The 144,179-nt window shown below is 39.8% G+C and overlaps 3 protein-coding genes across 11 annotated transcripts in view; all 3 read right to left on the reverse strand.

The window, feature by feature from the left end:
- Positions 1-5,132: 5,132 nt before the first annotated feature.
- IL18RAP (interleukin 18 receptor accessory protein) lies at positions 5,133-37,668 on the reverse strand. The gene is made up of 12 exons (XM_023211327.1): positions 37,532-37,668; positions 37,236-37,387; positions 34,057-34,221; positions 33,266-33,590; positions 32,987-33,170; positions 20,189-20,339; positions 16,233-16,298; positions 14,301-14,424; positions 12,451-12,602; positions 10,591-10,728; positions 6,647-6,820; positions 5,133-5,922 (listed from the first exon to the last, which is right to left on the reverse strand). Exons 3-12 carry the CDS (start codon positions 34,124-34,126, stop codon positions 5,507-5,509), a joined length of 1,800 nt encoding a protein of 599 aa, XP_023067095.1. The 5' UTR covers positions 34,127-34,221; positions 37,236-37,387; positions 37,532-37,668; the 3' UTR covers positions 5,133-5,506.
- A 12,895-nt stretch (positions 37,669-50,563) lies between these two features.
- Positions 50,564-96,026, reverse strand: IL18R1 (interleukin 18 receptor 1). Of its 5 annotated transcripts, none has more exons than XM_023211329.3 (12): positions 95,211-96,022; positions 94,827-94,944; positions 87,490-87,575; positions 82,160-82,403; positions 77,982-78,147; positions 74,031-74,184; positions 68,349-68,411; positions 64,722-64,842; positions 62,730-62,869; positions 59,512-59,670; positions 54,903-55,061; positions 50,564-52,764 (listed from the first exon to the last, which is right to left on the reverse strand). In XM_023211329.3, the coding sequence occupies exons 3-12, from the start codon at positions 87,545-87,547 to the stop codon at positions 52,409-52,411; spliced, it is 1,620 nt and encodes a 539-aa protein (XP_023067097.1). In that variant the 5' UTR covers positions 87,548-87,575; positions 94,827-94,944; positions 95,211-96,022; the 3' UTR covers positions 50,564-52,408. The 5 variants fall into 5 exon arrangements, with proteins under 5 accessions (XP_023067097.1, XP_023067096.1, XP_031790018.1 ...); XM_023211328.3 differs by having other exon boundaries at positions 59,512-59,673; XM_031934158.1 differs by lacking the exon at positions 82,160-82,403 and adding an exon at positions 76,106-76,162 and having other exon boundaries at positions 59,512-59,673; positions 95,211-96,020.
- A 5,097-nt stretch (positions 96,027-101,123) lies between these two features.
- IL1RL1 (interleukin 1 receptor like 1) overlaps positions 101,124-144,179 on the reverse strand; it is an 83,009-nt gene continuing 39,953 nt past the window's right edge. For 2 of the 5 annotated variants that reach the window (XM_023211333.1, XM_023211335.1), the window contains 10 exons: positions 115,265-115,476; positions 114,540-114,750; positions 113,310-113,484; positions 112,754-112,916; positions 111,280-111,351; positions 110,447-110,588; positions 110,209-110,354; positions 105,522-105,668; positions 104,350-104,517; positions 101,124-102,050 (listed from right to left, as the gene is read on the reverse strand). In XM_023211333.1, coding sequence (XP_023067101.1) covers positions 101,665-102,050; positions 104,350-104,517; positions 105,522-105,668; positions 110,209-110,354; positions 110,447-110,588; positions 111,280-111,351; positions 112,754-112,916; positions 113,310-113,484; positions 114,540-114,750; positions 115,265-115,325 — 1,671 coding nt within the window. In that variant the 5' untranslated portion in view covers positions 115,326-115,476 and the 3' untranslated portion in view covers positions 101,124-101,664. Of the gene's footprint in view, positions 102,051-104,349; positions 104,518-105,521; positions 105,669-110,208; positions 110,355-110,446; positions 110,589-111,279; positions 111,352-112,753; positions 112,917-113,309; positions 113,485-114,539; positions 114,751-115,264; positions 115,477-129,340; positions 129,468-134,722; positions 135,279-144,179 lie in introns of those variants that run through there. The other 3 variants (XM_023211334.2, XM_023211336.1, XM_023211332.1) reach the window with 3 other exon arrangements.

The raw sequence follows: 144,179 nt of genomic DNA on the forward strand, positions 1-144,179 counted from the left end.
TTGTTCTATATTCTTCTTCTTTTCTTTTTCTTTTGAGACGGAATCTCACTCTGTCACCCAGGCTGGAGTGCAGTCGTGCGATATCGGCTCACTGCAACCTCTGCCTCCCGGGTTCAAGCGATTCTCCTGCCTCAGCCTCCTGAGTTGCTGGGATTACAATCACATGCCACCACGCCTTGCTAATTTTTTTGTATTTTTAGTAGAGACAGGGTTTCACCATGTTGGTCAGGCTGATCTCGAACTCCTGACCTCATGATCCGCCCAACTCGGCCTCCCATAGTGCTGGGATTACAGGCATGAGCCACTATGCATGGCCTATATTCTTGATAAATTTCTGTTTACCAGTTTTATCACTACTTGAGAATAATATTCAAGTCTCCAACTACAGTTGTGGATTTGTCTATTTCTTCTTTTAGTTCTGTCAGTTTTGTTTCATGTATTTTGAAGCACTGCTGTTAGGCGCATATACATTTAAGATTGTTATGTTCTCTTGGTAAATTTATCCTTTTATCATAACGTAATATCTGTTTTTCTCTCTGGTAATTTTCCTTGCTCCGAAGTCTCCTTTAGCTGATATAGGCACTCCAGGGCCTGGCGTTGTGGCTCACACCTAAAATCCCAGCACTTTGGGAAGCAAAGGCAGGCAGATCATTTGAGTTCAGGAGTTCAAGACCAGCCTGGGCAACATGGTGAAACCCCGTCTCTACAAAGAAAATATGAAAAAATTAGCCAGATGTGGCGCTGCACATCTGTGGTCCCAGCTACTCGGGGGGCTGAGGTGAAAAGATTACTTGAGCCTGGGAGGTCAAGGCTGCAGTGAGCCATGATCATACCACTGTACTCCAGCCCGGGCAATGGAGGGAGACCCTGTCTCAAAAAAATGTGTGCACATATACGTTTATTTATTTAGAAACAAATAGAATGTATTAATATATTTTTATCATATACTGTATATAAAATGAATAAACATATTTATCATATAAATATATATTTATTAATAGATTATTCATTTCTAAAGAATATATAAATAACATATTTATTAAATATATGCACTCTAACTTTCTTTTAATTAATGTTCATGTAATTATAGCTTATTAACCTACCTATACCATTATACTCAAAGCATTTTTATTGTAAGGGGATTAAATTTCTTGTTCAGATAAGCTTGCAAAAGACAATGTGCTGAGAATGCAAGACAATGACCAAGATTTCACTAACTTTGAAGACAGCAAATTAGCTGAATCTGATTCTGATCAAGTCAGATCTGATAAAGGGCTTACTGAAGATGATTTTAAATAAATTTATAAAAGTTTATTCTAATAATCTCTGTCTTATAATTATTGTGTTTAGACATTTTACACTTAATGTAATTACTATGATGTTTGGATTTACGTCTACCTTTTTGTTATTTGATTTCTATTTATTTTCTTAGTTTTTGTTCCTCTGTTTTTCTCTTCCCTCCTTTTGGAATATTTAAACATTTTGATTATTCCATCAAAACATTTTTATTATGGAAAGAACACTCAACATAAGTCCTATCACCTTAATTTTACGTGTACAATACATTATTGCTGACTATAGGCATAATGCGGTGCAGCACACATCTAGTGCTTATTCATTTCACGTATCTGATATTTTGTGTCTATTTATCAAGAGTTTCCTATCCTCCCCAGCCTCCAGCCGCCATTTTAGTCTTTGATTTTATGCATTTGACTATTTTAGATACCTCACATAAAGGAAATGATGCAGTATTTGTCTTCCATGTCCAGCTTATTTCACACAGCATACTGTCCTCAAGGTCTGTCCATACTGTGACGCATTGTAGAAATTCCTTCTTTTTACAGGCTGAATAGTATTTCTATGTCCATCATGTTTTAACGATGTTTGATGTTCTGTTTGTTCATGTTAATGGTTACTCAATGGAATAAAATATTACACACAATTTTCATATTCTACTCAGAATCAATAGTGCGCCACTTCAAGTGGGAAATAGACACCTTACCATTATCTAGGCCCCTTACCTGCCCTCCTTCATGTTGCATTACCTCTACCTATATTGAAAATCCTACCAGAAAATGTCATAATTTTGCTTTTAACAAATTACATCCTGGATGTTTCAAATATTATGTTATACAATTCTAGATCTTGTTGAAATCTTATGTACTATGTTATTTCTGCTTCAACAGGTAATTAACCTACTGGGATGAAGGCTCCAAACTAAGCCTGTGGTTTCAATTTCAGTTTTGTTTCACTGCCTTTCAGTTCTATTTGGACCTGCTTCATGTTTCTACCTTTCGGCGGCCAGTCTGGAACTCAGAAAGTGATCTCTCCTATAGCTCAGTTCTCAAAGTTTATGGTATTCCCTTTAGGATCAGATTCATACATGCACAGCTTGGGAATGAGTCCAGAGGTTTATAAACAATTTTATGGGTTCAGTTTTCTGAGCTCCTTTCTGCCTGTACTTTCCTCCTCTGTGCAGTTCTCTGGCCAAAGCATTGAGGCTTTATTTACCTCACTCTGCAGTGCACTTCCTACAACTGCTTACATCCACCTAACGAAAAGGTAAGAGGATAAAGAAAGAATAAAACATCAACAGAGGTTTGCCACACCCTATTGGGACTACAGGTCCTCATATCAAGGTGGACAATTCCCCTTTCTCAGAGATTTAGGCTCTCGAGGGCCGCTAATGCCACTGCTTTTGGTGGTGTCACTGCTGCTACCACAGGATTGCTTAGAGAGTGGGTAGTGAAAGAACATAGAAGGGAAAATATGGGAGGGCTAGGAAACTCTTCCTCAGTCTTCACGCCAGAACTAGAGTGCCTCTTCTGAAGCTCTTTCTGTTACCACTGATGTCTACCTCTGAGTTTCAGACTATACTGAGTCCAAGTCAGAAGAGACTGGAGACAAATTATGAGACCTTGAATTATTGTCTTCCCCAAACTGTCTGCTTCTATTTCCTTTTCAGAATACTCAAATTGAGTTTCGATGCATTTTTATCCAGACTTTACAGCTGCACTAGGAGGAAGAAACAGGATGGTGGTGTTGACTCCATCTGACCTAGAATTTTAACCTAGAAATGATATAGATGTTAAATGTAGGTATTAAAGCCCAAAAGGGACTCAGAAAGCTGTGAGAACTGCTCAGGCTATCATAAAAATGTCAGTGAGGAGTACTCCATGATGAGTGTTAGAGGGAGGGTGGCCATCATCCAAGGTAGGACACTTTTTCGGAGTGAAAGAGAGTACTATAATAATCATACTTGGACAATAGGTACACCAGGAACTAGAACATACGGGCACCTCAGAAGATGTGATAGGGAAGCAATACTCTTTTCTAATTATTTTCCACTGAGTCCAGTTGTTCTATTGCAATCAGTGTCCTGTACATAGAAAATTTGTTTGGGTTGTCTGCTTTGTTGTGGTTAACTGACATGTAAGAAATATAAATAGCCCCCTGTCTCGAATGCTTCTTTGTTATGTTCAGTGTACCTAGCAGCCTGGAAAGAGTGCGTTCTGTAAATATTAGCGCTGGCTATTTCTCCCTTTGTGTACGCGCTAACCTGAACCTCGATTTGATTTTCCATGAAGCTAAGGTCAAAACGCTGGACGTCTGGATAGCTTGGTTCTAGCATTATCTATCTTTGGATAAACTGAACAAACTGGCCAAAAGAAGTCTGAGTCTTCAATCTCAGAGCATGGCTGGCAGGAAGGCCAGGGATCCTGGCCATCAGCAAAGCACAATGGCACAGTGACAGTGTGGGCTTCTCCTCCCTGAGGCCCTGCAATGATCCTTCCCACAAGAAACTTCCTCCAAGAATAATTTATACCCTTTAACTCATCGTTAACTTTATCACTGAAATTTCCAACAAGGATGTTGCTTGGTGCCAAAGCCACAGTGGTTTTTATGATGTGGGTGCCTCTGTGAAAAAGAGCAAAAGAGTGTTTCACACAGGCCCCAAGGCGACCATGACTTTTAGCCACTCTGAACTTGGATCACATCCAGACTGGCGGGTGTGACACATTGCATGTGAACGAGTCCAGACATGGCTTTGATTTATTGCTCAGACGATAAATCATTTTATTCCTGCAGAGAAGACAGAGTGTAATAGTTTGATATTCATATGTGAGTGGAACACTATTTTAACTACAGGTTAAATTCTGGTAAAGGAAATACACTTACGAGGAGGAAATTGGCCTTGTCTCTTAGAAACAGTTTCATGGCCCTGCAGCCCATCACTTCATTACTTAGGAGGACTTAAAGGGAGACCCCCAAATCGGAAGCACACAGGATCGCCAGCCTCAGCAGAAGGTTCAGGCTACAGCTCTGTTCACATTCCATTCTTGCTGCCGTTTAACCAGTGTGTATCCTTATTCCCCAGACTTAGCTGCTCTGCTGACTCTGGCCACCGTCTCTCTGCTTCATGTGTCCCTGCAAGTCCATTCCTTGTCTCTTCATTGGCCTGATCATTTTGGTCCAGTTGGTCTATACTTCCAGGGGCCCAGGGTAAGGACTTACACTTTTATACCTAACACAAAGATCTCTGGCCGACATCACACGGAGGAACTGAAATTAACTCTACTCTTCTTTCCAAGCCTATATCCTGGCACAGACTGCAGCTGTCCCCCCAAAAAAGGGATTCTTCCTCTAGTTCATCCACCCAGTGTGGGCACTTCACATAAGGACACAGTAGAAACCAACCCTAGCCCTGTCTATTCTGGGTCCTGTTAGTCTTTACCTTTTATACTTTCTGTGCTCCAGAGTTGTTGGCTGACCATGGAGTAAGAATTGTCTTCTTTACAGAAATTCTTTGTTTTTAAGGCTAGATGTGATGGCTGACGCCTGTAATCCCAGCACTTCAGGAGGCTGAGGTGGGCGGATCTCCTGAGGTCAGGAGTTCGAGACCAGCCTGGCTAACATGGTGAAACCCTGTCTCTACTAAAAATACAAAAATTAGCCGGGCATGGTAGTGCATGTGTGTAATCCCAGTTACAAGGGAGGCTGAGGCTGGAGAATTGCTTGAACCCAGGGGGCGGAGGTTGCAGTGAGCCAAGAACATGCATTCCAGTCTGGGTGACAGAATGAGACTCTGTCTCAAAAAAAAAAAAAAAAAAAAAAAAAATCACTCTTTCTAGTAAAATAATATTTATTTGATTGCAAGTATACATAAAGTCATATGTACAATATATGGTAGACATGAAAGTCCCTAGCCATAAGGCAGAAGTAGCTGTATTTTCTGATTCTGCTCGGACCACTGGGAAATCTTAAGGGTGTTGTGTACTGAAAGTACCCAAGGTGTAGAGAATTCACTCGCCCTCTGTCCAGTCCAGGAGATCAAAGGCTGTAAACCACAGTCTCAATCCCATTCCATTGCCCATCAAGCTTGCTCGCCACTGGCAGGAGACTCTGAATTTCCTATCAGCCTGAACACACACACACAGAGATGTGAGTTCTGTCCAGCAAAATCTCTATCCCAGCGACTGGCCGGGAGGGGGCGCCAGGGCTCATTTCACCATTCCTTAGGCTGGGAGCTCCTCCCAGTGGTTTCTGTTCTACTGAGTCCTTTCCACTGAAAAATCCTAGAGGTAATTCTGAGCTGGTTCCACGTGAATCCCTGAGAGTTTCTCACAGGCATGTGATAGCGCATTTTGGTCCAGAATCTAGAATTGGGAGGAGCTGATTTTAAGCCTCTCCAAGTAACCGTGGGCAAAACCCTGAGAGCTTTTTTCACAAGATGAGGTAGAGACTCTGGCTCTTGGAAGTAACAGAACTTAATTAAAATGAGTTTCAGTGTTTGATCATCCAAGGCAAGATTCACTGCTGCTTGCAGTTCAAAGATACTGGGTCCGTTGACGTAGTTGGGGCTCAAGATAAATATTCCTCTTCTGCTTCTCTTAATAATGCTCACAATGTCTTCTGCATACACTGGAAATACAACATTTGATTATTTGCAACTGATATTGTTAAACCTTGAGTCAGAGAGGTCCTTGCAATGGATTCTCTTACATAAGGAGGAAGGGAGACATGTTTACTCTACCACTTACACTGTATCAGCTCTATTGCCAGTTGGAGATACGCTGCCATGTCTAGTGACTCTCACCTTTACATTCCCTGCTTTGTGTTCAGTCTCCCCCAATTGGCAATTCCTCTAGGAACAAAGCCAACTGGAACTAGGTAAGCTGGGATAATGGGAGCCATGGAACATCCCAGGTTCCTTGGTGGGGATATCTGAGGAGGAGGAGGCCAGCAGGACAGGCTGAGATCTGAACCTCTCAGAGTGTCCAGGGCTCGGTCCAGGCCTGAGAAGTCTGCTTGACCGGTGCCGAGAGAGCTTTGTGGGAGGCAGAGTCACAGAAATCAGAGGGGCCACTAAATTGTGGTGACCGAGACAACCTTCAGCTGCGAAGCCAGGAGAGGTATCTTTGTCCTAGAAGGCCCACCTAGGGCCCCATATCATTGTTTTCTCCTGCAGATGGATCTGTTTGATAATGGAGCACATCTCTGGAACATATAGTTTCTGTATTGTTGCCCAAGATGTTCTAACCTCATGTAATCTCCCAGATCTATATTCCAAAAGAAAGGATGGAGATGGAGATTGCATTGAACCGCCCTTTTTGCATTGTAGTTTTTCTTGACCTGTTGGACTTACCTCCTCCTGGAGCCACATCTCTTTCAAGCAAACACAAGGTATATCCATATTTGTTTTCTAAAACATCAGGAAATAGGCTCAGGGCCAAGTGTTCTTCACTCAGAGATGAAGTAACCTCACTTGGAAAAGAGCTCCATTTTGCATAGGATACGAAAGCATCGAAATCCTTTTTATCTGAAGAATAGGAAACATTATAAAAACATAAGTCATTTACTTTTTTTTTTTTACTATCATGGTACACACACATATGCTTGAAACGTATGGTAAATGAATAAGAAATAAGATTTGGGATACTTACTAAATTGACTTTAAAAATTCATTTTAAAATCATACCACTGAGTGGTATTGATAGTTCACCCCAAATTGAATTCTGATTTATGAAGCACTTTTGCATTTTCACTGAGGTTAGATCAAACGGCTGAGGCATTCTTTGTTTAAATCACATGAACTCAGGAGTTTCTCTGAGCCTTCTTTGCACCTGCAGTGTTTCTGTCTCAGTCACACATCAAACAGGAGTCTGCCCCATCCAACATGATGATATCCAGTAAGCAAAGTGCTGCCAACACCCAGCACATTGTATCCAAGGAGAAATAGTACTTCCTCGGAGAGCTGGTGGCACATATGCTGATATGTGAATCCCCATATGTAAAATAAAGACAATCACCTGGGCAGGCTGTTTTGAGGGTTTCATGAGATAATGTACATGAATTTCTTGGTACCTGACTCATAGGAGGCTCAAGATAAATGTCCATTCCCCTCTATTCTAGATGGAAAACTGTATGTATAGAACTCGTTACAGGATATTTTCAAGGTCTCATATGTCTCTGTTGACTGAATTATTTTACATATTATATAAATCATTATTTTATAATACAGTCAACAGAGGCATATGAGACCTTGAAAATATCCTATATTTTCATATGCATACTTTATAAATGCATATGATTACTGAGACTAAGGAACTAACTGGAAGAAGTAGAAAATCCCAAAACTTAACTCACAGGCTTTGGAATGGGGTACATCAGATTCGTATTCCAGCAGTTCCCACAATCCCTGTCAAAGTATTGTTACAAAATGGCAAACAATAGCACTGATGGCTGGTGCTGTTTAGCTTACACCATGTTCAAGGTGAACCTAAAAAGATGCCTCAGTGGATGGAAGTACCAGGTACCAAAAAGGAAGGTCCCAGAATCAATAGAGGAGGATGCCAAAGAGCTGAGTTTGGGAAACTAACCTATGAAGCACCTCATTGCTCATGTAGGAAGGACGAGACTTGTGGAGCATGGCTGGCAGGTAGGTGCTGTGCTGTTTAAATGTGTAACACACCATAGTTGCCTCTATTCCTTCCATATCATGTGAAATCCCAACAAACTAAAATTTTTCCATAACCTGGAAACTACATTTATTTAGTCATAAAATTAGAGAGTGGAGTATTAGATGACCTCTGACGTCTTCCAGAATTCTAACATTCTACATCTCTGAAATTTTGGTTACTCAGCATTAACTCCAAAGCAGTCATTTTGCTAAAAAATGTTAGGTTGGCCAACAGAGGGCGCTGCATCCCTGTGCTTGAAAACTGGATTCTGCCTCCGGATCTGATCACTAAAACAATTGTCTTTGCAAAGTAGAAAGAGAAAGGACACAAGTAAATGTTTCCCCATTGACTGACTGTTCTACACAAGTTCCAGAATCTTCAGGTAAGTAGCATTTTAAGACATTGATTACATAATTTCCTTCATTCAAAAAAGCTATTCAAATAAATCTTAAAAACATTTGGCGTAAGGATTTCTAGTGTGTATTCTCAATAGCTAGTCTAAAGAAAGATGTGACTGATGCATTTCTTTCTTTCTTTTTCTTTTTTTTTTTTTTCTTTTTTTTTTTGAGACGGAGTCGTGTTCTGTCACCCAGGCTGGAGTGCAGTGGTGTGATCTCAGCTCACTGCAACCTCCACCTCCCAGGTTCAAGTGATTCTCCTCTCTCAGCTCCCTGAGTATCTGGGATTACAGGTGCCCGCCACCAAGCCTGGCTACATTTTGTATTTTTAGTAAGGATGGGGTTGCACCATGTTGGCCAGGTTGATCTTAAACTCCTGACATCAAGTGATCTGCCTGCCCGGGCCTTCCAAAGTGCTGGGATTATAGATGTGAGCCACTGCTCCTGGCCACCTTTTTTTTTTTTTTTTTTTTTTTTTTGAGATAGGGTGTCGCTCTGTCATCCAGGCTGGAGTGCAGTGATGTAATCATGGTTCACTGCAGCCTTGACTTCCTGGGCTCAGGTGATTCTCCCACCTCAGCCTCCTAAGTAGCTGGAACTACAGGGGCGCCCAGCTAACTTTAAAAAAATTTCTTGTAGAGGCAGGTTTCACCATGTTGCCCAGACTGGTCTCAAACTCCTGAGCTCAAGCATTCTTCCCACTTTGGCCTCCCAAAGTGCTGGGATTACAGGTGTGAGCCACCACACCCAGCCTCCCATGCTAGTCTTTATTCACCCTTTCTTCCCCTAAGGATCTGACAACTCCTCACTGAATTCCTAGTTTGGGAAAGCACTGGAGTTTGGAGGGCCCTCTCAGTAAGATAAATAATTATCCCCGAAATCTAGCAGAAAGGGATTCTGCTTTTTTTAAGCGACAGAGTCATTTACTAAAACTGCAAACCTTCTAACCTTAGAGATTTCCAGGACTAGAAAAAAAACAGAAGCAACGCTTCTATTCCAAAGAAGCAAACATCAATGAACATGATTATCCTGCCTCAAATATTGACAGGCACGTCCTTCATAGTAATAGTGCTTGCATTTTACAGGACTTCTCACTTTCGGGGGCATTCCCACCATCTTTAAAGCCCTCATTTTACAGATGAGGCTAACTGAGGTAACAGCTAATGAGACCTCTTAATCCAGACAACCTGTGCCCAAATCCCAAACTCTAGTGCCTTCCAGTGGTTCAATTTTAGGCACATGACTTCCTGTCTCTCTGCCTGGCTGGTAGGATTGCTGTGACCATTAAAGTAGCTAACACACATGGCAGGCATACACTCTAGTCCTCAAGAAACAGTCACAGCCCAGCACATGCTGAGCACTTACCATGTGCTGGGCGCCATTCTAAATACTTAATGTGGCCGGGCACAGTGGCTCACGCCTGTAATCCCAGCACTTTGGGAGGCCAAGGCGGACAGATCACTTGAGGTCAAGAGTTCGAGACCAGCCTGGCCAAAATGGTGAAACCCAGCAGTCTCTACTAAAAACACAAATAATAGCTGGGCGTGGTAGCGCATGCCTGTAATCCTGGCTACTCAGGAGGCTGAGGTAGGAACATGGCTTGAACCTGGGAGGCGGAGATTGCAGTGAACTGAGATGGTGCCACCGCACTGCAGCCTGGGAGACAGAGCAAGGCTCCATCTCAAAACGAATAAATAAATAAATAAATAAATAAATAAATAAATAAATAAATAGATAAATTCAGACTTAATGTGTCTTAAGAATACATCAATGAGCCCTCACAGCATCCTTTGCAATTGGTGCTATGACCATCCTGTTCTATAGATGAGGAAACAAAGGCACAGAGATGTCCAGTCATGTGCCCTATTACTTTAGGTTGGTTATACAGGGATTGTTTTTAAGTTCAGCATGTTTCACAATAGCATTGCCTACAAGATTCCTGGCAACTGGAATGAAAAAAAATAATTGTTTCTCCAGCCTTCCTCAGTGTGAGATCACTAGACCTGGAGGAAGGCCTCAAAACCTCAGGGGCATGACTTTATCCATGGGGACATTTCTTTCTTCAGCTCCTTCTTTATGCTCTGCCCTGGCTGGCAGGGGACATTTGAAATTCTTTTATAAGGTAACTCTGAGGAAACGAGCCAAGGGGTAGTGATGGGATTTTCTGATGTCCTGCTCCAAGTCAATTCCCAGAAGAAAAGTCAGAGGGCCGCACGCGGAGGTAACCTTACCCCCCAGCGTCTCGTCCTTGCTCTGGTAGGTCCGGTACAGCAGCACTATTTCAATCCAGTGCCTGTAAAGGAGGGCACACGCCACCAGCACGGCCACCAGGGTCCCGATGGTGCCAAGCAGGATGTACAGGAGCACCACTGTGGAGACAGGGCCAGTATGAAGAGACACAGAGGCAGTGGGATTGGACCACGACCACGTTCAGGCCGGCGCTATGGCCCACCCAACACCTTTTCCAGCTCTATTATTTTATCAAAATCCTTGCCACTAGCAGCAGTTTCTGTGAATCTGGAAACCTCTTAAATCACACCATGGAATAGTACTCAGCCATAAAAAGGAACAAAATAATGGCATCTGCAGCAACCTGGATGGAGTTGGAGACTTTTTTTTTTTTTTTTTTTTTTTTGAGACAGAGTCTTGCTCTGTGGCCCAGGCTGGAGTGCAGTGGCGCAATCTTGGCTCACTGCAAGCTCCGCCTCCCGGGTTCACGCCATTCTCCTGCTTCAGCCTCAGGAATAGCTGGGACTACAGAAGTCTGCGACCACGTCCGGCTAATTTTTTTTGTATTTTTAGTAGAGACGGGGTTTCACCTTGTTAGCCAAGATGGTGGATACCATTATTCTAAGTGAAGTAACTCAGGAATAAAAAACAAAACATCGTGTATTTTCACTTATAAGCGGGAGCTAAGCTTTGAGGACACAAAGGCCTAAGAATAATACAATGGACTTTGGAGAAGGTGGGAGAAGGCTGGGAAGCGAGTGAGAGATAAAAGACTACACATTGGGTACAGTGTACACTGCTCGGGTGACGGGTATGCCAAAATCTCAAAAATCTAAAGATTTTAGATAAAGAACTTATCCATGCAACCAAAAACCACCTGTACCCCCGAAACCTAGTAAAATAAAATTTTAAAAAATCACATTTTGAGTCCTGTCTTACAATAAACACTAGAGACCTCAGGGGAATGGGCAGATCCTGATCAGGATGGCCTAGGAAACTTAGCATATTCATTTCATTTTTTTACCCTCGTAAACTTCCACACAATCCATTTACATCTCTCTCGTTGCATATTGTAAGTTATTTTCCTGTATTATCATTCCTACCGCAGCCTACATTTCCTGAGACCAGGAGTCCCATCTGGCTTACCTGACATGAGGGATCTCCTGCGTACACCCATAGGGGAAAACCCCCTTAACAGAGCATTTACTACAGGCCAGAACACACTTCGTCTTGTTTAAGCCTCAGAAATATTCAAACCTGCTTATAACTATAGTTATCTATTAATTAAAGGAATCAATGATATCAATTTCATCTCTGGGCATCTTTTTAAAGAAATTCAAATGCTATTCCTTACCTAGAATTTCTACTCCAGTTTTTTTTTTAAAATATATATCCATGATATACACACACCATTTTGAACAATGAACAAGATTACTCCTCTCTTCCATTCTCCGTTCATCAGAACATGAACCCATCGTGTCCTCTGGATTTGGAAGCCAGGAAAGAAAAATTGGAAAGGGAGGTAGGTCTTAGCACAATGCCTGCCACTCTGGGCACACCTGTAGCTATTGTAGAATGAATGCATGAATGAATGAGTGCATGAAAGAGTTGCTTTTCCAACACAGCCTCCCAAACGCAGAGTATTACTTAAAAGAACTAGCTCTAAACCAATCATATGCAGTTTACTAGTTGTGTGGCTTTGGTCAAGGTATTAAGTGGGTTGACACAAGGAAAGTGCTTAGAACAATGTCTGTCATCTAGAAAATGTAATCGCTGTCATCATTATTATTATTCTCTAGGAAAACTCCTCCCCTCTCAAGTGGAAGCAGTTTCATGCCTCCTGGGCAGCCTTCCGGGCTTACCTCCTCTCTTTTCCTTCAGTTGGACAGACTGGGTTGTGTTTCCAATGGAATTCCGGACAAAGCAAACAAACTTCCTGCGAAGATCACGCTGAGTGACTTTTTCCAAGATGATATTACGCTCAATGATTTCATCCTTTAAAGTGGATTTAATACTGAGAAAGGAGAAAAAATATCGCTCCATTCAGTAACACACATTGGCACCCATTTGCAGCATTTGGAACGCGTATAAGCAGCCAATAGTTTGACTTTTAGAGAACTGTGAGATCAATAGTACAAGAAGATACCACGAGAATGTAAGATGGTCAAAAAAGGCTCGTTCTTGACTCAATTATTGACTCTTCTAAGCATTCAAGCTAAGACATTATTTACTTGTGAGACTCATCTGACCTTCCTTACTCTAAGAATTCGCCTTGAGAATAGATAATAACAAAACCTTAAGAAAAATATTTAAAATGACCAACTCCTACTGAAGGTTTACTATGTATACCAAATATGGACTTCCTCTGTGCACCAAATATTGACTTTAATGCCCTCCATTCCTCACCTCTCAGGAGCCCTAGAGTATAATACGATCATAATGGCCTTGGCCAGCAACAAGGACACGGCAAAAAAGGTGGGTGAGCGGCCTTAGACAACACCGCAGGGAATGGGCAGCCTGATTCCTGGGCTTGTGCCACGCTGCTCCATCCAGGGAGTTGGCAGTCTTGGCATTTATTCACAATTTGACTTCTCTGAAGTTGCCAATCTACAATCCATCTTTGTGTTAAGAAATTTTGTGTATGTGGATGATGTTTTAGGCTGTGTTGCTCTGAGACCACAATGCCAGCTCCTATTCACTGAGTGCTTCCTGCCTGTCATACATTCTGATAGGCATAACACTTCTGCTGTAACCATCCCTCCCAGTAAGCTTGCAAAGTGTAGGTTATCATCTGTAGATTATCAATGGGGTGATGGAGGCTCACAGGGGCTAAGGGTCATGTTGCCACTAAATAGAAAATGGGTTTAAGCCGGGAGGCAGAGCTTGCAGTGAGCTGAGATCCGGCCACTGCACTCCAGCCTGGGCGGCAGAGCAAGACTCCATCTCAAAAAAAAAAAAAAAGAAAGAAAAGAAAATGGGTTTAAACCCAAGGGTGGGTGATGTCAAAGCATACTCTCTTGACTACACTCTCTTACTGTGAGTTCTAATGCAATATCAGCTTAAGATGGGTCCCAATGACCTTCCTGATCTTAGAAATTCTTGCTAAATTTTATTGTTGTGACCAAAATCTGTTCTGTACTTTTGTTGTAATGATGTATACTTTTCAAAATGATATTGCATTTACTTATTGATATCTATTAAGTATCAGAAGAAGGTGCTTAATGCATAGACTCTTACTCTGGGTCACATCTTGGAAAAATCAGGGAATTCATCCTTTAGAGATATGTCTGATTGGACATCATTGGATCCATGCCCTTTGATCCTTCTGGGGACTGGAGGTCAACTTTTCTTGTGATTGGATAGCTCCAAATAGCTAGGGTTTTCTACTGGCCAAAATATCTCACCAGTAAATTCTAACCACTGATCTGGGTTCTGTGCCCCAGAGAGCAAGAAACCAAGTCAAATTTCTCAAACAACATAATAGCTCCCAAGGATTTCAAGACAGAGAGCCCTCCTCTGATCCTCTTTTTCAGGGTTAAGTTGCTTCAGGTATTCATTCAATGGCCCTTTGCAATTTGCATTTCTGTACTTTTATTTTCACCACTAGTCGGTGCTCGTGGTTACACCATCGACTGTTTATTTTAGACGTTTCTAAAGGTAAAAGCATCTCTTCTGAATTGCAGAGAACAGAATCCGTGAGGTTTTTTCTTACCTTTTTGCCTCAGGTACTGAGACTTCCCACTCTAGGTCAGAATCTTTGATGTACCATTTCATGACAGGGTTAAAGACCCTTTCAAAGCCAAATCGTGCTTTGCAGCTAATATTTAAAGGCTTTCCTGAAAATGAAGAGGCCGGAGAAAACAAGAAGGAAGCTGGTGAGAACACTTTGTCCTGTTTGGGAGGAAGATGTCGCCAGGAGCTGTTTCCTGATGCAGTCAGGTTTGCAGGTAGAATATGTGTGCCAGAAATAATGAAACGTCTACACATCTCTCCTTCAGAAATGCATAAAACCAGGTACCTTTGTTCTAATGGGCAATCCTTCTATCTCAACCGTATGACCGTATGTTCTTAAAATGAAGATGAGCATGATTATATCACTAAGGGTTCTTATGTGGATTGAGGGAGACACTAAGAAAAACTAAGAAAATGAGGAGTTTCTGAGATCAGCCCGGTCTGCTACACTACTATTGAAGCACAAGGTGTGTCCATAAAGACAATTTTACTATCCAATACTTGTTTATTAAGTAAAAATCATAACGTTATTGTAGCACGTGGTTTAAATAAAAAATTATTTTGATATTAAGCAACTTTTCTGAACAATTCACTATGGATGGACATGCATATTATGAGACTAACTTTTTTCTACCCATTTTTTTCCATGAGGAATATTCGGATATGCTCTGCCTCAAACTTCATATTTAACCATGAAATGATTAGGAGCTCCATTTGAAAACTCATCTTCGCACCTTAACGTTTTTCCACTGGTAATACCTTATAATTCACTAATACATATGTAAGTTGACTATCTGAATTAATCTAAGTTTTTCCTACTTCTTTCCTCCTTCCTTCCACTCCCGTGATGTTGAGCATATAGCATATAGCAAGTGCTATTACTGGAGTCAGAACACACCACTCCTGCCACCTAGTGATCTTATATCATAATATGCAGTTTTACATTTCTTTTTAAAATAATAAATCTTTTAGTAGCATTTTCGAAAATATTTATATTATTAAAAGAAAAACAGCATTTTATTTTAAATACAACAATTCTTATTTGTCTGTGTAGAAAGACAGAGATGTTATTGAAGTTGACAAAATAAAATGAGACCACAGGGAAGTCGATTTCTCCTCAACCCCCAAGAAGACACTACTTTGAAATACAAATTGTTTGAGCAGGGGTTGTAGAATTCTACTGCAATTTTCTTAAATGCCAGACTAAATGTCATATTCGTAAGAGTTAATGCTACTCAGGTTGGTGAATTTGTAGTCATAACTGATAGACCGAACCAACATATACAAAACCACCTGTTCCTGGGGAAGTTAAGAAAGGATAAAAATCTATTGATCATGTTTTATGCTCCAGCCATTTAACATACATTGTCCCATTATTTCTCAATATAATTTTTTTCTTTGAGATGGAATCTCGCTCTGTCACCCAGGATGGAGTGCAATGGCGCAATCTCGGCTCCCTGTAACCGCCGCCTCCCAGGTTCAGGTGATTCTCCTGCCTCATCATCCTGAGTAGCTGGGATTACAGGCACCCACCCCCACACCCGGCTAATTTTTGTAGTTTTAGTAGAGATGGGGTTTCACCATGTTGGCCAGGCTGGTCTCAAACTCCTCACCTCAAGTGATCTACCCACCACAGCCTCCCAAAGCGCTGGGATTACAGGCATGAGCCACCACGCCCAGCCCACAATATAATCTTTTAGGGTCAGTTTTATGATAGCTATTTGCAGATTTAAGTACTGAGGCTTAAAGGATGAAGTAACTGTGCAAGGTCACAAAACTAGTCAATGGCTGAGTTAAAATTCACACCCAATTCTGTTTGACTGGAAATCCCAATGCTGTTTTCCTTCTATCACACTTAGACCTGCTCCCAGCATTCAAAGGTGTCATTCAAAGGTGATGAGGCCCAGCTTACCAAGTTCTACTTCCAGTGTGCTTTCGACAGGATCCAGAATATCTGGTTTGAGTTTAGTGTCTCCCACTGAAAGATGAAAACAAAGATTATTATTTGCATTGAGAAGTCTGAAGGCCTGCTTAATGAAGACTTGGGTGCACAGCCACACTTTGATCTAAATGTCTTAGGGATCTGTCTTCAAATTTTACCCATTATCTGTAAGTTTAGGAATTCTGGTTTCCATGTAAAAAGCTTGCCCCCTAGAATGACTGCCACATCAGGTTGTGGGTGCTGGTAGAACATTAGTTATTAATTGATCCATCTCCTCCTGCATGTATTTTCTTTCACACTAATCCTGCCCCTTGCAGACTTAATCTCCTATCCCTGTCTTTTCCTACAAGATTTCTTTGTGGTGCCATCTGGCTGAGTAATTGAACCAAAAGGAGAATCTGCCCGAGAAACTGTGCAAGTCAAGCATATCTGAGTCCACCTCTCCATCCTTTAACTCATGGTTTATTTCAAAATAAAGAGTCCAGTCCTTAATTAACAATTTTATCAATCAACTTCTTGCCACAAACTTTCAAATACGCCTCCACTGTCAAACTTCCTCCTGAAGCTGTGTCTTTTTCTGGATAAAGAAAAATTCAGGGTCTTTGCTGTTGACATCATCTACTTTTACTTCTCAGAATCCTCCTTCTCCCCTTTGCACCTTCTCAGTCCTGTATTTTTAAGTTGTCTCTCTTTCCCTCTCTCTGTCTTTCTCTGGGCTTCTTCTCATCAACATTTATTCATGCTCAGTCTCATCATCCTAAAAAAGAGAAAACACTCCCTGCCTTATATCCCCAGCTTCACTTATTCTCCTTCCTTCCCAGCCAAATTCTTGAAAGGCAGTTCTCTGTGCTAATTCCCTCCACCCACTCACCTCCTATAGAACCTGATTTCCGCCACCATCATTCCACTGAAACTGCTTTAGCTTAACTTACCAGTGCCTCCCATGCACCTAAATCCACTGGGCATAATCAAATTTCATCTACTTTACCTCTTAGCAGCATTGGACAGTGTTGGCCATGCTCTCTTTGAAACCCTCTCTTCTTTTGGTTCCATGTGCCTGTACTCTACTGCTTACCTTCAACCACTATATTCGCTTCTCTGTGCCTGTCCCTTCCTCTGTGTCTCTTTTAACTATTAGTCCTCTCCTAGTGTTCTTTCACTCCTCCTGATACCCCTGGGTATTAAGTTTACCCTCTAGGCCTCTTCCCTATGAAAGGTCTTGGTGCCTGAGGTTATGTCTTTTCTACCTCATCAATTTCACTTTCTTTGCTGCTCTTCTCGCCACCCTTCCACTGATATTCACTTGCTGATGTATGTTCTCATCCCCTTTGAGGATTGTCTTCCTCTTTTCCACCTCTTCAAGCATTCCCGGGTTCAGCTCTAGGCCCTTCTGTCTCTATGCTCACTTCCTAGGTGATCTCATTCAGTTCTTTGGCTTCAGATATTATGTAAAAATTGACCATCTTCACATTCACACCTCCAGCCCTAACTTCTCCAGACTGGCTTGTCCAAATACCTACTTGTCATCATGCCTTGGATGACTAAAAGTCCTTTTAAGCCTAATACTTAATCTCCTCTTCAAATGCTCTTTCCCTTCAGCTTTTTGAGTCTCGTTAAATGGTGCCACCATTCCCTAACTTATCCAGGGCAGAAAACAAAAACATCCTTGATTCTTCTCTTTCTCCTACCTTTTACATAAAAACCATCATCATGCTCTGTTGACTTACAAGTCCAGCCACTTCTCATAACCTCTACTAGGTCTATTCACAGCACAAGCAGAGGCATAGTTTAACCATGAGTCAAGTCTGCTGCTCCATGACTGTGCCTGCTCTCATCCTCTGTATTGATGTGCTCTGTCAGCAGATTCCCTCCTTGACCAGCTCAAAGGCTGGCTGGTATCCATGACACCTGCTTTCCTTCTTCCCTGCTCCCGAACACCAAATCCTTTAGATGTACCTCCTGAACATTTCCAAAGTCATCCACTTCTCTCCATTCCCTCTACCACTCCCTAGTTCAGATCCCCATCAGCAATTGCCTGTTTGACCACAGAACTTCCTAACTCTTCTCCCTGCCCCCATTCTTGCTCTTAAAAACCCACTTCCAACCCGGCAAACAAGGTGATCTATCTTGAATACAAATTCAGTCATGACATTCTCCCACTTAAAATCCTCAATGCCTCCCCATTGTTCCTTCATAACACCTCACACGTATTAGAAGAGTGTGATGTTAGTCCTGCTCCCAGATGCTCTTCTTTATCTCCTGGACATCAGCTCTCCTGCTGCCTCAGTCTGGAATGGAAGCTCCCCCACCCTTACTGAGCTGGTGTGTCCTCATCCGTCAGTTCTCACTTGGAGCGGGCTTCTCCAGGTTGGGTCTGGTGGGCCTCCATGTGCCCATAGTGCTCCTTTCTCTCACTGCACTGTATTGTAATAACTTGTTTCACCTTTGTCTTCTTCCCAAAATGGAAAGCTCTTGGAGGCCAGATAAAGCAGCCGGGCACTCATTCTTGCAGCCTTAGCTCCAAGCCTGACACATATTAGGTGTTCAGTAAATATTTGTGTGGAAATGAATAAATGCGAGAATGAATGACTAAATGAGGAAGACAGGGATGATGACAGAGAGGGATTGACTGAAATAGGTGCAACAGATGTTGCAAGGTGTCCCTCGGGTGAGAGAAAAGCAGATTATGCCATTAAGAATTTGAGGAGCTGAGTGATGGCTGAATAAAAGTACAATTACACATCACTTGGAGGGGGAAAGTCGTGCGAGTGGGGTATTCACATTCTAACTTCTCTTTCAAGGAGCAATCTAATAATATAAAATGAAATCTATGTAAGATCTAATCTAAAGTAATATAAAATAATTCTGAATGCTAGAGGGTGCAATGAGCAGGAGAGTTTCACTTGGTCTTGGGGTGCTCCGTGTGGTTTGTATCTTGTATTAAAAGAAGATTAATATCTTAACTAAGAGCTACGTCAACCACTCTGTAGCTCTTTGATATAAAGCATGAGTGACTGGCTCTTTTATGTTTTGACTTCTTAGGCCACATTTAAATTAATTCTATCACATAGTTGATTCAAGCTGATACTTGCGGATCTAGTAAGAATGACCCAAGGGAAAGGTTAGGGCAAAAATAGACAAGTTGCAGAAGAAAGTCAATGAACCACAAAACATATAGCAAGCTGCTCAACCTCATATTAGCCAGGGAAGTATACTATGGAGTAGAAAACAACAAACAAAAAAGAAGCTCCACTTAACACCAGTCATAAAGTCTGATAACACCAAATATTATTTGGGAATAAAGGGCATTTTCTGCTAATGGGTGTGTAAATTGACAAACCAATAATTTAATATAATAGCAAGTGTTTATGACACAAACACATTTCATAACTCAAAACAATATTCTATTTTATTAATAGATGCATACGTATGTAGAAAAAGTGTAAGAACATAAATGGAAATGATATACATGACAAGATGTGATTATACTGTAGAAACAAAGGCCTGGAAGAGAATGGGATCACAGACCTCAAGTTGTCTTTGCAATGCTTTGTTTCTTTAAAGAAAAAAAAATTATGATTTTAAGCATGTGGGAAAATTGTAACATGGTTAAAACTGGTGATAGGTACCTGGATGTCACAATATTTCTGTGTGTAAAATGTTTAATACATTTTTTAAATTTATTACAAAAGCAAATCAGGGACGTATTCATGGACAACCCAACTTGTGAGAATTTGAACCTGTTTCAGAACTTATTCTTCCTTGGGGGATGGCAACTTTGATGTTTGCTCACATGAAAGGTTTTATGTGATTACAAGTGTATGACTATCCTTTTTTTTCCCTGAGAGGAAAAACTAACTAAGTCAAAAGAAGATAATTTTAATTTGGCTCTCAGATCTCAATCTTGAGATAAAAATCTCACTTACCAATGGTTCTTACTTGAACAACAGCTCTGACCGTCCACGAACTTGCAGTATCCGACTGAGTGTAATCACATACGTATGTGCCCTGGTGATAGACGTAAACTTCATCCACTACGATTCGGTTGCTCCTTGTCATAGAGAGGAGTTTTCCATTCTAATCCAAAAGATATTTTAAGCAGATAATTTTTGCCTAGAAAAACTGTATGAAATACATACCTAAAGGAAAATCTCACAAATTTGAACAGGGAGGAAGAAGGTCAATCCAAGATAAGGGTATCCCACAAGCTAGGAAGACATTGTGTTCAAAAACTGTGCTTGTATATTTGAAACAAGAGGCATTTTCTAATACAATTGCATTATGTGTAAAAACGAGAGAGTCGAACCTCCAAACCTGATCAGCCCCTAAAGAGCTATTTAACATAGGACTTCCCAGAGCATGCGTGACTTGTAGCCCTGAGAGTATTCTAGAAGACATGTAGTATTCTAAGGGCTGACACCAAAATGAATTTTTAATGTGTGTTTGTATACATACACATACACACACACACACACACATATATACACACATATATATAACATATATTGTATATATTTACATATATAAACAGATACACACTTATAAATAAATACTTACATATATTATATAAACAGAGGTTCTGGAACATGAGTGGCTTTTTTCTCTCTCTCTGACAAAGCTGGTAAGTGAGAGCACTGAGAATCAGTCTCATTTTTTTCTGGTTCTGAGTTTCATTTTCTGATTGAAGAATTTCCCTTCCACTTTGCCTGCCTACTGGTAGAAGCTGGGATTCCCCCATGCCACATCCCTAGTGTGTTTCCTGTGGTCCAAGAAGGAATTTCCAGCAGGCTGGAAAGGAGACTAAGGGTGGGGACAGACCGGCCAGAGAAGGGCAGCTGTGGACAGGAAGCAAAACAAGGCCAAGAGGTGGTGGTATACAAGGCTAAATATATACTAGATGATCTCAAGAATCAGGAACTTTTCCAAAGGAAGTTTTAAAACACAGGGGGAAATTCAAAGATAAAGCTTCAGAGGACGCAGTGATAACATACAAAGATCAGAATTTGGGGAAGAGGCATGTCATAAATCGCATGAGAACGTGATGGAGGGAGGACACAGAGCCACCCCTAAGACCTCACCTAAGCCACGGGGGAGGATGGGGAATAATACATCATTTTATCCATAAAAAGGTAAGTGAGGCTTAGTGTGTATCATTAAGACTTTATGAAATGGAACTTAGAGGAAACATCAAAGAAAAGAAATTAGGGAGAAGCAATTTATGCCAAGGATGATGGGAAACCCATTCTGATAATACAACTACAGATCATCTTCATGGGACAAAGAGAGGCTAATGCAGCTGCACAGGGAACTCTTGGTTTTGCTCATATGTGAAGCAGTCATGAACAGAATATGGAAACAGGAACATCCACCACTGTGAATCTGGATGAATAGTGTCCGTAAGTCTTCAAACAAATGGAGGCATAAAAAAAAAAAAAAAAAAAAAAGCTGAAGACACTGCAAAGGACTTTTAAAGGTATGTGTGAAACAGGGAGAAGAACACAGTTATTATACTGCAATATTATCGATTTCTTATACTACCCACCAGTACAGCTACTGAGCATCACGCACACTGTGTTATTCTATGGGAATGGTACTTCCTGGATTTGGGCAACGCAGTGGGGTTCCTAGCGGGGCTTCCACTACCTAGTCTGGGAAGACTCCAAAGACCTGCATTTCTTTCACTCTCTTCCCTGGCCCATTCTCCCTGGTGCCTTCAGGTTTTCCATGTCCATTTTAATGTTCCTTATCATAGACTCATTGTGTCCAGGTCTATATTCATCACAGCTTTCCTGCGCCTAATTGAATTTACTACTACTATCTCTAACTTGGTAAATACTGTGAACATATGTTGAGCCAGAAAGACTCCAAATATTCTACTCATCTATTTTACACACACTCCCAGTCAAAGCTTTTAATCTTTTATTTTATTACATGAAAATATCACTAGCATCTGCCACCTTCTTCCTGTTTCCACTTCTTTCTGTCCTGTCCTGGATCAGGACTCACGCTCATAAAGTTCAAACACATCAACAAGGTCCCCGTAACCATCATAAGCAACCGACAACGTTTATTTCCATTCTAGTCCTAATTAAACCACTCAAGAACTCTCAGCTCCCATCACAGTGAGCCATTCAGTGTGACCATTCACTGAATATCCCCTTTGCTTTTATGTTTCTGTTGTCTATGCTGCTCTTTCCTGTTAAGTGTAGTTGCAGTGTCTTGCCCCAGTTATCAACTAACAACATTCTATTGGTAGATTTTTTAAATGAAGATTTATCTTTTAAGGGGAATGGAGTATATTATGGAAATTATTGATAATGGGCTAGATGTCAATTTCTAGTGAAAGTCTTGAATTAATTATTTAACAGATGGTTTATGAACCCTTAGAAAAGGAAGTGATGGTTAATATCAGCCAGGTTGCTAACAACAATCATATCAAGGTAATCTCATCATTGCCCACAATTGAATAGACCAGAGGTTCAGAGGAGTACAGCAGACACAGAGTATCTTTGCTCATTTGAAAAATATTCCCATGATCTCTCTGTTAAACCAAAGGTAGATTGTGAGCTGAATGATCAGATACAGGGCATTTGAGTGCCCTTTTAGTTAATTAAGCAGCACCTTGCGTTGCGGATGAATGAATCATATGCAACTAGAAGGATCAAACTGGAGTCAACAGCAGAGCACTCTATCCCTGGTGCTAGCCTGGTCAATAGTTTTAGCAGGGGCTTGAGTGAGAACATATCATGCTGATCTCGTCTACATGCCTCACAAACCTGCATGCGATGGCTAATATGTCAGCATTCAAAATCAGAATTCCAACCTCTTGACATGTAGAATGAACTAAAAACAACAAATTATCATTTAACAGAAGTAAATATAATATCATGAACATAAGTTACAAATTCTACTCCACAAACAAAAATAGAACTGGCTTGATTTCAGTTTTGGTGAAAAGACTTGCCTTCCAACTCAGAATAAATCAGTCTCATAATGGGGCTGTCCCAAAGCTAAAACAACCATGAGCTGTGGCAATATTCTTGTCTGAACAAGGAAGGTAATGCTTCCTCTGTTTCAGTGTTGGTTAGACAGCATATAGATGATTGTTTTGAACACGTGTTAGAAAGCTGTCCAGATCTTCAGAGTTCTGAAATGTTCATAGTGAGAATAATCAAACAGGCCAATGTTTCAATCCTGGAAACAGTTTTGAGAAATATAATCTAAATTATCTGCTTCCTATCTAGAAACTCATTAAATTACCTTCTTCTTTATTTAGAAACACATTCATCTTTGTATCTAGCCAGTCTCACCATGCTCACCAGTTCTACACAGCACTAGGCCCACAGGATGCCAACAGGTGCCAGTTATAAGAACCAGGAAATTAGAAGAAGTATCAGGTACAAGTACAAAACTTCTTTGTGGTTGGCATGATGGCTTACACCTGTAATCCCAGCACTTTGAGAGGCCGAGGCAGGTGGATCACCTGAGGTCAGGAGTTCGAGACCAGCCTGGCCAACATGGTGAAACCCCATCTCTGCTAAAAATATAAAAATTCACTGGGTGTGGTGGCCCACACCTGTAATCTCTGCTACTCGGGAGGCTGAGGCACAAAAATAGCTTGAACCCGGGAGGTGGAGGTTGCAGTGAGCCAAGATTGTGCCAGTACACTCCAGCCTAAGCAACAAAGAGAGAGATTCCATCTCAAAAAACAAACTTCTTTGTGGTTGGCATGATGGCTCAAACCTCTAATACCAGCACTTTGCAAGGCAGGAGGATTGGTTGAAATCATGAGTTCGAAACCAGCCTGAGCAACATAGTGAAACCCTTTCTCTACCAAAAAATTTTAAAATTAGCTGGGTACAGTGGTGTTTGCCTGTAGTCCTAACTACTTGAGATGCTGAGGCTGGAGGATCACTTGAGCCCAGAAGTTCAAGACTGCAGTGAGCTGTGATTACACCACTGGACTCCAACCTAGGCAGCAGAATTAGATCCTATCTCTAAAACAAACAAACAAACAAACAAACAAAAGCTTCCATGCCACATAGGGCTTAAAATCAACCCAGCAGCCATGTCAGAAGTGTGGCAAGAGAATGTGGCATGAGTTAGATTGTCTTAAACCACCAATGGAAATGTTATTCAAGGCGCAAGTCCTACTAACAGGAGGTCACAGCAATGTCGTCAAAACTCATATCTCGGTGCCCTAGGCCAATACAGAAGAGATTTTCCTACTGCCCTTCATTATAATTTTGACTTGTGTCGAGGATTTGCTTGGCTGAAGGTCATAAAATGCTGTTACATTAAATGTAACTATTATTTATTTAAGATGAAGTCTGTTTACGTCAAGGCTGTTTTTTCATTACATTTTTAGAAATTAGAAAAATATATAGAAAAAGTTAGTAGAATAAATAATAAATAACTCACTTTAATTCTGACGTTTTCAGTCATTAGATATTTTAATTAATAATCTCCAAGCATGGTGACCCAGCCGGGCCCCAGCACTTTCCTGCAGCCTTCCCCGGGCCAGAAGGCAAGCACAGGTCAGAAATTATCTGCAGAGGGAGCAGCTGGCCCCACCCAGACCCAGAAGGTGAGTGGCAACCCAATCAAGCCTCAATGCTCTGCTTAAGGCTATCCCCGTCCCAGAAGTAAGATCAAGCCCACACACATCTGTGTAGCCTAGCTTCTGCCCCCTGCCCATCCCAAATTGCTAAGTAGCAATCCCAGAGAACTCACTTTGCCTCACAGCCTGGCATGTTGTCCTGCTGAACTACACATTCTAACAACAGTATTTCTCAGCCAGATGTAGGGCATTTGAGTGCCCTTTTAGTTAATTAAGCAATTCCTTCATATTGTGGGTGAATGGAAGACAGAAGGGTATTGCTCTGTGACTGTCTCGGATCAGGTAAAGTTGCAGACTATTTGGGAAGACAGTCTGCAGCTTTGCCTGATCAGAGGCAATCACAGAGCCCAGCCAGCGACTCAACCTTACAATAGAGTTCAGAAAGTGGTCTCACTGGAATGTGAAGCACAGAAAGCAATTCCACTTGACCTCAGTGCACAGAAAACAGCCAAGCCCACCTAGAAAACTCAACACCAAAGTCTGTTTATCTGGGATTGATACCAACTAGCCCACCTGGAATCCCAGACTAGACTAAATAGTGAAGGTCTGCTACCACCAAAGATCATCTACAAAGACCAAAAGAGGTGGCTGTTTACTCAGCTGCATAGGCACCAATGCAAGGACCAATGATTATGAAAAATCAAGGAAATATGACACCACTAAAAGAAACTAATAAAGCTATCATAATGAAATCGGAAGTAAAGATCTAAGAAATGACTGAAAAAACTTCAGACTGATCCTCTTAAAGTAGTTTAGGAAACCACAAGAAAATATGTATAAAAAATAAAATAAATGTTAAAAACAATTCCCAAACAAAATGAAAAGTTTAATAGAGAAACAGAAAAAAAATTTTTAAATAGAAATCCTTCTCCTTGAAGTGTGGTTATTTGAAAAATAAAGAAATCCTACAGATAAAGAATGTAATACCTGAACTATAATATCAACAGCAGATTTGATTAAGCAGAAGAAAGCATCAGTGATACCAAAGATGACATTTGAAATTATCTAGTCAGAGGAGCAAAAAGAAAAAGAATGAAAAAGACTTATAGTTATGGAACACCTTCAAGGGAACTCAGAATCACACAATTTTAGAAGATGGAAGAAAAAAGAAGTCAGAAAGCATATTTAAGGGAATACTGGCTGAAAATTTCCCAAATCTAGGGAAAGACAATATTCATGCATAGGACACTCAGATGTTGCTAATCAAATTCAGCCCAAAAGGGGTTTACCGAGATACATCATAATCAAATTGTCAAAAATTCAAAGACAAAGAAAGAATACTGAAAGTAGCAAGAGATGAGAAACTTAACCATGTTCAAGAAAGTCTTAATATTGCTATCAGTGGATTTCTCGGCAGAAACTCTATCAGCCATGAGAGAGTGGGATGATATATTCAGTTCTGAAGGAAAAAAAAACAAAGAAACTGCCAACAAAGCAAAGCTGTCCTTCAGAAATGAGAGGGAAATTAAAACTTTCCCAGACAAACAAAAGCTAAGGGAGTTCATCACCAAGTGGTCTACTTTTAAGAATTGTTAAAGGGAATTACTTAAACTGAAATGAATGCCTGCTAATTAATAACAAAAAATATGAAAGTAAAAAATTCAATGGTAGTAGGTAATACATAGTCATATTCATAATTCTCTAATAATGTAAGGGTGCTATATAAAGCCATTTATCATTACTATGAAAGTTAATAGACAAAACTAATAACAACAAACCTAGCTGTAATAAATCATTAACAAATAGAAACTACAACAAATGTAAAATTTGACATCAAAACCATAAAAGGTAGGGGAGAGGAAATGGAAGTGTAGTTTTTGTATATAAAGTTAAGTTGCTATTAGCTTAAATAGCCTGTTACAAGTGTTTTATGGAAGCCTCATAGTAACCACAAAACATAAACGTATAGTGGTTGCACAAAACACAAATACAAAAGATTCAAAGCATAGCACCAAAGAAAGCCATCAAAACACAAAGGAAGATACCAACAGAGAAAAAAGTAACAAATCTACAAAACACACAGAAAATAAGTTACAAAATGGCAACAGCATGTGCTTATCTACCAATAATTACCTTGAATGTAAATGGATTAATCAAACCGTTTACAATATGTCTCCAATCAAAAGACGTTTAAAGGTTAAATGGGTTTTTAAAAATTCAGCTATATGCTGCCTTCAAGAGATTTACTAATAAGGACACATATAGACTAGAAGGGAAAGGATGAACAAAGATATTCCATACAAACGAAAACCAACAGAGAGCAGGGATAGCTCTGCTTATATTAGACAAAATAGACTTTCAGTCAAAAACTATAAAAAGAGACAAGAAAGATCATTGTATAATGAAGAGTCCATTCACTAAGAGGGTGTAACAATTGTAGATACATAGGCACCCAACATTAGAGCACTTAAATATGTAAGGCAATTATTAAACGAAGAAAGAGAAAGACTGCAATACAATAATAGTAAGAAACTCAATACCTTAATTTCAACCATGGACAGCTCATTTAAGCAGAAAATAAACTTCAGAAATTGGCCTTGAATTATGCTTTTGACCAAATGGACCTAACAGACATATACAGAACATTCTATCCAACAGCAGCAGAATACACATCCTTCTCAAGTACACACAGAACATTTTCCAGGAAGGATATGTTCAGCTACAAGATAAGTCTTAAAAACTTTAAGAAAATTGAAATCATATCAAGTATCTTTTTGGGTTACAACGGCATAAAGGTAGAAATCTAAAAACAGAAAATATCTTGGAAAATATGCACATTTGCAGAAATGAAACAAAATGCACCTAAACAACCAATGGGATAAAGAAGAAATAAAAAGGAAGTTAAAAAATAACTTGAGACAAACAAAAGTCAAAACGCAATGTACTAAAACATGTGGGATGCAGCAAAAGCAGTCCTGAGGGAATTGTATAGCAATGAATGTCTGTATCAAAACACAGGAAAGATTTCAAATAAAAAATCTAATGATACATCAAAAGATGTTAGAAAAAGGGTAATAAATTAAGCCCAAAGTTTGCAGAAAAAAGGAAATAACAAAGATAAAAGCAGAAATAAATGAAATAGAGATTAGAAAAACAATAGGAAAAATGAATAAAACTAAGAGTTGGTTTATTGAAAAAACTAAAAACAAAATCAACAAACTCTTAGCTAGACTAAGGAAAAAGAGAAAACTCAAATAGATAAAATCAGAAATGAAAGAGGAGACATTACAATCAATATCACAAAAATACAAAGGATCATAAGAAACTACTATGAACAATTATATGCCAATAAAATGAATAACTTAAAAGAACAGCTATATTCCTAGACACATACAACCTACCAAGATCATAAAGAAATAGAAAATCTAAACAGACCAGTAACGAATAAGGAGTCTGAATCAGTGATAAAACTTCTAAGCTAATTTTATGAACCAAGCATCACACTGATACCAAAGCCAGAAAAGGGCATTACAAGAAAATTACAGGCCAGTATCCCTGAAAAATACAGATGCAAAAATCCACAACAAAATATTAGCAAACCAAATTCAACTATACATTAAAAGAATCATTCACCATGATCAAGTGGGATTTATCCCTGGGATGCAATTCAATACACACAAATCAATAAATATGATAGACTACATTAATAAAATGAAAGATAAAAACCATATCTCAATAGATGCAGAAAAATCATTTGACAAAATTTAACACCCTTCATGTAAAAACCCTCAACCAATTAAGCAGAGAGGGAATGTACCTCAATACGATAAAGGCCATCTATGACAAATCCATAGCTAATGTCATACTCAATTGTGGAAAGTTGAAATCTTTTCCTCTAAGATCAGATTAACAAAACAAGAATGTGCATTCTTACCACCTCTTTTCATCACAGTACTGGAAGTCCTAGCCAGAGCCATTAGGCAAGAGAAAGAAATAAAAAGCATTTTAGTAGACAAACAAGTAAAATTGTCTGTATTTGTTGATGACATGATTTCATCTGTAGAAAACTCTAAAGATTCCACCAAAAAACTGTTAGAAGTGATAAATGAATTCACTAAAATTGCAGGACATAAAATCAACATATAAAAATCAGTAGTGTTTCCCTGTACTGATAATGAACTGTCTGCAGAAAAGGAAATTAAGTAAACAAGCCCACTTACCATAGGAACCAAAATAGTAAAATAGTTGGATATAAATTTAACCAAGAAGGTAAAGGACCTATATACTGAAAATGATTAAAAAAAAAAACTAACAAAAGGAATGGAAGAAAACACAAATAAATATAAAGGTATCCTGTGTCCATAGATCGGAAGAATTAATATTGAGAAAATGTCCTTACTACTCAAAGTGATCTACGCATTCAAAACCAACCCTATCACAATGTTGTTATTTTTTACAGAAATACAAAAAAACTACCCTTAAATTCATATGGAACTAAAAAAGACCCCAAATAACCAAAACAATCTTGAGCAAAAAGAACAAAGCTAGATGTTTCACACTCCCTGATTCCAAAATATATTACAAAGCCGTTTAAATCAAAACAGCATGGTACTGGCATAAAAACAGACACATCAACAAATGGAATATGATAGCCCAGAAAGAAACCTACACATTTACAGTCAATAGATTTAAAAAAAAAAAAAAAATGCCAAGAACACACAACAGGGAAAGGATTATCTCTCCAATAAATGATGTTAGGAAAACTGGTTGTCTACAGAGAGAAGAATGAAATTGTATCTATAGCACATATGATTCATCAATTCAAAATCAATTAAAGAATTAAATATAAGACCTAAAGTTGTAAAACTTCTAAAAGAAAACATAGAGGGAAAGCTCTACAGCATCATTATGGGCAAATATTTTTTTGAATATGACCTTGAAAGCACAGGCAACAAAAACAAAAATAGACAAATGATATAGCATAAAACTAACAAGCTTCTGTATAGCAAAGGAAACAATCAATGGAGTAAAGAGACAACCCACCAAATGGGGAAAATATTTACAAGCCGTATATCTGATAAGGAGTTAATATCAAGAATATATAAGGAAATCAAACACGGCATTAGCAAGAAAACAAATAGCCCATTTTAAAAATAGGCAAGAGATCTGAAAAGGTAGTTCTCAAAAGAAAGGATGCAAATGGCCAATAACTATATGAAAAAATGCTGAGTATCACTAATAATCAGAGAAACACAAATTGAAACCACAATGACATATCACTTCACACTTGTTAGAGTGGCTTTTATAAAAAAAAAAAAAAAAAATCTGTTATGCACTGTTGGTACAAATGTAAATTAGTGCAGCCATTATGAGAAACTCTATGAAGGCTCATCAATAAAAACTAAAAATAGAACTACCAAATGATTCAGCAATCCCACTTTTGGGTACATATCCAAAGAGATTGAAATCAATACGGCAAAGGGTTAACTACGCTCCTATGCTTACTGCAGCACTATTCACAGTAGCCAAGATATGGAATCAACCTCAGTGTCCATCAACAGAGGAATGAACAAAGAAAATGTGGTACACGTACACAATGAAATACTATTCAGCCTTTACAAAAGGAAATTCCATCATGTGGGACAAACACGAATAACCTTGGAAAACTATGCTAAGTGAAATAAGCCAGACACAGAAAGAGAAAAGCTGCAATATCTCACTCATATATAGAACTTTAAAAAGTTGAACCCATAGAAGTAGAGAGTAGAATGATGATCAGTGGGGGCTTGGTTGGAGGGGAGAAGAGGGTGAATAGGGAAATACTGGTCAAAGAGTACCAAGTTTCAGATAGATAGGAGGAATAAGTTTTCAGACATATTTCATAGCAAGATAACTATAGCCAATAATATTGTATTGCACATTTCAAAATAAGAGGTAAGTTTCAAATGCCTGTCCACAAAAAATAAGCAAGGTGATGTATATGTTAATTAGCTTAAGTTAATCACTCCACATTGTATACATATATCAAAACATCACATCATATCCTGTAAATGTATACAATTATGATTTGTTAATTAAAAATAATTTTAAAATAAAAAAGTTGAAAAAAATTTTCAAAACAGTCTGCAAGCCTGTTTTTAATTTGTCAATGAAAAATATTGTGGAATGCTCCAGAGACTCCAAGCCCAGGGATTTATTTCAGTTGTATACTCTGCGTATCTGGTGGATATATCCCCGGTCAGCAGTTTCATTTGAATTCAATAAAGCCATGTTTTCATTCTCTCAGCCAGTGTCAGCTTCTTCTATTCAGAGATGGATCATACGTATGACCCACCCACCACCTGAGAATCTGGGGGTTAGCATGAAGGAAAAAGGCAGTAGGTGTTTTTTCCTGCCTAATGCCATCACTTTCAGTGATGTACTACTGCCAATAGGTCTGCGATTTCCAGGTTACTATGTGCTTGTGTATGCATGTGTGTGTGTGAATGCACAAGCATGCACATATGTGTATGCACATATACACATATGTGTAATTCACAAAACCAGGACCTGTTCAAATCTGTATCGGAGGTACAATTTTAATAACAGCCATTGTTCACCTATTCTTAAGGTAGCTGCCTGTCCACCATGAAACACCTGTTGACATTTGCACTCAAAGCCCCCAGGGAAGTGAAACAGAGCTTCCTTTTGTGAATGTCATGCAGTTTTAGGGTTTAGTTTATAAAAGCAATATTTGCAGATAGCTGGAAACTATTATGCAACTTGTGCTCACCTGAAAAGTAAAAATTCATAACTTTCACTTCAGGTGTATGATCATTGAAAAGCCAAGCACATTTTCATCTGAAATAATGGGGACAGGACTGCTTTACTGGCCTGAGAACAGCCCACCAAGACAAGACAGCTGCCATCCTGGATGACAGATATTTTGAACTAAAGGAAGTTTTGTTCTTGAGAGAGAAGTGAAAATAATGAACAAAACTATTGGCTCTTCTTACTAACCTCATTTTAGAGGTTATGAAATGAATGTTTCTGAAATTAGGGTTTTATTGAGACCAGCATTCTTTCAGTGTCATATAAAAACACAAATGTGAGACCATACCCCATGCCATTCGTCCTCCCTGTATATTTATTTCTGTAAAGGATGTGATAACATCTGTCCTCCTATTAGCATGGAGTCTCAGGAATCAAGTAGGGAAGTGTCTCCTCATATCATGGTAACTGTATCCCCAGGAGACTCTCATTGTTAAAATTTGGGTTGCATTAAACCATTAGATAAACATAACTCATCTTTCTGACTTTAATCAGTAGCAATTTAGAATGATATTTTTATATTAACAAACACATATATTATGAGGTTGAATACAAAATTGTGCATAATTTTGAAGACAAATTATTGGACTTCAAATAGTTATCGCAATTGTAGGAAGCGATTTAGATTCTATTCCTGGATTCCACCACCCAAGAGTCAACTGACAGGGGGCCCTGTTGGAGGAGATGGTTAGGCAGCATTTCGTCATCTGGTAGCACTTGGAAACACTCTAAAACAGGATGGAAATATGAAGTTCTTCTGTTATGGGAGTTTACGTACATGTGGTTCATAGCTCAAAGTCATTGTGAAACTTGCTCTTGTTCCCTTTTTCTCTGAGCACTGTACTCCTTTCTATCATCTCACCTGTGCAAGACCTCTGTCACTGAGGTCCACCTTGGATTTGTCCTAACTGTCCTCCAAGAGCTGTCCTTTTGGGAATGTATTTCTGGCTTCCGTATCTTTCACAAACCCTTCAAGACTTACGTGTTGGATGCTCCCTTCCCCTTTGCAATGCCTGTTGCTTTCCGAAGACAGTGAAAATGAGTGAACCTATCTTCCTACATTAGCAGATGTTAGTAGGTTTATGTCTAACCTCATGTGTAATATACTTGCATTTTAGAAGTTTTTCTAGTGTTGATCAAAAGGATGCCTCTAATAATTAGAATATCAAGCTCTGTGGCTTCCCAGGGGACACGATTATTTTAGAAAGTCAGATCTCCTGCAGAGGCACAGGACCAGTTTTTGAGAAGCTGTAGACCCCAGATTCTCAAACACGGTTTTCCATGAAAAAAAAACCATGAAGATGATACCGTAAAAACAATGCTCTTACATTAATTTTAGAGAATTCACTCTTACCTTGTACCAGGTTACCTCTGGACTTTGTGCATCACTTTGGCAGCTGAGACTGGGGCAAGAAATAGAGCCAGTGCTCCCAAGAAGCAGGTCTTGCTTATGTGATGCAGAATTCTCACAGGATGCATTTGACTGGGGCTTAACTTCTAAAATCATCTTGACACAACAGGCTACATCGTAGGGGCTCCTAGGAAATTAACAAGATCCTGTGAACATAGACATTTTGTCTACATAATAGAGGATTTGGAAATGTTTTCAGACAGAAATGCATTTGGAACATACTTAATCATCTTGGGTCTACAAATGTATGACCCAGTATTATTCACCCCTGGGGTCAAAAAACGAAGGGTGCATTTGTCCTGAATGATGTGAGGATAGCTTTTCCTAATGTCCTCTAATGGGTCTCCATTCGAAGGTTGTCGGTACCACTGGACATCAGATAGGTCCTTACTACCCGTGAAGGGCAGGTGCTCAGGGACTTGTGTTGGTAAGAGTCGACTTCTGTGGCAGAAATGTGATTTCTGTGGCTCTGGTAAATCACAAAATAAGATAAATTCCTCTTCACTTCTTGTAGAATATGTCCAAAGGAGTTTCTTTGTGGAACAACCTGAAAATCATGATAAACAGAACAACATGGAAACACATTAGAAAATGGAATTCTAGCTTACATTTACATCTAGTGCTTGATTTAACAAGAGATTAAGCTTCCTTGTGTGTCTTTCTTCTTCACTGTCCATTTTGTAGGGGAAAGGAAGTGCCTGTTCTAATTCCCTCCCAGTGGACTCCAGTATCACCAGCAGCAGCCCTGGTTTCCTGGAAAAGACGGTAGAACCCTTGCTCATCCCTCTTCAGCTGCTCTCACTGAACACTCAACTACAGTAACAGGGTAGCTAGTCAATGCTTGGTATCAGCTGAAAGCTGTTCACCCCAATAATTCTCCTCTCAGTCCCTTTTTAGCAGTAGGATGGAAAGGTTGTGTATTAATATATCATGCTGCTGATCTATCAGGTTATCCATCACTTTACGTTTGACCACAGACCCACAGTGCTAATATGAAAAGTGAAAATCCCTACCTGAAATATTAAATCCTTTAGTTCTCTCTCCTGAGACAAGCCAAAGAAATATCCAGCCCAAATAGAGCATTGTTCTCCCATGTTCCTGTCATCACTCCAATAACTTCATTCCATTGCTAGAGTGTTTTGAGATTCAGAACTCTGCCCTGCGTATCCCCTTCATTTCTGTAAATCAAGAAATGGGAAATGAAGAAATCAGAACCAGTGACCAAAGTGCAACTTACACAGGAAGCTTTGAAAGGGCAGGTCCTACCCAAACCGGCCTTCACATGCCTCAAACTTACGTGGGTATTTCCAGTTGTGTTTCAATTGTGTCATTTCTTACAAATCATCTTAAGCTCCCGATATCCCTAGGCTCTATGCAGTGTGTTCTTATAATGTCATTTTCCCCTCATTAATCTTTTTTGTCTGATGTGCTCACCTAGCATGTATATTTCCATGAGTAATTTGGAAAGAGTTATGTTTAACTTTTCCTGAATAAAATGACGCACGTTGAATAAAAATGCCAGATTTTTCACGGTTAGGAAATCCAGAGATATAGCTCCTACTGCTAAAATTTGAGAATGTTTGCACATACTACTCTGTATATATGGTCTCCCCACTTGCCTTTCCCTTGTCCACAAAGTCTCTGAAAGAACAGTCCTCCAGCTCCACCACCAGACACATCTTCCTAAGAAGCAAGCCTGAGCATCTCATTTCCATGCCCAAGACGCCACCAGCTCCCACCACCCATGTGATGAAGCACAGATTCCAGAGCACCATGGACAAACCCTGTAGCGTTTGGCTCTCTCATGTCTTATCTCTGATTTCTTCCTTGGAGAGTCGTTCCCTGACCACCTGAATAAGAAGCCCCTCCCTCCCTTCTTGCCAACAACCATCTCTCTTGCTTCTCATTTTTGATGACTTCTGTCTTAGCACACATTATTGTCTGAAAATATCTTATTCCTAAAACTTCTCCCCAACTAGAATATAAGTTCCATCCCAGCAGGAACTGAGTGTGTCTCTCTGAGTCCTGCAGCCTCTCTCCAGGAATGGTGCTAATAACAGGAGCTCAGTAATGACTTGTTCAGGATTTAAGCATGCTGCAGTAGATGAGTTGTTCCCTACACCTTCTCCTCCCACTAGATTGGGAGCTCCTGAAGAGCAGAGAGTATTCCTTTGGCACTCTCCTAGGGTCAGGAGATACGATTTCTGAAACACGATCTCTGCTCATTTTTTCAGAAATGATAAACACTTCCAGAGTCGTCAGAGCAAACACATTGCAATCTATTATGGCAATTCACTTGCTGTGTGACTCCAGTTAAATCACGTGGTCTCTTTCTGCACTTCAGCTTTCTTACCTGCAAAATAAAATGTCTGGACTGTATCAGTAGTTCCTCCACCTTAGAATGAGGGAATCAGAATTTCTGATGTATAAGTCAGGATATTTGTAATTTTTTAAAAAGCTCCCTGACTTGTAAATCATAAGACCAGATGATTGCTAAGATCATTCCAGCTCTACTATCTGGCAAATTATGTCCAAATGTCCAAGCCTATAGCAAATTAGTTACCACGACGCCCAGCAGTCTCCAGCCCTCAGGAATTTCTGCCAACCTTGAGATGACAAATACTGCCTAGGATACACCCACCCACGTACTGGCCTCAGCCCTCCGGCTGCCTGGGGATGATTTCAGGCTTCAGCTTTCATTCTGGGACCGTGCTTCTCAAATCATCTTGATTATAGCAGTCACATGAAACACTTATTATAAATGCAGATTTTGGGCTTCCCGAGGACTTATTAAATCAGATTCTCAAGGAGAAGAACAATGGAACCTACATTATAAACAAGCGTCAGAGCCACCATGGTCATCCACGAGACATCTTTGGGAAGTCCTGCTCAGGGATAAGCACAAAGCTTGGGGAGGTGGGTCAGTGCTGAGTCACAGTAACTATTGCCAGCATTGTGGGCAACTGACCGATGTGAGCCCAAGCCCAGTCTGGAAGTCTCATTTATGTGGGACAACGTGCCCACACTGTGTGGCTTGCTTGTTAATATCTACCTTTTGAAGGCCATCTAATATCTAAGTGACGTCTTCCATGCTGCCGTCACTAACATGCTTCCTTGAATCGGAAGGAGCCACACAAATGCAGAGGACATCATTTATTGAGCACCGGACAACTTAAGCCAAATCAAGCCTCAGACTCTGCTTATGAGAATAAAATAACGTGGCCCTCATTTACTTTCTATAAAGTGAAGTGGAGCGCTGTCCTTCTCATATTACAGATGGACAGCCAAGGCTCACATTGCTTGGAATGGCAGTGTCCATTCTCAATGATAATCACATACCTGGTAAGTATTAGCAGGGGGATTCATATCTAGGTATAGAGGGTCTCAAAGCTTCTGATTTCCCCATCACCATACGCTGTCCTTCACAGAAGGAACTGAGAGTCTAACAGTGCTGGGAGAATCTACAAAATCTCTTCAGTTATTTTCCAGATGCGTTTTTGGAGAATCACATATCTTTTGTCAGAGGATGAAGATTTCCCTTTCAGTTGTCAAGGCTACACCTTCAGCTGTCTCTGGGAGAAATAATGACCTAAACTTTCCCCACAGAACTTTGTGGTGGGAAACGGGGAAGAGAGAGGAAAGTGCTGGAGGAAGCAGTGTTAACAGGGGTCTGAGGACCAGGGAGAGAAATATCACCATCAAAGGCAGACTTAAACCACTTTACACAGAGAACACCTGCAGACAAAGATTTGGTCTCGTGTAATAGTGACAGTATTTAATTCAACTGGTATCATTATGATTCTCAGATGGTCCGTGGTGGCTTTAGACCCCATTGTCTAGGGATAACAGAAAATGAAGCCATAGTGCCTGCCATCAAAGATGTCACAGTTAAGCTTAAATGGGCATTCAACTGTGGCAAACATCTTGAGTCTCTCTGCTCTTAGCCCTTCCTGTAAAATGCTCAAAGCACTATAAACAGGTTTATTTTATAACCACCTCTTTTTTTAGTGAAGACTCCATATATATGGAGATGAAAATTCTGTTAGTAAATAACCCATTTGTTATTCTAAAATAGTTCTTGAAAAGTAATTGTGTTAGCAATTCATTTTTAAAATTATTTAAACTCTTTCCCCAACTTATATTTTCTGGTTAGGAAATCTAGTGGGGGGGAAAAAAAGTACCTCTCTCTTACCTTTATTTCCTGCTCTTAAGACATAAAAAAAAAGAGGAAGGAACTTCAAGTCCTTATTTCAGTGACTGCTGGCTTTTGTATCTGAAGGAAAATACGTGAGAATATCCGTTTTCGAAGGGTTCTACTATATTTCTTCCTATCCAGAGAGATACCTGGAGAAGACACAGTAGCCATGTAACTCGCATCAGCTCAAAAATAATGGGTTATAACTGGATGAAAAAGGAAAACCTTATTTTGTAAATGACCATTGACATTGTGAAATGGATGGTCATACAGAGGAAAATCAAATAAACTACCTCTTTCCGTAGGAAATGCTCTGAAGAAGAAGCATCTAAAACTCTTCTCTGACCAACCTCCTTGACGAGATAAAGTTTGTGGCTGGGGTTAGTTGAAAGACTGAGTAAGCTGGTTTCCTTTACAGGAATTTCCTGTGAAGAATATTAACTCAACTCAATTTCTCAACTGTGGGTTTTGTTTTTCTTCTTGTAAAACCAACCTCCAAAAGTGTGACCTTTGAGATCAACACTAAAGCCTATTTTGTGATTAACTTTCTAATTTTGAAAAAGAAAAATTACCTCTCCAACACCAATTTTATAAAGAAATAATTTATTGATACACAAAGGAAAATATGTTTAATGTCTAAAGTTACTGGGGTTTTTCTGTTCCTATTGAGAGGCAGTTTCAGAATATAACATATAATTGAAAACTCCATTGTTCCTTTGCTAGAGCAACTGAAACCATTTAATACTTCAAACACTCTGAGACCACAATAATCATAACGAGTTTTGTCTAGAAACCATCTTGGTTAAGTCTAGATAACATCCTCCATCAAGAGTCCAGTATTCTAATAAAGATTAGGCTGGCACAGCTGAGCACATCAAAGTTCCAGGCTGCGTCTACACATATATAGAGAATAACATGAAATACAAATGAAAACTAAATTTACTTTGGCATGAAAGCAAAATAAGTGTTTACCTGAGGCGAAGATAGGAGGATACAAGAAGAATTAGTAACTGTAGACAGAAAGGAGCCCCCAAAATGTATTTACTACTGGTCATGAGTCTACCTAGGATTCCAAGACGATGAGGGTTTGTTCCACGCCTATTCCAAGAGTGGTAACAAGGAGCAGTGAAACAGACACTCCAGGCACGTGATGCTTCAGGCTTACAACGTCATGTGGCAACAGGCCCAGTAATAAGAACAAGGGCAGGAGACCTGGGAAGTTTTGGAGAAATGAGGTTGAACGAATCAAAAAGGCTAATAATAAGGTGTTGTTTTTGGTAAGTGTTCAATAACCATTGAATGGAACTATATTCAAGTGAATGGAGGTTTGGAAGCTGTCCTTGTGAAGTTTCAGAGATCTTGAGGCAGACCTCAAAACTGCATCTAAAGTTATTGTATTAGGCCATGCTTGCATTGCTATAAAGAAATACCCAAGACTGGGTAATTTCTAAGAAAAGTGGTTTAATTGGCTCATGGTTCCACAGGCCGTACAGAAAGCAGAGTGGCATCTGTTCCTGGGGAAGCCTTAGGAAGCTTTCAATCTTGGCAGAAGGCAAAGAGAGAGCAGTCACATCACATGGTGAAAGCAGGTGCAAGACAGGGGTGGATGCAACCCACTTTTAAACTACCAGATCTCACTCACTGTCGTGTGGACAACACCAAGGGGATGGTGCTAAACCATCATAAGAAACCTGACCCCAGTGATCAGATCACCTCCCACCATGCCCCACCTCCAACACTGGAAATTACAATTTAATGTGAGATTTGTGCAGGAACTAATATACAAACTATTTCAGTTATTTAGTTGTCTCCTAAAGTGAATTTGATCACTTTAATAGTTTGAACAGGGCTTACAGGAAATGGAAAGTCTCGCTGTAGACATTGTGGAGCTATTCTCCAAGCTGCCATCAATTCTTCCACCACCTCCTCACAAAGCCATTTACTTCCATGTGCATTTTGTTTCTCACATCAACAGATAAAATGTAGTTTCTCTGTCCCTGAATGTAGGCTGACTTTGTGATTTGCTGTTGATGAAAAGAACACAATGGAAGTGACACTGTTGCCAGTTGCAGACCGGTTCTTAAAAGATCTTCAGCTTCCAGTTCCTCTTTTGGGAACCAGACACCAGGTAACAAGCCCAAATATCCTGAGATCACCTTACTGTAAAGAAGTCTAAGCTAGGCAGGTTGTGAGAACAGGAGAGAAAGAGATGCTTGGCCAGGCCCCAGATGTTCTAACCAACCCAGCTTCAAGCATGTGAGTGAACAGCTCTAGCAGATGTGACATAGAGAAGAACAGCTCAGCTGAGCCCAACCCAGATTGCAGCATTGTGAAAAATAATACATTGTTAAGTTTAAGTCACTATATTATGTTTAAGTTACTAAATTTTGGGGTAGTTTGCTAGACAGCAATAGATGATGGAAAAATATGTTATCCTGTTACCGTTGGCCAAATGAATTCTATTTCACTTGAGATAAATTCCTGGATGAAATGTAAATGAGTCCATTTGGTGAATTTGTGTTGTGCATACCTATTATTTTCTCAGAAATATGGTTCAAGGAGAAATAAAACACTTTTTTGACTTCCAACGATTCATATTTTTGAGAGAGAAATAATTATAGTGCATAGTCATGAATCTAATCCAAGAAACATATACTGTCCGTCTTCTACCTGCAAGATCTTTTGCTGGTTGACCTAAAAACATGCTGAGTCATAATTAATATAAGTAAATACTTTATTTGGGCAGCGCTTGAGGATCACATTGTGGGACCATAGATTCAAGTTGTTCTGAATATATACTCTGATTAGCAGCAGTTGTAAGTAGATTTTTAAAAGAAAATAGGTGGCAGTTTCTAAGTTGTTTAGCAAGAATTACATTAAAATAACGTAAGCTATTGATTGGCTATCCATGGTATCTGTGTCACAATGTTCAAGAACCTGAAGATAACGAGTGAGGTAGCTAGTCAGAAGCAAAATGACTTTAAACACTTGCCCTAGGCATGAGTGCAGTTGGGGGTGGGAGGTGGGGAGCATGGCTGAAGTCACATACTCATATCTTTCTGGGCCTAATAAATTTTGCATATTCTTCTCTCTTTTCTCCCCTCTTTGATCAAAAATCTTCCCATGGAAGCATTGATGATCAAACTCTGCTTAGGTTAGAATAATAGGCATTCTTCATCCCTTGGCTTCCCAAGGAAGGCTCATTCCTAGATAGATCCCAGTCAAGTCACTGATTTGTATAACTTCCATTGCTTGTTGAATTATCTCTAGTGTTTGAAGCTGTATGCTTTTGTTTTTCTTGGAAGAAATAAAGATATGAGAGATACGTGGTGAAAACTATTTCACTGGGGATTCAATCCAAATTTTAAGAAAATAATAAAAACTCAAAAACAATTAATGGTCAGGGTTGCGATCTAATAACATGTATGCTATAATCTTCCCTGGAAACATAATTTTTCTCTCTCCAGCTTGTCATTTCTACCAAAGATAGAAGTGGTGTTTATCCCAGAACTGCAAAGTTGGTCTGATATTATGTTAACCCTTCCAGGGTTAACAGTTGAGTTGAGGGAGCAGAACCTCTAAAGATTGCACCACTGCACTCTAGCCTGGGTGACAGAGCAAGACTCTGTCTCAAAAATCAAAAAAAGATGAGTTGAGGGAGCAGAACCTCTAAAGGTCACTTCTTATATGGTAATGCTAGACAAAGATATGCACAGCAGTCCACAGGACAGGAGCTCTTAGCCAACCTGAGGACTGAAGGATGGCTTCTCCAGAGAATTCACTGAATTTTCATTTTTTTTTTTTAAACCTTAGGTATAGATGGTGAAGGCGATGAGCTCTAATATTTTCATACTCTTCCCTAGACTTTCAATCCTCTGTCCCCACTGCCTGCTGCTCCACTCTCCCCTTGGGACATAGTTTCTCTAACAGCTCACTTACATGGTGGTTGTTTTCCCTCCCCGACTCCAGGTACCATTGGTTTCCAACCATTGCACCGCCCTCCTCCCTAAGAACCCCCAGCTTCAAATATCATGTCCTCGGGCTATCCCTCCCAGTATCCCTCCTTGCTGCAGTCATCCACAAAGCCCTGGATCACTCTGCTTTATTCCCTGAAGAGTTTAGTGCTGGGCTAACTCTTACTCTTGCCAGAACTCTTCCTGTTTTGATTCTTGGCATTAGCATTGATATAGATGATCCGTTTAACGACCCCCTCTCTCAGTTCTTTGACTTCCTCTCCTCCAAAGCTCTTGTATTCCATCCTTACGTCACTATTTATTCCTGTAATCATAACCTAGACTTGTCATTGCTAATAATTGCTATGCCTCCATATTCCCAATTGAAAACATCCGGCTCCCTTGGCAATTACCTCCTATCCTCCAACTTACTTTCCGAAATACTCAAATTCCAACACTCATTTTGTCACAAAAGAACCTTACATTAATCCTAACAAATTTTCAATGATCCCCTTCACGCTTGCATTTTCCAAATTAAATTCTATTGTTATTCATTATCAGTCCGTGAATAGTACAAAAACCAATTATTTGTATTCATTTAGTTAAATTTCTTTATGTCGTTCATTAATATGTTTTTAAATTCTCCACTAGAAATGTATTTCTAGTGGACAATTAATGCTTTCTCACATTAATGCATTTTCAATGCATTCAACATATTAGGAAATCTCCTTCCTAAAAACCATCTACCTGGAACGTGCTCTTCTGCTTAAATACAGCAAATGCACAATTTCCAGCATTGGATTTCCATTTATCATGAGTCTGGAGATCTGGAGATGCCTTCCACCATTTTCCTTAGCTGGATTCTGTTTCTCTAAAGCACAAAGTACTGTATGTTCTCTTTATGGAAGACCACTTCTTCCAGGAGATCTCAGACAAAGGGACATGGCAGGAAATATCTTGAGGCCTTACATGTCTGAAAATATCTATTTTATCCTCATAGTTGAATAATTGTTTGACTCAGTAGAGAAATTTAAGAGATAATGCCATTTTCCCCCAAATGTTAAGGCATTTCTGTCTCCATTTTGCTGAGTAATTAATTGGTGGGCCCTTTCAATCTGAAACTTCATATCATTCTATTTTGAGATACTTTCTTATTTCCAAAAATGTTATTTTTGTTTTTTATTCTCATTTTAAAGAGTGTCTGCTTATTGTCATTTTATAGATATTCTATTACTTTAATTTAGACTAATTTGCAAATTCTTCCATTTTTTTTCTCTATTTTTATTTATTTAGCTCCTTGTTTTACATTCTGGGTAACACTTCATCATTTTCCAAACCTGATACTGTCTTTTCCACTTTAGTTAATTCATTTTTAATTTCCAAGTTATTTTTATTATACTCTGAAGTAATATATTTTCTTGTCTCTCTGAAAATATTAAAGTTTGTTCTTTAAATATGGTTTTCCTTTGGCTTATCTCCATTTCCTCCAAATTCCGTTTTGTTATTTGTTAATCTTGGCCTTTCATAGTAAATAATTTTCTTAAATATGTAAGGATTTTTAACTGTCTACTAATATTTAATAACGACAAAGATTTTGCACACATACACACAAGTACAGACCAATCTTGCTTAGAAGCATATACACTAAGTCCTAAATAAAATACTACCACATAAAATACATATTTTTAAAATTCATTAGGATGAAGTGGTGTTTATCCCAGAACTGCAAAGTTGGTTTGATATTATGAAAACATTAACATTCTCTATGGAGAAAAACTATATGATCACCTCCAAAGTTGCAGAAAAGGTTTTGAACAAAAATAAACACTCATTTATGTTTTTTTTAAAAAAAACACTAAACATGTTGTTTAGTTTCCATGTGTTTGTAAAGTTTTTGAAAATTCTCTTGTATTGATTTCTAGTTTTATACCATTGTACTCAGAAAAGATATTTGAAATGATTTTAATCTTCTTAAATTTTTTAAGACTTGTTTTGTGACTTACTATATGATCTATCCTAGAGAATGTCCCATGTGCAGTTGAGAAGAATCTATATTCTGCAGCTGTTGAGTGGAATGGTCTGGAAATGTCTGTTACATCTATTTAGTCAGACTAAGAAAAAAAGTAGAGAAAACTAGAATAAATAAAATCAGAGACAAAAAAGGAAATGCTACAACCGATACCACAGAAATACAAAGGATCCTAAAAGGCTATTGTGAACAATTATATGCCAACAAATTGGATAAACTAGAACAAATGGACATATTTCTGGACACATATAACCTACCATGAAGAAACAGAAAACCTGAAGAGATCAGTAACAAATAATAATATTAAATCAGTAAAAAGTCTTCCATCAAAGAAAAGCCCAGGAGCTGATAGCTTCATTACTGAATCCTATGAAACATTTAAAGAATAACTAACACCAATTCTACTAAAACTGTTCTTTAAAAATTGAAGAGAGGGAATACATTCAAACTCATTCTACAAGGCAAGCATTACCTTTATACCAAAATCAGACAAGGACACAACGAAAAAGGAAAACTACAGCCAATATTCCTGATATAATAAATGCAAAAATCCTCAACAAAATACTGGCAATCTGAGTTCAACGGCACATTAAAAAGATTTTTCACCATCATCAAGTGGGATTTAATCCAGGAATGTGAGGATGTTTCAACATATGCAAATCAATAAACATGATGTATCACATTGACAGAATGAAGGACAGAAACTGTATGATCATTCCAATAGATGCTGAAAAAGCATTTGACAAAATTTAACATTCCTTCATAGTAAAGCTCTCAACAAATTGGGAACAGAAGGTGTAGCTATGTCAATGCAATAAAAGCCATATATAAAACCTACATCAATGCAATAAAAACCATATATAAAAACCCACAACTAATATCATACTAGATGGGAAAAAATTGAAAACTTTTCCTCTAAGATCTGGAACGAGATAAGGATGTCCACTTTCACCACTTCTATGCAATATAGTACTGGAAGTCCTAGCCAGTGTAAACAAGCAAGAGAAATAAGTAAAAGCCATCAAAACTCGAAAGGAAGAAATGAAATTATCCCTGTTTATAGACCGCATGATAATGTGTATAGAAAACCCCAAAGAATCCACTAAAACATGGTGAGAACTAATACATTCAGTAGAGTTGCAGGACATGAAATCAACATACAAAAATCAGTAACATTTTTATACCGAAATAGCAAACTGTCTGATAAAGGAATCAAGAAAACAATCCCATTTACAACAGCTACAAAAGAAATAAAATTCTTAGCAATAATTTAGCCAAGGAGGTGAAAAATCTCCACACTTAAAACTATAAAACATTGATTTAAAAATGGAAGACTGCAAAATACATTGGAAAGGTATTCCATGTTCATGGATTAGAATTAATACTAGTAAAGTGGAGAAAATATCTGAATAGCTATGTCTCAAAAGAAGACATACAAATGGTCAACAGGTATATGAAAAAAATGTTCAATATACTAATTATTAGGAAAATGCAGGTCAAAACTATGACGAGATATAAACTCACCTCAATTAAAATGGCAATTATCAGATAGAAATATAACAAATGCCGGTACAAAAGTGGAGAAAGGGAAACTCTTATATACTATTGGTAGGAATGTAAATTAGTACAGCCATTATGGAAAGCAGTATTAAGATTCCTCAAATAATTGAAAAATAGAACTACTGTATAATTCAGCAATCCCACTGCTGAGTATATATCCCCCCAACGAAATGAAATCAGTGTGTTAAACAGCTATCTGCACTCTCATGTTTATTGCAACAGTATTTGCAATGGCCAAGATACGGAATCAATCTAAGTGTCTATCAGTGAATGAATGCACAAAGAAAACGAAGTATGTATACACAATAAAATATTGTTTATCCAATTAACAAAAAGAAATCCTGTCATTTGCCACATGTAGAAACCTGGAGGACATTATGTTAAGTGAAATAAGCCAGGCACAGAAAGATGAATACCACATTATCTCACTCATACATGGAATCTAAAGAAGTTGATCACATAGAAGTAGAGAGTTAGGAGAGTGGTTACCACAGGTTGGGAAGCAGAGGGATAGGGAGAAATTGGTTAATAGATACAAAAGTACAGTTAGGAGGGGTAAATTTTGGGGTTCCATTGCACATAGGGTGACTATGGTTAACATGATGGTATTATGTATTTTCAAATAGCTAGAACAGAGGGTTTTAAATGTCCTGATCACAAAGACATGATAAATGTATGCAGTGATGGATATGCCAAATACCCTGATTTCAGTTTTAATAATGTATACATGTATCAAAATATCACAGTGTACCCCATAAATATGTACAATTATTATGTGTCAGTTTAAAACACATTCACCAATGGAATAGAATAGATGGTCCAGAACTAGGTCTGATAGGATATGGAAATTGAATAGACATTAAATGGGTATCTTATATTAGTGGGTAAAAAATGACCGTTTTAAGAGGTGATGTTGTGATAAATACACAGACATATGAAAACAATGCAATGGATCAATTTCTCAGACTAAACACCATAATAAACTCCAAATGGACTGAATATTTAAAGTGAAAAATGAGTTCATATCAGTATTGAAAGAATGGATTAATTCTTTTAAAATCTGGGAATGAATAAATACCGAAAGCAAAACAAAACAAAACAAAACTGGAAAACAATTGCAATTTACATCATAAAGTCTTAATATGTCTAACATGTAAAAACCTTCCCACAATGGCAATGAAAGAGATCAAAATCTCTATAGAGAAATGGGCCAAAGCTAAGGGACAAGCACTCCTAGACATCGATGGTAAGAATACAAAATGTTACAACCCCTAAAAGATGAATTGGGCAATATGGAGCAAAATTACATACGTATTACCCTTTGACCCAGCAATCCTATGTCTAATATCCCAAAAATATTCTAGGTAAAAAGCACGAAATATGCATGCATAAGATTTCTTTGTAACATAAATTGTAAGAGCAGAGGACTGGAAACATTTGGGACTGGTTGAATAAACCATGGTACAGCCACACAATGGTATACTATGTATCTGTATAAAAAAGTATTTCTCAGAAATAATTCCACGTACAATTATGGCGTGATCTGTAGAATATATTGTCAAGTGGTAAAATCAAGGGGATAAATTGTATATAATATCTGCCATTTATCTGTGAGAGGTGACAAGAAAAAAATGCATGAATATTTACTTATATAAAAATATAGAAGGATAAACCAATATCATTTTGAAAAACGTTTTTGCCCTATTATGAAACAAAATAAAATTTTAAAAATCAATTCCTAAAAATCAAAACAAAACAAATAAATATGTTTAACTGACAAAAGCACAATAAGAGGAATAATTTCAAGTGACTTTAGAATGCAATGATGACTCTATATTATAGTGAAATATTCTCAAGGGATAAAATGGCACAAAAATGTTTTCAACAGTTTTTAGGAAACAAAATATTAGTGGATGTGTTGGTATTTAATTCTTTGAAATATATGCATATTGGATGTATGTACATTGTGGGATAAAGCAAATTAACAATTATGTTGATGCCATTGGGAACTGGAATTTTCTGCATGACAGTGTTTCCAATGTAAAATTGATGAGGCTAAGTAAAACCTGTGGTCCTAAATTTAAATTGGACTTTTCAGTATTAATTTAGAATTCATTTAATGGATGTATATGTATTTCCTTGTTATATCTACTTAGAAAGCCTAGAAACATTGAGTTAAGAGTGTGCAACTGCTAGACCCAAACTGTGGTCTCTAAAAACAATTTCTCCCTGAAAGGAACCATGGCTCCTTAGAGAAATGGCTTTATCTGGGACTAAGAACAGAACAAGTGAGGAACACCTTCCCATATCAGAAAATCACAACAACAAAATTAGGAAATGATCAAAAATACTAGAGTAGAGTCAAAAGAACTTAGGAATCAACCTGAAGATGGCCAAAGACAGACACTTTTAGTGTTAGAAAATGATTATTAATTTTGTTAAATGTTGATAATTGTGATTTTGAAGATAAGCATCTATTTACTGGAGATGCACACAGAAGTATTCAAGAGTAATGTCATCACGATGCAAGAAACCTATAACAGAAACATCCAGTATGAAAAAAGATAGGGATAAATTAAATATGGGAAAATGTTAACAGTCTTTGAGTGTGGATTGTAGATATATGAATATTTGTTGCATATTCTACTTCGTATGTTTCAAATGTTTCATAATAAACATTTTAAAATGTAAAGTTAAAGCAGCCAAGTGCTCTCTTTCTGTCTCTTCGCTTAATATAAGCTTGAATTCCCTCTTGGCCATACTTTTTCTAAGTTTCACAATTTGAGTGTAATAATACGATAACACTGAAAATCAAGAGAAGCAACTTGAAAAGTCAGTAACTGGTTTGCAATTCACTGCAAAAAACAAATGTAACTTTAACATCACACCTTGCTTTTGATTTTTAAAAAAAATCAACTTGGTTATCACCATTACTCATCAGGCTTAGCTCAAGTGATTTTGGTAATTTCAAAAATACATGACTAAAAAATAAAAATGTAAGGGTATTGGCTATTTTCTACCTTGGTGTGTGAGTTTCTAAAGATGAATTTTAAAAGTGGTGTGATTCAAAAACATCATTACAGAAAGTGTGTGATCTACTAACATGCTTACTTCCAAGAGGACAGTCCTCAAATAAATGCTTAATTTCATGTATATTTGTCAAAAAGTGCAAGCCAGTTATGGGTCATATCTTAGTAAAATCTTCATTCATCTTTTAACTTCATTCTGTACACAGCGCACATGATCATTGAATAGAAATAAACAATGTAACAGAATCTTGAAAGTTTTAAAGTTAATTCTTGTGCTGCACATATTTCTAAAAAGCCATTTGTTCATTCATTCATTTTCACAGGCTGTTTGAGATAATTATTCTAAAGTCAATTTCGTTATAGAGGGCATTGTTTCTAAGGCGTGTTTTGGAGTTTATATTTGTCTATATTAAGTCTGGTTGTAAGTGGTATAAAACCCAGTATAAGTGGCCTTAGTCTGTTTCTTTTCAAGGTCACCGTATGACCAAGATGGCTTCTACTCAGGCCCATGTGCAAGTAACCAGAGCTAAATGTTCTTCTAGAGAAAACTCTAAGCCTAAGGCATTGACTTACTGACCTCTGTGCTCTGCTATTGTCTCATCTCTCATCTTAATAGTGTTCACTTGGAGAACATCTAAAGCAAAAGGCTTGCATCAGAAGGTGGCACCCGCAGTGCCATTTCTGCTGATGTTTGAACAGCAGTGCCCAGCCTCACCTCCTGCTAAGACTGCTACTCAAAGCTGTTGCTCCTGGCGTTCGCAGTTAGGTGCACAGAAGCAATTGGCCTTCTCAACCAACAATTCCACATTAGAGAGCTTTTAGTCAATTTAGACTTCAGCCTGTCCGGTTCTGGAGCTGGCAGCTGCAGCAAGAGCTTCCTGGTTGCACAGATTTCTTTCTGGTTGTGGCGAGATCAACAGCTCTATTTAGCAGCCCAGGTTTTTCGTATGACTTTGGAAGACATCCCTGGAAAAGGAGCCTAGAGTCCGTTTCTTCATCTCTCTAAATAATTCTGTAATGATTTCTGTTTAAACTGGCTAGAGAAAATTATATTCATTGTATCTAAACCATGACCTCCTGAGAGGTATTCTGTTTTGTTAAGTAAAATGTTATGTAAGGCCTCAACATACAACATGGATAAAAGCAGTGTGGCTCTAGTTGTGGTATGTGGAGGGGGTGGGAACAGTGAGGTGAAGGGGAAGATCCAGGAGCCCAGCTCCCATGTTCCCCAATTTTCCATTCCACCATCTAGGATGGTCCCTGGGTCACAACCCCAAGACTCCCAAGCCACTATTTGAAAGTCAGTTAACATGTTCACTATTAATGATCAAGCACACACATCAAATTGTAGCAATCATGTAAATGAGGTATGGCATTCTCCGGGTGTGTCTGTGCACCCACGAGTTATATGCTAGAAGGAGATAAACATTTTCAAAGGCCTCACACAGAAATCTAGGTGTTGGTCTTAAGCTCCTAGCCTGGACTGTGATCACTATCAGCATGGCATGCAGGTGGGGCTAGAAGGCCCTGAGGCCTGCCCATGAGTTTCCTGTTAGGTCTGTGGCTTGGTCACTCTTTGAAGATTGTAATGCTTAAGGTTGCACTGCTCAGAGCAGCGTCTATTCAGACAGATGGCTTCTGCTAACACTGGGTCCTCTCCCTCACAGCAGAACTTCAGACCAAGGTGACAGGTTAATTCCTCTGAGCATTTCCAGCTATGATTCACCTTGGTTTGAGGAACTGATTTTGCTAACGTCCTCTCTTTGGACAACTGGCTCCTTTCTGCGCCTCGCTGAGAGCCCCAGCAAACCCAACTGGCCTGTCATTTGCCTCAACACAGGCCGGGCGCCTAGTAGATGGTGGGGGTTCCAACTCCCTGTGTCTCAGCAGAGGCCACAGTGGGCAGATGTTCTCCATCATATGTGCTCTTTCACTCTGCACTGAACTTGAATGCTTATTTTTTAATGGCTTATAAGGAATCCTGAACGTCCCTCTCACTCTCTTTTCCTCCTCAGAGCCAGTCCTAGGCAGCCTGCTTCTTCTCCGCAGGCCCCTGCCCTAGGCCCGCTTAGTTTAAATTGTTGGCGCCCAGAAAAGTGCCCGCAGCCTCCAAGATGCTCATCTCCAAGAGGAGGTCGTATGCCGTCCTGTGCCAACCTGGTCAGGCCGCTCGTGTGCGACTGTGGCCAAGTCCCTGGAGTTACCATGCCTCAAGTTTCTGGGTTTGGAATATGTGGGGCCTAAGGCTTCTCTCTGCTTTGAGAGGATATAGCTCTAATGAGTAAATCCTTCTAGGACATGACAGACATGTAGGAGGTGCTTCTTCACATGCCCTAAAGAGGTAGTTGTGCTGATTCTCTGAAATAGATTTCACAGTTTAAGGGTATCTGAACCATGGAAAAGAAAGCTGTTTTATTCCTGAAAAGTTATTCGTTGGTCCTGGTTGGGGATGTTTAAACCAGAATTTTAAAATATGCCCATTAATTATCTGACATGTGAAGACCCTGTGTTTAGTATTGAGTGGCTTGTGAGAACAGAAGGGAATTATTTTGCTCCTGGATGGAAGGTGTGAAACAAGAATATAGGTGCAAGGCAATTTGACATTTAAAAAGAGAGAGGTGCACGAGTACATTTTGAATGGCCCATATTCTATTTAAACAGGTAGGAGTCTACACTGAGAACGAGGAATTGGAATTTTAAAGTAAGTGAAAAAGACGTCATGACATTTCAAAAATAAAGGCATTAGACTAATGGTTCATTAATGTATTTCAACGTATTTTATGCATTTTAAAGCACACATCTAATGTATACATTTAACACATTTAACTTGAAATGCATTTAATACAAAATATATTTCAAATATTTTAAAGCAAGTATAATAAAAGAGAAAAGCAAAATCATTCTATGTATCAGAGACTATGCAATAGCAATGAAATCTATTTTGATTATATATGTTCACTAATATGTTTTCACACATAAAATATGAGCTATTAAATTATTCTACCCTTTTCAGCCATCCAGTTGCTGCACAAAATTGTAAGCACTACAAACATTAAATCACATTCTTACACAATCTCACACTCCTTTGGTTTTCAGTAGTATCTACTACATCTGTTTGAAACAGTCTCTGCTTTAAACTTTTGTAGAACATTCATGTTGCTCCCATGTGTTCTAATCAGCCTTCCAAACTCACGGTTTCACAGTTACTTGGTGATTTTCTTGAATGGCTATTACTTTTGAGATCATCAAGAAGGCTCCCAGTGCTGGGCTCCCTTTAGGGAGTAAGACATGTGTCTTCCAACATCAAAAGAGGCAGATGTTCAATGGAGAGATATCTTTTGCTCTGGATAAGCTTTTCCAATATGCTTCTCTATGTGTGCAAACCTCCTCAAATCAAAACTGCCTTCCTCCCTAGGTCTGCTTCCCTTCCCTGCTCTGTAGCTTCCATTAGTCCACCGCTAAATAATTGATCTAAGTAATCATTAATAATGATAATAAAAATAGTCATGGCAACACTGAGAGAGTGCTGAGTTTGTGCCAGGAACCACTGTAAGTACTTTACTTATATTTATTCACTTAGTCACCCCTGGGAGGTAGGTACAATTATTATAAATCCTAATTTCACAGATGAGGACACTGAGGCACCAAGAGGTTGGATAAGGTTCCAGAGACCACAGAAGTAAGTAGCAAACTCAGAACTGGAGCTCAGGATGGGTTGCACAGCCCATCTCTTAACCGGCACACCATACTGCCTTCATGCTAAGGGCATTTTTAATATGTAATTTTTAAAAACCAAGCAGGTAACGATCAGATTTTTGCTATTCAATGGCTAATACAACCTGGCAAACATTTTGATATAAACATTCACACAAAATCTACCAATGTTTCAGACCATCAAAAGTGAAAGGCCCAGATAATTAACTAAATTAGAATTTGTGTGTCTTGTGAAAGACAAAAATCTATTCTGGGGTCCTTTTAAGAAGTTCCCATAAATAGATCCACATGAGCTTTCAAAAACCGTTGGTTGCAACTGTGGCTGTGATAAATGAAATACATCCTGAGTCAGAGGCCCTGCAGGCTCTGAAGGCAGCCCTGCCAGCCCCTTCTCCCACATGCCATGCACAACCCGATCCATGAGGTTAGGGAGTGAAAGCAGCATTTCAGTTACTCCTCACCCACTGGTGCCTAGAAAATGCCTCTTCTTGAACTTAAAATCCCCTCATTCAAATTAAGTACTGGTATTAAAACTCTTAAAGATGCGCCCTTTCTGTAGGGCATAGGTTATTTTGCATCACTCCTGGCTTCACACTTGCTGAATACAGGATTGAGTAAGAGCAGCTGCATCCAGTTATGAAAGAGGGAGAAAAAGAAGAACTCCATTTCTTTTGAATTCCAGGTCTTCTGGGAGCACGTGACCACAGCCCACAGCGCAATCTTTAGCCTTATTCCCACCAACCTAATGACTAGTTCATCTTCAAATTGTGAACAGGATTTTTACAGAGTTAAATATTTTGAGTCACAGCCTTTGTTATGAACAGGTTCATACGCTCAGTCCCCAGAGTATCTTGAGTTCTTTTTGCCATTCAGTGTTTCTGAAGATTAAGACTCTGAAAGAACAGGCAAGACTTCTGATTTGTCTCTACCTGGCTTGACTGTTTTTGCAGGCATTAAGTAAAGAAGATTCTTCCAGAACCTTGAGTTATAAGAAAGAGACTTATCGGCCTTCCATTTCAGAACTCTGTGAGATTTCAAAAGCTTTAGTGATTGGGGCAAGAATGTGAAGTCAGTGACAGGTGTAAATTCAATTAAGATTACTTTAATTTTTCTTTCCACCAATGCTTCATGAAGTCCACTTTCAAGTTCATACCTGACCTCATTAGACATATAACTTTTACTTAGGACGATGATTAGTCTTCGGCTTTTCTCTATCAGTGAGTGGATTTCATCAACAACAGCTGAAAAATGCAAGATAACCCATATTAATTTAAGATAACTGAAAGGGGAAACATGAGATAAAAGTCATTTTGCACAGTCCTATTTTATATTAACTCCTAACCTCACTAATAAGTTTTTATTTAAGACAAACCATTCGTTCTCAATTTTATATGCTTATTTAAAACTCTCTAGCTAACAATAATAATGAATATCTACTTAACACTTATTCTGTACCATACCTTATTTTAAATGATTTTTTTATATATTAACTAATTTAATCATCATAATAGCCTGCAGAGAAGATATTGTTATCAGCGCCATTTAACAGACAAGGAAGCCCGAGCACAGAGTGGTTGAGTAACCTGCCCAGAGTCACAGAGCTAATAAGTGGCAGAATCAGAATCTGAACCCAAGTGGAATACATTTTCCTATTATACTATCCTGCTTCTCCTCAAGCATAAAAGAGCATGCTAAAATCAGAATTTAAAGATTAAAAGACAAAAAGGCGCAACAAAACAAAACCATCCATTATTTTAGACCAGAGGTTGGCAAACTTTTTCTGCAAAGGGCCAGGTAGTAAACATGTTAAGGCTTTGCAGGTCACACTGTCTTTGTCACAACTACTCAATTCTGTTGTCACTCAAATGCAGACTCAGGTAACAGGTAAACCAATGTGTGTGGCTGTGTTTCAATAAGGGTTGCAGGTGGGATGGAACCTGTGGCTGGTAAATTGCCAACCCCTGTTCTAGATCTCTCACTGTTCTCAAATAGAGGTTTAACCAAACCTAATTACAACTGAATATTTGATCATTATTTTTATTTTTAAGAATAAACCTATTTTCAAAAAAGACCTCTAGAAAATAACAAAAATATAGTAAAATAGATACATGGTCCAGAATAAATGCTTTCTAAGTAACAATATGCCTTCTTAGATGCAAAGAACTGTTACCCAAAAATACCACAATGTATGCATCTGATAATCTGGCATATTTTTTTGATAAGTTGTTTATTACTAAACAGTAGCATAAGTTGGCAATATTTTCCTTTATAAATTGGAATATAGTGGAGGGGGGAAATGTAACTATTTATTTCTCACTGCTACATCTTTGATGCCCAGTTCAGAACTTGGCACAGGAATAGTATCCAATAAATATTAGATTGATAAATTAATGATGGTAATAATAAAACATTTGTTGTTTTTTAAGCATCAGTATCCAGAATAATTTGACACCAGATTTTAAATGTTTGTTCTGGAAGACTTCAGAGAAAACCTAAAAATGTTACTCATTTTAAAAAACTTTAACTGTAATTTGCTTTAATATATGCACTATGGCCATTTGTATTCCTATATTAATAAAAAAACATTGAATTTCATAGCTATGATCTGATGGGAATCACTGCTTTCCTTTAATTTTTCCTGTACAGTTTTCGTGTTTTCTTTTTTTTTTTTTTTTTTTTTTGAGACGGAGTCTTACTCTGTCACCCAGGCTGCAGTGCAGTGGCCGGATCTCAGGTCACTGCAAGCTCCTCCTCTCGGGTTCACAGCATTCTCCTGCCTCAGCCTCCCGAGTAGCTGGGACTACAGGCACTGCCACCTCGCCCGGCTAGTTTTTTGTATTTTTTTAGTAGAGACGGGGTTTCACCATGTTAGCCAGGATGGTCTCTATCTCCTGACCTCGTGATCCAGCCAATTTCATCACCAATATCAACACAATAAAAACCGTGCATTTTCTAGTAATAATTAACCTGTGTTTATTTCTAGTAAGAGTTACTAGTGAGGATTAACTAGTCCACACATCACATGTAAAATCTGAAACTGCTGCTGTGGTACAGATAGTCTTACCGTGGGTCATTTCTAAATAAATGCTTCATGATAACGCCAGCTCTGGACCCGGTTCTGAAAAGGAAATGCCCTCTCCCTTTTCCCAACGTTTCAGAGAACCATGAAGCACAAAGAACACAGCCCAAGAGAAGAGACTATTGGAAGCTCGGTAGTTTGCTTTCTCACTGTCAATTGTTGACTCACCTGGTTATTTCTGGCTTCAAGGACCTTATTCATTTGTTTTTAAGGAAATGGGACAGCCATCTGGGGGCTAGCTCATTCCTTTTTTTAAAAGAAACTATCTTGAATATTTTTCTGTCTGGCATTCCCTCTTACCTCCTCCAGGCACTACATCCCTTTCAAATATGCATAACTTATACCCAAAATGTTTCTCCAACACCCTGGGCAAAATCTCCACAGCAAAGGTGTGCTCCTCTCCATTTTCAGGTCGGCATTCTTTTAAGTAAGACACAAAAGCATCATATGTTTTTCCATCTAGGAGGTAAGATTGACTCTTTTAATTCATGTGTAAATAAAATGTTGCTTAAGTACAAATTTAAATGACTGTCATAAGTAATTAGTATAGATTCATTGAAAAATTACATAGAAAGTTGTTTATATTTAAACCTCCCATGCTAACCAAGCAACCAATTAGCCAATGTGTTTTTAAGCATCTACTTTAAGATCCCACTGCTCAACACCATGGAAGAATAAAGAGACATATGAGCCATAGATCTGGGCACCAAAGGAACTTAAGTCTTTAAGTTCCTTAGAAGGGCAAGAGCCCAAAGGTGCCCTCATTCCAGGAGTGGAAAGAAAATCTCACCCTGGTTTACTCATATCACTTAATTCTACTACCATCAAATTTTTACGCTCAAAAAGACTCCCAAGAAGGTGAAGAGAGAAGCAGAGCAGTTTACACTGGAATGTGGGGGGAAAACAATAGAGGTAAATGAAATAATATGCTATTGGAAAACAGGCTATGATATTTTTAAATATTATAGAATATAGATGTCAAAAGGAAAACTTCTGATCTATTGATGATTTTCACTGATGATAACATCTGCTCCTATATAATTTCTGACAATGGAGTGGTACTCAGGTGGCTAACAGAACAAATTCAGGAGGAAATGTCTCCTAAATAACAAAGACCATGCTCCTAACTGGGTAATTAAAACATGATACTACTCTCTCTTCTAGCTTTATCCAATCTATTTTAAAAGCAAAGCAGATGCATGCAACAACTTGGAAAAAGTTACAGGCAACACATTAGCAGAAGAAGAATAGCATAACAACAACAACAAAAAAAAAAAACTAACAAAACTCACAGACAAAATAACCTGGTCAGAGAATAAAGAGTGATCCTGATGGACATGCTTTCTGAAAGGAGGAAATTTTGAGTCGGGTCCTAAAAAATGCAATGGATTCTAATTGAGATCTGTAGAGAAAAAAGGAAAACGGTGGGGGAATGGTCTACCTTTATCCCATGACAATTGTTTTGATGGCAGACAGGTAAGATTTATGCATGGTATATTATTGGGATTAATCAATTTGCTACTGAGTTAAATGCTACATATGATTGCCTCCCTTATTAAAATCTAATAGGATAAAACCATTCTAGATCATGTCTCTTATGGTGCCATCATTTATGCTCAACAGCCCAACCTGACATCCCCCATAGCACTCATGGTCACCGATCAACACTTTCTGTTTCTAGCAAAAGCTTCTTCAGTTCTGCCTACAGCATTCTGTTCAGCAGTTTGAGTTAGAACCTATTGTCGATTTAAAGCAATTGCTTTGCAGAATTGCATGCATTGAAAGAGGAAAAATGTTGGTAAAAATTTCAGGCTTACATAAATATCAAAGGTATGAAATGTTGGTGAAAATAAAACCAGCTACTAATCAGTAAGTAGGTCCCCCACATACTTTTCTTAAACTGCTATCAAATATAACTACCTACTAGTTAAGTAAGAGGTAGTGCTTCCACTAGGATTGTCTCCGTGTCAGTGACAAAACAGACACCAACGTGTAAGACAATTAAATGAGACACTTTTTTAAAAGGCATAATTTTCTTATGATGTAATGAATTGCAATGAACTGGGAAGACAATTTCATCAAATATGGGTTTATATTACATGCACTATAGCTTTGCTCTTACCTATGAAAAATTAGCTTTTCAAATGTTAATTGCTTTCAAATTCTTTATTTTAAGCAATTATTTTAATATAAATCTGCTAATTTTATTAAAATTTATTTTAAATCCAGGTAGTAAAAGGTTTAGTGGATTTGAGAATTGACAAAGTAAAGTGTTCAAAAAAAGGAATTTGAAAGCTAATGGTAATTTTTTTATTCTCTATGTTCAAACATAAATGAAAATTATAAAGGAAATTATAATTCAAATGGATATTTGGGACTTCAAGGAGCAAGTTAAACAAATGTTCCTCAAACTATGCTTGGTGAATGACCATGTTTTAATTTAAATTTGCCGCCTTTTGTTGTTGATTGATTAGTTTCATTTCCAATCCTTCACAAACCAGTACTGAACACGTTCTTAGATACTGCAGCAGTATTAAATTGTGAAAAAAGTTTTTATTTTCATACTCATATCTCCATTTCTGTCTTTTTCATGGACTGCATTTATTCATGGACTATAATTTAATGGAAGTTATTTAGAGCATGTCTCTAAATGTCTCTGTGCACTGCCATATTGACAGTTAAGAAGTGTGAATTAAACAAATTACCTGCAAACCATGTCAAACACAACTGGAGAAGAAAAAAAGAAATATTAGCTCCAGAAAGGCAGAAAGAGAGGAGCTAGTCAATATCTATTTAATGGTCTATGCAGAGACCATTCAGAAAATATCAAATACAGATTTCCCCATTTGTTGCGGCACCATCTCTCACCATAGCAAAATCACACGTGCACAGGCAGGCTCAAAGCTAAATTCACTAACCTTGCTAACTTCATATTGTTCAACTTAAAGTTCTAAATGTGAAAACAACCTATAAAAATCTCAGAGGAACTATATAATTTCTGTATAACTTGAGGTTAGGAAGGCTGTTTTACTTATGACCCCCAATCCAGAAAGCATAAAAGATGTATTTGAGTATGTTTTTCAAAAAGTCTTTTATATAGCACACCACTATAAGCAAAGTCAAAAGACAAATTACAGCCTGGAAATATTTGTATTTCATATTATAGATAATAGGTTAAACTCCCTAAAATATGAATAGCTCTTAGAAATAAATATGCAAAATAAAGCCATCGCCTCATGGAACAATAGTCAAAAGATATGAATGGGTATGTTAAGAAAGGAAATACAACTGAGTCTTATGCAAATGAAAAGTTGCTGATACTCTTGCATAGTAAGGGAAATGCAAATTAAAATGTCACTTAGATACAACTTTTCACCTATCAGATTGGCACAACTCCAAGTGGTTGTGGGTAAGGTTATGGAAAAAAAGTTGCTATCATCTTTTGAAGGCAGTAGGGAGGGTGAATTGACAGTATCTAGCAAAATAATGGTCGTGTCTCCTTCTTGTATTCTAGAAACTCTATTTTGGAGAATTTTTCTTTCAGACATACTGCATACATATGAAACGATGAATGTATAAAGCTGTCCATTGCAGCATTTTTGTAATAACAAAAGACTGGAAACAAGCCAAATGTCCATCAAAAGGAGACTAAATAAACAGTCATAGCTCTACACAAATAAAATACTGTGCAGCCCTAAAAAATGAGGGACTTCTGTATAAAGTAACATGCAAGTGTGTCTAAGGTATAAGAGAGCAAAGTTGAAAAGAGTGTGCATACTAAGCCAAGATTTGTTCTCTTTAAAAGGAGGAGTGTAATAAGAATCTATGTTTATATTTGATCAGATGTGCTATCAATGAGGGTTGGGAATCAGATCCAGGACCAGGCTGGAAGAGGGGTTCTGAAGTATAATTTAATAGACATTTTGGGTTTTGAACTGTGTGAAGGTTTTTTTCCTGCAAACACGCATACGCAAAAACAAAATCAAGTGCAATGAATTAGACTGACTTCCTTTAAATTAGTAATTATCTGGAAACTTGAGGACTTCTAGTCACCTTTACATATAAGGAAACTGAAGGATGGAGCCAGCAGGTCGACACAGTCGCAGATAAAAACTGGCAGATCTAGGAGACCAGAACCCAGATCATTTGGCTTCCAGCTCCAGCTCGGGGTTCTTTTTTTTTTTTTTTTTTCTGAGACAGAGTCTTGCTTTGTCGACCACGCTGGAGTGCAGTGGCACCATCTCGGCTCACTCCAAGCTCCACCTCCCAGGTTCATGCCATTCTCCTGCCTCAGCTTCCCCGAGTAGCTGGGACTACAGGGGCCCGCCACCACATCTGGCTAATGTTTTTGTATTTTTAGTAGAGATGGGGTTTCACTGTGTTAGCCAGGATGGTCTTGATCTCCTGACCTTGTGATCTGCCCGCCTCGGCCTCTCAAAGTGCTGGGATTACAGGCGTGAGCCACCGCGCCTGGCCAGATCGGGGTTCTTACACATCCATTATGTAAGCCTCCTTTGCAGGCTGAAGTAATAAGCGATAGGACAATTCAATCCAACTTAAAGCAACTTTATTGAGTGTATGTACGATAAAGGTACCTAGGTGATGCATGCACAAGGACACACAGATGTACAGTTTCTGGGCCCGAGCATCTCCCAGGGCATTTAGGAGGCTATGACATACATACACAAGACAATCAGAACAATTCTGGGCAGCACATAAGTAAGCACAAGAAAAGAAGACACAAACAACATTCATAATGGATGGTACAGGCAGAACAATATTTCCCACAGAAAACCTCTCCCACAGATTAATTCTACAGTATCATCACAATAAGATGAAGATTAACATCTATTTATTTGATTTCTTAATGAGAACATAAGGTAAGAAATCCCAGCATTATATGTGTTACCTGTTAATGTTTCATCTCTTCTCATTAAATGTCTGTAAAATAGAACCAAGTCAACTCTATAAATGACGCACACAGTCACTAGGCACACTACTGCCACCAAGATCAAAACGGCTATGATCATTCCTTTTGTGAAGACGTGGCCTGGGATATCAGCCATGTCTGCTAGAAAAGAAAGAGAAAAAGGAAAAGGAAATAATCAAGAAATCTTACCAGTGTTGTCCATTATCATATGCTTGTCCATTTTTACTGTTAACACTAATGCAGTAGTTCACTGAGTGACTGCACATGCCTGCCTTTAGTCTGGAGTAGTGATATTTCTACTCAAATGTTTAAAGAATAAAAATGTGTACAAGGATATTTAGAGACCTGAAGTGAAAACATTACACAGTAATGTATTCTATCCACACCTGTGGAAATCAGATTTGTGCGGTGAAGAGATACTAGGCTGAAGTACATAGGGACTCACAGAAACCTTAGCAAGTGGGTGGAGGTGCATAGTTTTGAGAGAAGAGAGCGAGGGCTGGATTGACATTTGTCTGGGTTAGAAACCAGGCTCCATCAATTATTTTGTTTTGTAGGAAAAATCATTAATGCCCCTAAACCTTGGTACCGTTATCTGAAAAAAGTGGAATCTAACAGTTTCTTCTTCACTTACAAGGCTTCTCCTTTGAGGAAGATTAAATGAAATATTACACACAAAGTAGTTAATATAGCACACAGCTCTTGGAATTTTAGCAAATTCTTTATATAAAAGTGCCATTTGGAAAAAAAATACATCTTCTAGATTGATTCCGTTTATGCTTATTATGGACAATCTAAGACAACACAGAGGAATAAAAGAATAAAGTAATTTTTAACAACCAAACACAATGTGGTGAAGGCTGTGTTGACATGGTAGAATATTTCCTTCTGGGTTTTCTTTTTTGTCTCTTACAGTTTTTACTTAACTGAGATCATATGGTAATCACTCATTATTTCTGAATATTATATTATGAGCATTTCAGTAGGTCATTAAAATTATAATTCATAATAACCTAATGTTTAGATTGATTGCAATTTTTAGTAAGTAGACATAAAGTTGCAGTACATTTTGTATGTAGAATATAAATGTATACATGTATATTTATATAAATGTGTATGCACATACATGTGTGCATATACATTTACATGTATGTGTATATATACATGCATATATGTATATACATATACACAAATGCATATACATTTATCCATATTTTTAATTCTTTTCTTAAAATCCATTGTAATGGTGGGGGCATCTCTAGGTCAACAAGTATAAACATTTTTAAAACTTTTGCCATCTTGATGCAATTTTTAGAAATTATCTTTCTGTATCTTTCCACTATCTTTAGGATTCAGGTAAGCGGCTAATGTTGCTTAATAGTGAACTCTGAATGGTCTGGGGTTCCTGTACCTTTGAGAGGACTGCATAGTCATAACAGTGCCACACATTTTCACAGATACGCACACAATGGCACACAATTCCTCTTGGGATAATGGGATGCTGTGAGCCCCAGTTCCTAGGCCTACATTTGTGAGAGCAGCAGCAGGAGAACTGGCTGGGCAGAAGCGTCTAGGGCAGGAATAGGACTGTCCTGCCCTGTTCTAAGAGGGGAGAGGCGACTGGTGGTGAGCAGGCCCCAGGAAAGCCTGGCCAGGGAACGGTCCAACAAAAACAAGATTTGAGCCCCGCTCCCACGCAAGTGAGTGGACCACAGCGCAGGCAATCATACAGGGGCAGAAAACCACAGGCGACAAGCCCTGCAGAAGGTAAGAACACAGATTTCAGATTTAATCAGGTCTGAGTTTCAATACCTTCACCTGCCATGTGACCCTGGGCAAGTTTCTTCACCTCTATAAAGCTTGTCGTTAAGACTGGATGAGATCATGGGAGGAGCTTCACCCAGATCCTGTCATGTAATTAACATGTGTGGAGTGTGAGCTGTTGTTATGAGTGTATATGGTAGAGAGGCGGCTCTAAAACATGTGTGCTGGGGGAGCTGCCCCTGGGCACCAGGATAGCCCAGCTGGAGGGGGTTTCCAGCCTTTGTGCTCTTCCTGTCCCACTCCTTCCGTTTCTCACAAAGCCAAGGCCCAGTCTGTGTGTGTGGCTCTCTCTGCATGTTTGTGTGTGTCTGTGTGTATCTCTCCCTTACTCTGTCTCTCTGTCTGTTTCGCTCTCATTTCTCTGTCTTTGCATCCCTTCATGTCTCTGCCTCTCTATCTCCCTTTTCTCTGTTCCTCTGTCTCTGTGTCTCTCCCTGTCTCTCTCATTTCTCTGTCTCTCTGAGTCTCTGTCTCTCTTTCTGTCTTCATCTCTCTAGACTTGTCTGTTTGTCTCTGTGCCTCCATCTCATGTATCTCTCTTTCTCTTCTCTCGGTGTCTGTCTCTCCCTCTCTCTGTCTGTCTCTGGGTGTGTTAGTCTCTGTCTCTCTCCCTTTCTCTCTCTCTTGCAGATTTTGCCCTTTCCCTACATATCCAGGGAGTGGATGGTGGAGCCTGGGAATGAACAGTGAATGAGTAGTGATAACTGGAAATCACAGCTTTCTGGCTCCAGTCACAGCCATTTCTGAGCAGCTACTGGGCTGAAGGCCCTGGGCTATGCTACTTTGGTGGAGGAGAGGGATGGCGACCCTGGGGCCCTCCATCAGGTGAGCACTCCGTAACTTTAAGAGCCAGCGGATCAGGGCTGTCAATGGCCTGCTTGCCAAGTCCAGGGGGCAACGAATGAATGAGCACACACAAGTCCCCTGAGCCTGGTGCCCTGCTGAGGCAGGCTGGAGCAGCAGTCACACCAAGTATGCACCAGCCTCATCCCACACGGATCTGCAAACTCCCCTGTGGCTGCTCTGGGTGCAGTGCTGGGTGCAGGGGTTGTCCTGATGGCCTCTCCATGAACCTCACTCTCAGCATCTGTATCTCCAGGCCTCAGGCCCCCCGATTTCCACTTGGGGTGGAATATGACTGTGAGAACAAGTGAATGAGTTTTGTTTTCATTCTGTGCTTGGCACCATGAGACAGAGGGGCCCGGCACAGCTGAACACCAGCTCTGCTACCGAATGCCTGTGACGTGAGGTAACTGATTTCCCCTCTCAGGAGCTGGGTTCTGGTGTGGAAAATGAGAAAGTGGCCATCTTTGAGACGTCTCTCAGTAGCAGTGAGCTAAGTTTCAAAACTTCCAAAAAGAAATCTTTCTCACCTTTTCTCACCAAGATGAAGCTTTTGGTGTCTGTGCCTCCTGTGCTGGCCACAGTGCAATTATATAAAACGTTTAGATTGTTTTCACCAATATTTTCAATTCTCAATACTTTTGAAGCATGCCATTTGCCTTCTGAAGTCCTGTAAGAGGGGAAAATAGTTTAGCAGTAGGCTTTGTTCATTACCCACAAGAAGAGAATTTATGTGTTTAAAATGCTTGAAGGCAGCTGTGATGTTGCCTGCATTATTTCTTCCCTTTCTGGTCGGTACTTTTAAAGCATGGACTACAATAAACTTCCCCTCCTCTATGGAGCATCAGAACTGACAGAAAAAGCCCTCCTGAGGCTAGTTGGGAATGGTGCTGTCAACTACCTGGAGTTTAAATGGCTGCAAGATCATGATGCTAAGTTGAAAATATGAGAAAATATTCTGTCTCTCAATTATTTTTCTCTACTTCTCTCTTCCTAACAACTTGAGTTCTTTGCACAGAGTGGTTCCCACTAATTATGACAAGGCTGTAAGTTGTTTAGCATAGATACAGATTTGTATTACATTTGTCCATGGAATCTAACAAACTGATTTAATTTGGTCAGCATTAAAAAACATAACACTGTTCTCAGGCACCCCCAGGCACATGAGAAGTGCCAGTTAAGCTATTCCATGAGTGTCAGAAAATGACTTGAGACATTTCTGGCAGCACGCTCTCTTTCTCTTCCTGAAAGGATTCAAGTTGTCCTGTGGTCGATGCCACGTAAACACTCATGACATCCACTTCCCTCCCCAATGACAGGCTGTGATAGCTACACCAGTCAACACAGCTAGACATGGGCCCCACATACCCACATTCCTAGCAACAGGTATCTCTAGGACCTGAGACACAGAGCCCCACTGTACCCTCCAACTGCCTCAAGTACATTTTGGAATGTAATTCTGTTCCTAAGTCACCCATCCAGAAATAACAACCATCTAAAACCAATGACATCCAGAAGTAAAACACAGGAGGCCACTGAGAGAACAAAACAGATGACATCAAAGGTGTGTGCAGCCAACGACAAAGAAAGACCTCCCTGCTTTTGTAGCTTAAGATGCATTTCTAAGAAATTCGTTGTGGTTTTCTATCCCTCTAAAAATTAGGAAGAGAGTATCCAAAGGGAGAAATGCAAAACTCAAAGGGAGGTCAGTGGCTGAGGATGAGATATGATGGCAGGAGATCCACAAAGTTCAACTGAATTCAACATGTAGTGGGCATGAATCACGTGCCTGCTCCTGGGCAAGAAGTCAGACTTTATGGTGGAAAGAGCTTGTAAACAAGTGTCAGCAAGAATGTAGAGCTGCCAGCATGGTAACAAAGAATATACCAAAAAAATGTGTAAAAAGCAGAAGAAAAAACTCAACAAGTGCTGCTAAGGTGCTAGACGACTTAGGCTTAGCACTCACTAGACCCTGAGTAGTGGATCAGTATAATGGTGAATAATTACAGTATGACTCAAAGTCATTCAGAAAAGCCTAACTGACTATATGTTTAGTCTTTTTCTTTTTATAAGTCTGACCATTCCTTAATGGAAGAATATAGGCTTATTTAAGCATCAATATGCATGCCATCTGGAACCTTTTTGGCACATTAGAAAAATAAACAACTTAACAAATTTTTCAAAACAAAAAAAAGCTTGGTTTAGGCAACTGGCCTTTTCTAAGAAGCTAAGTAAAATCCCCATCTGCATCAGATCCTGACCGACCAAGTGCTACTTTATAAGGTGATGCTAAATACCCTCAATGGCCTTCTCATGGACCTTCTTTTCCAGCTTAGATCTTGGCAATACATTTCTGCATAATCCATCCACCTAGGGTATGGCCATTATAATTATAAAATACATCCATTATAATTATAATTATAATTTAAACTAGCCCAAAATACACATCAGCCACCCAGTGTTTTTAGTATGAAGTTATATATAATATATATGATTATTATATGGTATATATACATACATACATAATTCTTATTTCTTTCTCTTCATGTATATTAGGATCCGATCCATTTTCTTCCCCGAACATCCAATAAACTACATCATCTTCATTCAGTAAAGCAGAGCAGTTTAGCCTTACATCTTTTCCTGGTAAAAGTTGGCAACTAAAGTTCTGATTTTTGAAACTCAGTTTCTCAAAAGTTTCAAAACAATATAATGAACATATGTTAACCTAAAGCAAAACATGGTGCTCCATCCCAGAAACAGAATAAATATACCTTGTTTTAAATTAAAAAAATATAAAGCAGAAGAAACAGGTAGCAAGTACAAGTCATCACCAAAACATGATTTGGCTTCTTTTTAAACATTTGTTTTTTAATCAGCTATTAAAACTTAGGGTGATCAGTATACTTTCTTTTCAGTACACAATTTAGTAGGTAGCATCAGGACGATACTCTCACTGAGACTTCTAGATAAACCAAATGAATAAATCACAAAAAATTAAATTAAGCAAACATTAAATACATCAAAGTGCAGAGAAAATAAAGAGAGATTTTTGAACTAAAAGTGTACTTAGGAAGGATCCTTTCTAGGGTGAGCTGAGATAGGTAGCCATTTCATTCCATGGAGGAATTTGCTTTGGTTTGGAATAAACAGAAAGCATCTCATAGAGACAAGAAAATCCAGTGAAGCTCTCAGCAGCTGCACAGGCTTGCAGAATTACTGCTAAGTGCTCGGACAGCATAAGAGGATGTAAAGGCTGCATGATATCACTTGCGGTCTCATGGTAGTCAGGAGAGCAGGTCTCATTAGAGAAAAGGCCTGCAACAAACACATGACTGCAGCACCCCCTCCCTAACCAGCTATCAGAGATGAAGACAGATAGGATCTAACATACCTACATCTCAGTCACCCCAGCTCAATTCTGAGTCAACTGAGATACTCATCTCTCAGGCTACCTACTTGTAAGAAAAAAATCACACAAACTGTATTCACTTTAATTGTTTGATACACAAAGATCAACAACAATAAAAAGTTAAGAGACATACAAAGACACAGAAAATGTGCACGATAATCAATAGAAAAGACAGAGATAATAGAAGCAGACCTACAGATGCTGAATTTAGCAGATAAAAACTCTAAATAACTGTTTGAAAGAAAATAGAGGAAAAGATAAACAAGTGGATGGAAATATGGTCATTTTCAACAAAGTGTAATTTATTTTAAAAATAATAAATTGAGGCCGGGCGCGGTGGCTCAAGCCTGTAATCCCAGCACTTTGGGAGGCCGAGACGGGCAGATCACGAGGTCAGGAGATCGAGACCATGCTGGCTAACACGGTGAAACCCCGTCTCTACTAAAAAATACAAAAATCTAGCCGGGCGAGGTGGTGGGCGCCTGTAGTCCCAGCTACTCTGGAGGCTGAGGCAGGAGAATGGCATAAACCCGGGAGGCGGAGCTTGCAGTGAGCTGAGATCCGGCCACTGCACTCCAGCCCCGGCAACAGAGTGAGACTCCGTCTCAAAAAAAAAAAAAAAAAAAAAAGAATAAATTGAATATTTTTATATCATGCATATATGATATACCAACTGTAACAGTAATTTTAAATATACAAATGGACTAAACACCATATTGACCAGATTTCAAAAAAGATCCATATACATGCAGTTTATGAGAGACACTTATGTAAAGAACAAAAAAAATTGTTAGTAGTAAAGGGATGTAAAAAAAAGACAAATATGCCAATTTCAAGCAAAAGAAAACTTGTGTGACTATTTCATATGACAGAGCTACACATTGTGAGAGGAAGTGTTATGATAGATAAAGAGAGATATTTCATAATGGTAAATGTGTTAATTCAACAGGCATAAATCTGTGTATGCATAGAAGATAGCTCCAAACTATATAAAACAAAAATTGACAGAAATAAAGGAGATAGAGAAACATTAACCATAATAGTTGGAGATATTCACGTCTCTTGCAGCAACACATAGAACAAGCAGACAAAAGACTAGTAAGGATATAAGTTTTTTGAACAGCACCATTAACGAACTTAACCAAACTGACATTTAAAGAATAGTAAAACCAAAACCTATAGAATATACCTTTGTTTCAAATGCACTTGGAACATTTAGCAAGGTATACCATACTGTGGGCCTTAAGTAAGTCACTGCAAATTCCAAAAGGTTGAAATGACACTGTGTATAATCTTGGACTATAATGAATCTAAACAGGACATCAATAACAGACAATCACTAGAAAGTTCACCACATATTTGGAAATTAAGAAACACCATATTTTTTTGGTGGAAAAAGGAATCACAAGGGAAGTTTTAAGAAAGGTTTAAACTGAATAGAATGAAAATATGAGAAACAGTTAAGGTAGTGCTTACAGGGAAACTTGGAGTTTGAATGTATATACTACCAGAGGATAATTAAAATTAATTATCTAACTCTTCAGGTCAACAAACTAGGACAAAAGGTGCAAGCTAAGCCCCACTGAGTAGAAGAAAAAAATAATAAAGACAAAGACAGAAACAAATAAAAATATAAAGCAGGTAAACCTCATGTACAAATGGCATAGGACCCCAGCTGCACTGGGCACATGTGGTCATATAAACCACTGTGATTCCAGCTGTGGTTATAAGGTGTGGACTTTGGAGGCAATCGACAGAGACTTGCCACTTTTTAGTGATTTAACTTTAGACAAGTTACTAAGCCTTTCTGCACTTCAATTATTTAATTCATAAAATGAGAACACATGCTTCAGTGTCACTTGGAGGATTTAATTCAACAATATATTTCAATGACCTAGCACAATACCTGGCTTAGCATATTTAGCATATGTGAATTTCTTCTTTTCTTTCTTTCCTTTCTCTTTTGAAAGAAGTTGCTCAATTGGACATGTTGATTCATAAGACCTATCTAGACAAACCCTAAATACACAATCAATTCAGTCAATTGATTCAAAGTGAATCAATTAATCAAACATTAAGACCACAAAATTAGTTTGACTCATCTCTCCAGAGTGTTCTCACTGAATTTATTTATTTATTTATTATTATTATTATTATTGAGATAGAGTCTTGCTCTGTTGCCCAGGCGGGAGTGCAGTGGTGTGATTTCAGCTAATTACAACCTCGCCTCCTGGGTTCAAGAGATTCTCCTGCCTCAGTCTCCTAAGCAGCTGGGACTACAGGTGCACGCCACCATGCCTGGCTAATTTTCATATTTTTACCATGCTGGTCAGGTTGGTCTTAAACTACTGACCTCAAGTGATCCACCTGCCTCGGCCTCCCAAAGTGCTGGCATTACAGGCATGAACCACCGTGCCCAGCCTAAATTTTCATATTTAGAAATGACCACAGAGACAGTTAAAGACAAGTCACACACTCACACACAGCACAACAAAAACCTTAGTCTACAGACCACAGGCAGTTCCACTGTCTCTTGAACTTTAAAATGCTGCCACTTTTAAGTCAGGTTAAAAGTGGCAAGATTCAAAAAATGGCACCTTTTTTTAGTTTTGTAATATTTGTCAGCAAATATGAAATGTGTATCCAGTGTCATTCAATAATGAATTGTATTTACCCTTGGAAGACTCTATTATGTCCCCTACTTATAAATGCAGAATATATGTATATTGAAATATACCTAATTCCACTGCAACATGGTTAAGCTTTGGTCCAAGAAGAACCGGAACTATATTACTGCGATCTGGAAGTGACAAAAGAAAAGACAAACGTATTAGTGTTGCCTTGAGCTTCTCTAAGAGAAGCATCTATGATAATATGCTCATTTCATGTAACAAAGATTCCAATAGTTACTGGTTTACGTTCACTTGTGTCCTATTTGCATTAACTAAAGGTCACAGATCATATTGTTTATTGCTTCATTCTCCATCGACTCCATGCTGACGGAGATGTTGAAAGCACCTTGCATCTGGTTTTCTCTCACTCAAATCTGCAGCTTCTGCTCACTTTAACTAAAAGTCAGAGGAAGACGCCCATCCACTGCTGCGTGACTCCCAGACAATCAAACATGCAGGAGTTGGACCATGCAAAATCACTGGGAAGAGCCTTTCTGCCCTGTCTCGATTCCCTCCATCTGTCCTCCTCAGCTGGCCAGTGATGGATTTACAGGGTGCAGATACAAGACGGGTTGAGAAAAGCAAATTCCTCACTCTAGGTGCCCACCGTTTCCTGGCAAGATGCTAAGAGCAGTGTCCCTTCAATATTGTGCCTGGAAGCCGCACCTGGGCCCTGGCCCTGCTGGTAAGTTCACGCCTATAGGCCAAGGTCTACTTCTGCTCCTGAGTGGCTTCTGACCCTGACTGGAAGTACCACACATAAATTCTGCCCCCTCAGTCCCCATCTGGTGATGCTTGGGAAGTAAGTCATCACCCAGCAGGCTCTTGCCTAAAGCAGCTGGCAACTGCAAACCCTCAGAGCAGCTGTGGTCATAGATTTAAACTGATGCATAGTTAAGTTATTGTTAGCCCTGATATCCGCATTGGTAACCTTCCTCATGACCAGGACTGTTCCCTGCTAGTAGCCCCACTGCTTTGGGGGGTTCCCAAGCAAGGTCCAGAACATCCCTCTGGGACTTGCAGGCGCTCAGCAAGCAGAATGCCTGGTTGAGTGGAGTACAGTAAGACTCAGGAGCCCTCCTGCAGCTCCCACACCTCCCTGAGCCCTGTCAGAAAGTGCAGTGCCAGAGTGAGCAGTGGAGAATGCAGTGGGCAGATATGTGAGCAAGAACAGGAGAATGAAACCAGCACAGTGGACCCCGGGGTTGAGAGTGAGGACTGGGTTCTCCTGGGATTCGGAGTCTCTGGGCAAGCCTGGAATGCTGACAGACAAGCAGGAGGAGCTGAGACGTATCCAGGGAAAGAACCAACTCTCGGGTCTAACAATAAGAAGCAACATGGGCTTGAATTCAAAGACAAAGGGGCAGGAGGCAATGTGTGTGTGAGGCGGAAAACTGCTACTGACTACCTTTCTCTGGATCCATTTTTTCTCCCAGAAACTTACATGGGAGACTTGAGAAGGGGCAGCGTGAAGGACATCTTTAGCAAAGGATGCTGTCTACTAACACTCAGATTATATCATTGGAAACCTAGATCAGCCCTGAGTTTGCACAACGGGTGTAAAGTGAAGGGTGCAGTCCCATGTAGGTCACAGAAGGATGACAACATCGTAGTTCATGCCCTTGACGTGACCAGTCTCCCTAGGAGGCTATCAGAGTCAACACGGCATAGAGGTCATCAGCAGTAAGAGGAGACACCACCCGATCAGCCAGAGCATGAGACCAGGAAAGCGGCAGATGCCCGGTGGGAATTCAGGTGACTGTGATTCACGAGCATGAGCTGAAGGCAGTGGTACTCCTGGGCTTCAAAAACAGTGCCCAAAGTATGGCGTTTTGGCAGGCTAAGTACTTTAAACTAAAGCACATTTGAAGGCCTCAAAGCAGCCTCAAAACCAAGATCTCTCTGACCTTCTCCTGCTCTCCTGCTTCATATCCCCATTCTCCCCAAAGCAAGTCCTAGAAACCAGACTCCCTCTTCCCAAAGGCAGATCACAAAAACTAGAATTCTTTTTCCCAAAGTAAGCCATAGAACCTAGAAGCATGACTCTAACCTTCTCCTGCATTTCTGTCTAGGAGTTGGCTATAAGTTCTTTGGCCTTCTTTGGTCTGACAGTAAGTATTAAGACCTTCTGCCCTCTACCTGGGAAAAAGAAATAGAACAGAGAGGCCAAGAAGAATGTGGACAGGTCTTGCTGAGTTTCCCCACTCAGTCGATTAGCATTACGTCATACCCTCTTGTCCAATCACATTTCTACATGGCTGTCCATGTTTCTAGAACCTAAGCATTTAAAAAGAAAAAAATGGTTTTCCTGAGTCTTGGAGTATTCATTTCTTTCCTTTTGTTTTTTTCTTTTGCGACCGAGTCTCGCTCTGTCACCCAGGCTGGAGTGCATCTGGCACAATCTTGGCTCACTGCAACCTCCACCTCCTGGGTTCAAGCAATTCTCCCTGCCTCAGCCTCCCAAGTAGCTGGGATTACAGGTGCCCACCACCAAGCCCAGCTAATTTTTGTATTTTTAGTAGAGATGGGGTTTTGCCACGTTGGCCAGGCCTGTCTTGAACTCCCGGCCTCACGTGATCCGCCCGCCTCGGCCTCCAAAAGTGCTAGGATTACAGGCGTGAGCCACCGCACCCAGTGCTGGGGTCTTCCTTTCTGAAGACTCCCATGTCACGTAAAACTTTGATTAAATAAATCTGTTTTGCTTGCCCCTTGTTAATCTGTTTTTTGTTATGGGAGCATTGCCATGGCCCTTAGGATGGGGAGGAGAGGTATCACACCTTTCCACCACTACAGCAGTCACTACGTAGCAGCTGAGAGCTCTCCATCTGCGAAGGCAAGGTGACTGTAATAAAGACACAACCTGGAGAAGGTGGGAGCTCAGAACCCCCCCTGTCCTCAACACAGGTCAGAACACTTCCTGGCTGTCCTCTCCAACTCCAAGCTCTAATTTCTGTAGACTCGTGGCAAACTTAGCCAAATCCAAATAAAAATAGCCAGGATGGTGAAGTGTCTAGACTTCTTGTTGCATGTGGCATCAAAGGAGTTGTTGCCGTCTCAGTGATGCACACAACAGGCATGTAACGAGCACCTTTGTGTGCCAAGTGTCCATCGTAGGTATTCAAGACGCAAAGATGAGGAACAGAACTCAGTGCAAACCTTTCCAGACACTTTTCAAGTTATTGACAGAGATACACATGCAATGCAATTCTGACAGCAATCAGAAAAACAAACAAGAAACCATGAGGGCATGGAGGAGGAGGGACATTTGAGTGGAGTCCCGAGAGACTCAGTTGACATTCTCCAAGAAGACAAGGAAAATAACACGGACAATTATAGGAGAAGAATAGCTGGTGCTGCAGGTGAGGTTTGGGAACCCAGCAGTGGGAGACGGTCATTACAGCGGAACTCTTGCTGTCCCTGGAGCCATCCTAGAGCTGAACACACACTCACTCAGTCATCGTCAGCCAACTCTATGAGGGATGCACCATTACTGTCCCATTTCACAGTGAGGAATCTGAGGCAGAGAGGAACTAAGAAATGAACTCACCCAAGGCCACAGCCTCACAGAGCTGTTGTGAGGATTATATGACATGATTCAACTCCAGTACTTGGCACAATCCCTGGCCCATAGCAAGTACCCTTTTAATAATGGATATTCCTACAGCTTCATCAAAGAGGTAAGGAAAGAGCTGCTGATGGGCGGAAAGCAAAGATGGTGGGAGAGAGGGTGCAGGTTCTGAAAGTATCAAAGGAACAGAGATTTATACGATATTAAAAATACATACAGGAAAGAAAATTTGGAGAGTTTAGGGTAGATGATTATACATAGAATTTAAGTTTTTGAGTTTAAAAATTCAGTTATGGGTTTCCCCGGTTCTGGACTGTGGCAGGCAGAATAATAGACCCCGAAGTTTCCCACATCCTACTCCCGAGTTCCTGTGAATATGATATGTTACATGGCAAAAGGAAACTCTAGATGTGATTAAATTAAGGATCTTGAGATAGGAGGATCACCCTGGATTATCTAGGTGGGCACAATGTCATCTCAAGGTCCTCATCAGAGGGAGACAGAAAGGTCAGAGTCAAAAAGGAGATGGGGTGAGGGAAGCAAATGTGTTTGGCTCTGAAATGAAGTGGCACAAGCCAAGAAATGCAGGTGGCTTCTAGAAGTTGGAGAAAGCAAAGGCAAAGAAATGCATTTTCCAGCTGGGCGTGGTGGCTCATCCCTATAATCTCAGCACTTTGGGAGGCCGAGGCGGTCAGATCATGAGGTCAGAAGATTGAGACCATCCTGGCTAACACGGTGAAACCTTGCCTCTACTAAAAAAAAACACAAAAATTGGCTGGGCGTGGTGGCAGGTGCCTGTAGTCCCAGCTGCTCAGGAGGCTGAGGCAGGAGAATGGCGTGAACCCAGGAGGCGGAGCTTGCAGTGAGCAGAAATTGCACCACTGCACTCCAGCCTGGGCGACAGAGCTAGACTCCGTCTCAAAAAAAAAAAAAAAAAAGAAAAGAAACAAGTTTTCCCCTACAGCCTCTGGAAGTAAAGCAATTCATTCTGCCAAAACCTTGATTTTACCGAAGACCCTAAACTTGGGTAATTTGTTACTGTGGCAATACGTGGGTGTATACAGCATATGGTTGTAGTGAAGAGGAAAGACGTTGCTAAAGCAAAGGCTGTAGCAAATGTGAGCCCACAGATTTTCTTGAACAAGCCACCCACACAAGTGTTACAGTTTCCAGTTTCTCAGGATGATGGGGGAAAAAAGGTCTAGACTGGATAAGTCACCTGTCTTCAAATCAGGAAAGGAGCTGTCATTTTAAGAAGGCGCCAGATTTAATCTGTGAAATTCTTGAAAGCAAATCAAAATCAGTGGTTGGAAGCTATGAGAAGGGATATTTGGATTCAATGGAAAAAAAAGACTTCAACAATCAGATATTAAAATCTGGACTACACTGCTGTGTGATTTGGTCATTTCCTTGGTAGTTCCCAAGAAGGGACTGGATGATCAATTATCGGTTGTGCCTTATGACAAATATCTTCACTGGGTGAGGTTTAATTAAATACCTTTAATGTCCCAGGATACTGTTCTTCCATCACACACAGCCTGGGTCCAGCATCCCTCCCCTCCCACCAGCACATCAATGTTCTTTAACTTTCCCAGTTGAGACCCCTTTCCCCAGCAGGTCACTGCTTCATGAGGCTCCCCTTCCAAGACCCAGGTCAAAGGGAGCCTCCTGCATCTGTCCTTCCTCCAACTTCCCCCTGCACTCTTGCAGCCTCACAGATGATGCTGTTTCATACGGTGGCATTAGGTTATTACTTCTCCTGATTATAATCAAATCCTTTGAGAATAGCACAGTGCTCACTTCATCTCATATTTCCTTGCTTCCCTGCCTCCTTGTGCTAAGTATAGTTTATTGAGTATAGATATCGTCAATAAATACTTGTGGAGTGAAAATGTAAATTCAACAACAAAAGATTCCACAATTTACTCAAATTTCATATATAAGAGCTGACTCATGTGAGGTTTATTCATATAGATTTTCATTTCCTGCCAAAAAGAAAGGTTTATTTAGCCAAGTAGAGGAGCACCAAAATGAAGATTTTGACCCTTATATTTGAACTAGTGGTGTGGTCACAACCCCAACTAAGTGGACTCTCAATTCCTACACAGTTTTGAAGAATGGAAAAATTCCATTTTACTAAAATACATCTGTTTCTTCCCAATTCTAAGATTTCCCTTACCTTCCACGATGGTTATATTGAAGGTTTTGGTGATGTTAAATAGTTTTCCATTATGATGAAGGAAATGCACACAGGAGTAATACCCCTGATCTTCCAACTCGGCATTCTTCTTTATCATTGGGTTTTTATTGTTCTCCAGTAGCTTTTTACAGTTCTGTTTTTAAGAAAGCAAGTTAAAATACTTTAAGTAAAGGCCGAATTGATATTACAATGATCCAAATTTTTGAGTTAAAGAACTTTAGAGCAAAAGGAAAACAGAATGGAAAGCAGCAATTCCTGGATATATGTCCCAATGACTTGGTACTGCTTTTACTGAAACAATTAAATGCAGTCCCATTGCTGTTGGTACGATTATCATTATTAATACATGCTGGGAAGTAGCGCATGGGGCAGTATGAGCACTGTAGCTGCTTTCATCAATATTCTTTCATCTCTCTTTCATACACCTGCAGAGAGAGAGAAACAGGGAGAGAGAGACAGACAGAGAGAGAATACTACAACAAAAATCCTTGCTTGAGTCACAACTCTTTCATACATGTTCAGTCCAATTTTGTGTATTCTGGACTATGCATCCCAGGGATGGGTAGGGGGGTGGGTAGAGAATTACTCAGAGAACTGAGTAGCTAGCAGATCACCCACACCTTTGACACCCTCCACCAAAAGCCAGCGAGCTGATTAGAAATGCATCAACAATATTCAAATCCATAGGTACACTCAAACATCTCTCACACACACATTTCCATACATGTCACAGGAATTAATACTAACTGTAATAAAGCCACTTTCTTCAATCCAGCACATCTGACACCCAGAGGTAGGTCCCAGAGCCATGCAGGGACCACATGGGAAGGCTGGGGGCTGAATGGCCATCCTTGATGATTGGACACTGTTTCTGCAAACACCAAGCGAGAAGAACCTACTGCCCGCAGACTTCTCCCTCAGAGCTGGCGGCCACTGGGGTTAGACCCATTTTGCATAGAATGTGCCCCTGAAGCACCCACATGTGTACCTCACATCAGTAAATTATTTATGTATAAGTCAAAATTTTATAAAGCCAAACTAATTTTTTCAAGCTATAGAAAGATCAGACTCTTCATTTTTCCTTTCCAATCAATTATCTACTAAATTGTCTACTCAGTTGTCTATTGATTCAGACTCCTTGCTCTCGGGTGAAGTCATGATCAGTCAACAGGCTTAGAATACTTAGCCTTGCGGTCCATTGTTTAGCTAAACATCCTTGGTGCCTCAGTGCTCTTAATTTAAATATCTGCATTTTGGAATTTTTTTTTGAGACCGAGTCTCACTCTGTCCCCAAGGCTGGAGTGCAGTGGCTTGATCTTGGCTCACTGCAACCTCCGCCTCCTGGGTTAAAATGATTCTCCTTCCTCAGCCTCCTGAGTAGCTGGGACTACAGGCACCCACCATCACGCCCGGCTATTTTTTTCTATTTTTAGTAGAGACGGGGTTTCACCATATTAGCCAGGATGGTCTCGATCTCCTGACCTCGTGATCTGCCTGCCTCGGCCTCCCAAAGTGCTGGGATTACAGGGGTGAGCCACCGCGCCAAGTCAGAATATCTTAAAACTCAGCACACCATGCCTCATTAATTTACATGTACTGTAACGCATTTGTACACTGATGGGAAATAGAGTGAAGTCAACTCAGAACTGACTCAAATGTTTAGAAAACATTTCAGATAAGAGCTGTCTTTGGAAATCACAAGTAAACAGTGTTCAAACATAAGGCACAAACAAAAGTTTCAAGGATGTTATCATCACTCGCTTTAGCTTTCCCAAGTTCTGTTCAGACCACTCTCTCTTATAGGTATTTAAAGTTTCCATGACAGAGTCACATTATTCATATTTGTTATTCCATATAAACTATATCAGCTGTCCCCAACCGTTTTGACACAGAGACTGATTTCATGAATGACAATTTTTCCATGGACCACGGTGGGTAGGGGTTGAGTGGGGAATGGTTCGTTTGGGGATGACTCAAGTGCATTATATTTATTGTGCACTTTATTTCTATTATTATTACACTGTAATATATAATGAAATAATTATACAACTCACCATAATGTAGAATCAGTGGAGCCCTGAGCTTGTTTTCCTGCAACTAGGTGGTCCTATCTGGGGATGATGGGAGACAGTGACAGATCATCAAGCATTAGATTCTCATAAGGAGCACGCAACCTAGATTCCTCGCATGCACAGTTCACAATAGGGTTCTTGCTCCTGTGAGAGTCTAATGCCGCTGCTGATCTCACAGGAGGTGGTAATATGAATGAGGGGGAGTGGCCCAGGGATTGGGGACCCCTGAACTACACAATTTGTGTTGTGTGTGTGTGTGTGTGTGGATGGGAGTGTACGTTTTTTATGCATACACATACTCTATACTCACACACACTATGTAGGTGTATACATAATTCCTATAGCGTGGTCTAAAAGAGTTTTTTTTAAAAAATTATACTTTAAGTTCTGAGTTACATGTGCAGAATGTGCAGGTTTGTTACATAGGTATACATGTGCCATGGTGGTTTGCTGAACCCATCAATCTGTCATCTACCTTAGGTATTTCTCCTAATGCTATCCATCCCCTACCCGCCACCTACCAACAGGCCCTGGTGTGTGATGTTCCCCTCCCTGTGTCCATATGTTCTCATTGTTCACCTCCCACTTATGAGTGAGAATATGCAGTGTTTGGTTTTCTATTCCTGTGTTAGTTTTCTGAGAATGATGGTTTCCAGCTTCATCCATGCCCCCACAAAGGACATGAACTCATCCTTTTTTATGGCAGCATAGTATTCCATGGTGTATAAGAGCTTTTCAAATTCAACAAGTAAAAGGTATGCCAACTGAAGAAGACAGAGAAAATAAACAGGCAACCCACAAAATTGCCTGATTGCAGTAAGATGCAATAAATATATACAAAAGTTTAATTTATTACTAAGAAAAGTGAAAAAACCACTAGGAGTTTTAGAAATTTTTCACATCCAATTTGAAACATTCTAGGAGCATTATTTCCCAGTGTTGTGGAGGTGACAGAAAATTGGGATTCTTTTTTCAAGTGTGGGGTAAAATTGGCAGAGCTCCCTGGAGACGAGTTTGATACTGTGAAGAAAAAGACATAAACATGCCCACAGCCTTTGATTCGGTAATTCTACATTTAGGGATTTGGTTGAAGGACAAATTATACAAACACCCAAAGATCTGTGGAAGTGGTATTCATTTCAGCCTTTAAATAATAGTGAAAAATAGGCAATTCACAAATGTCCAATAACAGTGGGATTAGTTAGATAAAACCAGGCACGTAAAAACTGAAAGCCCATGTTTAGAAGATCATTTAAAGATGTGAAGGGATAGTCACAACATAATTCTTAGAGGAAAAAACACAATAAAATGAAATATACCACTTTTAAAAAGCAAATGCTTCACAGGAAAAAAAAAAAAAAAAGAAGCACAAAGTCTCTAACTGATGGATTTATGAGTGCTTTCTGCTTTCTTCATTTTTCAGTTTTAAAGTTAAAATATTATAAAAGCGTTACCATTTCCAATGTTATAAAATGAACTAATGTATTCAGAAAAACATATACAATTGAGTTTTACATGTTAAGTACATGTGACAGGAGAAAAGGGAAATCCTTGAACTAGCATTCCTAAAAATTAACTTATCGAAAGAGAAGGAAAATGAAGGAAGAGTGTGAGAGAGGAAGCCGTGATCATTTATTGAACACCAAATCCAGGGAAACTGCTGTGGAACATATTTTAATACTATGTATCAGCTGTTGACAACAAGCCAGTGAGGATACTTGGCTCAAACAGGGCAAGTGAGCCATGTGGGATCAGGCAGCTTAGTTGCTATGAGACCAAATGGTAGCCCTCAACCCCTCTTTTGGGAATTTTATCTTTTCCATTAAGTCTTAAAGTTAAAATAACATAAAAGCATTACCTTATACAATGATGTGCTGTTGACCAGTGTTTGATAGTAACTGTTTTCACAGGTTATCTGCAAAAATTTTTTAACTTCCACAGTTTTACTAGTTACTTGTCTTTCAGTGAAACAGCTGTGTTTATTTCTTCTGATGACATTTAATTTCCATTTCTGAGTATAATTTCTATGGAACAAAAGTGTAAAGGTATTTTATAATGCTACAGAAACTTTGCAAATATCGCCCATCTTCCCTTTAGTAACCAATGTTATAATATTTTTCCTTTCTTTTTATTAAAGAGATTGATTCATTGATGTGCAAACCCTGCTCTGCCTCCTCTTGATTCAGAGGAGCAAGAACTTTATCAACTGTCATGGGAGCGGGGGTAAAAAATGAAAACGTGAGCAGTCTACACACACATGCACACACACATGCACATATCCTACTGCAGACAATATATTATGGATGTCAGAAAAGCAAAACTTTACAATGTCAGTGATCTTCGCTGATGGATAAGTTCAGAGAGTCTTGGCCCAGGATAGGAGGGTGGCTTTGGTTTTAAAAGGTCTATAAACTCCTGATGCTGTTTTCTAAATATGTGTGTATATGCATTAGGTTTTATGTTTCTCAAGGCAATTTGTTCCCGTCCCATTCTCTTACTGTTGAATAAAGCAAAGTCTGGAGTTGTTGCCCTCAGTGTAATTGAATTAGTTCTTTAAATGCCTTACCAACCAAAGGTGAGTATGAATAGATTTTATAGTAGTTGTTACTCCTGATTAGAAATTAGTGATCAGGACTATCACTAGACCAGGTGCAGTGGCTCACACCTGTAATCCAAGCACTTTGGGAGGCCAAGGCAGGTGGATCACCTGAGTCAGGAGTTTGAAACCAGCCTGCCAACATGGTGCAACCCCGTCTCTACTAAAAATACAAAAATTAGCTAGGTGTGGTGGCGGATGCCTGTAGTCCCAGCTACTTGGGAGGCTGAAGCAGGAGGTGGAGGTTGCAGTGAGTGGAGATCACGCCATTGTACTCCAGCCTGAGTAACAAGAGCAAAATTCCATCTCAAAAAAAAAAATGGTGATCTAGAATTGGAAAAAAATACAGTATTTTTTAAATGAAGTTTTTAAAGAGAAAATGTTTCAAATTTGATGTTTCTTCCACTGCACCTGTGATATATTTATTATTACACTGTAATATATAATGAAATAATTATACAACTCACCATAATGTAGAATCAGTGGAGCCCTGAGCTTGTTTTCCTGCAACTAGGTGGTCCTATCTGGGGATGATGGGAGACAGTGACAGATCACTGCTGTATTTGCTAAATACAGCAGACACGTGTTGTTAAGATATCCTCTATGCCTGACACATTTGTGCCCACCTTAGGATCTTCCAGTTCCCCTTTAGGTCTACAATAGGAGAGAAGGAAGAAAAGACTAGCACTTACTGAGTTCCAGGTATCAGACTATGTATGTGCAAGGGAGATGACTGTTTTCCTTAGGCTCAGATGAGAATGCTAAATCTCAGACAGGTTAAACAATTCACCCAGGTCACACACTTGCTACAAGATGGGGCCAGGATGCAAATGCATATCTATTTGGCCCCAAAGGCCAGAAGTGCTTTGCAGAATTCTACGCTTTCACAACCCAATGAATCTGGCCCCTTCACTTTGGGCATGAATTTATAAAAGATTGGCCATGACGAGAGAATGTGGTAGGCTGTTGTCATGGTTACAGGCAGTGCGTCCGTGGCCATGGGACATGATAGAGCTACCTGGCCCTTGAAATGGATTCAGAATCCCATTGGCAGCACCTTTTCTCAAGTGTGTTTTTGTAAAGTCTCCCCAGCTTTGGCCTCAATGAACTGGAGAGATAGAGATTTCTAGATCTCTCTGACTTGTTGCTTAAAAGGAACATAAATAAAAGGAATATCCCCATTTTTTCAGAATGCATTGTTCTCTACCTCTGTAATCCTCAATTCCTAACATTCAACAAATGCTACAGGACTGATGACACTCCATGTGCAGGACACTGCGCTGCGAACACAGACAATCAACAACACACTGCACCTGCCATCCAGGAGCTCCAAGGCTGGTGTTAACACGGAGGCCAACTGACCCAAAGCTGTGACCACACTTTCCTGCTGCAGGCCCAGACCATCCTGGTTATGAAAACCACTCATTTCTGTCCACACACACCAGGGAATAAGCACCAGCCCCCACTTCTGAGGCTGCTCACCAAGCTGAACTCGCTGTCTGTCAGTCTAGGACTGGTTTATTAGATTTCCATGTGTACATTTCTCTCTACTTTCATTTCTTCATCTCTATCACTGAAAAATGCTCCCTTTTGTATCCCCTTCCTTCTTAGTTGATTTCTTTCTTAAAATTTGGTGGGATAAAGTGATTTTCACTGCAGGATTAAATTATCAGTCCTCAGTGGCATTTGATTATTAGCAATGGACTCCTAAAAATTAAAGAATTACTGTTCTGATGCGAAAATTTCAGGTGTAAAGTCTGTTCACTGATAGATCCCACATCAAACTACAAAGGTTTACACACCGAAGTTAGAACACATATGTGTGTGCGCACACACACAATCTGCAGTAAATACTGCTTACTAATTATGCTATATTTAAAGATGTCTGTATCTTTCATGCTCCTGGGTGTCTAAAACAACCTGCTTCCATGTAGAATCCCATTTATTTTCAAGGCCATTGTCAAAGCTGCTTCTCTCCTCAACACTTTACTCTCACAGTGATCAGTCTCCAATATCCACTCTGGGATACCCCTTCTTTCTTAGCATCTCCTGTCTGCTACCCTGTCTCTCCAAATGTCTCTGAAATCCTGCCTCAATCTTTTGCTTCCATTGTTGCTTCCTAAGCCAGGCTGTATTCTCTACTCCCCATATCAGAAAGATGGCCAATGCCATTTGCTTCTGTTATCTCCAACTGATGATCATAGATGCCTGCCTGTTCCTCTCAACATGCTCTCTCAGCCCTGTCCAGAATACTTTATTCCTTTAAATCGTGCCTTCATTCAATCAGGAGTCAGAAGTTTGTGGGGGGCAGTGTTTGTTGTTCTTTTTCCTTTACCCCATTTGTGAGTATTCATTCTTCCTTAGCTTGTTACGAAAAGTCCCAGTTGTGACCCATTTCTGTAATTATCACTCTTAAAAGATCACCTAAAGATGTATTGGTTTTTATCAAAAGAGTTACTTAATTTTTTTCTGATGCCTGGGAGTTCCTATGTATAAAAACAAACAAAAGTGACCTAATTTGGTGCAAAACCACAGGAGCGCTATCAGTTTCACAGTGATAGTTCACTCTGCTCTCAACGGTACGGTTGATAATGATCAGGACTCACTCTAGAAGTGCCTCCAAAAGACATCTGCTACATATGAAATCTACACACCATCACCGTCAGCTGGCCCTGAGCTATTTCCTACAGGCCAGTCTCAAGTCTCTATAAAAATACCTACACATGTAGGTAGGTAGGTAAGTACATCTAAAAAGAAACATGTTCAGTAAGTGTGGGTGATGCTTTCAGTTGGCTATGCTCATTTAATGGAAGTTATGCAACATAATTATGAGTATCCTGGCACAATCTAGGGCCACCGCATGAGTAAAATGCAAAGCCCTTCTCTGTTGCACTTTCTCACTGCCCCCAGCTGTGGGTTGCAATTGGCTGCCAGAAACACACATCCTCCACTAGCACTGCCACCTGGTTCCCAGTGAGCCCTTGCAGACTGGACTAGTGTGTGTCTGCATCAACCCCATCCCTGCTCCCCACCAAGGATGCCACCCAGGAAGCTGACACTGCCCCCTTCACAACACATTAATATTATCGTGAAGTCCGGGCTGCTGATTTCATTTGACTGGGGGCATGTAGACAACAGGAGTGGCTGAATTTTAAAACTGACTTTCATGCAATCATCACTTACCATTGGTAAGAATCCCCTAAAAGGAAATCCTACTAAGGTAATCTCCTTTCTTTAAGGTCACTAAGAAAATAAGAAAATAAGCAGAGAGAAATAAATGTATTTTGTTCTGTAATGAACAATATATTTCATGTTGTAGGAAGAGTAGAAAAGAAAAAGATGTGCTGATTATCTGACCTTTCAGATTACTGCATATTTGAGTTGATGAACAAAGGACAAGAGGGCTATGAAATACATTTTAAAAAGAAAGGGTTACTCACTCCATTTGGAAAGAGTAAGATCCCGTGTCATTCAACTCAACTGGCCAAAACTCCAAAGCACAACCATGCAAAGCAATTCTCGATGAACTCCTTGGATTCAGCTCCACACGTTCCTGTGATCCACTGCTTTTGTACCAGCATTTGGTGGTTGTTTCAATCTCATGTGCAGGTGAACACGAGCAATATTTCAGATAGAAAGGTTCCCCTTCAACCACAGTAATGTGGGGACGTGAAGTACAAGATTCTTCAAAAGATTAGTGAAGTAAAAGAAATAAAAACAAAAACCAAAATGACAAAGGTAACTTTTTTGTCTTCTCATGCATTAGGTGAAAAAGCAAGATTAGTAAAAAAGTCCTGAGAAATCTCAGTGTCACTTTCCTGTGGGTTCCTTTATTTTTGCATCAATCTTTTCAACACTAGAAAGGATGAGGCACTTTCAGAATATAGATGAAAACACAACTTCTGACAGTTTCTCCCCAACAGGAAGGTATCAGAACTTAGCCAACCGTAGCTAGAAGACTGATAATTGTGTCATCTCTTAGAAGAAAATATTACACATTACAACTTCTTCAAAGGAAAGCCACAGAAGTCACAGTGCTGCCATACCTACCCCAAAACATACCCAGCTGAGGAGTCTCAGTGGAAAAGAAACAGAAACTTAGCAACCTTGGCGTTCTTCCTCTGCACCATCAGAAATCTCGCTCACCATGCATTCACCCTGCCTATCTAACATTCCCTGGCAAGTGTGGAGATGGTTAAAGATGTGCCTATGTAACTTACAGTGTGTGTACATTTATTATTGCTGTAGGTCACCATGTGGATAATCAAGAATTCATTAATATAATATCAATCCAAATTTGCATATCTGTCACATTCCCTCCTTCTCAATTGACCCAGATTCTCTGGCTTTGGAAATATATCTGACCCTCATCTACACAGGATAGGTGCTCCTTTCCCTTTTTCTGCACTTCTCGTACTTCAAGGTCAGCATTAATGGGTCTTTCTCATAATCTATCCTCCAGTCACTCTTGGATGTGCTTTTACCACATTTTGAGGATGAGAATATTTAAATTGAATGAAACATTTCCCTTAGGACATGGACAGAATGCCCTCTCTATATGCCCTGACTATAGGGTTTGTTTCTCAAAGCAGCAGTCTGATTTTAACTCAAAATTGTTAACTACAACATAAAGAGGCAGTGATGTGATAGAAGTGTTCTGATATGGTTTGGCTGTGTCCCCACCCAAACCTCATCTTGAATTTAATCATGGGGACAGTCTCCTGCATGCTGTGCTCATGATAGTGAGGGAGTTCTCATGAGATCTGATGGCTTTACAAGGGGCTTTTCCCCCTTTTGTAAGTTTCCTGAGGCCTCCCCAGACCTGCAAAACTGAGTCCATTAAAGCTCTCTCCTTTATAAATCACCCAGTCTCACCTTTATTAGCAGTGTGAGAATGAACTCATACAGTAAATTGGTACCAGGAGCGGGGTGCTGCTGTAAAGATACCCAAAATGTGGAAGTGACTTTGGAACTGCATACAGACAGAAGTTGGAACAGTTTCGAGGGCTCAGAAGAAGATGAAACTATGGAAAAGTTTGGAACTTCCTAAGACTTGTTAAGTGGCTTTGACCAAAACATTGATAATGTTATGGACAATAAAATCCAGGCTGAGGTGGTCTCAGATGGAGATGAGGAACTTTTTGGGAGCTGGAGCAAAGGTGACTCTTGTTATGTTTTAGCAAAGAGATTAGTTGCATTTTGCCCTTGTCCTGGAGATATGTGGAACCTTGAACTTGAGAGATGATGATCTGGGAGAAGAAATTTCTAACGAGCAAAGCATTCAAGAGGTGACAGAGCATAAGAGTCTGGAAAATTTGCAGCCTGAGGATGTGGTAGGAGAGAAAAACCCATGTTCTGGGGAGTAATTGAAGCCGGTTGCAGAAATTTGCATAAGAAGTTAGGACCCAAATGTTAATTGCCAAGACAGTGGGGAAAATGCCTCTAGGGCATGTCAGAGATCTTCATGGCAGCCCCTCCCATCACAGGCCCAGAAGCCTAATAGGAAAAAATGGTTTCCTGGGATGGGCCCAGGGCCCTCTTCTGTGTGCAGACTACAGACTTGGTGCCCTGCATCCTAGCCTTCCAGCCATTGCTAAAATAGGCCAAGATACCAGATCAGGCTGTGGCTTCAGTGAGTGCAAACCCCAAACCTTGGCAGCTTCCACATGGTATTGAGCCTGCAGGTGCACAGATGTCAAGAATTGAGGTTTGAGAACCTACACCTAGATATCAGAGGACGTATGGAAACGCGGGATGTCCAGGCAAAAGTTTGCTGCAGGGGTGGAACCTTGATGGAGAACCTTTGCTATGGTAGTGTGGAAGGGAAATGTGGTGTTGGGGCTCCCATACAGAGTCCCCATTGGGGTACTCTACAGCTAGTAGAGTTAAGAGAAGAGGGCCACCATCCTCCAGGTCCCAGGATGATAGATTCACTGACGGCTTGCACCATGTACTTGAAAAAGTCCAGAAACTCAACACCAGCCCATGAAAGAAGCCAGGAGGGGAGATGTACCCTGCAAAGTCACAGGAGCAAAGCTGCCAAAAGCCATGGGATCCTACCTCTTGCAGCAGCATGACCTGGATGTGAGACATGGAGTTGAAGGAGATTATTTTGGAACTTTAAGGTTTAATGACTGCCCTATTAAATTTAGAACTTGCATGGGGCCAGTAGCCCCTTTGTTTTAGTCAATTTCTCCCACTTGGAAGGGGTGTATTTACTCAATGCCTATACTCCCATAGTATCTAGGAAGTAACTAAATTGCTTTTGATTTTACTGACTCATAGGAGGAAGGGACTTGCCTTGACTCAGATGAGACTTTGGACTTGGATTTTTGAGTTAATGCTGGAATGAGTGAAGACTTTGGGGGACTGTTAGAAGGACATGATTTTGTTTTGAAATGTGAGGACATAAGATTTGGGAGAGGCCAGGGGTAGAATGATGTGATTTGGCTGTATTCCCATCCAAATCATCTTGAGTTGTAGTTTCCATAAGCCCCATGTGTCATAGGAGGGACCTGGTGGAAGGTAATTTAATCATGGGGGTGATTACCCTCATGCTGTTCTCCTGAGAGTGAGTGAGTTCTCATAAGATCTGATCTTATTATAAGGAGCTTTTCCCCTTTTTGCTCAGCCTTCTCCTTGATGCCACTATGTGAAGAAGGACATGTTTTCTTTCCCTTCCACTATGATCGTAAGTTTCCTGAGGCCTCCCAAGCCATACAGAACTGTGAATCAATAAAACCTCTTTCCTTTATAAATTACCCAGTCTCAGGTATGCCTTTATCAGCAGCATGAGAATGGACTAATACACATTCTTTGAAAACATGGATGTAAAATCTACCTCAAAACACAAGAGTTAAGGAGCCCCAACTTCATGTTTTCCGGTTGTAATACAATCTCTATTTTATACTAATACTTCAACATAGAAGGTGTGATACATGTGTATACATGGGTGTCAGCTTCAATCTACATGCAAAACCCTGGTGAGTCATTAACAGTTCATTTATTTTCCTGTTTTAGAGTTAATATAATAAAGTGCATAGACCATACAATATGTGCTCCTTTATGCCTGGGTTATTTTGACATGATTATGTTACAAATACATTCATGCTGTAACAGTGATGTGTTCTTTTCTTATTGTAATGTAGTATCTAATTGTGTTATCATTTGGAAATTTATCCATTTTATAAAGGGATACGTGTTGGAGATTTGGTTTATTAAAAAAATGTCTACTGGATATTGGGTTATTTCCAGGTTTCCAGGTTTTCGCTTGTCTTAAAAAGCTTCAATAAACACATATGACTGTGTTTGGATGGGCATGTGCTCTCTGGAAGTATTATCATTTGAAGAAACTTAATGTGAATTACATACTCTCCAGAGGTGGGAAGTTGACAGTTGAAAGTCCACACCATCCCCCTCCTCAGGCAGCTAGAAGCTTTGGATATCTAATCATGGTTTACCATTAGAGGCTTTGTTGATTACCATAATACTTGTTGGAAATGGTCCTTGATGGGATAAATAAGTGGAGTTCAAGGTATGTAGAGTTCCAAGTGCCAAAATAGGCACTCCTATTGTTCCATAAACACAGTGTAAGAACCCAGCAGGGCCAACAACCAATGCCATTTAGAATAAAATCTGTGTTTGAAACTGTCTTGGTTTTGGACAATTGTAGGATTTTGTCACTTAAACTCAACTAGGTTCAGTGAATCCTCTATGTAGAACATTGTCATGTCTCCCTAGAGTGAAACATTCATGAGAAGTGCTCTCCAGGGCAGGCAGCTGGGAGCTTGGCAACTTTGCACAACTGGCTGCATGGCTGTTTCTGTGCCTGAAACATGCTCTCATTAGAATGAGGAGCAAGGCTATTAGTGTGTGTCCGCAGGACGTGGGACTCATGACACATTTTCCTGCACCTTGCTTTTCTGCTCACTTGTTTCTGACAGATCATTACATAAAAAAAAAACAAAAACAAAAACAAAGATCTACCTCATTCTTTTACCATCTGGGTAGGGTTGTATTGCAGGGATCTCAATAATAAATGGATCCACATAAGTAAATATACCCTGAGATTGGACCTGTGTTATTTGAAAGTACCAAAAGCTTAATTCTGCTATCTCTTCAGCAGTAATTATCAAAGCAGGGAATATGGGCCCATGTGTTTCCCTCTCCTAGGTAATAGATCAAGGCAAATTAATATTTGTGTTCCCACTTTCTTCCCCAAAGTCTAAGGAATGCCTTGCTAATCAATCATGGATTGAGTCTCAGAACCCTTCTCAATTAAAAAAAAAAAAAGCTCTAGGCAATCACTGCTAATAAATTAAAATTGGTATTTGACATCTACTATGAAGCCTACTTGAGCTCCCTGGTCTAGCCAGTCTCTTTTTGTATATTCCGTCTCACTCTAATTTTTTAAACCTGTCTAATATATTTGTCATTTACTTTTCTCATTATTACCTAAATAATGAGATGAATCTTTGCCTCCCTCTCAGAAAGGAGACAGTGTGTTTCAAACTTCCTAAAACCCAATAATAAAGATGGCTGCCACCTCCTCAGTTTCAAACAACATGAAATAAATTTCCACCTCAGAAAAATGTAATTTATTTCAAGATGCAGTTGCTCACTCTGCTCTCACCACATAAACTCAGACTGCAGAATATTTTCTTTTCTGAATAAATTCAACATCTTCAGTAGCCACCATATTAAAAAAAAACTTTGACATTCTTCCTCGATTACTAATGCAATATGTTTGTGAATATGTATAATCACTTACCCGCAGTGCTTACAAATATAAGCACCCAAAGAGTCAAGGGTAATTCTCTACAATTCATGGTTTGGATTCTGCTTCAAATGGCTTCTCTGGAAAACAGAACAAAACAGATTCAGTCAAAGCTTTCAAACAAAAGCATACCTATCTTATGAAGGTTTAAAAATCTTCTGGCACACAGATTTTTTAAAAACCAACCTAGAAGATTTTTATATTCCTTAATCTAGTAACCAATTCTCAGAACTTTCAGCCATATACAATTAATAAAATTAGGCCAGGCATGGGGGCCCACGCCTGTAATCCCAGCGCTTTGGGAGGCCGAGGCAGGCGGATCACGAGGTCAGGAGATCGAGATCATCCTGGCTAACACGGAGAAACCCTGTTTCTACTGAAAAATACAAAAAATTAGCCGGGCGTGGTGATGGGTGCCTGTAGTCTCAACTACTCAGGAGGCTGAGGCAGGAGAATGGCATGAACCTGGGAGGCGGAGCTTGTGGTGAGCCGAGATCGCACCACTGCACTCCAGCTTGAGAGACAGAGTGAGATTCCATCTTGAAAATAATAATAATAATAATAATAATAATGATAATAATAATAATAATAATAAAATTTCAAGGCAATGAAGTTTTGCTTCTGGAAGAAGGCCTGGTCTACTAAATCCTGCTTCCAAGGTCAAAGTTGAAAACAATAGTACTGCTACAAATATTACCATTCTGTGAATAAACAATCTGTGACATGCTGAGCTATGTATGACAGTTCTGCCCATGTAAGAGAGTGTGTATGTGTCAGGCCTCTGAGCCCAAGCCAAGCCATCGTATCCCCTGTGACTTGCATGTGTTCGCCCAGATGGCCTGAAGTAACTGAAGAATCACAATAGAAGTGAAAATGCCCTGCTCCGCCTTAACTGATGACATTCCACCACAAAAGAAGTGAAAATGGCCGGTCCTTGTCTTAAGTGATGACATTACCTTGTGAAAGTCCTTTTCCGGGCTCATCCTGGCTCAAAAAGCTCCCTCACTGAGCACCTCGTGAGCCCCACTCCTGCCCGCCAGAGAACAACCCCCTTTGACTGTAATTTTCCTTTACCTACCCAAATCCTATAAAACGGCCCCACCCTTATCTCCTTTTGCTGACTGTCTTTTCGGACTCAGCCCGCCTGCACCCAGGTGATTAAAAAGCTTTATTGCTCACACAAAGCCTGTTTGGTGGTCTCTTCACATGGACACACATGACAGTGTATGTTTTCACATCAGAATGCTCCTGAATTGTAATGAGATCTTCATTTGGGGTTGAACTTTTAAAAATCCATCTTCCTCCTTCAGAACGTAGGTTTCATAATTCTAGGCACTAAGTCTGTTTTGCTTTTTTGTTCTTCACTGTATCACTAAAACCCAGCACGAAGCCTAGCACATGGCCAGCACTCACTAACATGTGTCACTGAGGCATAGGTGTGTGTATGTGTTTGCGTGTGTCTGTGGCTGCCCATATGAGCTTACTTTAGGGAAATGGAGAGATGAAGTGACAGTCTCCTACACTCCAGACCCCTCCTTTACACTGACTGTGACCCAGTGGAACTAAGATCTGCATTGAACTTTGATCCTACTACAACCTAGCATTAGCACTTTTGATTACAACTTTAAGAGCCCAGTGGAGGAAGGATCCCCCCCACAGTGAGACCATTCAGAGTCTAAATACTGCATAAATAACACCATGTCCCTTGTTTACCATCCTGAGTGCAGGAAGGACAGGCTGATGGCAGAGTCTGGTTTCAGAAACACACAAACCTGGGTTGCCACTCCAGTTTGAATACTGACAAGCTGTGCAAAACTTGAGCAAGTCTTAGAGTCTGTTTGCTCATTACCAGATGGAAATGGTGAGAAGGCCTGCCTCTGGAATTATTGAGTGATTAAACCTTCTAAGGCTTAGTAGCAGCTTCTCAGCCCAGAATAATTCCCCTCTCACCAACAACTACTCATCCTCCATCCTAAAAATAGGGTTGTCAACGCCTGAATCCAGGATAAAGCTTAATGGCTAAGCTGCCAAACCATTCACATCCATCCTTATGGAAAAATCACCAAATATTTGGTGGAATTTCCAAGAGATAATAATCAATAACGTAAAGGCCAAAGAAACAAGTATGAATGGAAAGTACCAATTATGCATAATCAAATTAGACCAGTTCTATGGTTAGAAACCTCCCCCCATACCTCCACACACATTTTGTTATTAACTCTGCCTATTCTTTCATCTTAGATAGAATAAAAAATGGTATTTCCTTTATGTCACTACTCTGATTAAGGCTGACATAACCTTATAAAAAAGCATCACTTTTGTAAAAAATATTCAATATCTACCAAGAGACAAAGTTATTAGGGAGACGATTCAGCAAACTGACAAGTTACCTCTGAGTTTCAATATGAAACATATTAAGTTCTTAGTATACAAAAATTAGTTGGTATTTGCACAGCATTCTGCAAATCTGGATGTGTGTATGTAAAATTTTTAATGTACTTTAGTTTTATGTGTGAATTTAAGAGATTAAGGTTATATTAAATAATGAATTCATTTCCAGAAAAAGAGCTATTCTGATAAATGTAACAGATACTCTAGCAAGTGTTAATAAAATAGGTGTAGGAGAATATAAATATTAAGTCTTACATGTAAGAATTTTAAGAGTTTTTAATTGTTATGTTTAATACCAATATTTTTGCTTTTCCATCACTCAAGTTTCTTTCTTTTTAAAAAGTTGTTCTGATTTCTAAAGCAATTTACACTCAATGTAGGACATTTACAAAAGAAAGACTGAAAGAAGAAAATAATCTCAACATGTATAATTTTTAGCATGTTTTCCTGTACTTTTTATAAATGTTGTCACATAATTAAGATGTTTGGCCAGGCATGGTGGCTTATGCCTGTAATCCCAGCCCTTTGGGAGGCCGAGACAGGAGGATCATGAGGTCAGGAGATCGAGACCATCCTGGCTAACATGGTGAAACTCCGTCTCTACTAAAAATACAAAAAATTAGCCAGGTGTGTTGGCGAGCACCTGTAGTCCCAGCTGCTCAGGAGGCTGAGGCAGGAGAATGGCGTGAACCCGGGAGGTGGAGCTTGTAGTGAGCCAAGATCCTGCCACTGCACTCCAGCCTGGGTGACAGAGGGAGACTCCGTCTCAAAAAAAAAAAGATGTTTAAATGATTGCATATCCTGCATTTCCACTTAATATTACATAATGAGCATTTTTTCTGTGTCACAAAACTCTTTGTTAAAACCATTCTAATTGCTACCTAATATTACTTCATGTGGATATATTATCATTTACCAGATGTATTATGCGATAATCACATGACCATCTTCACGGGTAAGGCAGGATGGCTCAGTTTTTTTGCACCATGGGCTCAGGTGCCAGCCTGGGTAGATCTGAATCTCCATTCTACCCTCTACCAGCTAACCGACTGTGGGCAACTGACTTATCTGTTCTGTGCCTCAATTTTCTTATCCATAGAAGGGGATAATCATACCATCTCCCAGAGCTAATGTGAAGGTTAAATGAGTTACTATTCCAAGTGTCTGGTGAATGGTAATACCATTTAAATGTTAGTTATTATTATTTGTCTACATTTCTTATTATTTCCTAGATGTTACTCCATGGCAGTACTACATGGAGTCGAAGACTACATTTAAACCTGACAGATGCATGCTGCCAAACTGCATTCCAGAAATGTTGCAATAATTCAGATTCGCTCACTCAATAGCACAAGACAGTATCTATGGACCACACCCAGGAGAGCACTGAGCAGCTTTACTTTTAAAATGTAATTAGACAGCCAAAATGGAAAAATGGTATCTCATTGTTTTCTGAATGTGCATTTCTTTGGGTATAAATGAGGCAAATATTAATCACGTATTATCAGCCATTTTATTTTCATGTTTATGAACCATCTCTTTATGTCTTTTGTCCAGTTCTCCGATGTTTGTCTAACTTGTTGTTTACTTTCTGTCTTTTGTTATGCTAATATATGATAAATTTTATATTGATGTAGTCAAACCCATCACTCTTTTGCTTTGTGATGTTTTCATTACTTTTAAGCGTAGAATATCCTTTCCTGTCGGGGGTCACATAGATGCTTACGTAGGTCTTCGTTTTTATGACTCAGTATTGTTTTGTTTTGTTTTTATGTTTAGCTTTTTTCATCCACCAACAATTAACTTTCTTGTTTGACATGAAGATAGGGAGTAACTAAACCTACTTGCCTCAGATAGCTACTAATTACTTCTCTACTGTTAATTAAATAATTCCGTATTTCCCCTATGGTTTGCCAACACTGCGTTGTCATGTACAAGTCCTCCCTGAGCACTCTACTGAAAGTCTAACACAGCATGCTTGCCCAAGTGCAAACACTCACATGCACACACACACACATGCTCACACACACGCTCACACACACCAATGTGCCCTACCCACCCACCTTTAGTTTTTCTATTCATAGCACTTATCACTGTCATATTTTCACTTTATGTCTACTTGTTTGTTATTTGCTGAATTATCGAATGACTTAAATCCATAAAATATGCATAATTTTGAATCTAGGTGATCATCTGATCCATATCTTAGAAAGTATGTTTTAGCAACTAATGTGAAGTCTAGGCCACCAGCTCTCACTCAAGTTTGGAAAAAAATCATGATGCCTGGGCTCCACCCAGTGGTCTGGAGGACAGACTGGGCAACCTGATTCCTCAGAACTCCGCAGGTGACTCTAATGTACAGTCAGGTGGAGCGCTGCCGAGCTAGGGCACTTATTTGTATTCTTAGGAAAGTAAATTTAATACACCTTAAACGCATATATTTGATGGGTCTAAGACATATTAAATATTTGTGCATGTACATATGTACGTACGTGTGTGTACACACACATAACGAATAGTCACAAACTTATCTAAATCACCCAAAGGCGTGAAGTTTTCTCTAAACGAAGAAAAAAGAGTTTCCTTCCAAAAATGGGGTGACCTAGGCTTAAGGTCAGATCCAAGCTGACCACTCTGTCTCCGAAGGCAGCACAGTAAAAAGCCCTTCCAGAGGGTCCAAACAGTCACCTGAACCCCTGGCTCTGCCCAGTTGCCCTTGTTTATGGGCCGCACCCTGAGAAACTGACCTTTCTCTAAATGTAATTCACAGAAACACATAATGCACAGAGAAAGAGCCACTTCAAACTCTTTCTAATGAGGAACGTGAGATTTGAGGAAGTGAATTGGCGAGCCTCAGATTACAGCTTTTCACAAGAACACATGAATCAATGTAGATGCCGTAATATAAATCGCTCATTAGCAGCACATACAATCGAGCACCTCCTGAGACAAAGTGCCTGGATGAAAATCATAACACCAGTTTTCTAAAAATATAATTTTTCTTCTACAGTGTTCCATGCATAGTCGTTTTACTCAGCCTGCAAGATGATAAAACAACCAAATGCAAAGAGGAGAAAACAACCTTGGGGCATAACATACGTACACTTAAACTCTAACAAACAAAAGAATTTGTGTGGAATTTGGCTTCTCATCTGTAAGGCCAAGGAAATCAATGCCACCTCATAGTCCTTGTCACACAAGTGTCTGTTGTTAGCTTTATCCTTCCCCCAACCTAGCGTCGGCAAACCGTGGGCGAATCTGCCTATGCCTGTGCCACCTGGGCCACTCTCCCCACTTCTCCCAGCTGTCAGGTCCCTAGAGTCCTTGCAACTTGGCTCAATATTTGCCTTCTCAAGGAAGCGCTCCAACTGCAACAGCCCTAAATGGTGCATGCCTTTGTCCAAGCCCGTCTCCATCCTTCCACAGGTGTCTCCATCACTCCTGGACTAGCTCCCACTCTCTGGTGAGGTCCACGAGGGCAGAGACCCTGCGTTTTCTTTCTTTCTTTCTTTCTTTTTTTCTTTTGAGATAGGGTCTTGTGCTGTTGCCCAGGCTGGAGTGCAGTGGTGCAATCTCTGCTCACGGCAACCTCCGCCTCCCAGGTTCAAGCTATTCTTCTGTCTCACCCTCCCGAGTAGCTGGGATTACAGATGCATGTCACTATGCCTGGCTAATTTTCTGTATTTTTAGTAGAGACGGAGTTTCACCTTGTTAGCCAGGATGGTCTTGATCTCCTGACCTCATGATCCACCCACCTCAGCCTCCCAAACTGCTGGGATTATAGACCCTGACTTTTCAATCCACATTCCTAGACTTTAACCTTAGTTCTTAGCCTTTGGATGTGTATTTGTGCAGGGAGAGGGAACACACTGTCTCCAAAGCCAATTCCCCAAATTTACCCCTCCTAGCCCATCCAAGGCCCTGAGGTTGCGAGGTGTGCTCCCAATAGCAGCACTGTGTATGACACAAAATCGGTATTTGCAAAGGGTCTTGAGAATGAAGCAAGGGAAGTCAGTGAAATAAACACAATAATATTGGATCTCTATATCTGGCTGCAATTGACAACTCATTAATTTGTCTGATAACTGCAATGCAACCAGCCGGGTTTTTTAACTTCCCAGGGCTGGGCAGAAAAAAGACAAAGGCTCTGGAATCAGAGAAACAGTAGGTGTGAGTCTGGGATCTACTACTTAGTAGCTGGGTACTCTTGGATAAATGACGGAATTCCTCCTCCCTATTACTATTATTATTATTATTATTATTATTATTATTATTTGAGACGGAGTCTCGCTCTGTTGCCCAGGCTGGAGTGCAGTGGCCGGATCTCAGCTCACTGCAAGCTCCGCCTCCCGGGTTTACGCCATTCTCCTGCCTCAGCCTCCCGAGTAGCTGGGACTACAGGCGCCCGCCACCTCGCCCGGCTAGTTTTTTGTATTTTTTTAGTAGAGACGGGGTTTCACAGTGTTAGCCAGGATGGTCTCAATCTCCTGACCTCGTGATCCGCCCATCTCGGCCTCCCAAAGTGCTGGGATTACAGGCTTGAGCCACCGCGCCCGGCCTTCCTCCCTATTATTAATAAAAGCATAATAATAGGTCCTATTTCATGTGGCCCTTAGGAGGATTAAGTGAAAATAAGATATCTAAAAATTTTCTACAGTGTCAGGCACATGGTAAGCACTTAAAAAATGACAACTATTGTTATCATTTATTTCGGTTGTTCTCACCTTTCCAGAAAACAATTGGGAACGTCTTAATTTCTAAAACTGTACTTTCAGAAAAAGAAGGCATGCTGTCTCATCAATTATTCACACATATTCACACACACACAATCTCTCTCTCTCTTAATTGACCTTGTTTTGAGAATCCCTCCCCGATGGTGGTCTTCCCTTCCCCTGGGGGAGTGGGGAGGGAGTGCGGGTGGCAACAGGGCCCACCCTTACCTTCAGAGAGGCGTCCCCCAGGCTGGGGCGGGGGCGGCAGCTCCTCCTTCACACCAGGTCGCGACTGCGGAGGCCAAGTTCGGAAAGTAGGTGAGAAGCAGCGATCCCCGCCTCCTGACTACCGTGGAAAGTGAAAGAGAGGTGTGATTAAAGAGATAAGGCACCCAGACAGGGTTACAAAAACAAAAACCAAAAAAGAAGAAGAAGGAAAGAAGTAGGAACAAAAGAAAGAAGAATGTCAGGGGTTTGGCAGCTCCTGGTTGCTAAACCCGGCCAGTGGAGGCTCAGGTGGGCAATGCCTGCGGTCGGGCGAAGCTCCGGGTCCCGGAGTGTCGCGGTCTGGGGCGCTCTCAGTCTGGGGCGCTCCTGGGCGTAGAGTCCTACCTGACTTGGGGGTCCCGGTCTGGGGGCCCTCCGGTCGGGGTGCTCCTCGCAGCGATGCTCCAGGACCGCCTCCTCCACCCAGGCGCCCCGCGTGGAGTTACCGGAGCTACTGGATCGCGGGGTCCAAAGGGCGCAGCTGGAAAACCCAGCGCCTCGCCCTTTCCCCGCGGACGGCGTGGGCCCCAGGCGTCTGGCCCTTCCTCCCCAGCCGCGCGGCGCGGGTCCCAGGAAAATCAGGGCGGTGGCCGGGTGACCTGCAGGGCCGGAAGGTGGCGCGCCCGGGCCGCTCGCACGCACCCTGCAGGCCGGCGTTCACAGCAGAGGTTCCGAGGAGGGAGGCCAAAGGGGAATGTGGGTTTCTAGATTTTTATTTTGTGGCAGAGCTGTTATTAAACCAAAGGAAAAGGAAAACCCATAGCCGACAGGCAAAAGGTTTAATGAGACAATTATTTTAATTATTTTTACCCAATCAAGATAATTCACCAAATAATGAACAAAAATATGTAATTATCTCAATAAATGCAAATAAAAGCATCTGACAAAATTCAACACCCTTTTTGAATTAATAACGATTAGAAAACCGAGAGTAGAAATGACCTTTCTTAATCTGATAAAGAACATCTATAAGAAACCTACAGGTAACTGCATAATAGTGAAACATTTTGCGTTTTCCTAAGATTAGTAATGAGATAATGATTTTGGCTCCCACCTGGGACAACTGCTTTGCAACAAGTGAAGAAATAAAGTTAAAATTAGAAGGCATAAAGATTGAGAAGAAAGAATTAAAACTACTGGTTTTAACAGAGAGCATAATTATATGTAGACCAACCTTTGAAATCTACAAAAGAAACCACTGGAAATACTGAGTTTATCAAGATCATGGAATATTAAAAAAATCAATAGTAATTGTATATATTAGAGATGGAAACTTGAAAAGTGAAGTTTGTTAAAAATGCCATTTACCATAACATTTAAAAATCAAAATACCAAAGTATAAATTCATTGGATAATGTATGAGATATCTTCTGTGAAAACTACAAAATATTGCTAACAGAGATGAAACATCCAAGTAATAGAGGGATATACCACGTTTACGGATTGGAAGACTTAAGACATCCATTCTCCACACCGTATGTTTTTAGACTCTATATTACAGAATCTATATACTTAATGCAATCCAATCCAAATCCCTGGAAAAATTTTCAAAGAAATTAAGAAACTCTTTCTAAAATTTATATGAAAATGCAAATAATCTAGGATTGTCTGGACAGAGGCAGAGTTTCGCTCTTGTTGCCCAGGCTGGAGTAAGTGCAATGACACAATCTCAGCTCACTGCAACCTCCACCTCCCAGGTTCAAGTGATTCTCCTGCCTCAGCCTCCCAAGTAGCTGGGATTACAGGCATGTGCCACTACATCCGGTTACTTTCATATTTTTAGTAGAGACGGGGTTTCTCCATGTTGATCAGGCTGGTCTTGAACTCCCTACCTCAGGTGATCCGCCCATCTCGGCCTCCCAAAGTGGTGAAATTACAGGCGTGAGTCACGCGCCCGGCCTGTCCAGATAGTCTTGACAAAAACAAATTGAGAGACTTATATTGACTTGAGGGTTTATAATTAGGCAATAGTAATTATGACAATGTGATATTCGCAGAAACATACAAATGGAAAATAGAAAGTAGACTAATAGACCCACACATATCTAGTCAACTGATTTTTTAACAATGCACCATGTCAATTCAATGGCGAAAAAACAGTCTTTCACAAACGTTGCTGGAACAGCTGGGTACCTCCACAGAAGCAGCAGCAGCAGAAAAAAGATTCTCACCCTTACCTTGTTCTATATACAAGTATTAATTCACAATAGACCATGGACCTAAACATAAAAGCTAGAACCGTAAATATTTCGTAAAAATACACAGAAGACCCTTGGACAGGCAAAAAAAAAAAAAATTCTTAGCTAGGACACAAAAAACAATAGCCATCTGGGACAAATTGATTAATTGGATATCACCAAAATTAAAAATGTCTACTAAGCAATGACATCACTTAAAAATGAATACATAACCCTGGAAATATTCTCACTTTACATCTATCTGGCAAAGAACAATACATAAATAATTCCTACGCATCAACAACATAAAAAGAAATACAATTTAAATAAGGCAAAAGATTTTGCCTTCACTAAAAAAGATATATGAATGGCCAATGAAAACATGGAAAGGGCCCATCATCATTAGTCGGGGAACTTCAAGTTAAGACCATGGTGATATTCATCTAACACCCGTGAAAATTATTAAAATATAAAGAAACTTGATGAGGCAATGAAGCAACAGAGCTCTCACACACAACTGGTGGGAATGTAAAGTAGTACAATTAGTTTGCGAAACAATGTATAAGTTTCTCTGAAAGTTAAATATGCACCTACCAATGACCACCCTTAAGGGTCAACCAAAAAGAAATAAAAACATAAGTCCACAAGTATGTTCATAGGAGCCATATTCATAATCGCAATAAACAGGAAACAATTCATATATTCATCAACAGGAAATACAAAGGAACGAACTACTGAATCATGCAAAACATGGATGAATCTTAGAATTATTGTTGAGTAGAAGTCAGACCCAAAGAAATATGACTTTACTGATACGAATATAAAGATACGACAAAACGAATCCGTGGAGTTAGAAATCAAAACAGTGTTTGCCTGGTAGCATGGTGGAACTTTCTGGGGTGATGGAAATATACCTGGGGTGATAATTACACAGCTATGTTCAACAGTCAGAAATCATCAAACTGAACACTTAGGATCAACGTTTTATTGTATGCTATGCAAACTTGATTCAATTAAAAATAATTGATTTTTTTCTTACAATCACAGTCATTTTCACCATGATTGTGTGGAAGACATTCAACAAATTTTGGCTACATTTGTTTTATTCACACTATCTTGTATGGCAGAAGTATGTATTACCGTCACGGTACAGAGGAGGAAATAAGAGAGGTCAGTGGTGGTGCTGGTGTGAGAATCTAGGTCTTCTGGCAGTTTCCTGACCTCACTATGAGTGTACACCCTGAATCACGAGCCACAGCTGCTAAGAAAGCCCTTAGGGTTCACCTTCTCCATCTTCCTATTTTTCAGTTGCAGAAACTGAGCCCCAGGGAGCTCAGGTGGCTTGGGAAGTGGTGTGTAAGTTTAGGAAAAGGACAATGGAGAAAAGAACTCAGCAACTTCAGAGTTTTCCCCAGGCCAGCCCTATCTAAGGCCTCTGGAGTGCTTCTCTCTTCCCTGTGCATTTTCACAATTCCTCTGCACCCCATCAGGGTTAGCAAGGAGTGTGCCTTCCTGGGCTATATACATGGCTCCCATCACACCTTCCTTCTCATCCCTCCCAGAGAGGCACTCAGCACACATTCAGAAAATGTAAACTTTGAATACTTGCAAAGGAGCTTATAATATAGATGGTTAAAACATACTTTAAAATAAGAAATATGGGGGCAAACTAAAAACAAAGGTACTAGGGAGCCAAGAAAGAAATCATTACAAAATCCGTGTAATGATGTCCTATATGCCTGCTGTAGAAAAATCTCAAATTTAACTCTGTGTTTTCAGGTAGCTAACGTAAAGAGGAAAACAAATCAATTCCAAAATTTCCTGGGTCCATAAATCAAAACCACACTTGTCATTCTAGGTGGATGCGAGAATAAAGACACATCTATTCTTGAGAGTGAGACTGGGGAGAATCTATTCTTTAGTGGTCCCCATTGAGAGAAGTCAGAGAATATAATTAATATGAAAAGAAATACAGTGAAGTTTTGTAATTGCCATTTATTGAATTCTTACTCTGGCCTAATATTTTTTAAACATTTGATTAGCACAGAAATCCAAAGTGTTTTATATTATCATAGTTATTTTACCTACGGAAACTAAGCTTTGGAGAAGTTAAGTACTTTGCTGAAGATCACACAGCTGGTAGGCCTATAGAGGATGACTTGTTGATTCCAAATACTATGATAGTTAGCCATACAATACCCTTTTCATTGACCAATATTTTAGTAATTCAACAAAACCAAATGGTAATCTGCAGAAGTGAGGTAGCCAGATTTAGCAAATAAAACTACAAGATCCCCAGCCAAAACAGAGTTTTAGGTCTTCAGATGAACGTTCATTGTCTGAACTCAACCTCAACAGGTGTCCTGATATTTGTTTTTTTTGTTTTGTTTTGTTTTGTTTTTTGAGACAGAGTCTCACTCTGTCGCCCAGGCTGGAGTGCAGTGGCACAGTCTCGGCTCACTGCAAGCTCCGCCTCCCAGGTTCACGCCATTCTCCTGCCTCAGCCTCCTGAGTAGCTGGGACTACAGGCACCCGCCACCACACCCGGCTAATTTTTTTTTTTTTTTTTTTTTTTTGTATTTTTAGCAGAGACGGGGTTTCACCGTGTTAGCCAGGATGGTGTCGATCTCCTGACCTCGTGATCCGCCCGCCTCGGCCTCCCAAAGTGCTGGGATTATAGGCATGTCCTGATATTTTAATACAGGTTTCCTGTATTTTATCTGACAACCCAGTCTGGGGGTACAGATTAAAGGTATAAGTACCTAGACAAATGAGTAACCATAAGCAATCTTCTAGAGATATGATTTCTCTTAGTACGGATTCTGAAATGCATTGAATGACAATGAGTTCAAGATGATGTTCTCTGTCAACAGTCCAGAGTTCAGTTTTCTTTTGCCAGTGAAATACAGAATCATATACATTATTAAGCAGTTCAACTGAGATAAGCGCTCCATCCACTTAGAAAATTTGAAGCACCAACAGGATTCCTATCTGAGGGGGCACTGGCGGTAGCTCTGGATCCAGTCCTGCAACCCCCAACAGTGTGTCCTTTCCTTCAGCGCTCTGACTAAAGTGGCCCTGACTAATAAATTAACTCTATTTTGCCAAAACGGTTTTGTCAAAATGCCCTACTACCTTCATAGAAATGTTACAAGAAAATGGTCTCAAATTTGAAAAACATTTAAAAAATAGGATTGTTGCAGAATTTACCAGGGTAGATATTCAAGTTGCATCCGTGTAGTACAACTGGGAGATGGAACACTACGAATATTTTTAAATGTTTTAAAACGTTTCAGTGACATGCCACGTTTTTATTATGATGTTTGCAAAACTCCACATGGTATCATCTCAGCTATAAAAATGATATGTGTAAAACAAATTTTTGTTTGTTTGTTTTTGAGAGGGCTGTCACTCTGTTGCCCAGGCTGTAGTGCAGTGGCATGATCTCGGCTCACTGCAACCTCCACTTCCTGGGTTCAATTGATTCTCCTACCTCGGCCTCCCGAGTAGCTGGGATTGCAGGCACGTGCCACCATACCAGGCTGATTTTTGTATTTTTTAGTAGAGACAGGGTTTTGCCATATTGGCCAAGCTAGTCTCAACTCCTGACCTCTGGTGATTCGCCTGCCTTGGCCTCCCAAACTGCTGGGATTACAGGCATGAGCCACCGCAACCAGCTATAAAGTTTTTTTTTTTTAAAGAAAATTTGAATCTTAAAGTGATGGATTTATGAGTGATTCTTATTATTTTCTTCTTTTATATTTTCTTTTCTTCCATAATATCCTTCTATCACTTTTATAGGGAGAAAATATTTCTAAATAGAATAAACGTATATGAAAGGAATTTTAGAATTGAAAAAATGGGGATAAGGTATTCCAACAAAATTAACAATATTGAGATGATAAGACTGAGTATCCACTCAAATAAAATATAATAGGCGGGTGTGGTGGCTCATGCCTGTAATCCCAGCACTTTGGGAGGCCAAGGCGGGTGGATCACTTGAGGTCAGGAGTTTCAGACCAGCCTGACCAACATTGTGAAGCTCCATCTCTACTAAAAATAAAAAAAATTAAAAAAGAAAAGAAATACCCCCAAAATTAGCCAGGAGTAAAAAAGGTAGCATGCACCTTTGAGATATATATATACATACATATATATATATATATATAAATAAAATAAATTCTGGCATGTTGGGAACAAGATTTACGGCTGACATTCTGCCTGAGGGAATCAGAATGTTCTTCAAGATGACGTGAAAATCTACTGTCGAATGATTAGTTTGCTCTTCAGATTATTGACAAAGAATGGGGAGCAACAAAGCAAGACAGAGAGAGAGGAAAAGAGAGTAGTGAAAACACCCCACACCACAGTGAAGAGAGGCAAGCAAAAAGGAAAAGGAAAGGGAATGGTGGCTGGAGAATGGGGGAGGATTGAGGAGAAAAAATTCTGGGCATTTTGCACCCACCCAGAATCAGGGAAATGGAAGCAAAGTTACCAGATGAAACCTGAGGCCGGATCCCTTTGACATTCCTACTCCTCACACTTCAGTGCAGGGGCATGAGCCAGCTAGGAGAAGTTAGGAGAGCTTCAAACTCAGATGCCTTTGCACACCACAGCAGGCACTATTGCTTCTGGGCTGCCAAGGAAGTCAAACTGGAGGCCTTTCTGGGAATTTTGCTTGGCACAGGCATTTGGTACCTCACGTGCTTCCAGAATTTGGAATTCAGGGACCGTTTATTGGCAATGTGGTCCTCCCTCCACTTGATGGTCCCCTGCACTTTCATGAGATGCCGGAGAGAGTCCTGAAGCGCTTCAGCCTGCAGCATGTCCAGCTCGCTCAGAGCCTCCATCTCAATAAGAATCACCTTGGAGTCGTTCTGGATGAGGGCACTATGCAGGGCAACTTCCTGCTCGTAGGCAAACTCCTCGCTGTGCGTGATCTGAGGGGTCAGGATGAAAATGTGCCGCCTGCTCTTTCGTATGTTGGTTTCCACTGCAGTGACTACATCTAGTCATACAAGAAATAGATAAGATTTCCTATCAGTCTAATGCTTGAAACATAAACATCCTGAACATTTAAAAGTCTTATTGTTATAATCTGGTGTGAGATTCTCTGACATCAATCAAGTCACTTATTCAGAGAAGTGGAAATATACGTGGATAGAGAACCCGTTTTTTTTCTTTGTGCTCCTTTCATTTAAGAGAATATCAGCCCCAATGTCCTCTTTTTATTTCCCAGGTAGCTTAGTCTTAACTAAAACAGAGTCCTTCTAGGTAAATGGGAATGTAAAGATACTTAGTCTACTGCTGCATTAGAGACTTAGAATTCTGGTTCATTAGATACATATTGTCTTCTTAGAATATTTGCTTATATGTTTTAAAATGGCTTAAAAATTTAACTCACATATTTAAAAGCACAAACTCAGGAAGCTCTGCCCCTCAAAATTGACCCAAGTCTCTAGGAAAGTAAGTCCTGACTTCACTTCACCCCCCATTAATCTCTGTTGTAGAAATGGATTTGATCCAGACTAGAAAAATCTTAAGGGACAATAGATCCCCTTTCCCTTTAGGTGTTTATAGAGCATAGACTCCATGGTGATTCCAATTCACTCTGGGTGGACTTAGAAAGAACATGACTTAGAAAGAACCCAGTCCTCACTGCAACAGAAGAAAGCACAACCACGAATAAAACAACCCAAGATACTCCGACAGACTGGTGTCTGAGGAATTGCAGATGCATGAGGCAGGCCAGCTGAGAAGAGGTGCTCCCAGAGGGAGGAGCACAGCTGCTCCAGAAGCCCCACCTGGAGGGGCAGGTACATGACCACCTTCTGACCTCCTGCTGGTGCCTCCCAGTGGCTAAACCCAGCCTGGAGCAGAGGACAAGGGTGCAATGGCTTCCATGATGATCAGCCACCCAGGGCCACCGGATGGAGTGGTGATGCAGAGAGGATTTTGGTGGGGCAAATGCAAGATAAGTCTCACGAGAATAAAGATAGCACCTTAGTCACTCATGAACTTTCCTAAGCGAAGAGTGAAGTTTGGTGTTGTTTCGTTGGGTTTCATTTTATTTTGCTTGAGGAAAGGTCAGAGGACATGCACTGATGGAGGGAAGTAGAAAACCATTCCAGGTTAGTATGTTGTCACACATTGAAGGCAGCACAAGCTGGAGTGTGAGAGAGGTAGCATCTGGGTTTAGCGGGGGAGAAGGGTAACCAGAACTTAGGTGGATGGACTGAGAAAGGAGAGGTGAAGAGTTTGTGGCTAGATGTGGCACACTGTTGAGCCCACAAACAACAGGAGTCCCTGCAGGTCCTTGAGTACATTTGTAATATGAAAAGAGTGTTTGAGAGCATTACTCATTACTTCTATCTGCCTGGGTGGCCAGTGGGAAAATGGGAGAAGAAGAGAGCCTCGAGAGAAGAAGTGCATTATATTCTCCTAAACTGTACCTTTCACAAGTCTCTTGAGCCATTATTGAGGCTATGAGCATTCCCAGATATTCCAGGGTAAACCAGATTCACCTGTTGTTCATACCTTTACATCTATAGGCATGTGAATTCCTCTTGTTAGTAAGATGAGTTTAAAATGTAAAACGGAACGTTTACTTTATTAGGCTTAGGCCTTTGACATCTGAGCCCCATTTATATTCCAAACCCTTCCTGATCTGTGAGAAATTAGAGAAGAGTTCACAGGAGGGTCCACAGGTACTGGACATAAATGTATGAAGGGAAGGGAAAGTAGCTACTGAAATCACAGGAGTTGTGATAAAACTGTCAAAAATATATAAAATTGGGTAGGAATATTAAGGAACAGAAGCTACAATTCTATTTGCTCTGGTGAGAACATAAATTTGCAAATGTTTCACCAACATAAAGAAAGTCATGAAGACCCTCTGAGTCCTTTTAAGGTATTTCAGCTAGTGCCTATGGCTACCAGAACAAAATTCTTCAATGTTTAAGTCCTCTTTCAAATCTTATGGACAGAATTAAGAAGTGGCAGAGTTATCCTGGTGGGGGACCAAGGAAATAAAGTAGGGATGATGGTTTACTAAGTCCTTGAAGCACAGGACTTCTAACTCTGAATTCACACCATCGACATTACTGTGAAGATCTCATCACCGGGACAATGATGGGAGAGGGAAGAGTGAAGGATAAGTGTCTGCTCCTGGATAAATATTTAAAGTTTTGGTCTTAAGGTCTGAGGTAGTAAATGCAATTCCTTATCCAACGCAGGGATAAGGCCACCTAGTTCACAGCCTCTAATAAGCATGAATTTCCGTCCCTAATGTATGTTGATAGCTTTACCTTCTCCAGGTAGCATATCTCTCCCATAAATGCATAAGGTATAGCCACATTTATTTTCAAGAACATCAGGCAGAATCTGGTGGACAAAGTACTCTACACGACTGGCCCCATCTGTACTGGATGTGTAGTTCCGTGGGTAGATAACATAAGCATCATAGAGCTTTCCATCTGAAAATGAAAACAAGAAGTACAACTTCTTACTTGATTCTAAAAATTCTCACTGGACTCTTCGAAGACATTGCGCTTCAAGTTTTATGGCTGTTGGTGAATGTATGTCACTCTCCAAAATGTTCTAGACTCAAGAGATGTTGACGACCAAACAGCTGCCACAAAACATGATCAGGAAATAACAGTCTTCATCCCAAAGTATTTCTCCTTTTTACTGTCACAGACTAAATAACAAAAAAAGTGGACAAAAGCCTGTCCAGTGCAGTTAAAACCATTTCACCAATGTTGATTAATAATCTATGAACAAGGGGGCCTTCTGTGCTGGATAGACCTTGGTTTCATCTTTGGTTTCGCCATACTCCCCTGGGGAAGTGAGAAAATTTAAAGTTAATAGTAGCAAGGGCATAGAATTTTTTAAGGGGTCTGAATTTTCCACAAATCAGACCGTTAGCTACTACTTGAGTCAATTGTTTGAAAAATGCAACGTGTATCTGCCTCCAAACGAAAGCATGAGGTTTGCATCTAGCAGGCAGAACTGACTCCTTTCATGAGCATGTTTGTGTGCCTAGCTTAGACTTTACAGATCAGGGTTTCAGGTAGAACACACATGCATTCTGATGGACCTTTCTAACCTGCTCACATCTGGAAAACAGGAACAATTTTGCTACTGTGTTTAACTTCATAATATCTTACCAATACATTATGAAATTCACACCTTTCTGGGCTTGGGGCAGATTCTGTCATTGGTAACTGAGCAGGAATAGCAGTCCTACCGGGGAAGAAATGTGAGCTGTTGAGATTAATCTCAGGACCATGAGGAGTTACAGAGCAGGATGGAAAATGGCCTCTAAGAAAATCCAAAAACACAACTCACTGATAACAGATTAGCAAGCAAAATGGAATCTGGGTTTAGCAGCCTAGCTATTGAAAAGTTAATAGACAGGTAACCAACAGTTATTATGTGACTTTTTCTTTGGGCAAAAAACTTGGTATTTGCCACTTACCATTCCTAGTCTTGTAAGGTTTAGCTATGTCTCTCCAGAGCAGAGTAGCCTCGATCCAGAACGTTTTTAGGATGATAACCAGGACATTGATTAGCATTAACAATACACTACATACTGCAATTATGCAGTAAGTGCTTTGATGATCAACTATTCGAAAGAAAGAAAAACTATTATTATTACTACTGAAACAAGATATAATAAACAGATACATGGATGCTGGCTTCCCTTGGGAGTACAAGAATTTCATGTAAGATATACCCACTGAGAATTTTCATGGCTGCTTTAAGTACCAGGACATTCACATTTATTGAGCCTCTACAACATATCAGGCTAAGCATTACAGGGAATTCTCAACGGCAAAAGAGGCACAGTGATACTCGTCAACTTAACTAAGATGGGAGGCAAAAGCATGATTTTTGTTGGCAGAGGATTTTAGGAGAACTTGCTCCATGCAGGACTGGGAAAGGGAGGCTTCCTGGAGGAGGAGGCCTCTGAAAAATGAGTAGGATTCAGGGAGATGCAAAAAAGGAAATGCCCACCTGGGCAGAGAGAATACCATAAGCCTAAGTGCAGAGAGGAAGTGTGTTTTCTGAGGAATTGGAATAACCTAGTTTGGGGAATTAGTGGAAGACATGATTAGAAAGTCTGGTCATGGCCAGGTTCTGTCCAGACTTGAAACCCCAACTAAGGCAGACTGCCTTATTCTGAAGGTCACAGGAGCATTGGAGCCTTGAGGGGTTTTTCCATGAGATTCATCTGATGGTCGGAGAAAGTTTGTTTCTGTGGAAAGAAACTATGGGCACTCAGAACAGGATGGAGTGTGGTACTCGGGATGCAAGATGCAGAGGGTTGTAACTCATGCAATAATGAGAAAGGAACAGACAAGGTGCTGTCGGGACATTAAGGAGAAGGCATCGACGGGTCTGAGAGACTTGTTGCCTCTAAGGGCTTGGTGGTGTGGGAGATAGAAGAAGAAGCAAGAGTCACCTAAGTGGCTAAAGCATCTTTGATAAAGAACTCAAAAGTCAAATTACTAAGTTCTAGGTCCTACTCATAGCCCATACTTCTCTCATGGTGAACATTACTCAGCCAACACTGAACTTTATCCTAGTACTCCTTGCTTCACAAAATGCAGATGCAACATGCATATGCACTGATGAATGTGAGAAGAATCTCAAATGAGATTTGCTGATATGGTTCATTTGCATCTTAAGTCTCTGTATATGGGCTCCCAGTTTTGAGGTAGAAAAAGCACTGGCCCATATTCACAAATTCCTCCACAACCTCTAATAGTTTATCAGCTCTCTCAGCGACCAGCAGTATGAAATCAAGAATTATCAAGGTGATATGACTTAAAGTTGGGGGAAAAATGTGAAAATTGACAAAGAGCTTACTGTCATCAGGTTAAATAATGAAAACTCTGTAAGTAAATGGTTTCAACAGGATTCCTTTCCAGGTCACTCTGTCTAAAAACCCCAGCTGGATGCACAGAGGAATGTGTACTTCCTGTGAGGACTGCTGGGAAGTAACCATGCTAGTGGCTGGACGCTTCCAAGCAAAAGAAAGATGTTGATCCAAGACATCAAAGGGAGTCTTTGTAAGTGTAAATTATTTTTATAAAAGTATAAGTAATTCAGGTATGTGATGACTAAATGTTACTTTCTGTCTACACATATAAATAGCAAAGTGCTGGCTGTGTTTGAATCCTTGCTCCATAACTGTGGTATCTGGCAAGTTATTCGACTTTCTTTGCCTTTTACTTTGAAGTATTGAGAAAATAAACGACAAAGTTAAATGTAAAATAAGTAGATGAGTCCTGGTACCTAGGAAATAATGAATAAATGTGTACTATTATTACTATGAGCATCAAATACGTATTTAGTAATAGTTAATAAAATGGGGACACAGGCCTTTTAAGTTTTTGCTCTCTTAAATTCAAGAAATGCTATAATTTCAGAAATAAAAAAGAATTCATCATGACAACTCAACAGCAGTAGTAATAATTTGTGTTTAATTTCTATAGTTGCTGAAACAGACTGTAACCATGTTGACTTAAAGAAAAACAGGTGAAATACAAATAAGCTAGAAGGAGCAAAATCACTGAATACCTGTAACACGAAAACAATTCCAACACATTGGTAAGCAGGGACATTGATCAATGATAATGTAGCAAAGCAGGAGGACACAAGGGGAGCGTGGGTGGGCAGGCTGGATGGGTGGCTGCAGGGTCCACTGGGCCCACCACCACCCCAAGCATGGCCATTACATAGCATCTTGACGGGGTCCACAGCCTTCCTGAGGTGCCACATTTATCACCGGCAGACACCAGAGACCCACAGAACACTATGGCACTTACAGCCATCTGCATGAGTTACGATTCTGTTTATTTTATGAAAAACTTACAAATCGGGGGTTAAAGTCAAAATTAAAACAAGAAAAACCCCACATACCACCTCAGGCAGAGACCTGCCATGATTACACCATATTGGGGGCCTGTTGTCCCCACACCCCAATCCTTTCTCCTCCTGTTGTGGCTCTCTGTGTGTATCTGGATGAATCTGGACCATACTGCACATATGGATGGGAACTCAGGATTTAACACTTTATTTGGCTATTTGACAAGTATGTCAAACAATTTCTACATGGTTGTACAGCCCCTCAGGAGTGACGAGTGTGAAAAAATATATTTTTCTCTCTCCTTCCTTTTATACGGGCTACAATGCTTCATGTAGCAAACAGGATGTGTTTGCCTGGATATGCGAAGAACAAGTGAGGAAACTGACAAGGGCTCAGGAGTGAAATGCTTGGAAAGCTATTTTCCAAGACAACATTGCATCGTCTTGGACACAACGGAGACGCACCAAGCGAGTGGGGAGAAGGATCAGTCCACCTCTGTGGGAGAAGAACTTCATCTCTGATGTTTCGCATTATCTGGGCATGGTGATGATAAAAAGCACAATGACTTGTAGACAGCTTTATTACTGTTTTGAAAACTCTGTAGACAACATATCCCCTTCTTGTGTGCATCCAGGAGGGATCACTCTCTCCACCCTGCTTTGGCTATTTGTGAAGCCACCAATTATTTATATATAAAAAAGAATGTTACATTTTAAAAGATTATATAGCATCTGAAATTAACCCAATAAAGACTGATCAGTTTCATGTTGTCCTTTATTGTGTCAGATTACAATGATATCATTAAAATCCTGCTAGATTCAGAAAAAAACTATAGGGAAGCAATAAACAATTTCACTTTCCAATTGATGGAGAAAGTTATTGAATTTACCAAGCATAAATATAAAAAATAGTATTTTGTTGTATAATTAAGCCTTACAGCTAGAAAAGTAGAAATGTACACAAAAAACATTTGGTATCAATAACTTGGTTGTGCATTCGTTTATTTGGTCAAAAAATATTTAACTGAGCACTGGCTAGCTGCCAGGTATTGCATTAAGGACCCAAAGATGGTTGAGATGATGTCCCTCCCCTCATGGAGCTTGCAGTCATGTTGAGCAGACTGTCAAACAGATTTTGGTAAAGCAATGTGACCAGTGCTACAATACAAACAGGATGCTACAAGAGTACTTGGAAAGCATGTATACTGCAAACTGAGGGCCAAGAAAAATTCCCTGGAATAGGTAGTACCTGGAATAGGATGCAATAAAGAAATGGGCTGAGCTACCAGACTTCCCATGTGTTCCATGTACCTTAAATACTTTATCAAGTTTAACAATCATAATGTGTGTGACATGGTTTGGGTCTGTGTTCCTGCCCAAATCTCATGCTGAATGGTAATCCCCAGTATTCAAGGTGGAGCCTGATGGGAGGTGATTGGACCATGGGGGTAAGCTCATCACGAATGGTTTAGCACCATCCCCTGGATGCTGTCCTTGCAATAGTGAGTGACTTCTCACGAGATCTGGCTGTTGAAGTGCGTCGCCTCTCTCTCTATCGCTTCTGCTTTCACTGTTTGAAGTGCCTGCCTTTGTTTTGCCTTCTGCCATGAGTAAAGCTCCTGGGTGTCCCCAGAAGCAGTAGCCGCCATGCTTCCCGCACAGCCTGCAGAACCGTGAGCCAATTAAACCTCTTTTCATATAAATCACCCAGTCTCGGGCATTTCTTTATACCAGTGCAAGAGTGGCCTAACAAGTGTCTTATTATAAATTAGCACCTAGGATTTTCTCACTGAAATGGCAGTAGTTAGATACTTCCCCTTTTTGTTCACTTTACCACCCTCACTAACAAAATGAGTGTTCATAGTGTTCCTTATGACCAGAAAAAGGTATAGAAGGAACCATGTTTACAACACGTAATACAAGTTATAAAAGAGCACAAAAGAACACGTTCAGTTTACTGTTGTTGGTGCATTTTCTTTCACATACAGCGAGACAGAGGGAGTTCATGAAGTTAGAAAACAAGGATGACCAAAGAAGCAGCTGAATGTTCTAGAGAAACCAACCATAGAAGGCAGTGGGGGAGGAGGAGGAACTTAAGCAGCAGAGAAGCTCCCAGCAAACAGAAACAGTCTACAAAGACCAGATAGCAAACAGCATCCCAAAGAAGAGAAGTACATTTTATGGCACAGGCCATTCCCGTTGTCTTGATGGATCTCTCGGAACCACACTCCATTCCGCTTACCCTTGCTACAGAAAGTTTAGGTGACCAAAGTCTCAGAAACACTCCTTACTTGGATTTTTCCTACTTAGTCTTACAGTGTGTCTTCTCAAGCCATGCAAATTCAGGGCCAGACAGTCGTACCGCAGCAATAAATCCTCTTCCTTTACATCAGCTATTCTTAAAACCATGTTTACACAAGCCAGCCCATCGCTGAAACTAAGAAAGCAACCTGTTACTTGTAATGCCTACTTTGCACGTGCAAATGATGTGCAAGCGGAAGAGGATGGTTCTCTTCGATATAAAAATACCTTTGATTTTGCCCTTCCTCTTGTTGAATTCTTGGTTCACCGAAGTCTGTAATTTTTTTTCCATTAAGCTGCCACAGGACAGCAGCAAAGAACTGAGCGCCTCTTCCAAAACAAGCAAAGCAAGTTAGGTTTGTGTTTTCTCCTAGAGGGGAGTAAGGACATTCACCAATACAATTAACTTCTGTGACTAGCATTTTATCCCATTTAATGTAAAAAAAAAAACTTACTGAACACTTAGTATGCACCCCGCCAGGACCTCCCTCCCTCATCTCTAGCACCTTCCTCTTTCTATGTCCTCTCTTACCTCCTCCCTGCTCCCATTACTTTCATTCACCCAGCTGGGTTTCCCATTCACCCACCTGCATGGGAAACTAACAAGGCCAATGATTCTGGCTTCACCAAGCCCACTTTATAAAGGATTTCTAGTAAAAGGATTGCCCTTTACTACAAATCAGAGTTTCTTTCCAACTGCTCTCTTCCACATCTTTCTACAGAACTCTCTTCATCTCTCCATAAGCTACCTTTGAATATAAATGTGTTTTACCAGACCTGGCTACCATTGCCCAGAATGGACACTCTGCAGGTTTCCATCCCAAGCTCTGGGATAGAGATGAAGATGAAATTAGATGCATACATGAAAGCATCATGAATTACAACATGCAATAAACAAATGTAAACACTGCAATTGCTGTGTCCTGGTTCCCAATATTAGCAAATGCTTGGGGCAGGTGCTTTCAGGGATGTCACCTCACTTACCCCTCAAGGTTCCCTATGCTAATTGCCTGACCCCATTTTCCAGGCAATATTTACAGCATTCTGATATATTTTCTTACCAATTTCCACTTCCTTTGTTTCATTGTGTGTAGGGGCTCTGATTATAGGAAACAGAGAGGAGCCTTGCTCATCTTAAAGACAAAAAGAAATATAAATATTAGGGGAGCATTGAATGCTACTCAATATAAGTTTGTATTTTCATGTTTCTATTCTATTTCATAGCAATGTTTTTCAAAATCTTCTGACAATAACCCATAATGACACACACACACACCCACACCCACACCCACACCCACACACACGAAACAAAAGCATTTAAATAAAGCTTTCTTTTATTAGCTATGATGCTTTGTACTATCTGTATTCTCTTTGACATCACTAAAACAAATGCAGGTCCAACCCATAAAACTAATTACATGACCTAGCAATTGTTAGAAAACTACACTTCTACAGAATGAGACTACAGGGAAGATTTCAAAAGACCTCTGAAAACAATAAATGGATGAGTCCACAGATTTGCTCGCAGTTCTCCACTAGGGTGACCCACCCTCAGGGAAATCTTCCCCGTATGGAATTCCGACTCCTGGGACCAGCAGGGCTGAAAGACTGGCAGTGCTTGTGGAGCGCTGCTGCAATCCTCCATCCCTTCATGCTCATTTATTTAAGGACAGTGTGATTAAGGACCACTGTAAGGGTTGATATTAAACAGAAAGGGACACTAATAGGAATGTGGTCTGGTGACGCTTATTTTGCAGCGGTGCGGTGAAGTATTGGAAAACTCCAAAAAATTGTCTCCAATGTTGCTTTGCCCTAAAAAAAACTGTCATACGTTAAGGGGCTATTTCATCAACGTATGTAGATCAACTTGTGCTAAGGAGACCCCAGTTATTTACAGATTGATAAGCTATGATCATGAAGTCTTTCCCTTAAATAGGCTTTTATAAAATTTAAGACAACTTGGAAAACACATTTTTAGAATGAAGTGACCTACTTAAGGCCGCTGAAGATATTGAAAGTATTTTGCAAACATGGATTAAAATCCACGCAATAACATTTATGTACACCATAGTATCGCATCATAAAGCCTCTCGTTAAACTTTGAATCCAGTGAGTATTACTAAAGAGTAAATTCTTCTCTTTTTAATTTGCAGAAACTCTGAAACCAAACTAGAAAAAAAAACTTGGTTTTGCTCTCCAAAATTTGAATGGCAAATTTTGTATTGCCATTCAAAAAAAGTAAGTTAAGTTAGAATTCAGACTGCTTTATCTTTGAAAAATTAAGTCACAAAACAAGAATAAAGAATAGATGTGGCTTTGAATTAGTAATGTAATTTCCCCCTGAAATTTCTTAAATCTTGATAGTGCGTTCAGAAAATCTCTTTGCGTCATAGTTCAGAATGTATAAGATAAGATGGAGCAGGAGGAAGTAGAGGGAGGAGGGTGAAGTGCAAGAAACCCAACCAGAAGGGCACAACTGTTCCCACTTTGACTTCTTTCCAGTAGTATTCTACCTCATTAATGTTGGTAGCTCACCCTTGACCGTGAAGGACCTGGTCGCCGTCACACTATAATTGGCTCCATTTTCATTGTGTATAAATTTACAGGTGTAATCACCTGCATCATCAGTCATCACATTATCAATGACCAAAAATGACTTGTGCGCCTTGTACCTTGATCCTTGAAGAGCCTGACAATTCTGAAATAAGAAATTTCATTTCCTTTTCAGTAATTCTTCACTTTTGTTTATTTATTTATTGACAGAATCTTTGTTGCCCAGGCTGGAGTGAGTGGTGCAATCTGGGCTCACTGTAACCTGTGCCCTCTGGGTTCAAGTGATTTTCGTACCTCAGCCTCCCAAGCAGCTGGGATTACAGGTGTGTGGCACCATGCCCAGCTAATTTTTATACTTTTAGTAGAGATGGGGTTTCTTCATGTTGGCCAGGCTGGTCTCGAACTCCTGGCCTCAAGTGATCTGCCTGCCTTGGCCTCCCAAAGTGCTGGGATTGCAGGCGTGGGCCACTGTACCTGGCCACTTGTGTCTATTTTAATTGTGTAATTTTCATCTATTTCCTTCCAAATTTCCTCTTACCTTAAACCACTCAAGAGGTGCTGTCCAATTGTAGAGGTCAATTGTAGGACAGTAAATTTTGGAATTTTTTTCTGATCCAGATACGGTTGAATACATCAAATAATCTGGAACGTTGCAATCTGGCTGTTTTTTATATATGGTGACATTCGCATATCCAGTCCTATTGAATGTGGGACTATTAAAATAAATCCGAAAATTAAGAGTCACTTAGCATTGTGAAATAACTTAACCTAAATTTAGCCTTTACTTAATATTGCTTTTCTTCTTAAAAACCATCAGTATACATAATGGTTATTTTCTTATTTAAAAATAAACATGAAAATCTAGAATTTAAATACGTTTTTGTTACACTTGAGCTAAAAACATAGCCCCCACAGTAGCTCTAACAATGACTTCTTTGCCATTTATTCATATACTACATCTGCTGTAACGCTGTAATCCCAGTGTAATAAAGATAACCACTATTTATTGAGAGTTTACTATGTACCAGTAACAATGTTGAGCACTTTTCCCCATTACCTTAGTTTATTTTCACAGTAATGCTTTGAGATGAATTCTATTATTACATTATATGCATCTTACAGAGAAGGAAACTAAACGGCAGAGAAGTAACTTGCTGACATCGCACAGTTAACTAGTGGCAGAGCATGAATTTGACAGTTGTCTGGCCTCAGACCTAGGCCCTTAACTAATACATCCTGCCTTTTGATGTCGTTCATTTGACATTTTGTGTGTGCCAAATACAGTCACAAAATCAAAACATTCAACAATTTGTGAACAAGAGTAATTTTTAGGCACACAATCTCATCAGCCTTCTGTGGCTTAACTTGGAGGTTAAAAGCATTGGTCATTGCCCCTTTTCACCTACTAGAGGCCCCCTGAGATGGAAAACATCCAGATTACTATTTTCTGCTCTAGTTTGTTCTTAATTCCAGCCAAATGTAAGCAATTGCTCTCAGTTATCTTGGTCACTAGGCAAGCTAGGTTTTTCTCTAAGTCCACTACAAATTAATCCCTGCAACTGTAAATCCAAATAGCTCAAAATGAGCTAGACCTCAACCTGATAGTATTCCTAGAAGTTTATCCAACTCACTTTTATTCAAATCACTTTATAAATTTAACTGTTCCAGAAAAGACTAGGGAAGGAATGAAAGCAAGGGCAGCTCAGGCAATCAACCATTCAAGAAAGGGGAGCAGGGTGAAAGAAGTTGGGAGCTCCCTGCATAATACCTTCTGACAATGCAGGTATAAATACCAGAATCAGCAACTTCAGCTGGTAGAAACTTAAGAAGTTGGCCTGAGGCAAACACACGATGTCTTCCCTGGGTGGGAATACTTTTGTTTGTTTGTGAGTCATACCAATCCACGATGTAACTAGGTTTTCCTCGTCTAGGACATCTCACAATTAAAGCCTCATTTTCCAGGCCCCACGATTGTTTGCCTGCAAATGAAAGATATAAAGACGATCCTGAAATGATCAAATGAGAAGATCGTAATTCCTATCCTCTCAATATTTTCTTCCAGGATTAAATGTAGAAGCCAGTCATACACTGTGATACTTTGGGAAAGAATAAGTAACTGATTAAGTTATCTCTTATGAAATGCTAATGAATTAATTTGGAGCTAAACCCCTCACAGTTCTCCGGTGGAAAATCAGCCATATCTATCTAAACAAACTTTGTGTCAGTCAATAAACATCTACAACACTTCCCATGTGCAGGCAACATGTTAAATTCTGCTGCATTTGCATATGTAAAGCCAAACTGATGATATATTCATTACAAAGAATTTCTTCTGATAGATTTGTAATGAATGATGATCGTACAAAAACAATATGTTTTGCAGTTTACAATTCAACTGGAACAATTGGAAGCAAGCTGCTTAAAACAAGGTGAATGTTCTTGAAATTATTTAATTTATAAAAATTTAAATTATAGTTAAAAGGCAATACTTACTAAACTTCGCTGCTGTGGAATACACAAGAATTGTGAGAATTGCTAAGATGCAAAGCCCCATTCTCTGTTTATCAATCAAGAGCAAGTGTTGGTAACTGGCTGTTGAGATTACTCCAGATGAGTCACTGGCATACGACAGTGAAGGTCACCACACTTGAGGCAGTTGGTGACGCTCTCCAAGGCTGAGTTGGGAAGAGTAGCCTATATCTTAACTGAAAAATAAATTAGACAAAACCATAAACAGAATTTTTATCAGCCATGATTTTTACTTTCTCAGCACCACCCAGGAGAATGAATCGATCAACACATATTTCATTAAGTGCAAAGAGATGTAACAGCAGGTTTCAGATACGCAGTATTGCACTTATTCCTATAGAAGTTTCAGGTCATACAGCTCTCACAATAATCATGCTATTTCACAATTATCATGCTACTTCACAGTTATATTTTACCAGTCTCATGAGAATGTCCTGAAAGAAACTTAATTAAGAAGGAAAGAATATGAGTTTCTAGTTTTGAAAAAAAAAACATAAAATTCAGTAGATTTAGAAAATACATTGTATCTTGTGAAACCACAGACATCCACATAGGCTGGTGGCAGCATGCTCACAAAAATAACTCACAAACAGACACATGTGCAAGTGGTCATCACAAAGCAACTTAGGAGTAGCAAAGTCAGAACTAGATTAAAGCATTAGCCAAGCAATTGTCCTATTCTCAACCCCAAACCCTCAAACTTTTGTTCCTGACTCAGCTTGTTCCCAGGAGTCACCAAAGGCTTTCTAAGCATAGTTGAAGGTCTGTGAATAATAATAAATACATTTATTTTTTCCTTCAGAAAAATAATCATTTACTTTCTTACTTCTTTTCTTAAAATATAAGGGGAGGAATAGAACCAACATAGAAATTTACAAACATAAACATAAACACAATCATGAATGATGAAGACTTTTTTATTACAAATTTTAGATAACTAATTGATGCTTACCCAAACTGAAAGACAGAGGGGATGAACTTGGAGTCAGTGATGGAGCTAAGAATAGTTTCCAGTTTATGTAGCTCCCTCCTCCTAGACTACTCACTCTCTTTTATTTTAAAGCAGAGACACTCCACCCATCCTGAAATTTGATTTGTGGTCAAATCTATGACTTGTTCAAAAATGCTGGTGCATCATGTCCTAAGAATTCTTGATGTTGACAAATAAATATTTAAATATAAAAACAACATTGAGTAATCCCTTGATAGGAAATAACTGAATGATTTCCTCCTATTTTAGCATCAGTTTCTCAGGCTGAATAATAAATAATGCTTATTGCTTGTGCCCCGATATTAGGACACTTTCAGTTCTAAACGGTCTTGACACTGGGGGCCTGGAGGCTGCCTTTCCAGATATTCCTTGACACCTCCTTTAGCAGACACCACTCAGGAAAGCTCCGTCAGCCTTGGCAGCGTTGGTGCCAGGAGTTTCGAAAGCAAAGGTTGGGGAGAGGCAATGCAAAGTAAGCAGCACTTTCTGGAACTTAGAAATTATCTGTCTAGGGTCCAGAATGTGACTCCACTCCATCCCAAAACAGATTTCAGCTCCCTGGATTTAAGTCCCAGTAGGGCTCTCTGCCTGGATGAAGCAAAACAAAAAAAAAGGAAGTTTTTCTACAGTGCAGAGAAAGAGAAGGAAGCTGTGACTAAGAAGCTTCCCTCAAGTGGAATTGCCAAAGGAAACCATAACCCTCAATTCTTGGGCTCCAGGTAAAACAAACTTCAAAAGCAAAATTTGATTTTAGGTATGCATAGTTGCGATGACCCTAACACGAGTAAACTCAACCTACGTTTATGAGTCATCACATCTCAGAAGGATTCAGGAACTAATTCCAGACCAATATAATAATATAATGATAATAGCTAACCTTTCTTTAGAATGTCCTCTATGCCAGACATAGTCTAAGTGATTTACATGTATTAATTCCTTCATTCTCACACTCACCCAATGAGGCAGGCGCTATTATTATGATGCCCATTTTACAGACAAGGACACTCAGGCACAGAACGATTAAGCAACTTGCCCACGTCACTTCACATTAAGAGTTAAAGTCAGAATTTGAACCCAAGAAGGCTGGCTCTGAAGACTAGACTAATCACAGAATCCAACTGCCGCTGCTTGTGGAAGGTTAAGAAAGGAGGAGCTGCAAAAGGGAGAGTTCTCAGTACATTTTTTCAGCCAGTGTCTTTGCTCCCCATGGGGGCTGGGACCACTCTCGAATCTCTTATCTGTCAGGGGTTTAGTCAGCCTCTTGGCATGTAGAGTGGCTCTGAGAGGAAGAGACACAGAGTCCTTTGACCGCTGGGAGATTGACCATGAGATGTTCGCCACAAATTAGAGGAATTAGGTCTGCACGTTGTTATTCTTGACCTACTTGTGGAAGTCCATTTTATCAGGATCTTATTGCAATTGGGGCACGAGATCACAGTCAGGAGCCAGTGAGTCTGCAATGGTGCCTGCTACTGCCCAAGTGCTGCATAGGGTTTGTTCAATAAAATAACACAAACTAGGAATTGTTTTACATTTGATATCCCAAAACGTCTTTTCAAAACATATATTAAGTTTGAGCATTCATTCTTAAACTAGGCCACGTGAGCACTGGTTTCTCAGTTTAGAAAATAAAGCTTCCATCAATTTTAACATCATGATGAAATTCTGCAGGAGTATTTATTAAAGTTGAACTATTCCTGTAAAACAATTCAGTTGTTCATTTGACAATTATGACTTTTCGTTCAAAGTGCAATACTGTGTGGTACTTATCATCAACATCACTCAAATTTTATAGATAAAAATAAAAACCCAAGGATAAGACTGGTTATGTAATTTGACTAAGTTCACCCAGTTGCGGCTGGGGTTGAAACAAGACTTGCTGAACTTCAAAGCCAAGGGTTTTTTTTTACCCCTAATGTCAACTAAAAAAGAGAACATTCTCTATGCCAGAGATTAGAGTGGTAAAGCTTTTCTTTTTATACTAGGGACTGGGTTATTAAAATAAGCTAGTCTATACGTTCTTCTTTGAAAAGAACTAAATCATTTTGGCTTCTCACTATTTCAGGCACCACCCAACATAACAGAGAGTAGTTTATAGCAACTTGAGACAAACTGCAAAAAGGCAAGCTCTTCTAATAAATGAATAAAGCAAGGCATTTTAAGCACTCACACATTTCTGCCAACTTAATCAGAAAACTTCCAGTATCTGCTTGTTTCTCTGGCAAATATCCACTTTTTAAAGATTTCTCATAACTACTATCCCTTTTCAGATTAATTTCATAGAATCTAACCTCATTGAACTAGATTTTTCTTAATTTTGTTACAGTTTTGAAATCTTATATATGTCTGTTTATAATCTACTTCACTGACATATCCACTAAAAAAAACAAAAAACAAAAGAACAAACAAAACTTTATGTTTTGAGGGCAACAACTAGTTGCTGGCATATGGAATGTGACACTCAAATACTTCCAAACTTAGAAGGCATCTTTCAAGACTTCTTCATTTGACTTAGCAGATATCACACTGAAATGTAACATGCAAATGTCCTAACACATTCCAGAGCTGGCTACGTGTGGCCTGCTCTTACCGTAAACCAGTGTCAAAAGACAGGGAACTCGGTTACATTAATCTTGTATGAATTTCCGTGAGTCAGGCTCTCATTGAGTGACTCTCACTATAAGTCGGGGATGGATTTTTCCCCTTCATTTCATTAGAGGACATCTGGGTACCATTTTTATTCTGTTTTTCTTTTAATTATTTTTTTCTTGATGAAAATGTTTGCAGGATCTGCAGCGGATGGGGCAGAACCAGCATGGCCCTAAATGGCTTGGCCTGGGCCTCTGGAGAATGTGCCGGACCCCCGAGCTTTATTAGCTGTGTCGCTTTGAGCAAAGTGCTTGCCTCTGGGATCCTTCTTGTCCACACTCTAAACTCTAGGCCCACTCAAGCCTCCACTCCTTCCCTCCAAACTCCTTCCTGCTTCACCCAATCCTCCCCTCCAAAAACCAGAAGACCCGTCTGAATGGCTATTATTAAAAACTCAAAAAACAGCAGATGTTGGGATGGATGTGGAGAAAAAGGAATGCTTATACATTGTTGCTGAGGATGTCAATTAGTTCAATGTCTATGGAAAACAGTACGAAGGTTTCTCAATGAACGAAAAATAAAACTACCATTCACCCCAGAAGTCTCACTACTTTTCTAAGGAAAAGAAATGATTATATAAAAAAGACACTCCTCCACCACTACTAGTATGTTCACTGCAGCACTGTTCACAATAGGAAAGTCATGGAACCAACTTAAGTGTCCATCAATGGTTGACTAAAGAAAATGTGGTACCTATGCACTAAGGATTACTATGAAGCCATAAAAAGAATGAGATTATGTCCTTTGCCACATGGATGGAGCTGGAGACCATTATCTTAAGTGAACCAGTTAAGAAACAGAAAACCAAACACCACATGTTCTTACTCATATATGGGAGCTAAACCATCGGTACACATGGACATAAGATGGAAATAAGAGACATCGAGGACTCCAAAAGTAGGGAGGGTAGCGGGTGATGAACGAAAAATTACCTCCTGGGTACAATATTCACTAATTGGGTAAGACCAATCCCCAACAGTCTGCAATATACCTTTGTAACAAACAAGTACATATACCCTAGAATCTAAAATTTTAAAAAACAAACAAACAACAAAAAGAAAAAACCAGAAGAAACCAGCACATATTCAAGGAACAAGTGGAATTCACAAAAGCTTCATGTCTCCAGAACAGAACTTCTGATCTCCTCCAGCCTCCTTGCCTCCCTTGCCCCAAAGAAAAGTCAGTGTCTCCCCTTGCCTTCTAATCGCAATGATGATAACTCCATGCTGAATGTTGGCTCAGACCAAGACTCCATTTATTATTGAGTCTTCTCTTCCTCACATATTGGAAATGCAATCCATCAGCTTATGGTTTCATCTTCAAAGCACATCCTACCTGCAATTACACCAATTACATCTCTCCATTCTCATGGCCACCATCCTTGTCCAATCCACCATGGTCTCTCACTTGGATTTTAATAACTGCTTCTAAATTGCTGTCCCTGCTTCCTTGTACCCTCTTAAGTCTATTCCTAAAACAGATACTCTGGAGATTCTGTTAGAACCTAGGTCAAATCAAGGAGACCTCCAAATTCTTCCACCTCACCCAGAGGAAAAGCCAACATCTTTACAGAAGTAGTGAGGTCCCACAAGATGGACCACCACCAATCACCTCTCTGACCCCTCCCCTCCAACCCCATATCCTCGTTGCTGTTCCTTGAAGGCACTAGGCACACGTTGTTCCTTCCGCCTGGACAGCTTCTTCCCATTACCCACCTCCTCCAAGAGCTAACTTACCTCCTCCAAGTGGGCACTCAGACTGTACATTCTCAATGAGACTTAGCCTGACTACTCAATTTTCTGTTCTTTTTTTGCTTCTGATTTTTAAAAATTGTGCTGAAATTAACATAACATAAAATTAACTATTTTAAAGTGCACAATTTAGTGACATTTGGTACATTCCCAATGTGGTACAACCACTAACTTTATCTAGTTTCAAAACATTTTTACCATCCCCAAGTATAACCCCACACACATTAACATGAAGTCCCCATTCTTCCTCTTCTACCATAAACCCATAGCCACCACCAATCTACTTTCTGACTCTATGGATTTATCTATCCTGAATATTTCCTGTAAATGGAATCACGCAATAAGTGCCCTTTGTGACTGCCTTATTTCACTAAGCATAATCTTTCCAAGTTTTGTTCATATTGTAGCATGGGTCTGTACTTTATTGCTTCTAATGATTGAATTATATTCCACTGCATGTACCTACCACACTTTGTTTACCCATTCATCCGTTGATGGGCATCTGGGTTGCTTCTAGCTATTGACTATTTTGAATAATGCTGCTATTAGTGTCCAAGTATTTGTTTGAGTTCCTGACCAATCAATTTTGAATTACAATGTCTCCTCTCCCATTCCCGATCTCCTTAACCTGCTCCAATGTTTTTTAAGGCATTCATCACTGTCTAACATTCTAATTATGCATCATGTTTATTATTTTCTGTTTTATCCACTGGACTATGACCTCCAGAAGGCAAGATTATTTTTGTGAGTTTTGTCTTTTGATACAGCTCACGTGCCTGAAAGAGCACAAAGTAGGTGCTCAGAAATGTTTATTTATTATTATTATTTCTGAGGCAAGGTCTCACTCTGTCACCCAGGCTGGAAAGCAGTGGTGCGATCATGGCTTACTGCAGCCTCCATCTCCCAGGCTCAGGTGATCCTCCCACCTCAGCCTCCAGAGTAGCTGGGACTACATGCACGCATCACCATGCCCAGCTAATTTTTGTATTTTTCATAGAGACAGGGTTTTACCATATTGCACAGGTTTGTCTCAAACATCTGGGCTCAAGAGATCCACCCACTTTGACCTCCCAAAGTGTTGGGATTACAGGCCTTAGTCACCATGCCCAATCTCAGAAATATTTATTGAATGAACCAGTGCAGATGACCAGGGGATGTAATTTGGGATCCAAAAAATAAAGCTTTTATATATGGATCTGAACAAGAGCAGTCTAAATTTTACCATGCTCTTACATCTCTACCCTGAATATCTGTCTTATTCCTTTTATCTCATCGGAAGATAAGACCTGAGTCACCCTTGGGAGGTCCCATGGGAACTCCTGGGCCAAGAAGAGATGGAGCATAGAGAGCCAGAAGAAGCTCTGTGGACTGCAGACACATAGGAAAAAGAAACAGAGACAGGCAGGTTTCCTTGAGCTGCTGTGAGCTCCACCCAGTTCGAGCTTCCCAGCGGCTTTATTTACCTACTTAAGCCTCAGTGATGGCGGGCGCCCCTCCCCCAGCCTCGCTGCTGCCTTGCGGTTAGATTGCCACAGACTGCTGTGTTAGCAAGGAGGGAGGCTCCGTGGGCGTGGGACCCTCCCGGCCAGGTGTGGGATATAATCTCCGGTGTGCCGGTGTTACAGCGCAGTATTGGGGTGGGAGTTACCCGATTTTCCAGGTGTTGTGTGTCTCAGTTCCCCTGGCTAGGAAAAGGGACTCCCTTCCCCCTCGCGCTTCCCAGGTGAGGCGATGCCTCGCCCTGCTTCAGCTCTCGCTGGTCGGGCTGCAGCAGCTGACCAGCACCGATTGTCCGGCACTCCCGAGTGAGATGACCCCAGTACCTCAGTTGAAAATGCAGAAATCACCGGTCTTCTGTGTCGCTCGCGCTGGGAGATGGAGACTGAAGCTGTTCCTATTCGGCCATCTTGCTCCCAATAATTAGTTTAAATTATGATGTCTTTATGCTGTTGTCGATATCACCAATTACCACCACGTTGCTTAGGAATCCTCAGTCCTGCATCTTCCCCTTACCTTGAGCTATAAGCAGCCTCTATCAAAGTGGCACAATTCCTCCAACATCTTTCTTCAGGACCCACAAACTACTGCTTCACATCTCCTCTTCTCTCCACCACCTCAAGTTTCAGTCCTTGAAGCACTTTTCTTCTCTGTCCACACTCACTCCCCACATTATGTCATAGAGTTAACTGGTTTGAAACACCATCTCTATACTGATTACACTCTTGCAGTTACACCTGCTGTCCACACTTTTCCTCTGAACTTCAGGTTCACATGTCCACCTGCTGACTCGACGTCTTCACTTGTCTATATTCCAGACATTACAAAATTAACCTGACCAAGAATGAATCCCTTTTCTTCCTCCCAAAATCTGCTCTTCCAATCATCCTTTTCATCTTGGTTGATGGCAACGTCATCTTTTATCAGCTGCACAGATCAAAATCCTTGGAAGCGTCCTTATACCTCTTTCTCTGGCACATCACTCTCAAGTCACCAGTAAGTCCCAGTAAACCTACTTTCCAAATACAGCCAGAACTCAGCCATGTGAGCACTTCTCATGGCCATCTCTGCTGATCCAAGCCACCACCATTGCACTGGTCCTTCCCTTGTCCCCTGTAACTGATTTTCAAAACAGAAGCCAGAGAGTTCCTTTCAAATTACTCCTCTCCTCAAACCTCTGCTTTACCCAACAAACGCCAAATTGCTTACAATGAACAAGAAGACCCTCTGGGGGTGTGCCACCCCTTACCTCTCTGATTTACATCCTGCTACAACTCAGTCTTAACTCCACAACACGTGCACTTTTGTCTTTCCTGTTGCTTGGCCTCCCGAGCCTGCTCCCACCTCAAGGTGTTGCACCAACTGTTTACCCTCTCTTGCATTTTCTTCCTCCAGGTGTCTGTGTTTCACTCCCTCACTTTCTTAATGAGGTCTGTTCTCCCCGACCCTTTGACCAACTAATCCTGTGCTCCCAATCTTCCTAACTCTGCTTAATTTTTTTTCCTCCATGGCATTTATAACTTGCAACACATTGAATACCTGACTTAAACATCATGTATATTTCCTGTTTTGTTCATTTATGTTTCCCCTAGGAGATCCTCAATAAATACATATTGAATTAAAAATAAATGAATGGTCGGCCGGGCGCGGTGGCTCAAGCCTGTAATCCCAGCAGTTTGGGAGGCCGAGAAGGGCGGATCACGAGGTCAGGAGATCGAGACCATCCTGGCGAACACGGTGAAACCCCGTCTCTACTAAAAAAATACAAAAAACTAGCCAGGTGAGGTGGCGGGCACCTGTAGTTCCAGCTACTTGGGAGGCTGAGGCAGGAGAACGGCGTAAACCCGGGAGGCGGAGCTTGCAGTGAGCTGAGATCCGGCCACTGCACTCCAGCCTGGGCGACAGAGCGAGACTCCGTCTCAAAAATAAATAAATAAATAAATAAATAAATAAATAAATAAATAAATAAATAAATGGTCTATGGTTGAGTTTATATGAGGATCAAGTTTCTCTCCAAATGTATGTTTACTGAAGTCAAATCCTTTTTTTAATTTTTATAATAGATATGAGAAAATTTTTATAATAAGTTAAAAATCTATGAAGTAATTTACATACTGAGTTTGTTCTCATTTTATGTGAAAAAAATCACAAAATTGTATTTACTCATCAACTACCACTTTGTAAAGCTATACATGGGAGAAAGTCTAATAAGGAACATAGAACATTTAATCAGCTTTGTTGTATTAAAGGAGTGAGTTTATGAATTACATTTTTTATTATTCTTAAACTTCCTGTAACAGTGTAATATTGTTTGGGTAATTACAGTGCATTTTAAAATGCATTTTGCTGAAACATTTTAATTTTAAAGAAATTGCTCTGATTTTAAAATATTGCCCTTATAAGCAGCTAAGTGTACATGAAAACATCATTCAATGGAAAATAATAAAAGAAGACATGGAAATAATATAAGTACTGAGAGAGTTGTACAATTTCAGAATGCTTTGAATCAATCAAATTTCGAAGTTGATCTATCATTATACTGGAAGTTTGACACTCAATCAGTGTCAACCTTGCCAATTACAAAGAACTCTTCGTTGGAATTTTGGTTTCTAAGGGTCACACTTTTTGGAATATAATATTTTGTCTCTTAAATAGTCTGTATCTACTACTAATAAATAGTAGCTGGGTATCCATATTATGTAACACAAGGGAAATGAAATTGTACATTTTTTTAGGTAATTCTGGGAAATTTTTACATAACTTTAGATAAATCTCCTGGTAATTCTGAAATACCATTGTGGTTGAAAATGGGCTATATTGGAAGGTTTGATTGCTTTAAAAAAAAATTAAACTCCCACCTCTCTTCCAAGTTGCTGCAAGATGAAATGCTCCTTTCTTTGTCTACCTTGTCCTCCCCTTCTCTGAAGAAGGAAATTCTACCATAGGGCCCGGGAACCTGAGCAACTGTGTTACTTATTTTAGATCCTTGGTCATTCTAGATTTTCTCAGGTTCAGCGAGAGAATATCTATGCCCACCAGATTACATAAGAAGTATGAGATGAGGTTTGGGAAATAGGATAAAGACTTATAAACTGGAATTCAGGATGTGGTTTATGGAAAGTCTTAAGGTAAATGAGCATATCTCAACTCAGGGACAGACAAGTCTTAGCAGCTCTCCTCTTATCAAACAAATCTTATTTCCATTTTCTTTCCATTTTTCTGTGCTCAAGACATGATTAGCTAACTGCAGAGACATGCCAAAGACAATCAAAGCCTTTTTTATGTGAATATCAGATTTCAGAATGTTTTCATCATAAGGGTGAAACTAGAAATCAAAGGTGAGTGAATTAGCCCTGGATCTGACCCGGCGACCAGAGGCACGAACCACCACTGGTGGATTGAGATAAGGGGAGGATGAAAGTGGCAGCAAACAGCCTGAAGACAAAGAAAATGGAAAAACCAAAAGGAGCCACGTTTACATTAGACCTCCAATTTCCTGAAAATACTCCCTTAATGAAAGCAGGAGCCAAACCCACTTTAAGTAATTCATTTGGTTTCTATGACTGAGGAATGTGTTAGTTTCAAAAATCTTCATGTAGATTATTTTTGAAAAGGTTGTTCACTTTGCATAGGGGCTAGTTTTCTAGATAATTCCTCTAAAGGGTGATTTTTCCGGTGTCTTAAGAGTTTGTGTGTACGTTTGTGATCTGGCACAGACTACTCAGGGAGCATAAAGCAGCTCAGATTTCCAGAAACCACTACTCAAGAAAAAAAGGTGAAATGAAAAGAAAGTAATTTTGAACATTACAACCCCAAATCAAACAAGGTTTGGCTCCAGAAGTAAAAAACGATGAGGGAATTCCCCACTAAAGTCTAGGTCTTTACCCATAAGTTCACTGTTCCTAAAGAGTCATGAAATCCAAGAAAACTTGTCCTCAGCATGGGCATCAAGAGACTCTGATTTTCTTTATAGTTTGAGGTCTCTGCTCAGATGGTGAATCAAAGACATTCAGCTATAGTGTGGGGTTCTTTCAGCCAAGCTTGCAGCAAAAGGTACGTGATATTTTCTGATCGTAACACCCCAGACTGAAGAGGAATTACAGCAATGCTGACTGGTCCTGTGGGTGGACAGGGAGAGTGGGGATTGGGGAGGATGATCAGCAACCCCAGGGGCATCGACATCATCCCATTCCTTTCCCCCATGGCATACACCCCCATTCATGGAGCCTCAGTTGGGTGGCAGTGGGGCTGAGAGGGCAGAGGCCCCATTACTCAATGACTCTGACCTCAGACACTCCCTCACACTTTGACTGCAAGGCTCCCGAGAGGAAGGCATAGGATGTGTGGAATCCTAATTAGGGGGAAAATGTCAGACTGGTAGTACCAAGGGAAAGCAAAGAGAGAAAGCAGGTAAACTCTAAGTCTGCCTTTCTTCATGGCCCACATGAGCTCTTCTGAGCAAATAACTCACAATCTTCCTGCACCCAACTATCACCAAACACCTGCAAGTTAGCTCACTACAACCTTGGCATTATCAGTACTGCACATAGCACCCTGGAGCCCAGGAACTATCCTATAAGTATCCAGCAAGCCTTTGTTTCTTTGCAGTCAGCTCCTCTCTGGCTGTGCTGCCCGTTGCAACCTTGTAATGTATTTTCATACTTTCTCTAATAAATCTGCCTTTCTTTATCTACAACTGTCTTAGTAAATTATTTTACGCCTGTACTACCAGCCCAGATAGCTGTCGGTCACCTATGACAGGGAAGTATTCGTTCCAATCATAGAATGAGCTCAAAATTGGCCCCTCATATCCACACTTAAGTCATGTTTAACTAAGTTGTCACAGACAAAAGTGGTCTTAGATAGGATCTGCAATTGTTGAAATTAAAGACTACCCACCCACCTGATAAGTTATCAAGTCTTCTCTAAATCTCAGTTACATCTTGGTGGACACCATCTTTATTCTGTGTTTTTCCATTAGGACAGCATCCCCTTCTACCCAGGGCTCAGTCACACCCAACTCCAGAGCCAATCCCACAGACTCAGCCCAGTCACACACATGCCCAGGTTTAGTCTTGCTGTAGGGAGCCTGGGGCCCTCGTCAGCGTTGGTTGGAAGTATAGGATCGGAGTCAGCAAGGACTTGGTTTCATCCCTACTTCACAGCACTATCATCATAAGAATGGCAGGATATGGTGTGTGGAAAGTGCTTGGCTCAGGGTCTGGCACATAGTCTCAGTAAATGTTGATTGCTGCTGCCGCTATGTTATTCCAAGTGTACTAAGGACAAATACAACCCAGACAAGTTGGAGCCATCCTACCCTTGGCCCACAATATTTTAAAGCGGTTTATGTCATCACCCCATTTCTCCATTCTCCTCTGTGTCTGAGCCAAGGCCTCAGCCCCTATTCAGAATCCAGATGCCCTGCCTAGCTAGCCTTTTCCTTTTTCTCTTGGAACTGGACCCTTGGTTGCTGTTAGATTTTTGTTCTAGCACCAGAGGGATCTTTTCCACCAACCTGTAGTAGGACCCTACTGCACATGCACACACATGAGTGCACACACACACACACTCGTGCACACACGCATGCATACTCCCACAATGTTGGCATCACCAGTGTTGGAAGACTGTATCCTCCCAACCAGACTTCATTTGGCCTTAGACATGGATGTCAGCCTGGCTCAAAGTCATCACCCGAATCCTTGGGGGCTCTCCTTTGCGGCTGTCTGCCTCTGCACTTTCAGAAAACCAGGAAGTATGGAGGGATGGGCAGAGAAATATAAACCCTTGTGATTATAGGACAGGTATTTTAAAGGACATAGATGAAGAGAGTTCTCCTAGAGGAAAAACAGGTGTCTGAAAACCGAAGACACTCCAGATATACTTGAGCTATGCGGCCACATCTCCAAACACAGAGGCACCCAAGTGGAAAAGTAACTTGGAATCAATCTCCTCACCTAAACAATGCATTCAAGAGCAGACAGAACCCCAGGTCCTGCTGGGGATCCTGTAACATTCACATCAGCAGTCCCAGCAGTCTATCTACAGGGCACAGAGATCAAAGTTCCCTGAGTGGGGAAGGAAAAAATTAAGGACAATGATGAGGTCTGACAACATTAAGTGTTGAGTGCTGTCTGAGTAATACACTAAACGCTTACACCCGTTTAACCTTCAGAAACCACACTCTGATCATGATGTTAGTACTAATATGCTAGTGACCTCTTTGTAAGCAAGGAACCCAAGATTTAAAGACGTAGATGAGTTGCCTAATGTCATGTAACAAGTAAGTGTAACAGCAGGGATTAAATGCAGATCTGCATTAGTCCAGAGCCTTCTGTCTCCAACACTATGCATGGAATAGCCAAAATGAGATAATCATGTCCATAATGGTATTCAGGAACGATGGCACGTGAAGAGTTTGGCCTCAGAATCTGGCAGGAGAATGGTTATAGCCAGACAGAAATATGCCTCCCACTTTCTTATGCCTGGAAGAAATGATAAGGAAAAACTGACACTCAGTGGATAAAGCTTTGGGGGCCAGTTCTGCCATGTCGACCTCTGCAACCCTCTGTTGAGTAGCCTTCAGAGAAAAGAAGAATGGAGCCACCAAGCAGAGGATCAAAGCAGGCACCCGCAACAAACTCAAAGTTACATCAGTCATTCACTCCCCACCCCTCTGGAAACAATGGCCCTCACTCAAGAGGGCCTTCTCATATCTGCATATCCACCCCCCTCATGTCCCTTCTCTATTTCCTTCTTGCAGATGGCTACAACCCTGCTTCCTCACCCCTTTGGTCAGCAGCTTCTTGCTTCATTCGTTTTGTTTTTTTCCTTTGTCTCCATCTGAGTAGATTACACTGCTGGATTTTGTGGACTTCAGAAAGAATAACTCTGGAATATGAGCACTCTATGTGTACACTGCAAAGCCCCCATCCTGTCTTACCCTCAACCACGTCTTTTCCAACACATTAGACCAAAGTCCCGTATTACACAAATAAGATTTCAAGGGATTTCATCCATCTGTACCATGATTTTCCCATGGGTAATACTACTTTTCTCACAAGCAAAATTGATAACAATGATTATTATCAACCTAAATTTTGTTCCCTTTGAGATAAAAGTACTTTTGAAAAACACCCCAAAGGCACTTACCCTCATTGGGTTGTACCTGAGTTCTTTCTTCCTCAACTTTCTGTGCACAGTCTCATAACTCGGGAAGCCAATTTCTCTAACAACTTTAGAGCTTTACTAAGTGCAACAGCCATCCTCTATTTAAAAACCTCCCATTTTCTTTATCAGTTCAGAGACAGGAACTAGGTTACTGATAAGCTGAACCCAATGATCACACTGTTAACAAATGTTAACTGCAGTTTTCACCACATTCTCCTCTACTTGAAAGATCTTTGATGAAGTTCTATTTCCAATTTTTACCTTATCTCTATAGATGGTTACATTTTGTCTTAACTATATTTTGCCTTCCTCACAAGTGACTTTCTCAGCAAAACCTCCCCAACTCCATGTAGGTGGCAGGTCACTCAATTCCCTTAAAGCAAGTTGGTAGTCGGAACTTCCCTATGGTCACATTTCTAAGAACAACAATGTCCATTTCTGCAGCAAGTTGTTTACTTGTTGTTTTTTTGTTTGTTTCTGTTTTTTTTTTGGGGGGGGGGGCAGAGCCTCTCTCTGTCGCCCAGGCTGGAGTGCGTGGTGCAATATCAGCTCACTCTGCAGCAAGTCTTATAACTGATGCCTCACTAGCAATGTTTTTGAAAACTTTGACACATGTTGTGTGCTTAAGTGTACACCGGACTCTGTGTGCAGTAATTTGGTATGTGCTATCCCATGCAATACTCAGAAGCTGACAGGAGCCTCAGAGAGGCGAATTACATTACCCAAGGTAGCAGCCAGTACAAGGGAAATCCAGGATCCAAAGTGTCTATACCTGGGCTTTTTCCACGTGCCCCAGATGGCCTATCTCAGGTGGTTGTAATAGAGATTTATGGACATGAGATGCAATTATTAGAATTCTGGATAAACTAACCTCCATTATCTATGCAATTTTTAAAAATATGGGTGACTTTCAAATAATCAGGATGTGCCATCTGCCAGAGTCCTCCCTAATATAGTAGAGCATGAGATTTAGGGAGAGAATAGCCTAGTTTTCCTCTTCCCAGCTGCTTGTCTTTGGGTAAATTCTCTAACCTCTCTGTCTTGTGTGAAGGGCATTGTTGTCAATATTAAATCAATAACCTATGGAGGGTGTCATCCATATTAATGAACACTGGTGATTTTCTGCTCTATCATATACCATCCTATCACACCCAGCACAATTGTGTTTAAAATAAAAACAAACCTTCCGGCCAGGCGTGGTAGCTGACACTGTAATCCCAACAGCCTGGCCAACATGGTGAAACCCTGTCTCTACTAAAATACAAAACATAGGTGGGTGTGATGACGCACGCCTGTAACCCCAGTTACTCAGGAGGCTAAGGCACTAGAATTGCTTGAACCCGGGAGGCAAAGGTTGCAGTGAGCCAAGATTGCACCACTGTGCTCCAGCCCGGACGACAGAGTGAGACTCTGTCTCAAAAGGAAAAAAAAAAAACCTTCAAAATGTATTTGAAAAGATGGAATGATTCATAATATGTACCATATCTAAAGATCATGTTTATGTCAAGAGACTAACAAAACCTGGGTAGCACCTGACCTTCAATCTTCAACATCTGAAGCTCATTTTGGTTTGGGTGCAGAGCTAAGATGTCTTCTCTGTGTGAATACAACCTCACCCCCCAACCCCCACCTCAACACACAGACAAATGAACAGCTGTGTATACTCTCCAATTTTTGTGGATTTGTGTCAAGACCCTCGTCCCACCAAGTGAGCTAGATCACCTCTTCTCCTTACTTAGGGTCGCCATACATAAAAGATGAAAATCTACATCAAGGAGATAATGGTAGACTCATTTGCATACTATGCAGTCTTTAGCTGGATTATGACTTCATAAGGTCATCAATCATTTATTCTCCACTGCTAGAGAACTGGAGAAAATATACCTAAATAATACACAAAACAGTACTCATTGATGTCCCCAACATTGTGTCAGGCACTGTGAGAGGTGCAAGAGAAGATAAGACTCATTGCTGACCACAAGGAACTAAAATAAAGACCATGGGAAAAGAGGGGTGGGGACAGGGATGTAGGATTTTACAAATCTGCAAATTTAAGATTTTTTTTTTTTTTTTTTGAGACGGAGTTTCACTCTTGTTGCCCAGGCTGGAGTGCAATGGCACGATCTCAGCCTACGGCAACCTCCGCCTCCCGGGTTCAAGTGATTCTCCTGCGTCAGCCTCCCTAGTACCTGGTATTACAGGCACCTGCCACCATACCTGGCTAATTTTGTATTTTTAGTAGAGATGGAGTTTCTCCATATTGGTCAGGTTGGTCTCAAACTCCCGACCTCAGATGATTCCCCCACCTCAGCCTCCCAAAGTGCCAGGATTACAGGCATGAGCCACGGCCCTCGGCCTCAAGATTTGAATTATACAGAAATTTATAGCAGTTAGAATATTTTTAAAACTATGATATGTTATCAAGAGACTATAAAGTAGTCTTTACTCAGGAGTATAACTTTTTGGCCTGGCACAGTGGCTCCTGTCACTTTGGGAGGCCAAGGCAGGAGGATTTCTTGAGGCTAGGAGTTTGAGACCAGCCTGGGCAACACAGTGAGATTTTGTCTCTACACAAAAGTTTTTAAATAGAGTGGAACTCAAAAAAAGTTTTCTAGCATGGTTGAGCTACAGTTCTATCCTAGTTCCAGATCTCTTAATATCCTTCACATCACATGACTATCATGGCAGCAGTATTTAGAAACTTGCACCACATCCGCTGTGGAACTTATCCTTCAGTCTCTATCATTGGCATTTACATACTTGATTGTCATCAAAATGAATAATGCCATTTTCAGTGCTTCCATAAATAGTTATCAAATTCAGGGAGACCAACATCCATCAAGGTCCTCCTGAGTTAGAGATAAAGAAGGCCACATCTGAATGCAGATATGAGGGCCCGAGCAGCCATGGGTAGCTTGAGGAAGTTTCTCTTGAATGATCCCTCTATGCCAGGGCTCTGCAAAATGTGGAATTTGGACTCCTGCTGCTGTACCCACCTGGCAGGGAGAGACTAGGCAAGCCTGTTAGGGGCCAAGTCCTGCCCCGCTGTGAGGATCGCTCCCCAGGGGTGGAGATCTTTAATGGTGCACCCTAAGCATGGTTTGCTTGCAGGCCATGACACCTCTTGGAGGTAACTCTCCTTAATGAAAGTGCCCCAGAACCAACAAAGGCAGCTCTCTAAGGAGGGCAGAACAACATCTGTGACAATTCACCAATCAGTGACCTGAAAGGAAAGATCAAAGTTGGCCAAACTTATTTGTCTGAAATGAGAATAACATACAGTGCTCCTGGAGAAGCAGAAAAGTGGAGTTTGGGCACACACATGAGTGCTCAAGTGCTTGTTTTGTGTGCACATGCAGGGTTGTGTCCACATGGAAAGGACATCTGAGCTCTGCACCCAAACCAAATGAGTTTTCGTAATGTTGAAAATTGCCCTAAATTGGCAAAAACAAGAGGTTAGCTAGTCTTCCTTGCACTTTGAAGAAACAGGTTCAGATCCAATACGAATTCCACAGCTTATGATAACCCAGAGTCCCCTCATGACATCTGCTGATTTCTGGGGCTCCTTTTCTCCGAGATCCTGTGTCTCTAGCTGCAGGAATATCATCTTTGTTCCGCTCAGCATCAGCCCAAAACTCAGTCCCCTCTCCAGTTTGCAAAAGAAATCCATTTACACCAAACATTTCTAAAATATGGTGTACCTAGCTAAAGATTCACACATCACATGGAAGACCTTATGGCCTCCTACCATCCACCAGGTCCTCTTCCTCCTCTCCTCTCCCCTGCTCATCACCCCTCTTCCCTTCTTTCCAGTGCTTGTCGCTGGATGGGCTCAGCCCAAATTCACCAAGGTACTAGGCAGCTAGAAAGCTTTATCTCTTTTAGAAAGAAGGCAGATTGGCTGGGTGTGGTGGCTTATGCCTGTAATCCCAGCACTTTGGGAAGCCAAGATGCATGGATCACCTGAGGTCAGGAGTTCAAGACCAGCCTGACCAACATGGTAAAATCCCGTCTTTACTAAAAATACAAAAATGAGCCAGGAGTGGTGGCAGACACCTGTAATCCCAGCTACTCAGGAGGCTGAAGCAGGAGAATCGCTTGAACCTGGGAGATGAAGGTTGCAATGAGCCGAAATCCTACCATTGCACTCCAGCCTGGGCGACAAGAGTGAAACTCTGTCTCAAAAAAAAAAAAAAAAAAAAAAAAAAAAATTTAAAAAAAGAAAGAAAAGAAAAGAAAAAGAAAAAGAAAGAAAGAAGGAAGATATAGATGGCAAATCCATTTTTCTATGTCACATTCACCTTTGCTTCACCTTCATGTCTGCATGAGTACCCTTTCCCTCACTTCTAGAACATTCCCTCTTCTTACTTGGTTGCTTTAACCCATTAAATATGTTGTCTAGTAAAACCTACTCCTTTACTCTCTTGAGGAGCATAGACTTTTTTAAAAAGTAGAAAAGTCATAAATACAAATGTCTGAATGGCTTATACAGGAATTCCAGCATCTATGAAAGAAACAAAACTGAAGTAGAATTCGTTTTAACCCAGAAAATTCTAATCAAACCTAATACATAGCCAGAAACTTTACCCTCTCTTAAGATTAGCCCTGTGTGTCTTTACCACACCCCTCACTCAGAATGCTTGTTTTCATGAGATTTAACAGGAAGCAAAAACTCAACCTTATTTTATGGTTACACCATAATATGTGCATTCAGATCTTTCGTGATTCGATAATGGGTAAAAAATCTTCCTGTGTTCAGAAATTAAATTGGCTGTTTTTTATTTTCCTGAGGCAGTTAGCCTTAATGATTGGCTCTTATTTGTCTGAATATGAACTGTAGGGATCAAAGACTTTGCTGTATTCATTCTCTTTCTTGTCCACTCTTTGAGAAATTAAAAATTACAACAAGGCACAAAAGCTAGTGTGTTTCACTCTTCCCCCTTACTCCTATTCCAAAGTTCAGAAAAAGTCTATGTTTAGTTGAGAGTTAACAGAGGTGCTTGATTTTGGGTTTGTAGAATAGAAGTTATGTTAAAACCATATGTTCACCTGGAAGAAAAAAAATAATTTTGGTAAAAAATTAGATTTTTATATTCTCTCTCTCTCTCTCTCACACACACACACACATGCACACACACACACACACACACACACACACACACACTTGTCCCTTCCTTCCTTATCCGTCTTTTGCTCACTAAGCAAAAAAAAAAAAAACAGGTTTACTCAATGGTTTCTATAAAACACATTTAGATATTTTCACATTTTAACAGGGTTCACGTGTCCTCCACCAGCCTTGAATAGTTTAAGCAAAAGAATGAGCAACTGGGTAGCTAGAAATTGTGAGTTGTCAACAAAAAGTACCTTTAATAGCTGTGGCAGGTAGCCTCCAAGATGGGCCCCATGATCTCTGCATCCTGGTGTTTACATCCTTGTGTAGTCTTTTCTCCCACTGTACCAGGTCAGGTCTTTGTCATCAATATAATACGGAATAAGTGATCACATGCCATTTCCAAGATTAGGTTATAAAAGGCATCCTGTGGTCATCTGAGACGCTCTCTCTTGAATCACCCCCTCTGAGAGAAGCCATCTCGAAGGCAGCCCCAGAGAGTGCTCCACATGGACAGGTCCTGAAGCCTCCTGCCAACAGCCACATGAGTGAGCCTAGCAGCAAGTCCTTCAGTTGCAGTCGAGTCTTCAGAGATGACAAAGTGTAGTCAACAGCTTGACCACAACTTCATGAGCAACCCCAAGGCAGAACCACCAAGCTAGGTCACTGTCAGATTTCTGACCCTCAGGAACCATGTGAGATAATAAAGGTTTACTGTTTAAGCTGCTAAATTTTAGAGTAATTTGTTATGGCACAACAGATCCCTAATAGCTGATAGAAAATGAACTTATACTATATTCTTTGTGGATCTAACAACAAATACGTAGAAGTCAGGGGTACTTGCTAGTAAGAAATGACTTGATCTCCATGGTTTTTTTTTTTTTTTTTTTTTTTTTTGGTACTCTATTTCCCTTACAAAGTAGTCAAAAATTCAACTGTTACTCCTACTCAGAAGGCCTTTTAGTGTCTGTGATGTCAGGAAGCCATTTCTCTTATAACTCTGGAGTTTCTGTTATCAGAGGAAACGTCCGGTCTTACAGATTGTTCCACAGATATTAAAAGCACCCTTTTCCTAGTCTGATCACATAAAGTCTCTCCCTTCTACATGCTCATTCTATTTATTCAACAGATTTTATTCATGGATCAGAAGGAAACACATTTGTTTTGTCAAGAAAGCAACATTTCACCATAACGCCCTCACAATCGGGGGTCTTCCCCAAGTGACTACTGGTCAGCAGTAGCGTCTGAGAGACCTCAGGGAGACAGATCTCTATGAACCCTGAGGGGACACTCAGCATCCTTCAGGCAATAGCAGTTGTGATAGCAAAGGCAAGCATTTGTGAGAACAGTGGGTGAAGGACCCCTTGGGCAGCAGCCCATGCTTTGTGCAGACAGTCTTCTCTTTGATCAGAAATGTTCCGATGATGCAATGCCTTCCTGCTGTAGTGGCTCTTGTGCCCTGAAATCTCAAACAAGCACTTTGCCTTATGACACGGTAAGAACATAAAAGGAAAATCTGATCTGTAGGTTACGTTCTCAGTATTTTCCCTGTGTCGCAGCTTTCATGCTTTGGTGTCTCAAATACCCTCTCTGCTTCTCCCATTGTAAGAATGTGAGAGGAAAGGCTGATCTGTAGATCGTGTTCTCACTCTTTTCTCCTGTTGAAATGTTGAAATAAATGTCAACATTTTCCTTCATGGCTGTATTTCTTCTAAAACCTAGAACTCTAGAAACTTCTATCTGGGGCTGGTAAAAAATTAAAGATGTCCTTTGTTTTGCTTAAATTACCCAGTCCTATCAATATGCATCACAGAATGCCCTCTGAGGTCAAGTCCAGATATTGTGACGCATTACAAGAAAATTTAGAGTTAGGAGGGAAAGGAGATTAGGAAAGGAGGAAAAAAGGTGATTTCACAGGGACCACAGGCATGCATTTTCAGGAAGGATTTTAGTCATCCACTTAAAATTGTTTTGCTTCAAAGTTGTGTACAGTTCTCTAGAAATTGATGACACATTTTTTAAAGCAATAGTTTATTTGCCAATGTACTTGTGTAATATGTAACACATAACATCTAACAGGCACTGCCCTTCGGTCTGAAGCACACAGCACCAGAGTCATGGGGCACAAAAGTCACTTAAAAATTATTGATTTATATCAGTAATGCACAGTTAATGAGTTTTGAAATGTATAAAACACTACAAATGAAAAAATTCTCATACCCTAATACTCAGAGATAATTATAGTCTAACATACCCACATATTTTCTGCTGGCCTTATTGCTTAGAGAGTATGCGGATACAATTGTGCAAGATATATATATAAAACTATGTACAAATATTATATATACACAACAGAAAATGCAAAACTTCCCAAGAGACACAAAAGAAAACAAGTGAATAAAGAGTCATGTCACGCTTCTAGAGAAGACTCAGTAATAAGATTCATAATGAACTGTTTTGGAAGTTGACAAAATAATTCTAAAATTAAAGTGAAGAATAAAGGAAAATAGCAAAGCTAACTTCTCAGTAAGTGCCTGTGTGTGCCACACACAGGTTCCACCCACACAATCATCATAATAAACTTCTAATATAGGGACTACATTATAGGGACCCTTACTTTACAGATAAGAAAACTGAGCCATGTCGAAGTGAATAAATTTGCTGGGTCACACTGCCAGGCAGCTAAGAAGCTGGGATTTGAACCCAGGCACAATCAAAGTGAAGCCTGCACTATTATCCAAAATCTGCATTGCTTCTCAATTTTCCAGAAATACATAAGATTAGTCAGGAAAATATGAAAAATAGTAAAAGGTTAGGAGAACGGATGATTTCTCCTTGAGCCTACTGTTGTCCTACAGATATTCCTCTGTGGATATTCCTACAGATACTCTCTTTTGAGCCTACTGTTGTCCAATAAAGTTTCAGTAATTAAAATAATATAGAACAGCCACAGGAGGAGACAGATGACTTACAAGAACAGAATAAAAGATCTAGAAACCAATGGAGCATTAATAGGAATTTATCACAAGATTATCAATATGATGAAAAAAGTCAGTATATCAAACCTGAGAGAAAGAATAGGTTTTAAATAAATGGTGTTATGACCATTTTATATTTAATTGAAGCATTACAAATGGTTTAATATTATCATAATAAAATATAAACATATAAAAATAAGCAGTAAGAAATTTTAATCAGTAAGAAAATTAAATTCCAAATGGATTAGAGATTTAAAAGGAAAAAGAAAAAAGTTAAATCTGTAAGCAGATAGAATTAAGTATTTATTTGGTAATGAGGTAGAAATAATATTGACCTTCTAAACTCAATGATAGAGATAGGAATCATAATGTGAAAGACCAAATAAATCTGATCACATCTGAAAATACCATAAATAGAGGGCAAGCAAAAAACTGATGAAAATGTTACAAACACACACATACTCATACACGTGCGTGCACACGCACACACACACTCAACAGAAATATTTTATAAATTAATAGCAGAAAAGACAACAATCTAAACTTTAAAATATGCAAAAGATACAAACTAAATTCAAAAAGAAAGTACAGAGATTTTCAATTAACTAATTAAAATATTATACACCAAAATAAATACAAATACTAATTAAAACCAATAAATGTGCCATTTTTACTCATGAAGCTTGGAGGTTTAAACATTTATAATAATGATACCCAGATATTTGGAGAGATAATAAGCATACAAACTGGTGCAACCTTTCTAGATGATAATTTGGAAATCTGCATCAAAATACCCCTGAACTCAGCAATTTCTCTTTTAATACAGTTGAGATAATCATGGATGTTCAAAAACATTTAGCCACTCATTCACCATGTTGTAATAATAGTAGGAAAAAACTAAATATACAAAATAAAGAATTAATTAATCTATGGTACTTTTAAATAGTAAAATACTTTGCAGTCATCAAAAATGATGTAGAGTAATAATATTTAAATAAATAGAAAATGTTTGTGATATACTTTGTTTAGAGGACAAGTTTTGTGATTTCTACTTCCAGCCAAGACAGAGTAACAGGAGCAAGATTTACCCTCCTGACTTAAACAACTAAACACTGAACAAAACATATGAATCTACGGTTCTCAAGATATGAACATCAGGCAATGGACGATAGTGAAACTTGAGAGATGGGAAGCAAAAAAAGAGCCCGGCAATTGCCCTGGTTACCGCCTGGAGAGTTTCTGATCTGTGGCAAAGAGAAGAGGAAGAGAGATGAAGTCCAGTGGTCTCTCTGAGATGAGGAACCAGAGCTGGGACTCTGGGAAGGCTAAGGTAGCTTGAGTTCACAGAGTACTGAGGAGGAGATCACTACAGAGATATCTATAGAGTCCTTCAATTACTCAACTCAGTACTGATGAGCTCATGCTTCTGAGGAAGTGATCTGTGGTCAAAGAAAGAACCACCCAAAAAGATTAGAGGGAACAATCACCACAACTCTTACACAGTCAGAAACAGTACCTGTGCCCACTATTCAAAATGGAAAATGACATAACTCATGAGTTTTGTCTCAATAGTAGTATAAATTAACCATAGACTAAATGTCACTCTGGGTACACATAAAGAAACTTAAAAGTAAGACCCAAAAAGGTCAAACTTGTTTCAGGGCAACATAACAGTAATTCAGAGCATAGCTCAAATATTTATAGAAATTCAAAAATATTCAGCCGTCTGTATGTTAAAATTAACATTGTCTGGCATACAATCAAAAATTTTCAAGCTTAAAAATGAAAAGAAAAATACTACCCTTAATAAAGAGAAGAATCAATCAATCAAAACTAGCAAAGAATTACCATAGATGGTAGAATTAGTAGAAAAGGACATAAAAACAGCTATTATATCTAAATTCTATATGTGAAAAAATCTAGATGAAATATTGTGTTAAGCAGAGATATGGCAGATTAAAAAAAGACCTAAATAAAACACCTACAGATAAAAGCTACATTTCAGATGAAAAATAGATTGTATGGGATAGAAACTATGCAAAATAAAATACAGAAAGAAAAAAGATCCGAAAAAAAATACAGCGTCTGTGAATTGTGGGGAAATTTTGAGTCATCTAATGTAAGTGTAATTGAAGTTCCGGGAGGAAATGAGTGAACAGAAGGACAGAAAAAAAGTTCTATGAAGAAATAATGACCAAAATATTGCAAGTTTGATGAAAAGCATAAAACTCTGAAGTCCCAGAAACTCAAACACTAAAAATAGTGATAAAGAAAAACTCTTCAAAGTGAGAAAAGAAAAAAACACGTTACTATAGAAGAACTAGGGAGAGGGTGACATCAGATTTCTCATCAGAAACAATGCAAGCAAGAGGACAGCAGAATGAAATCTTTAAATAACTGAAAGAAAAAGTCACCTTAGAACCTTTTACTCAATAAAAATATTGCTCAAAAGTAAAGACGAAATAAAGACTTTTTCAGACGTACAACAGCTGAAGTAATTTGTCAGTAACAGGCAAGTACTACAAGACATGTTAAAGGAACGTCCTCCAAGTAGAAAGAGCTGATACCAGACACAGATCTGATCCACAGGAAAGGATGCAGAGCACCAGAAATGGTAGCTATGGGGTAAATACAAAGATTTTTATTTCTTATTATTTAAATTATTTAAAAGATAATTGATTGTTTGAAGAGAAAGTAATGACAATGTAATGTGGGTTTTATAATATGTGTAGAAGCAACATGTATGACAGCAATAGCACAAAGGCCAGAGAAGAGAAATGGAAGTTGCCTGTTGTAAAGCTCTTCAATTATCAGTGAATTGGTACAATATCACCTGAAGGTGAACTGTGCTATTTAAAGATGTATACTAACTCCGAATCACCCTAGAGAAACCACTACAACAGCACAACAAAGAGCTATAGAGAATGATCTTACAAAGGAGAAAATTTGGAATTATAAAAAAAAAAAAAAAAATCCAAAATAAGACACAAAAAGGATAAATGAGGAACAAAGGACAGATGGGACAAATAGAAAACAGATAGCAAGAGAAGAACTTTGAGCCCAAACATGTCAATAATCACATTAACATAAATGATCTCTGAACCCCCCAACTAAAAGGTAGAGATTCTCAGTTTGGATTAAAAAAGGAAAACCCAACAACGCTCTGCCAACAAGAATCCAACTTTAAATACAAAGACACAAAAAGACTCAAAGCAAAAGAAAGAAACAAGATTTTCCATATTAATGCCAATCAAAACATAGCTGGAGTGGCTATCATAAGATTAGACAAAAAATGCATATTATATATTGCTGTAAAATTATATATAACCAGAAATAAAGAGAGTTACTCCACATATTATAGATAACCAGGAATAAAGGGAGTTATTCCATAATGATAAAGGGGTCAATTTATCTAAAGAATATAACAAGACTAGCTGTTTATGCTTCTAATAATTGAGCTTCAAAATACATGAGGAAAAAACTGATAAAAATGAAAGGAGAAATGGAGAAATCCTGAGTTATAGTCAGAGACATCAATATTCTTCTTTCAGAAATTGATGGAAGAAACAGAAAAATCTGTAAAGATATAGAAAATTTGAAAACCTTTGTTAAGCAATTAGACCTAATTGACATTTACAGAACTCTCCACCCCACAGCACTGGAATAAGCACTCTTCTTAAGTATACAAGGATCATTTACCATGAGAGAGCATATTCCAATCCCAAAACCAAGTCTCAATAAGTTAAATGGATCAAGGCATACAAAGTGCGTTGACAGCAACAGAATTAGAACACAAAATCAATAAAAGAAATATCTAGAAACTTTGTAAATGTGCAAAAACCAAATAATACACTTTTTAAATAACCCACGGCTCAAACAAAAAATCAAAAGGGGAATTAGAAAGTATTGTGAACTAAATGGAAACAAAACCACTATATATCAAAATTTGGGATATGCCACTAAAGAGGGAAGTTTACAATACTAAAGGCGTACATTAGAAAATAATACAAGTCATAAATCAGTATCATCGGTTACCACCTTAAAAAACTAGAAACAGAAGAGCAAAGAAAGCACAGAAAACAGAAGAAAATGAAGTAATATAAATCAATGCATTAAACAGTGAAATAGAACAGAAAAACAATAAAGAAAAATCAATGATGCCAAAAGCTGCTTTGTTGAGAAGATTAATAATCTTGATAACTCTCTAGCCACACTGACTGAGGAAAAAAGAAAAAAGACACAAATTACTAATATCAAGAAAAAGAGAGTTGACACCACTAAGTTTCTATAGATGTTAAGAAGATAATAAGGGAATATGATAAACAATCAACAAGAATGACATATTGATAAATGCAATCGTATGGATGTACTGATAAATGCAATTGTATGGATGAATTTCAAAATAAGTATGCAGCGTGAAAGAAGCCAGAGAGAAACAAGCACATGCTGTATTATTCCATTTGTATCAACTTCTAGAAAATGCAAACTAACTTATAATAACAGAAATCAGGTCAGTGGATGCCTGTGGATTAGGTGGGAGAAGTTGAAGGATAAACTTCAAAAGTGGTGTAGAAACTTTACACGGGATGGGTATGTTCATTATCTTGACTGTGGTAAGGGTTTCACTGGTGTGTATACATATGACAAAACTTAGATTGTACAGTTTAAGGGTATGCAATTTTTCATATGTCAATTATACCTCAATAAAGCCTAAAAAAAGGAAATTTTAAATGTAATATACATTATGACTCAATGTATAATAAATAACACACACCTGCAAATACATGTGTAAACACATGCACACATACACATATGCAACATCCCATACACGTGTGCACACAGACATAGGAAAACATGTCTAGGGAACAAGGACTCCAAAATCTCGGCAATGGTCATCTGCATGCGTAGAATTGCAGATGATTTTTTTTTCTTCTTTTTATTTCTCTGGATTTGCTATTTCCTGTAATGAAATATATTATTTTTGAACATGTATCACAACAAATATGTTTCTGACTTTAATTTCTCAACATTTGTCTTATTGCATTTGTATTTCTATGTTAGGTCTACATGACAGTGATCATTAAACACTCCAGTCCCTAGTCTGGGAAAACAGACCTCTAATACTGCAAAGGCAGAACTTTGAACATATAAAAATCTAGAAGTTTGTTCTGTTCAGAAGTCAAGGATAGCATAAGACTTAAAAGGTGATGCAAGACTAAATGCCCTAAACCAAAAGGTAATCTTCAGATATTTCTGCGTTCATCAGAGTGCTCCCTCATTCCTATGTACACACACACACACACACACACACACACATGCACACACACACACATTTTTAAGATATTCTCAATGAGGGGTCATGGGAAAGGTTCTGAAGGACTCTGATATTTTTAAGGGCACAGAAAGACATGTTCCAGATAAACATAAGGGGTTATTCAATCTTTCTTCTAATTCCAGGAGAAAAAAAATGACATCTTAGCCTAATTCAGACAATGAATACCCTTCAAAATATTGAAGGTGCAATAAAAGGAAATTATGAGATAATGTATGCCTCAGTAAAGGCATGTGAGGCCAATTGCCTCTCACTGTAGGAAATTTTTCCTCTGTAATACAACCTTCTCTAATTATCTGTAACCATTTTCTGAATGGTCTTCAGTTTCCTGGTATAATTTAAACCTAATTGCCTATTATCAACCATCCGTATTCCAGGTTGTTCAAGCCCATTTGTGCCAAGCCCAAGGATGAACCTGGATGTTAATTATCCATTTAGTGCTAAGGTGACTCCTATGACAACATGTAAAGAGCACATTTCTTTCTCATACACTTTTACTTATTTACTTGAGAAACACTTACTATGCATGTTCTGTATTCCAAGTCATATGTTAAGTAAGTCCTATGTTCATAGAAACAGACACTTAACCTAGTAACCATGATAAAATGCCCAACAAAATATATAGTTCTCATTACACAATATTTTTAAAATTTATATGTCAATAAAACCTTAGGAATAGTAATATTCCCCCAAAATCTGAAAATTTCTGGAACAAAAGATGTAACTATTCTTTATCTATTCTATAGTCTAAGTAAATGACTATAGCCTTAAACAGATTAAAAGGCATATGGAAACAAACAAACAAACAAAAACCTCATTATATGCCAGTCTTTAATATTCTTAATATGTCAGGAGACTTTACTAGTTAATACAAAAATGTTTTTGTTTGTGTGTTTTTGTTTTTTTGTTTTTTTGAGACGGAGTTTCCCTCTTGTTGCCCAGGCTGGAGTGCAGTGGGGCAGTCTTGGCTCACTGCAACCTCCACCTCCCAGGTTCAAGCTATTCTCCTGCCTCAGCCTCCAGAGTAACCGGGATTACAGGCACATGCCACCCCACCCAGATAATTTTTGTATTTTTAGTAGAGATGGGGTTTCACCATGTTGGTCAGGCTGGTCTCGAACTCCTGACCTCAGGTGATCCACCTGTTACGGCCTCCCAAAGTGCTGGGATTACAGGAGTGAGCCGCCGCACCCAGCTAAAGAGGTTTTTAAAAATCTACAAGCTACCAAAAATGCAAATGGCCAATACACACAATGTTCAGTACCCTCATAATAAAAATGTATTTAAGGAAATGACTATATTTCTTATGTGCCAAATTGGTAAGGATGAGAAAAGACTTGTAACGTTTAGCTTCTGAGTAAAGGAGTTACTCCCTGTTCCAAGACCTGCAGTTGGTTGCAG

This window comes from Piliocolobus tephrosceles, chromosome 15, assembly GCF_002776525.5.
Source record: "Piliocolobus tephrosceles isolate RC106 chromosome 15, ASM277652v3, whole genome shotgun sequence".
Classification (NCBI taxonomy): domain Eukaryota; kingdom Metazoa; phylum Chordata; class Mammalia; order Primates; family Cercopithecidae; genus Piliocolobus; species Piliocolobus tephrosceles.

Excerpts from the sequence above, each read along its gene's own strand:
- IL18RAP (XM_023211327.1), bottom strand. The coding sequence starts at position 34,126 with ATGCTCTATTTGGGCTGGATATTTCTTTGGCTTGTCTCAGGAGAGAGA. Across the intron at positions 12,603-14,300 it reads TCAGTACCTGAGGCAAAAAG|TATTAAATCCACTTTAAAGG; the intron begins GTAAGAAAAAAC and ends CTCCTTTCTCAG. Across the intron at positions 6,821-10,590 it reads CAAGGACGAGACGCTGGGGG|ATAAAAAGGATTTCGATGCT; the intron begins GTAAGGTTACCT and ends CCTATTCTTCAG.
- IL18R1 (XM_023211328.3), bottom strand. The coding sequence starts at position 87,547 with ATGAATTGTAGAGAATTACCCTTGACTCTTTGGGTGCTTATATTTGTA. Across the intron at positions 78,148-82,159 it reads TCTTACTCTTTCCAAATGGA|AAATTATACTCAGAAATGGA; the intron begins GTGAGTAACCCT and ends TTTGTTCCATAG. Across the intron at positions 52,765-54,902 it reads GGATGTAGTGCCTGGAGGAG|CTGTTGTTGATGAAATCCAC; the intron begins GTAAGAGGGAAT and ends TGCATTTTTCAG.